General features: G+C 36.6%; 3 protein-coding genes and 2 long non-coding RNA genes across 21 annotated transcripts in view; 3 read left to right on the top strand and 2 right to left on the bottom strand.

Moving 5' to 3' along the window:
• LOC106072442 (putative glutathione-specific gamma-glutamylcyclotransferase 2) overlaps positions 1 to 11,377 on the bottom strand; it is an 11,986-nt gene extending 609 nt beyond the window's left edge. Inside the window, exons 1-5 of one of the 10 annotated variants that reach the window (XM_013232819.2) lie at positions 11,254 to 11,374; positions 6,063 to 6,147; positions 1,254 to 1,453; positions 553 to 594; positions 1 to 123 (exon numbers count right to left, since the gene is read on the bottom strand). The exon at positions 1 to 123 is cut by the window's left edge and continues 609 nt beyond it. In XM_013232819.2, the coding sequence (XP_013088273.2) occupies positions 1 to 123; positions 553 to 594; positions 1,254 to 1,388 (300 nt within the window). In that variant the 5' untranslated portion in view covers positions 1,389 to 1,453; positions 6,063 to 6,147; positions 11,254 to 11,374. Of the gene's footprint in view, positions 124 to 552; positions 595 to 1,253; positions 1,454 to 2,421; positions 2,559 to 3,030; positions 3,210 to 5,281; positions 5,477 to 5,636; positions 5,695 to 6,062; positions 6,148 to 6,770; positions 6,804 to 11,253 lie in introns of those variants that run through there. The other 9 variants (XM_056024613.1, XM_056024611.1, XM_056024610.1 and 6 more) reach the window with 9 other exon arrangements.
• On the top strand, positions 6,802 to 8,175 carry LOC129925247 (uncharacterized). The gene is made up of 2 exons (XR_008777075.1): positions 6,802 to 7,125; positions 7,933 to 8,175. It is a non-coding gene; the product is annotated as an uncharacterized LOC129925247 (long non-coding RNA).
• A 14,783-nt stretch (positions 11,378 to 26,160) lies between the features above and the next one.
• Positions 26,161 to 55,243, top strand: LOC106078153 (nuclear RNA export factor 1-like). Of its 2 annotated transcripts, none has more exons than XM_056024597.1 (18): positions 26,161 to 26,334; positions 32,670 to 32,880; positions 34,250 to 34,433; positions 34,580 to 34,720; positions 35,113 to 35,271; positions 40,657 to 40,877; positions 42,767 to 42,803; positions 43,505 to 43,573; positions 43,662 to 43,778; positions 44,301 to 44,344; positions 46,507 to 46,574; positions 51,920 to 52,035; positions 52,268 to 52,310; positions 52,790 to 52,862; positions 53,505 to 53,562; positions 53,716 to 53,873; positions 54,492 to 54,552; positions 54,633 to 55,243. In XM_056024597.1, the coding sequence occupies exons 1-18, from the start codon at positions 26,265 to 26,267 to the stop codon at positions 54,666 to 54,668; spliced, it is 1,866 nt and encodes a 621-aa protein (XP_055880572.1). In that variant the 5' UTR covers positions 26,161 to 26,264; the 3' UTR covers positions 54,669 to 55,243. The 2 variants fall into 2 exon arrangements, with proteins under 2 accessions (XP_055880572.1, XP_055880571.1); XM_056024596.1 differs by having other exon boundaries at positions 34,535 to 34,720.
• Positions 55,244 to 71,698: 16,455 nt separating this feature from the next.
• On the bottom strand, positions 71,699 to 130,008 carry LOC106061379 (atypical kinase COQ8B, mitochondrial-like). Of its 7 annotated transcripts, none has more exons than XM_056024594.1 (16): positions 129,989 to 130,008; positions 117,309 to 117,498; positions 116,665 to 116,824; positions 115,759 to 115,932; positions 113,528 to 113,640; positions 113,305 to 113,371; positions 111,091 to 111,162; positions 99,789 to 99,917; positions 96,400 to 96,485; positions 94,489 to 94,629; positions 93,496 to 93,577; positions 93,185 to 93,278; positions 90,409 to 90,550; positions 89,664 to 89,771; positions 75,880 to 76,032; positions 71,699 to 74,992 (listed from the first exon to the last, which is right to left on the bottom strand). In XM_056024594.1, the coding sequence occupies exons 2-16, from the start codon at positions 117,495 to 117,497 to the stop codon at positions 74,702 to 74,704; spliced, it is 2,001 nt and encodes a 666-aa protein (XP_055880569.1). In that variant the 5' UTR covers position 117,498; positions 129,989 to 130,008; the 3' UTR covers positions 71,699 to 74,701. The 7 variants fall into 7 exon arrangements, with proteins under 7 accessions (XP_055880569.1, XP_055880566.1, XP_055880568.1 ...); XM_056024591.1 differs by having other exon boundaries at positions 129,911 to 130,000; XM_056024593.1 differs by lacking the exon at positions 129,989 to 130,008 and adding an exon at positions 129,662 to 129,883.
• On the top strand, positions 77,020 to 79,202 carry LOC129925246 (uncharacterized). The gene is made up of 2 exons (XR_008777074.1): positions 77,020 to 77,230; positions 79,033 to 79,202. It is a non-coding gene; the product is annotated as an uncharacterized LOC129925246 (long non-coding RNA).
• Positions 130,009 to 144,179: the final 14,171 nt, after the last annotated feature.

Genomic DNA, 144,179 nt, shown 5'->3' with positions numbered 1-144,179 from the left:
TTCTCGTGGATAAAATGTGACTTCTGTCTGTATGTAGCCTCCTTTCTCTCTATGGTCAAGATGTTGCTTAACCTCATATATTTGATCTGTTGGAATTTTATAAGCAACACCCCAAACAGTTTCCTTGACAAAAGGGAAAAAAAGTATTACATTTCTGTTAAAGGAACTATTAATTATCACACAAATCTAACGGTCTTGCTAATTTTTAATAATGAGATTGGCAAGTAAATATCATTGCAGACCCTAAGCGTAATAGCATTTCATAGCACATAAGCATTATCATTTGAGACCAAAAACTGTCTAAATAAGTCCATTGATTTTGTTGAGCATCATTCAACTGATCTCATTGAATAGAACACTTAATGAGCAGGAAAATAAAATATCTCAAACTAAATCTTCAGACTGAAATTTCAAATTGTTTCCAATTAAAATCTTTGAGTTGCTATAAAATATATTTATTTGGAAATGTAAAATCTTAAATCAACACATATTTTCCATACTTCGCTAAAATGTGAAAGTATTGAATAAAAAACTACACTATATCAAACCTACTGATAGATTTTCTGATGGAACTAGAGTTGCAACTCTTCCAGGCTGTGGAGGTGAAAAGATCATTTTAGACATTGATGCTTGATAGACTTAATGAATTAAACTACAAACTAAATGTCCTATGCACTCTGGACAATCTTCTGTGACCTCAAGTTTGAGGCACACACCCCCCCCCCCCCACCTCAATTATATAGTAAAAGATAATGATGATAGATAAAAAGTTGGATCGAGAATGTTGACAATAAATATAATCAGCCTCTCCCCTTCAAACTTAAACCTTAAGATGTGCTGATAACTTTTCTTTAATGTATATTGTAAGCAGCCAAGACAGTCAGAAAGTATATTTATCAAGCATGTTCAAGGGGGAAATAATGAAATGGGGATGGTGGAAGAGAAATAGTAGGCACAATTCCTCAGTTTGGCATCACAAAAACTTTAGACTAGTCACAGTAATGAAGTTTTGACAACCCTTAAGAAATCAGCACTGTGTTTATCACATTGATCATTAAACCACTTTTTTTTTTCCTTTAAATATCCTGCCTTCACTGCACTTTCTTATTTGATTTTTGTGTGAATGATTCTATATCCAAAGTTATTTAGAGTATATATACTATAGAAATGTTCAACTAAACTCAATCATTCCAATGTAGATCAATGACTCTCATTAAAAAAAATAATAATAAGTTTTCAGTTATAGTGTTTACCTTTCCTGGTATGCCACGATGGTCTTCACTGCCTTGCCAGAAACGTCTACAATAACCACGAACATATCCAGTTAATTTTTTTTCATATGGAAAATCCACCTTCCATATAAGTGACCCATAGCCAAAAATCCACATTACAGTAGCATTGAAATGAGGTGACTTCTAGACTGAGACTAGCTTCAATGATTTCAACCCTAAATCTGGGAAAGAAAAAAAGTTCAAGATTGATAAATCTCAGTAATCTTTGGCCTTACTATCATTTTGACGAACTAAAACTTTTATTAAATTTGGACTAAATAGTCTATACTCGACATGTACTACTGCAAGATACCACTGTAAGTAAACAAAAAAATTCCCCTTTCAGACCTTGCTATCTATATAAGCGTATGGAGTCTCAAACATCTGTAATGTAAGACATATCTATATTTGAGTAGCCAGTTTCTTTCAGTAAAGCATTCTGAACTTTCTTTGCTTTATCTCATGTAAATGTATATTAAGCATTGTAATGTGGACATTTTATTGATGGGTTTAAGAGTGTTACAGTGAAAATAATCATATATACAAACTATTTCAACCTTAGTCTAGCAAGGGTATCAGCTAGTATTTACATATAGATAACTTGCATTACACACAAGCTATTCCAGTTGATTTGTTCCTAGGCTTTATATTGTATATTATGCCACATTATAACAATCCCCTAACATACTTTTTAAGCCAGTCAATCATTGTAACTGTTCAAAATGAAATGGCCAGCTCTTACTTCTCTCTCTGGAAACAATTTGGTTGTTTCTTTTACTCTATGCATCAATCATTTCTCTGACATAGACTTCATCTGAAACAACCCGCTTTATAACGCCCCCCCCCCCCAACAAACACACACACATGCTTTTGGCCATGAATTCTAATATCACTTTTAGTTAAAAATCTGCTCCCCCATGCCCCCACCCCTGCCACACAATTTTCATTACGAAAACAATTTATTAAACGTTGACAAAAACTACATACTAGTTCTATGTAATCAGTTAACAGTAGATAGCTCTCACACTCATTTACTAAAATTTCATTTTTCTGGCCTTTTGATTAGCAAAGTTCAAATTCAGTGCATCTATTCCTAAACTTTAAGCTGTTTCATGCTCAATGGAAAGAACATCAAGTGAAGCCAACTTACTTTGTGAAATAGAACTTCTGAAATAGTTTTGTATCAATAGCAACTTCGAGAATGACCGCTCTACTGAACAAACTGTCACAGGCAAAGTGAGAAATACCATGCCATTTTTAGAAAACTTCATGATAAAAGGTAGTTGTCTATGATTTTAAAAAGGCAAATTTCTTATTATACACAGAATAACTGTCTTTTTGGTAGGCTTCTTTTAAGGACTGCATCTCTGTACAACATTCATAGGTAATATCTGTGTAAGATGAGACTAGAAGAATGGTATCATCATATAACTCTTAGTGGTTTTACTTGAAATTGAGCAATAACAACTGAAACAAGTTGACAAAAAAATTTTATGCCCATAAAATCTGTCGGGCAATGACAATTTCGACTTCAAATATCTCTGCATTTTGAATTATCTCTTCACTGAAGAATCCATTGAAGTGAAAACTGGATCAACAATACAAGTTTGAAATATCTCAGAAGCCTCATTTTTACACTCTAAAAGTCATTTCTCAAATGACTTACTTCATTTAAGATCTTCTCAAGTTGATGCACAGCTTTATGTAGATCTTGCAGCTAATTTTCCAATATTTTTGACACAACGTTGATTACACTTACCAGTTTGTACTCAAAAGTATCGGTATACAGAAAAATAGTGCTGAATGTTTCTAATTTGACCCTAAGTGCTGCAGCTTTCAGTCTTCCATTGGGGAGCAGCAGATGCCTTGGCTGGCTTGGTCATGTTCACAGAATGCCACAAACAAGGTCAACTTCCACAAGACATTCTGTATGGTGATCTAACAGAAGACAGGAGAGCTGATGGTCGTCCACTTTTAAGGTATACTGATGTATGCCAACGCAACATGAAGCTTTTCAAAATCAACACAACCATTGGGAAAAAGAGGCAGTGGAGAGCAAGCGTAAAGGAAGGGTCTTGGATTGCAGATGGCATACACAATAGAAGTAGAAAGAAGAGTGAAAGTGCAACAGCACCTGGTGGTTATAGATGCCCAACCTGTGACTGCAGCTGTGTATCTAGGATTGGCCTTTTTAGTCACACAAGAATTTGCAAAGGGAAAAAATAATCTATAGAGATGTAAAATGCCACAGAGTGAGCATAAAACATGTACACTTTTTTTTTACCACAGGTGACGGAATCATTCAAGACCAAGTTAAAGTTATGGTTAGCACAGTTAACATCTAGTGTGTCTGCTTTTGTTTGCCTGATCACACTGTTCACTCAGATGCACCACCATAGCCCTGGCCTTGCATTTGATTTAATGAATTTGGTGATTTTATAATACTTGGGCTATTTGTTCAGCCAATTCTGCATATTTCTGGTTCTCACAAATATGAAAGCCTATAGGTTTATTAATGTACAGAGGAAGAAAAAAATGTCACCACCAACAGACAGTGTGATTTGGACTTACTTATACCGGTATATATATATATAAATCTTCTTTTCTTATCTTACAGATTAGAGATGTTACTTCAAAAAAGAAGATAATTACGTTCTATGCATTTCATGTCTCAATCTAGTCAAGCATGTTAATCAATGGCAAACTCTGATAAGTCGTTGGTTTTCCTAACTGATTCAGGCAACCCATTCCATTCTCTAATGACACTAGGAAAATAGAAGCACTTGTACGAATTCGTTCTAGTGTATGGACTACTAAGGAATAAGAAATGTGCCTCTCTTTGTGTCTTTCTGAGTATTTCATTAATACAGTGGCGTAGCTAGCTATGTGCAGGTGTTGCAGGCCACAAGGGGGCATCAAACTGAGGACAAACTTTCTCAGTAAAACTACACATTGTAATGACATAAAAAAAAAACAAAGACATTGATTGGTTTTGGTAGTTTGTTCTGTCTTACATTCTTTCTTAAATGAAATTAAATGTAAGCTGTAGACCAGCTTGAATTAGATTTTACAAGATTTGTTTAAATCTCTGAAGGCAACGCACTTTTACATTTTTTTTTGAAGCCTTACATGTTGTTACTTTATTGTTCATTTCACTGGTTACGGACACATTTATAATGGTGTTTTTTTTTAATTAGTAATGATCCAATCTCTTTTGTGGACCAGTGGGGGAGGGTGTATCTTGGAGAAGGTTTTCCAACCGCTCAGTAAACACAATCCTGCTAGAGTCGGGATTTGAACACAAGCCCCCTTGTAAGGTGGGTTTAGCCTCTCAGCGACACATCACTTGCTTGGAGGGAACTTGCGAAATTTGTCTGTGAGAGATTATCTGTAGAGAATCTAGGACATCATGCATTTTTTGAGTTTTCTCTTAAAGCAGAATCTGGCACTCCGTGGGCATCACGAACGAGTTGAAGAAGAATTTGCAGTACGAAATCAAAGAAATATCTTGGAGGGAAATTACAAGTGCTTTTTTTTTTGTGATGATACGCACCGGTATGGCATACCGGCACCTTTTTCCATGTGGGGAAAAAATTATTACTTTTCTTTGTATTTTAACATTTATTATTGATTTATTAGTAGTTAAAAGTTAGGCAATCCATCACTGAGTACCGGCTTTTTTTTTTTTTTTAAACAAAAAAAGCACTGGAAATTACTATCCAAGTATGATCCATTCCTGAGACACTAAATACGTACATGTCCCAACAAAATAAAAACAAATTGTATTGTATTGTAATATAACTGATCACGAAAACCAAAACTAAATCACATACAGAAAGTTTTAAAAGTTAAATATTTCTCGATTATTTTCCAAGGTACAAATAACATTTAAAATCTGGATCAAAATTTTATGGTACATTGTCATGCAGAACATCAAAGACGTATTGGCCACAAGAAAAAATTGCCAGGCTAAAAAAAGATGAAGATAGAATTTCTACTGATGGAAATACCTTCCTTGGACCGTATTGTTCATGAAATAATAACTCCATAATAACAACGTCATGATAAATATGAATTTTAGTCGCCTTTGTTGAATCCTCAGATGGAAATCAATCTCGATGGTTCTCTTAGTAACAGACAAAAACTAATTTTGTCTGGGGGCTTCAGGTAGGCTAATTGTCACAGTTTCTCCAGAAGTCTCTGAACTTTCAAAACAAGAAGCTATTGAGCTTTAGTTTTATATTTAAAAAATGTCAGTCCCTGAATATTGCTATCTTGATTCGCATATTTTTTTTACTATTGTGGTAAGTATGGCTACATGCCAGCGAAGCTTTTCAAAACTAACTTTGATGAAGTTATACTTACGATCAAAATGACAAATTTACGACTCACTAATCTGGCCATTTCGCCTATTGAACAAGACCTAGTGGAAAAAAACTTATTTCAATAAAATTATCGATAGTTTGCCGGCCAGAGATTCTTTGCGAAATAGCAATGCCTAAATAATGAATACACTTTATTTCAATACGGTATTCAATGTTTTAAAACGTTTTTTTTTTTGGGTGGTGGGCATTACGAGGAACTGCCGCTTAGAGCATCAAATACCCTAGCTACACCACTACATTATTTAATAGGTTTTGTTTTTCTATTTGGAAATTATCGTTCAGTGTTTTATGTATTAAAGCTACTTTACTTTTTTATTCTGCTGTCCTAAAGTGTTTCTAGTGATTTTACTAATGGTGTTACTCTAAAATTAGAATCAAATTTGAATTCATTTTTTATAAATCTTACTTCTCTATTTTGCATTTGTTGTAGTTTCTTAATTGTTTCTTGAGTTGAGAGATCCAAAACAGATGATGCATATCCTAATATTGGACTTTAAGGTTAAATAGCACTTTATTTTTATGTTCTTGTTTGATTTATAAAAATTTGGTATACATGTCTGAGGGCCGTGATGATTTTTTACCCTTCCATTTGATTCTAATTTTAGCTAGATCAAGTTTGTGCCACCCTCCCTCCATAGGAAAGGCTTTGACTCATTTTGAGAGTCAACCATGCATGACCATCATCATGGGGACGGGGAAAAATCAGGAGTAGGCTCTGGTAGAAAAGCTGTTGGTCCCAAAAAGTATCAACATTTAGGTTTACCATTCCTTGGGATATTATCATATATATTATATAAATATATAGTATAGATTATTAAATCTAGCTAGAATCTAGACTATTTTAACTCAATATCAGCCTAATCAGCCCTAATTGGCCTAATCAGCTATGACATGTTCATATTCATAGGGCGGGGGTAACTCATGCAGTACTGGCAGTAGCTCTGAACTTTTAGACTAGACAGAGTCTATAGTTTCTATATTGACTATATTATAATATTTTATTACATAGCTGCATCATAATGTCATAGCATAGGCATAGGCATAGCTAATTATAAATTAAATAAAAATTATTATTTATTGAATTATTCTAGAATCCTAAAGTTTATAAACTGACTAAATTACTCGTCTAATGAAGTAGAAACTTAAAGACCAACTGAAGAGGTTTATATCGAAATTGAGATAACTATTGATTATGATAGTAGATGGTATCAAATATAGTTCCTAAAAATTTGAGTTAAAAGAAATACATATTTATACTAGAAAAAGTCATTTGAAAGTGTAAAAAAATTAACGAGATTAGAAATGGCTCTGTCATGGCCGAAAGCGGAAGTGACGTTATAGTATGGAAATCACGGAAAAATGTCGAGCTCAAGACACTAGATCTAGCTAGACCGCCTAGAGGATTCTAGATCTTGTTTTTTGTTATTAAGACCAACTTAACGTAGACAATTTAGTCTTATTACTAGATTGTAACTAGATATGGATTTAGATATCTAATAATAGATTTTTAGCTACATATATTTTTTTTTACTAGTCTTAGTTTAGATGTAGATCTAAATCTAGTCGTAGATCTAAATCTAATTTAGTATAAATAAATTACTATAAAAATAAATACAAAAAACAATAATATAGGAATATAAAAATATAGTCTTATGACTTATATAGTGACTAGCCTAGGCCATAGGGCTAGGTCACTTCACTAGTGGTCTGTAATATTAATATATAGATTCTATGTCCTGGGGAAGGTTCTGTCTAAATCTTTAGTTACTTTAGTTGGTCTATAAAAAATAATAATAATAAAATCTAGACTTACTAAACTCTTTCATCATTAGACTCCAAGAATTATAAGAATTAAGATAGATCTACTATAGACCTTTATAGTATATAATCTAGTTATATTCTAGTAAAGTAGCACTAGATTCCTCTAGGCTGATATTAATGTTCATATTATTTACTATTATTATAGCTTTTATATAGCGCTACTTTCATGCTTATAACATGCTCAGAGCGCTTTGGTCCAATCTCATTTGTGGACCAGTGGAGGGGAGGGGGTATCTAGGAGTTGGTTTTCCGTGCTGCCTTTAGGCGCTCAGTAAACGCAACTCCGCCCGAGTCCGGTGTCGAACCTTGAGCCCCCTTCTAGGTAGCCAAGTTCAAGCGCACTTAGCCTCTCGACCACGCTTCCCACCAATATTCATTTAATATTACTTAATTTTTCATTTATGTATCTATTACTAAATATATATATAAATATATTTTATTTTATTTTATTGTAGAAACCTGACATTGGCTAAAAGATGATCTGACGCGTCCAACAGTGGATGGCTGCCTGATTGTGTGTTATGCCAGCTGGACTGTTATTTTATAAGACTGTTGAGCATCTTTTACTTATGAATCTAAAAGCTGATGCTATGACACTCAATGGCTTAGAAGAAATCCTGTCAGTTTTATATGGTTATGACAATAATCTTTAATAAATAAGTCTTATACAAGGACAATAAAGATTATTATTACTATTATCATATTTTCAGTTGGTTTGTTTTAAGCTAACGTAGTCTTATATTTTTAGAATTAACAAATTTGTTACATTTTCTTGATAAATACTCAAAAGTGAAAAAATTATTCTTTTGGATAAATTTCAACTTTGTGGGACATGCCCTTTATATTTAATGCAAACATAAAGTTATAAGGCATTATCTTCGATTCCGAAGATTAAGGATGAATGCAGCATTTCTCTTGGTCACACGAACCCAGTTGCAACTTGTATATTTTGTCATATCTAATTCATTATACAGACAAACCAGTGGTTTCTATGGCATATAGGAAAGCAGATTGCATTTGAAAGAAACAACTGAAAAGCTCTGACGAGCTTGCTAAAGACAGACGCAGACGACGAAAAAAAATTAAATTATTATAAATGCGGAATGCATAGTTTGTTTATATTTATAAATTAGTTAATGAAATGTAAATATTTCCAGTAAGACACTGTTTACAAAGATATTTTAAAGAAAATTTAGCACCCAAAAGTTATTTAGCCAGATAAATAATTTAATATTAGAACTTGAAATATTTAATAGCTTGAACCTAACTGATCAAATATATTACCTAAGCTGTTTCTGCTCTTATTATCTTATTTAAATTAAAGTATTCTGATAATATTCTTAATAGTTATAATGTTGTTTTTTTTTTGGACAATAAAGATATTTATTATTATTATTACTTTGAAAATATGTTAATATAAGAAAAAATAAAAGTGAACTATTAGTTAGCAATTCTGCTTTATAACAGCATTAGGAAAAACAAATTGAGCTCTTCATCGCTATCAGCTTTTCATTGAGCTAACTGCTTCCAATATGGGGATTACTCTTAAATTTTTAAATCATATAAGTTAAGGAAGCTGAATTTGTACTTAGTGTGCAAGTAACTATCAAGCTTTGACTTGTTTCTCCCCACCCCATCTCTACACACAATTACACATTATCATTCCAAGGGCATTTGAATAAGTGAATTCCATTAGTCAAGGAGCTGTTTCTGCAAACCATAGTTTCTAGCATATAGATCTATTTTACTATCATCGTTATCAGAACGAAAAATACCGGTAATTGAAAGAATTGGTGATTAAAAAACAATTGCAGGTGTACTGCACGATATGGTGGACAGAAACATTGTGTTGTGGTCAAATACTGGGTACGCATGAATGGATCTAAGTTAAACCGGCTTGCTAATTGTGATTAGCTTACACTCATAGTCATACAAAACCACACGTGGACTGTAACAAGAGGTATAGTAGACTGATCCACGTTGTACGGTGGACTAAAACTCGATACTAGTACGCTTGATTGGATCTAGGCTAATCCGGCGAACATTAATTCGCTTACCTCTAAATTTAGTAGCGTGACCTAGTTTCCATACTATGACGTCACGGACCAGTGTAGTGAGGGAGAAAGACATCTCGAATGGCTACGAGACTAAGACTTTTTAGTGTCCCTAAAACCCACATTAAAACGCTAATATCTCATTAACGGCTGAAAAGTTATAGAAAATATTTTGCATACACGTTTTTTTAAGCATTATATTACAGAAAACAAGTATTAAAACGGTTTCTGTGATTGACCCCAAAACCTCTTCAGTTGGTCTTTAAAGGGTAACTCCGATGGTTTTGACAATTTTTGATATAATATGTGTTTTGATTTATAGATAATGAATATATTATTCTTTTTTTTTTATTTGCAAGAATAACTTAGTAATTGATGTTTTTGTGACATAATTTTTCTGCGCATCCAAAACAGTCAGATTTTCACTGAATTTCTGTGTGACGTCACGACGGTGCACTCAAATCCTATAGATACTCATTGATAGGGAGGCAAAAAAGAAATTATCTTTGATAAAAAAAAATTTTCGTTATTACATCATTAAAATACTTTAAAAGAAATTTCTAATGGTGTATAAATTATGACTGTATGTTTGACCGTAATAAAATTATGATTTTTTTGTGCTGTTTCGACCTAACATTGGTTGACATGGAAAAAGTGATGAGAGAGCTTGACGCTGGCTCAGCCGGCGAGACACACCCCCAAGGTCAAAAGTTAAAAAGTTGGAATTGAGTTTCGTAGACGATAGATCTACTTATTAAATAAGAAATTTAATAGTAGATCTAGTATTCGTAGTAAATTTCTAGCTCACAAATCTGATTTCATTTATATTTATGAACTTCAGTTGTTTAAAATGTCTCAGTAGTATCATTAATTGAATTCTTTGGCCTGGAAATCCAATGTATTGTTGGTACTGCACCTGGTATTAACTTCAATTTTTTTTTAAATGCCATTTCCACAGCAATGAAGTTGCTGAAACAGCTTCTCTCAAAATGGTTTGAGCACAAACAGGAATTAGCTAATGCCTTTGTAAAATATTTGCTCTTCAGGCGAATAAATTTTCCCTTTAAAACTTCATCTCTTGGAAACAAATGAAAAGAGACACTAATTTCTGTATCAGCATACTTGCTGATTTTATCTTTGTGATTGGAACTACTGCAACAAGCTGAAGAACAATATTTAATTTTCTTCAAGTAGAAATAGAGGTTTATAAACAATGACCGATTATAAATCAACGTGGAGACTAGATCTAGCTGTGAAGCGTAACAATAAATGCGATCCGATAGGTCTAGATCTAGACTAGAGAGTTTATCGGTTATATAGGTCTAGATCTATATTTAGCCAGCACCTTCGTGACATCACGTTTTTAAAAACTAAAAACATCTCGCAGAACCCCGTTTTTTGGGGGGCGTGGAGAATTTTCTGTCTAATTTATTAAATATAAAATTTTCCGAGCATTTAAATAAAAAATGATATAATGTTTACTATTACAACTTTTTACGCAGAATTTAAATATGTCAATAACTAAAATTTGAAAAACTATCGGAGTTTCCCTTTAAGACTCTAATCTAGATATCTAGATCTAGAATCTAGTCCTACTACGGTCTAGATGTAGATCTAGTAGTAGACTACTAGATGTAGTAGTAGTAGTCTAAGAATTTTTAAGAAACAAATGTCAAATGAGACAAATGAACGAACGGAACGGGGATTTTGAGTCTAAATTACCCAATTTACAAAAAGTGCCTGTCTATTCGAATTCTAATTAAACCTAAATCTAGATCTATCATCTACTCAGTTAGTAACTAACGATCTAGAATCTAGATCTAGATTATTCTAGATTTAGATCTAGATTAGATCTACGATAGTGTTTCTTGTCATTCTTGATTATTTCTGATTTTTAAAATGTACTGTGTCCAAGTTTTTATAATGTCTAACTCAAGATTAGTAAAATGTATAACCTCTTTTAAAATGCAACAGAACTATTAATATATAGTAACGTCACATAGACTGTAACGTCACTATTTAGAGCAGTGGTTCCCAAACTTTTTTGTCTCGTAGACCCCTTGCCATGTTTTCTGATTTTCGGTAGACCCCCTGCTTAACTTATATTGCATTTTTGCACATTCATAAACTAATTTTTTAAAACTAATTTCTAACAGCAGTGTATAAATTAATTAATTTGCCTCATGTATTATTGTACAAGTTTTCGCAAAGAGCATTTTCTCGGGTATTTCTTGACCTTTCACATTTGGCTCAAATATTGGTCCTGCGGAGCTGTTTTCACTAACAGGAGAAGAGGCAAAGTTGAGTTACTGGCGCCTAAACCAGTAAGCTTCGGGCAGGAGGAACTCATTAGCCTTGGCTAGCAGCCCACCTAGCAGAAGGAAAATAGAATTCAAACCTCTGCTGCTTTGCAGCTATACACCCAAACATGGGAAAGGTTTCGTGGGTCAGCCCTGGGGAAAAATATGGAGCTGAAGACCATTAGGTAGTTTGCAGCTTTAATGCTCGTCCCACCGATGTGCCCTTAAACTGTAGTGTTACTAAAAGAAATTTGTTTCATAATATCAGATGAAGGTTTGTGTAAAACAGTTTTTAAAACTACTTCAGTGTTTTATCTAGTGTTTTTCGTATTTGGCTATAGATATAGAGATCTTGTAAGACGCTCACAAACCACCATCTTTTCTATATGATGTTGAAGAAAAATTTTGTGAGTCTATTCTGACATTTTTTTCTCACTTTTATCTTTTTATCAGGGTGGCATCGTCTCAAATAATGCTCCAGTTTAATTGATTTCATATGGTTATAAAAAGGCTCATATTGTATGTGAGCTGGCGCTCCTAGATATAATTTTTATCTATTTTTATCTTTATTTTAATTTGTAGTTTATATAGGCCAGGGCTATGATGTTTGTAATTTAGTGTCTTTTTAGTTTATATAGTTCAGTGCTGAGTATTTTGTAGTTTCCGCTATTTATAACTTTCTGCTAGTTTTAGTCTTTTTCTGTTATTTGTGTTTTACTCGTAGAGGAAAAGTAGTTTTTAAAATAGCTAACTAGTCTTAAAGCTGTGGATGTACTTTCCTATTTTTTGTCCCTGGTTAGTTCTGCTTATTTTTTACTTTGACATTAGTGTTGGATTGGTTGTTATTTTTTTAATTTCAGTTTATGTGCAGGTCTGTAAACGGTATAGGGCCTCCATATGAGTTTAGAATAGAAATAACTTTTTATCTTCCTTTTTGTATTTTTGTAAAATTTAATTTTTAAGATTCTCTTTTTAATGCTGTTTAATTTGGTATATAATGTTGTGTAGTCCGTGTCTTTAGTAATTAGCTAGATTTTATTATAGCGTACGGCTAGGTACAAATTAGGGAAATTAGTAGTCCAGTTTAGTTTTAGGTAATTAGCGTGACATCATGCTCTCCGATATGTTCGCGCTGACCAGTTATAGCTAGCTCCGGAACCACGTTGAGCTCTCTTTTGTCTTGACCAGTGGTCAGTGCTGACAGTGGTGCCGTTATAGTTATTTAATTGTAGTGTAAATTTCAGCTGGGACCGCCTGCTATAATTCCTGTCGTTATTGCTACTGTCGTTATTTCTACTGCCTAACTGTGCGGTAGTACTGCCTAACTGCTTTTACTGCTGCCATAGCTGCCGTAGTACTTATAGCTGTTGTTTTATTGCTGCTGTACAGCTGTCATTATTTCTGTGTAGTAGCTTACGGCTATAGTTCTCCCAAATAGCTGCTTTATTTGTTAAATTCGGTTCGGTAGGGTTGATTAGTTGTTTAGTAGTGTGTATATTTAGTTTTTGCTTATTTCTAAGTTTATTTCCATTTTCGTACTCACATATATTTTTATTACTGTTGTTTTGGTTTCATGTAAATAAAGTATAGTATATAAAGTAAAGTTCCTTTTATAAATTTAGTTTACTTTGTTCTTTTAGTTAGCTAGATTAGTTTAGTTTAGTTTAATTGTGCTGTCTGGTTGCTTAGGCGACTCTAGTCCCTTGGTCGCAGACCGAGGTGCACATATTGGGCCCACCCAGTAGAGCTACCACCTGCCTACTGTAAAAATAAATGTACAAATGTTGAGCAGCAGTAAATAAAAGGCCTCACTCAGTAGCGCCACCATGACCTGCTCACATATAGACAACCGCTTATTTAACAAGGAAATAAATAATCAACGCTTTAAAATCAAGATTTCTTTTTGTTAAATATTAGTTACATGTAGACAAAATTAACTATTTAGATTAGTATTGTAAAAACTTAAGTGAGGCAACTCAACGAGGACATAGACGTTTATTTACATAGAGACATGACAAACACAAAGGGCATCTGCTTGAGTACAGCATCTCCATATTGGCTCTCTCCTTGGGCGGAAATCGTTAGTCCCTAATGTCAACATCCGACTTGTTTAGTCACAGATAGTGCGCACCTTCTTTCTGCACTATCTTGGATGGCGGTGCGCATGACAAAGTCATAACATTGCCCTCGTCTTAGCACTTTTCGTCCCGAAAAGAAACAGTGCAGTGGAGCTTTGACAGTTCAGGTGGAGGTCGATCGGTGAGAACCACAGACGTTAGGGTGCCTGTTGTCCACAAAGCCATCTGCACAGTTTCCCGTGGTCGTCGCTTCTTCTTCTTCCAGTTCGCTAGTCTACGCTTGAGGTGATATCGTGGTCGCTGCTTCGACCTCATGGCGATAGTCGCTGATGCCAGCCAGCTGACACATGGAGAGTTAGTGGAGGTCAGGGTTGCCAGCCACGTAACACAAATGGGGGTTGTGACGATCACTGCAGATTCCAGGGTTGTTGTTGTAAGACGCTGAGTCAGCGGACCTTTTCCATGGACGTGTCGTGACACAGTTGTAGGCCCACAGCTAGCCATGTTTTTAAGCGCACAGTCTTTCTCAGCTTCATCTGTAAGGTATGTCCATGAAGCATCCTTGTAATGTTCATCCACCACTACATCAGGTTTCGCTGGGATTAATTCACCACCGTTCAAGTCACTTTCACTGATGTGGGCAGAAGTACACATTTCTGTCAAGTTCAGGTCTTGTAGCTGGGTTTCATGGCATGGGCACTGTTCCCGCAGGACGCCGCATATACAGTTCAAGTCAATCGCCTGGATGCAGTTGCCAGGTATGGAGTTCTCTCTTATGCCGCTGCCAAAGTCAAAGTCGTTGTTTCTGCCTTGGCCATTCTTGGGGCCCGTATTCGCAATTTCACTCGACGACATCAAAGGCAAGGAATCAGAAACGGTCTTGAGGCTTTCATGGCTTGAGTTCTCATCAAAGGTACTGACAGATAAACAGAGATCTTTAAGGTCCACAGCAGCCAGCTTGGACGCAGACCCAACGTTGTCTTGATCTGTCCAGCCCGTTGCAGGTATACCAGGAACAAAAGTTTCAGGCACATAACAGACTTCTCTAGTTTCTTCATTTGTTTCTTTTCTTTCAATTCTGTATATCCCATTGCGATCGTCGCAGCAATCGTTGTCACGTTTCTCGCCATGAAAGTCATCCCCGCCAGACTTTCCCACAACACAGACACAGACAGCGCTCCAATCCCCAGCGCCTCCATCACCACTGTTTGTGCAGCCAAAGTCCTGACCAGGCAACTGCTCCTTCCCTAACGAGTTTATTCCTCCTTTTGCTTGCGACACAATGTTATCACTTTGGTCTATTTGGCCTTCTACTGGCAACACACTTTCATCTACTTTGTTCCACATTGTCACAGATTACATTATAGAATTGTTTGTACATTTCACTTTTGAAAGAAATATAAGCCCTCGACATGAGTCTCGGGATTTAATCCTCAAATTTAGACACTTGACATTCAAGTCAGGATTTACCCAAGGGACGTAATTAGTATGTTTGAAATCTATTGGTTGATTTGAATTTAAACAAAGACATTTTTGAAAAGAGTTAGCGCCAGAGAATTGGCGGTAGTAGAGAGAACAGTCAGTCGATAAAATAATGTCCTTGTAGACAGTCACGTTTCTAAGAGCTCTGTTTGAAAAGCCTTTGTAATATGTTTCATGCTCATTGATTTGTAATTTGTACATAAACTGTACTTACGTTGTATTTAATAAAGTTCCAGAGTTTTGTTTTATCAAAGAATCGTCAATTGTGATTCTAGATCGTCATTTTTGTTAACTATTGAATTCAAGTAAAATCCCCGGCATAACAACACATCGTACCATCCAAATGTTGTTACACACATCATGCTCCTCATCTTATTCCCAATCATGTTCAATTGTTCCTTAAATGCATCCCCACAGTCTTGGATCTTGCCCATTACATCAACAATCCCAGGCTCAATTTCAAATTGATAGGTCTCCGGATCTTCCTCTTCATCGATCAGAGCTTGCCGCAGACGAGCCGTGAGCGTTTCCCTGCTACCGACAGGTTTTAAACCTCGGTCTCGAAGCTCTTGTCTTAGCTCTTTAATTAAGAGCTGATGTAATAGCTTCAACGATGCCATAGAGATCTAATCTTACCTCCTCTCGTTGAGTTGCCTATAAATCCCACTTCTGACACCAATTGTAATAACTTAAGTGAGGCAACTCAACGAGGACATAGGCGTTTATTTACATAGAGACATGACAAAAACAAAGGGCATCTGACTTGAGTACAGCATCTCCATATTGGCTCTCTCCTTGGGCGGAAATCGTTAGTCCCTAATGTCAACATCCGACTTGTTTAGTCACAGATAGTGCGCACCTTCTTTCTGCACTATCTTGGATGGCGGTGCGCATGACAAAGTCATAACAGTATTTAATTAAATACAACTATTTTACTTTTGAATAATGAAATAAATATTTATAACTAAGGTACAAATCATTTATAAGTGTTTGAAATAGTTACATTAATGGGGTGTGAAAATTAAAGTCATAGACCCCCATGAACATCTCATAGACCCCCAATTTACTTTTTCAATTTCGTAGACCCCTTGGAAGTCTTCATAGACCCCTGGGGGTCTATATAGACCACTTTGGGAATCACTGATTTAGAGTCTACTATTACAGAAAGAACATTTTGCTGCTTATTTTATTTATTTAAAAAAGTCGGAACAAGGCGTGTATAAATATAGAGGTTCACAAATTTGTTTGACTTGGAAACCCCTTAATTTATAATTATATTGTCTAAACTTGCCCACGGACCTCTAAGTGAAAAAACTACATAAATGATAATGCATATTAGGCCTATATATATATATATATATATATATATATATATATATATATATATATATATATATATATATATATATATATATATATATATATATATATATATATATATATATGTAAGTAACAAATGAATATAATTTTTTCTTGAAGGAGTGTTTTTGTTTAAAATGAAATTTAAAAAAAAAGACGTTGATGAGATTTTATGAGTGTATTGTAATAACTTAAGTGAGGCAACTCAACGAGACATAGACGTTTATTTACACGGAGACATGACAAACACAAAGGGGCATCTGCCTTGAGTATAGCGTCTCCATATTGGCTCTCTACTTGAGCGGAAATCGTTTGTCTTGTTACTGATAGTGCGCACCTTCTTTCTGCACTATCTTGGATGGCGGTGCGCATGGCAAAGTCATGACATTGCCCCGTCTTAGCACTTTTCGTCCCGAAAAGAAACACTGCAGCTGAGGTTTGACAGTTCAGGTGGAGGTCGATCAGTGGGAGCCACAGGCGGCAGGGAGCGTGTTCCCCACGAAGAGATCCGCATTGTTTTCCTCCAGTGCCGCTTTCTCTTTCTCCAGTTGACCAGGCTGTTGTTGCGATGATGACGTGGCCGTTTGCCACACAAAGAGATAGTGTCGAGCACTGTTTTCTTCAGCACAGCCGTTGATCGGACACGCTGTCTCAGCAGACCTTCCCGACAGACGCCTCTCAAGGGAGCTGCAGGTTAGCTTGCAGCCACGTTGCAAGCAAAGTCCAATGCACCGCAGTCATCCTCAGACAACAGTCTTACGTCCAGAAGATAGGTCTCTTCAGGTTCAAGTGGAAAATGTCTTCCTCTTGACAGCTCAGATTTATAGTGGTTTGATTGACATTCATCTATGCCAATGTCGATGATGATGGTAGAAGTACATATGCCCTGTTGGTGGTTTTCTTGGCATCTAAATTTTATGTGTGATGCGCCGCACGTACAGTTCATGCTAAACTTCTGGATGCAGTTGTCAAGCTTCGAATTTCTCTCGTGAGCACCGGCAGATAGGCAGAGGTTATTAAGGTCCATAGCAACAGGCTTGAACGCAGACCCAACGTTGTCTTGCTCCGTCCGGCTCATTGAGGTACTGGTAACAGGTACAACAGGAACAAACGCTTCAGCACGTAACAGTCTTCAGTTTCTTCATTTGTCTCTTTCCGTTCGATTCGGTACATCTCGTTGAGATCATCACAGCAATCGTTGTCACGTTTCTCGTCTTTAAAGTCACAACCACAAGACTTGCCCACAACACAGACACAAACGGCGCTCCAATCCCCAGCGTCTCCGTCACCACTGTTTGTGCAGCCACAGTCTTGACCACGCAACTTTTTTACCAACGAGTCTACAGGCAACTGCTCCTTTACCAACGAGTCTACTCCTTCTTTCGCTTGAGACACCATTTTATCTACCTTGTTCCCCATACTGTTAATTTGTTCACACATTGCATCAATTTCTTCCTGTATCTTGCCACTGAGCTCATAAATCTCCGGTTTAATTTCAAACAAGTAGGTATCTGGATTTTCGTCTTCATCTATCAAGGCTTGCCGGAGACGAGCTGTAAGCACCTCCTTAGTACCACCAATTATCTCATATCGGTAACGAAGTTCCTTCCTAAGCTCTTTAACTGAGAGTTGGTCTAATTGTTTCAAAGCTGCCATTGTAAATCCTACCTCCTCTCGTTGAGTTGCCTATAATCCCACTTCTGACAACAATTGTAATAACTTAAGTGAGGCTACTCAACGAGACATAGACGTTTATTTACACGGAGACATGACAAACACAAAGGGGCATCTGCCTTGAACATAGCGTCTCCATATTGGCTCTCTACTTGAGCGGAAATCGTTTGTCTTGTCACTGATAGTGCGCACCTTCTTTCTGCACTATCTTGGATGGCGGTGCGCATGGCAAAGTCATAACAGTATTTATGTTATTTATGCACTCATAAACGAGCACAAATTTCTAGTAGGTTTCTTTTAGTTGTGACGAGGTTCGATCATATCATCATGACAATGTAACAAATAAGAAGATTACGTTACAACTGATGTTAGAAGTGATATCGGATCTACTATGGCTCGTTTGAAACTGCTGTACAAACTTGAATTGAAAGAATTACAAAGACTCCATTTTTCTACATTTCCCACATATTCACTTTCGTTTTCCCTCATAAAATAAAGCATAGCTGAAGGTCAAAGTTGACATGTATGAAAATTTCATTCTCAAAACGTTTCCATGGAGTCTTTGTAATACCATTTTATTAGTTCTGCAGTTACTTTTGAAATAAATAAGAATGGATAAAAATTACGGGGAGGTGTTCGCTTTATATTCCATTTCGCTGATGGGCCCTTCCTATATATATATATATATATATTGTAAATAAGGAGGCAGTGTAGTTTTGTTTAATCTCTAAGAATGAAGATCATGCAATTTTTCATAATACGGAAATCCGAATAGAATAGATATACATGTTTTCAAGTTACATGAAGTTACTTCCTTCGGCCAGTCTATATTTATTTATGTCTATGGGAAAGAGTTAATAATCTGTGAGAAATACATGCAACAGGGTCACTAACATATATAAAAGCAAGATTACATGGCAGTGACGTAATATTTAATTTATTTAAAAACAAATTTCGGACACTTGTGACCTTGCGCGCCCAGAGCTATTTTTATATGTATTTTTGTTGTATAGGTTAGATCTATTTTTTATATATTTTATTTTTATAGGTTAGTGTCAGATTTTATAATTGTACTCCCGCATATTTTTATATAGGTTAGTGCGGGATAGTATAAAAAGTGATGCACTACATGCTGTCTTAAAACAGTTGAGTGTACAGTTGACCAGTGGTCAATACAGTATCTCTGTCTTGGGTGACAGCTGAAGATCTTTGTGGTCTGTCGTAATTATTTTATTATTCTGTCCTTTGTAATTATTTTATTATTCTGTACCTGGGACGGCCTGCTATTATTACTGCTGAAATACATGCTGCTGAATATAACTGTTGTGTTATTGCTGCTTTAAGCTGCTATTACTCTGCTGCATTTATTACTGCTATTGTTATTGCTTTTGTAGATCTAGGGAATCTAAATCTAGTGTTATTTTGATTTTGTTGTGTTGCCGTAGTCGGCTTAGATCTAGTGGCTTAGTCTGTTCTTAGTGAATAGTAAGGTACTAAGGTGTTCTTGTCTTAGTGTTAGTGTAGATCTAGGTCTAGTGTAGTAGTTGTAGTGATTGAGTTAGATAGTTGGTTTGATCAGTTTGTGTTAGATATTTGGTTTGGTTAGTTTGTAGTGGCGTAGATTTAGAGGGTTTTAGTTAGTTGCTGGGTTCAGTTGTAGTGGTTAGTGTGTATATATATTATATTTTATTATTGATTTATTTTTTTGTATGTTAATAAAGTTTCGTTTTGTTTATTTATCCTAAACTAAAGTTTCGTTATCTTGTTTGCATTTAGTTTAGGTTAGTATGTCTGGTTACTTAGGCGACTCTAGCCTCTTGGTCGTAGACTGAGATGTCACAGACTGAGCTTACCCAGTAGCGCTAACATCTGCCTACTGTATAAAATGTAATGTTGAGCAGAGAAAAGGCCTCCACTCAGCGCCTCCTGACCTGCTCACACACTCATTTTGGGGGCCCGTCAAGTGGAGGCCGGGGGGGGTGTCTTCAAATAGTCCCCCTCCTCCCCCCACCCTAGCTACGCCACTGGCCCTGGGGCTTGATCTTTTTGGGGGCCCCTGCATTTTGCGTAATGTTTTATATAATGTATAACAAATTTGGAACTCTCTTTTGGGGGCCCCCTTAAATTGGGGCCCGAGGATTTTCACATTCTCCCCCCTCACCCAAGCAACGCCACTGACTACAAGGGCCCTGCTGGTGAATATGCGACTTTAATAGCAAGCCGTACAAGAACATCACCCATGACAAGAAATTTGTTGATTGCTGCAATTACCTCAACGAGTACAAACCTGATGAAGACGTCAAAGTACATCTGCATCATAAAAGCTACTGGCGTGCCATGACCAGTGATAATCATGAATAGCCATCGCAACATGCGGAAGCAGTTCAGAGATATTTTCAAGATGAGATATACCAGAAAGGTCTGCACCCAAAGACGTTTGTCCAGCTGCAAAAAACTAGAAAGATAAGTTCTGTTGGTGGCCAGAAGAATTCGATGAAGCCTAGTGCAGCTGTTGATGGACATAAATGCAAGTCGAAAATCATCGACAATGTCTGAACCCAACTGACGATTGGTCCTCCGCCGAAACTAGAGATAGAAGCCCTGGTGGTGGTCAAGGAAGGCGAATGAAGCTTGATACCGAAGATGAGGGACCTTTGCATTTGGAGTGTTAGCAATACATAAATATATTCCTTTTAGAAGACGTTTATTGTACCCTAGAATACGTTATTCCTGGAGTTAGTGAAAAGATTGTAGACACGCTGCCTTTGCCAGCTAGGTGGTCTTGGGGGAGCTCCCAGCGCTCCCCCAACGTGGTTTGGGGCGGAGCCCTCTCCGCTCCGCCAAGCAATATTTCCGGTATTTAAAATAAAAATGTATTGTTATGACTTTGCCATGCGCACCGCCATCCAAGATAGTGCAGAAAGAAGGTGCGCACTATCTATGACTAAGCAAGTCGGATGTTGACATTAGGAGACTAACGATTTCCGCCCAAGTAGAGAGCCAATATGGAGATGCTGTGCTCAAGGCAGATGCCCTTTGTGTTTGTCATGTCTCTATGTAAATAAACGTCTATGTCCTCGTTGAGTTGCCTCACTAACTTGACTAATCACTACTACTGAACCCATCAACTAACTAAAACCCTCTAAATCTACACCACTACAAACACCAACAAACTAACCAAACCAACTATCTAACACAAACTGATCAAAACAACTATCTAACTAAATCACTAAAACTACTACACTAGACCTAGATTTACAATAAACACACTACAATAAACTAGTCTAGACCTACAATATTCTACTACTATAACCAACCCATAACTCTAACACTAAAACAATAACACCTTACTCTTAGTACCTTACTAACTAGACTAAACTAATTACTAACTAGCTAAAGCAAGAAACAGACTATAACTAAGCCACTTAGGCAACACTACACTAGTCACTACAGAAACAAAATAACATTAGCTTCCCTAGAATTAGAATAGATCTACAGAAACAATAACAAAACAAACTAGATCTAGTTACTATATAGATCTATCAATACTATTGACAATAGCAGAAACAAAATAACACTAGATTCCCTAGAATTAGAATAGATCTACAACAGCAGTTATAAACAGCACCTATTTCAGCAGAGTAATTGCAGCAGCTAAAAGCAGTAATATTCAGCAGCTAAAAGCAGTAATAATAGCCTGCAAAACATAAATGCAAAACTATATTATATTCTATTAGGACTGATGGACGCCGCCATCTTTAATACAGCATGTTGCCAACTATTATGACAAATAGTCCAAGTAGAAAATAAAATAACTACCTTACACATAGTGTGACATAGATCTAGTAAAAAAAAAAAAATAGTTACAAACTTACAGGCCGTCCCAGGTACAGGAATAAAAAATATTGTTGTAACCCCGCTCCCGCGCTACACTAATGGTGCGCATCTGAGCACTACTGAACACGACTAGTGAAAGACATATAGAGACAGGAAGAAGGACTGTTGTGAGCCGGCTAAAAGTCATGGGAGTTTGAACAGTCTGGTGCTGAGTGCTGTCCTGTGTGATACTAGGAAACTGTGTGTGAGACCTGGAGCGACACTGGGAAGTGTGTCGGTGGTCTGTTCTGTGTTCTGGCATGAAGTAGGACTCTTAGAACTTAAGACATATTACTCCCTGTGACTTTATAGCAGACGTCCAAGTCTAACTAGTAACTATTACCATTGTTGATGCTTATACTAGTTATAATAAATAAATACATCGTTTACTGTTGCCGACCTGTCTTTCGTTGAATCCCTGCCTTAGAGAGTTACAACAATATAATTAGACGACAGACCACAAAGATCTTCAGCTGTCACACAGACAGATATGGTACTGACCACTGGTCAAATGTACACTCAACTGTTTTAAGACAGCATGTAGTACATCCCTTGTATACTATCCCGCACTAACCTATATAAATATGCGGAAGTACAATTATAAAATCTGACACTGACCTATAAAAATAAAATATATAAAAATAGCTCTAACCTATACCACAAAAATGCATTTAAAAAATAGCTAAAATTGCATATAAAACTAGCTCTGGGAGCGCAAGCTCACAACAAAATCTACTATTCACTGCACCTTATTAATAGAGCCCAGAGGCTGGTAGAAACGTGTATCTTCTCTTTCGCTACGCTTATGGAATATGGTGACTACTTTGCTTTAGATTTTATATCGAAAAGGTAGTTTTATCGTTAAAACCATCCGTTGGAGGTGAGGGGTTAAACTACAAAATTTCTGAAGTTTTTTTTTTTTTAACTAACTCAAAACCCCTTCGTAGAATTCGGTGACTGTTGTTTGCTTTAGAATAATTATGAAGAGAGGGTTTTTAAAACAAAACTATCTTGGGAGGGGGGGGGGTTAAACTCAAAACCATCTGGAGGGGGTTTTAAACGTTGAGCCCTAGGGGGAGGGGGTCTTTGAATAAGAGATTGACACTTTACAAAACAATTAGACCAATTAGATACTCATTATAAGACATCAGTTAGGCCAGGTTCACATCTAACTTCACATTCACGTTCACCTATCCCTTGGTCTGCTGGACCTTTGGGGAGCCACACAGGATCTGTCAGCCTTCTTTCTCCATTCTTCTCTGTCATTTGCCTTTGATAGAATTTCATTATGATATTCTTTCTGAAAATATTGAAACCTGCCTTTTTACCTGCCTGGGTGGACCACTTCTGATAGAATTTAATACCGATATTCTTCTGAAAATATTGAAACCTGCTTTTTTTCCTGCCAGGGTGGGCCACTTAGGGGGCTGATTTCGAGTTTGTGTTTCCACACAAGCTGTCTTTGTAACCTTGTTTTCTTTTATTCTATTTATTTTAGGTAAGATTTTAATACTAAACCATCACATGCCCCTGCGCAGTCAAGAGGGTTTTGAGTTTAAAACCCCCTACTAGGGGGGTTTCAAACCCCCCTCTTCTATAAAACAAAACCAAAAAAAAAAAGAATGCAAACGAGAATCCCCAATTTCCAAGAGCATAGCTAAGGAAAATTTTGATTTAAAACCCCCCTCCGAAATTTACAATAAAACCCCTCTTCAATATAAGACTATCCATACATCAGTCACCAGATTCTATGAGTGTAGCCAAGAGGGGTTTGTGTTTAAAATCCCCTCCAGCAGAGTTTATAGCTAAACACTACCTCTTCAATATAAAAAAGCAAATTACATACTCAAAATTCTATAAGCGTAGCCTTAAACTTAAAACCCCCCTTTAGCGGGGTTTGAAGCTAAAAAAAATCCCTTCAACATAAAATAAAGCACTCTCAAAATGCTGTGATCATAGCCAGAGGGGATTTTGAGCTTAAACCTCTCTACAGCGGGGTTTGAAGCTAAAAAATTACCTCTTCAATATAAAAAAAAGAAAATAATTACACATTCAAAATGCTATGTTCGTAGCCATAGGGGGGGGGGGGGGTTTGAGCTTAAACCCCCTTCCACTTCAGCGGGTTCGAAGTTAAAAAAAAAAAAGCAAATTACACATAAAATTCTATTCTATATTCTATATACAAAAAAAAAAAAAAAGAAAATTATACACTCAAAATGCTATGATCGTAGCCGTAGGGGGGTTGGGTTTGAGCTTAACCCCCCCCCCCTCCAGCGAGGTTTGAAGCTAAAAAATACCTCCTCAAAATGATATGATCGTAGCCAAAGGGGTTTTGAGCTTAAACCCCCCTACCTCTTGAATATAAAAAAAAAAGAAAATTACACACTCAAAATGCTATGATCGTAGCCATAGGAGTTTTGAGCTTAAACCCCCCTCGGTCGGGGTGTGAAGCTAAAAAAATACCTCTTCAATAAAAAAAAAAAAAGCAAATTACACACTCAAAAATCTATGAGCGTCGCCAATCCAAGGGGGTTTTTGAGTTTAAACCCCCTCCTCCAGTGGGCTTTTAAAAAAGTTTTAAACCCCTCCTGAAGGTTTTGAGTTTAAATACCCCCACACAGAGAGTTTTGATGTTGAAAACCTCTCTCTTCAATTTTATTCTAAAGCAAACTACAGTCACCAAATTCTATGACCGTAGCTATTGGGGTTTTAAATTTAAAAAAAAAAAAAAAAACTCCCCAGATTTTTTAGTTTAACCCCCCTCCACAAATGATTTGACAATAAAACTTCCTTTTTTGATATAAAATCTAAAGCAATTTAAAGTCACCTGCTTCCAAGCGCGTAGCCATAGAGGTTACAAATTTCTACCAGTGGCTGGGCTCCATTAATAAAGTGCAGTGAATATTCATCTGACGAAATTGAAAACGTCTAAATGTGGCTGAACAAAGATGGCTAAGACGGATTTTAAGAGTCAGTTATAGAGATCGGGTCTCAATCAAGAAGATCCTATGCCAAACTGGGAGTCGACCCCTTAGTAATGTTGTGACAGAGCGTCGCATGAGGTTTGCGGGGCATGTTCTCCGACAAAATGAATTACGCATAAGAAGAGTTGCAATGACATGGAGGCCTTACGAGGAAAGCGCAAACAGGGACATCCTAGAACAACTTGAGGCTTCAGACATTGCCACTGACAGATTTTTGTGGAAGCAGCTTGCAGCCCAATGCGCCGAACGACGCGAGAGGATCTGAGTCATTAAGAATAGCACATTAGGTTTTTGAAATAAAACTTTTTAATAGCAGGATAATGCTCTGTAGATACCTCAGAATATGCATTTTGTTGGCTTTTAATACCGGAAATAGTGCTTGGCGGCGGCTCCCCGCGCTCCCCCAGACCCCCTTACTGGCAATGGTGTGGAGACTACAATTTTTCTAATAAGTCCAGGAAGAACCTATTCTAGGGTACAATAAACTTCTTCCGAAAGAATGAAGGGATTAATTATGTACGCACACACACACACATGACTTTTTTTTTTGTCTATGCCCAAGATATATATATTATATAAATCGACCACTTGCGGACAATGGTTATGCTTGCCCTGGTTGTGACAAAATATGTAGGTCACAGCTGGGGCTGCGCAGTCATGGTAAATACTGCACTACTGCAAGCCTTATTATATATATATAACTATATTTATATTTATTTACTTATTTATTGATATCTTGCCGGGGGGGGGGGAGAGGAAATCCCGAATCTTGGTGACTGAGGAGCTCAATCGATTTTTTTTCCTAAATATTTTTTTCCCGTTTCTTTTTGAAAACCAAATTATACTTTTTTGTTTTTGCCCCTCAAAACCTGGCAACATTGGCGTACATTACACACACACACATACACACTGTTTACGTATGTTTACAGACATCTTAGTTCTAGATCTAGATAGGTTACTTAAACTTACTATCATTCACAATGAGCTACAACAGAAAAAATGATAACTTTTCAGTGGTAACCAGAAGAGATGGTACACGTTCATTTAGAGGTAAGCAAGAAAACATATATAGATCTAGATTTAGATGATTAGATCTTATGTTAGTATCAGTATGTAAGCTTGATTTGATGAAGATCTACTTCATCTACTATATATAGTAGCTTCTTATATTAGGCACAGCTCATCAAAATCTCCTTTAAGAAACACGTCGCTTTTTTTGTTTATAATTAATTTGTTTTTATGTTTGGAGCTAAAAACGATGTTTCGGGACAGTGCATGTCCAATTTTAGGTTAAGTTCCTGTATTTTTGTCCCGCTTTTCCAAAGCAGATGGCAGTTTTTTAGATTCTCGGTAACCAAGTATGTAAAGCTATTGTTTAAACCTCCCCCGGCAATTCATACCCATATAAGGGATGAAGGCTATATTATGAGCCTGTTTGATCGTAGGCTGGTGGATCTATCAAAATAAGCTTCCAAACATCTTTAGAAAGACATTCCAATCACATTCATACTGTTAGCTGTTAAATAAAATTAAAAAAGGAGGTGTTTCAATGAATAATAATGAATTAAACACATTCTCCTATAGTGCACAAGGCAAAATCGTAATAAGAAATATTATTGGGATTAATAAATCTATGATTTTTTTCAATAAATAAATGTGACCTAGATCGAGAAATCTAGAATATATAATTTATGAATGAAAGAAAAAGTGCGGGCTGCTAATTTGAAGCCAGAGACCATGCCCACTGCAGGTGATCACGCCAGGCGAGCGCTGGTGGTGAGGAGAGGTATACACTAAGCGTGTAGTGTCACAACCTATCATACAGGCAGTGGAGGGAAGGGGGAGAGAGTCATGAAAAGAATTATAAGCATCTATGGGAGGGAGGGGATGTTAAGGTGTAACAAAACGAACATCCAAAATATGAAAAGAAGAGGGTCCTTGGATGGGAATTAAAAGAAAGAGACAGAGAATACATGTAGCCTAGTTGAAAATATCATGTTTATTAAATTATAATAATTAATTTATAGATCTATGATTTATAGAGATTTATTTGTCTGTTTCTACACATAGATTATATAGGTAGGCATATATAGAGAGACAATATACTATAAATACATATTGCAGAAGTGAATCTACTTCTTTTAATACAATCTAAATAATTTTTAATTAACACAGATATAATTTATTAGCAATAACATAGTGGTGTTTCTTAACGGTGCTCGATGTGTGCTGAAGGAGAAAGCACAAAAACTGCGTTTATTATAGGAGCATGAAGTGACCTGATTTATTTTAAAATAAAATCTTGACTATGAGTGGTAATTCAAAGAAACACAGCTATTTTTATAGTCCTTTAGTTGCAGAATAAGAATCTGCTTTCAGTTTTTTTGTAAGTTAAACCGTCACCAAATAAAAAAATAAAATAAAAATTTGACATAGTTCCCGAATACGGTGTGCCTAATATAAGAATCTACTATAAGTACTAGAGTAACTTACATCTATCGAACACCTTCGTTTTAAGGTACTTATCGAACACCCCATTGTATTTTTAAAAATTCACCTTTATTTCGATGATTATAAAGAAACTAGTCCATTCTTATTGTGCATCGTCCATTTCTTGATAGTTAAGTTATAATTAGTTTCATTTTCACACGAGGATCATTTTTTTTACTTATATTCAAAGTGCATTGGTAATATTGGTATTCTTCTTCTTCTTCTTCTAGCCAGCTTTATTGCTGCTGAGCTGTGAGCTCTTTTGCAGACTGTGCCAAGGAAAAAAAGTGTGCTGTTTTCTTCAGTTGTTCAGCACTGCCGTACAGGGTGTTGGTTATGTTGGGCTGTAGTGGAAGTAGGGTCTGCCTAAGGTGGATTAGGGAGGGGCATTCAAAGAGGATATGGTTTACGGTTTCAGAGGGGTGGGTGCAGTGTCTGCAAAGGGGTAGTTGTGTGGAGTTTATTTTGTTCAGGTGGTAATTTAATAGTGGTGTGTGTCCTGTTCTTAGTTGGAAGATTGTAGATTGTTCTTTGCGGGGGAGGAAGTTAATACTGTCCAGTTTGTTAGGCGTAGTCATTTCTCTGTACATGGCTCTGCCTGTGTTTCCTGATGCCCATTGGTTGAGCCACTCCTCTTTGTGATATTGGTATAAAAATTTCACATTTTTTGAACTCTTGGGAAGAGTGGAGTGAGTCTCGGGTTAAGGGTATTTTTTAATGCTAATGATGCTTCAGCTCAAAAAAACTATATAATACGCTTCTAATTAGGCTGAGAAATATTTACAACTATTTATTTGAAAGTGTCCTTTGTTACCTAACCATGAAAATTGAGGTTTAAAAAGGGGGTGTTCGATAATAGCAGTTTTTATATAAGCAATCTCAGCTTCGTAAGATATCGAACGCCATTTTAATGTTAAAAATAAACATCAAAGGGATATAACCCAAAGAAGACAAAATATTTAAATTATATATTTTTTAATTGTTATTTTTTAAAATAATGTAATGCAAAGTACAGATATAAATTAATCATATGTTACAATTTGTATCAGCTATTTGTGGTTTGCCGTAAATGTGCTATATTTTTTTAAGTAAATAGATTTACATCGATATGCACTAATTGTACCCATTTTAAAAGCTTGATTTAATGACACATATATTATATATTATAGCTTGATGCTAATGGCATCTATGACAAACCACAAGGAGAAACAGAGTGGAATGTATTCAGTTGTTGTTTCTTTTTCAGATGCCCCATTCTATTAACTTCTGAATTATGTGTTATAAATACCAATACCTAGCGCATGTGCTTGATGTGCTTGACGTCAGCTTCAAATACATAGAGTCAGTTGTGCTTCTCGATCTAGACGTGTGGCACCGAGTCTATAAAATTATATATATATATATATATTTGCCATAAAGTATGATAAAGCTCATAATGCGCTACAAAGACACTCCTTTGAAACATCACAAATACACAAAATAATAACAATAACGCATTTAACCACTCTCCTATTACGCCTACACCCCCTTACCCGCGCTTCCACTCTCCAACATTCACACTTTTTCTGTGCAAAGTAACAACGTAAATTTCAAGACTCAATCCAAACGCAGCCACCAGACTAACACACAACAAAAAAAAAATGGTCAGTGATAGCGTAACACACAGGTGTAAACCAGGCCATCAACACAGCCCCAAAACATTGTTCAAGTTGTAGTCAGAACAATGTTGAGGGGAAAGGGGGAGGAGCCATCAGTCGAGTACCTACGGTCAAGCCGATAATAAGGTCACAAACACTAGGCATGATAGATACGTAGTATATATAGATATGTTGTTTGTGTGTGTGTGTGACAAATACTAAGCGTGCTCTAAAATACGTTTTTTTTTTTTTTGTTTTTTTTTTTTGGTTAACCAGCTGGTTTAGGGAGGGCGGATTTATCTACATCTATAGGTAACACAGCTTGCAAGCTACCATAGCTTTTCAGCACCCCCCCGCCCAGATCGAAAAATATCTAGCACTGACTTTTGGGCTGTTACATACACTGAGCGTGCTAGATCGGCGGCTAGTTACGTAGGGCCGCGTACCGTATGTTTCGTTTTTAGGTCAACCAATTAAACTGTTGTGTCCTGCAATGACTTGGGGAGGGCGGGATTATCTATTGGCTACCAAAGCTTATTAGGCTCTCCCTCAAATAAATAATATCTGGATTTAATTTATTAATGGCCTTATGTCTCAAAATAGCTTAGACCTAAATAAGTACTATGGTAATGCGTTACTGGGCTTAGCACCGTCAGTTTCTAAGCAGAGCTGATCAGTGATAGATTCCTTCGATGTGGACCATTTGAAAATGACTAAAAATCTGTCTTTCTTGACATGGCGTAAAAAGAAAATGATATAAATAAAAAAAAAATATAGATTATAACACTTTTGAAACACCATACTTTTCACAAAATTTTAAGATTATAACACTTTTAAAACACCATACTTCTCGTGTGTTCGATAAGTTCTTAATATGTTCGATAAGATAAGATAAAGCTAAAAAAGTGTTCCATAATTTAAGCTTTTGAAATCATCAACCTTACCCATTTTAACATCAAATATAAGTTTAACTATGAGTAGTAATAGAATAAAACATGTCTACTTTTTAAGAAAAATGGATGAGGAGTTCACAGATACAATCAGTTTTTTTCTAGGTCTAATTTTTACGGAGATACACAAATTCAAACATAAAAAATGTCGGCGAATGAGCTTAACTTGTTCGATAAACGTAAGTTACTGTAGTACTATTATTAATACCAATAATTAATATAGCGTATCTATAGAGTAGTATATTTAATCTGGATTTTACATGAATTCGAACACTCGCTGTTTTTGTGGTCATTACATCTTTATTTTGATATTTATAATTTTTTTATTTTATATATGAAACTTGTGCGCTGTATTATCATAATGGTAATGTGCTTCTTGTTCATTTTCCAATGATTCTAACCGATTCTAACCCAATGAGGTTGTTCCGGATTCCCCCCAAGTCACGTGGTTGTTTGTTTACATCGCGCACCGTGCTTAGTTTCAGTTAGTTTATAGTGGGAATCTGAAGTGTTTTAAGTCAATATTTAGTGGTTTCAATTTAGTCATTAGCGCTAAATTATAATTTCTTAATAAATAACTGGAAAATCTAGAGATACATTTTTTAATAGTTTCAACTAAAACAAATAGTTAAACCTTTGATAGAAGGTACCGAAGCGTTGGCCTATAATCTGCCTTACTGAGATCTAGATTTTTTGATCTACAAAGACTACACGTACAGTACAGTTCTTAGCATTCGGGTAACCAATCCTAGAAAAAAAAGTGACACTTTCATCCCCCCTTCCTCTCGACCCAAAAGTAAACACGCTTGAACCTGAGTAGAACACTAAATTTTGGACAGCAGACCAGTGTGTATTGAATTGGTCAGATAGCTCTAGGCCTAGTCTAGTGTGTAGTCGATATGTCGACTAGTTGTTATAAAAGATGAAAAGACTGCCATGTGTTTTTCCTTGTGCGTAATAGGCTTGAGTTGTTTAGTGAACAAAAAACACATCTGATAGTCAAGGATAAATCAGATCTACTCTTACAGTACTTACACATTGTATGCCAAATGTGTCTTACCCAGCCCTTTCATTGTTGGTTTCTAAGTAATAAAATGGATCTAGATCTATTTCGTCTACGCATTTTTTAAACTTTAATGTAACATTTTGATATAGTATCAGTGAATGAATATATATATATATAAATATTATAATTTTTTATGATATAATCAGTGGTGTAGCAAAGTACCTGTGGGCCCAGGTTCAAGGATATGTTGGTGAGCCCTCCTCCCAAAAAGACGAATTTAGTGTGTGATGAAAAAAATCTAGTAGTCTGTATGTATCTGTATAATTACTAGAAGACATCCCAATACAAGCAGTGTATCTTTTTGTAAGCAATATAGTCATTATATTTGATTTAGCTATTTTTTTCCATACAAGTAATAGACTAAATAGTGTCTTAAAGCTCAACAAACTAATGTTTTAGTAGTTCTTTTTCCCATTATACAAATTTACAATTGGAACACACATCTACCCTACATACCTAAATCTTCTGGCCCTGAGGATACGAGAGAGAGGATTAATCTGTGTTCAGCAACAGGTCTGTCCTTGTACCGGGACACTCACTGCCAGCTTTTGTTCACATGGTCTAAGGGAGTATTCTCAGCATGATTTCCTACTGAAGGGGTTTCTGATATGGAACAATGCCTGAAGGTCTTGTACTGTCCTCTAATATGTATATTATCATTAATTAATTGCAGCAGTCCAGCTTTATCAATTGATTTTTTCCACAAGATGGTGCACAAAATGTTCAAGTACATCTATTTATATCAACTCACTCTGTCTGTCTGGTAAAAAGTTTGTACATGTTATCTCTCTGACACATAATCACAGATCAAGCTGAAATATTGCACAATTATTTCTTTGACCTGACAACACAATAATGAACAAAAAAACATGTATGTAACAATTAGTTAATTAACTTTTGTAAATTAATTATTTTGTTTGATATCTTGAACAACAAGGGAAAGACTGAAGTGGTGGTATAAGCTGAATTAATCCCCTTTATTGTCACCTTTTTTCCCCTGGACCACTAATTTATTATAACCCTACCATGCCAGCAACATTCTTGTAATGTGCGTTATTAAGTTTTTACTTACTGTGTCAAATACAATTTTTCATTTTTAGATCCTCCCTTCATGTTATAATTAATTTCTGATGCTTGTATGTTTGTGTTTGTTTATCTGCATTAATCTTATTGATATTCAAATAATAGAGTGTACTTTTCATTGAATACATTTATTTTTTAATTTAAAAAAAAATGAAATAGGTGGCCATGATGATCGATGGAATAACCACCAAGGATCTAATGCTAATAGAGGGCAGTCAAGAGGTGGAAGAGGAAACAGAGGAGGTCGACGTGGAGGCTTTCGTCATTTCAATGCTCAATCTGCTAGATTTAGAAACAGACCTGGAAATGCCAATCTTGATGAAGATGGGGATATTGCAATGAGTGGTGAATTCAATCGAGCAAATAATTTGTAAGTTTTTTTCTTTTGTTTCAGCTTATCTCTTGTAATATGTACATGCTAGTTTTTAGTTGCCCCAAAATGGAAATAGCAAACATGCATACCGCAAAATCATCTAAAAAGCTCACGTTATGTTCTGCTGTTTGCATTGGCGATTTTTTGTTCCGCCAAGTATAAATATAAAAAAAAAAAATTGCAGATATTTTCATTATTTATATCTTAATATTTATAGGGAGAACTAAAAATATTGAATGCAAAAATAAATATATATAGCTCTGTGTTTATTGTTTACATTTCATCACCTCCCATCCCGGTGTGTCCTAGATTTACGAAAAAGATGGTTTAGGGTTAGCTAGATCTAGATCTACACTAGTTCTAGATCTAGATTAGTCGAAGAATCTACTAAGTGCTGATAAGCCTAATGCTCCATTCAAATCATTTCTTTTCCTGACAATAGATCTAGATTCAATCTATTACTAGTGAACCATTTAATTTTTAAAATTAAATATGCAAGCTGTTTGTTTTTTTCATAAAAATACACCATTTTTACAACTATGCACTATTAAAAATAAAAAACAAACAGACTGGAAATTATATTTATAATGAATGTAATAGTACTGTATATGTTTGTTTTAAAGATTGCATCTAGTATAAATATAAGTCAAATATATTTTTAAACATCTGATAAGCGCTGGCAGAAGAAAAGCTTGGCCAATGACACTAGCTCGAGCTGGAATAACCTGCCCAGTGTGTAGCCGAACATTCCGGGCTCACATAGGTCTCACCAGCCTCAAGAGGAGGCGCAAAAGCCCTCAGCCTCCTGGATGTCAAAAGTGGTCATCATCAAACCACGTCACGATTGTCGAACTATATATATATTTAAGTGGAGTGCATTTTGCATTTGTAAAAACTCCTTTTGTCACTTAACCAAAGAGAAAGACTTATTCCTTTAGGCCTTGAATGTGCGATTGGCCCTTAACAAAATCATCAATTAGATGATTATTCAATACCATCTGTTAGGCCAAACTCAGACTGAACCTTATATTCTTAACAATTAGGTCATTAAGACGTATGAATATCAGTGATGTAATAATAATAATAATGTTGATATATCTTCATACCTGTGGTATTATGTCGTAAGTTGGCCTAACAACACTTTTGACACACACACTATCTTTTCTTTTTGCATGGGTGGAGATATGGTTGTGGTTGTTGATAGTTTGTATTTCCTAGCTTCTGATATTCATGCTGAAAATATTGAAACCTACCTTTTTATCTGCTTGAGTAGACCACTTTTGAAGCCAATAAGCAGTTTTAGTTTCCACGCAAACTCTCTAGTAACCTTGTTTTCAATTGATTTTCTATTGTTTTCTTCTCCCAGGAATTCCCACACTAAATCAAGAGGCAGTCACTCTTCCTTCAGAGGCAGAAATAATGCTACAAGAAAAGTTCCTCCAAAAGATGCTTGGTTTAAAATTATGGTACCTTTTGGTGCGACTATGTCAGAGAATGAATTGGTTGACATGATCAAGAGTAATATAAATGGACCATTTGAACCCATTCAGGTAAATTGACTTGAAATGGGTCACTTTTTTTTTTTTGGCTTAATTTTTCTTTTGTTTTTTTTATTTTTTTTGTTTTTGTTTTGTTTCTTGTTTTCTTTCAGTATTCAGTTGATGATAGAAGTAAGAGAGTCTATTTCTTCATCAAGGGTTTAGATAGTGCTGATGCCCTTCGATCTATTAGCAGAAGAATCACAAAATCAGATGGACACAAACTTGTGTTTCATGTTACCAATACAAGTTGTCCTTTGGACAATACAATTGACGATAACTGCATCCATAAGTTGACTGTAAGTATACTTTACATTTTACTTGCATTGAAATAGCTATATTGGATGCTCATTTTTTTTTTCTTGGTAATAAAATGGGTAATTGTTCTGTGAATTCAAGTACAGTCAAGGCTTCTCTAAAAAAAAAATGACAGGAAACAAGGATGACAATATGGCAACATGCAAGAAGGATCTGGAAATGATCTGTCTGTGACAATGCAGAGAAGATAAGACACAGAACTACTTGTCCAATATGGCGCATAATACATTAATGTTAACTAGAAAAGTGTCATTGTATTTTCTGACTTATTTATGTCATTTCTTTATGAATAATTTCCTGGATTTAAAAAAAAATAAATTTTTATTTGATTTCTGATCTTTTATTGATAAAAACTATTATTACATTTGATCAGCTTCGACTTAGTGAGCGCTATGATTCATCAACGCAGTTGTTAAATTTGAGTGAATTCCATGCCGATGATGAACTCAAGAAGGACAACATTTATCTTCCCCTGAACAGAGCCACAACTATGGCAGCTATCACCAAAATCATTGCACAACACACACCAGAGGTGGGACATTTTTATTTGAAATAGAAAGTTCCATTTTGTTTTACATTTAATACTTCAGTTAAACTTTAAACAATGCACATCTCTTATATATTAAAAGTATAACCAAATTATAAGTAGTCACTTGTCATTAGACATATTATTTCATAAACTAGACATTACGGTCATAGCTTTATCTGGTGCTAGTGTAGGCCACCCATTAAGTAGTATTATCATAGAATGGTCAGAATCAGGTGTGAGTGGCAAAATTGTCACAGTTATTGCATGTGAATGCACCTGTTTGAGGGCTATCTGATAAGGCAATTTTTTAAATAAAAACATTTGCGTGTCGATCTACATATATTTGATTAAAATATGAAATGAATAGACTTTATTTGTATGTTCTTGTGTTAAAGTACAAAGTAGATCTATCATCTTGAGTTAGAGATAACCTAGATCTAGGCTAGAGTTAAATATTGGCTTGGATCAGGGGCGGACTGGGTATCAAAATCGGCCCGGGCATTACCATATAATGTTGATCTGTGACTTTAAAATATGCTAAATCATTGGTTTTCCTGGCTGACTCTGGCAGAGAAAGCAGAACGGTTAGAGACGCACTTACTTAATGTGCTTAATCCTAGTACATTCTCAAAAATGCGATTTGTATATGAATATACCATGACCCATTATTTAAAATATAAATCTCCTTTCATTAAATATTGGATCTGACAGTGCTATATAAGTTATTGTAATTATTGTAATAATTTTCATCATTAATGATTTCATACTAACCCACTTTTTAGTGGATGAGGTCTTATCTGAAAGCCAATGTGGTTTCAGAGCGGGTAGAGGTACATCTGACATGATATTTGTTCCGCGACAATTACAAGAAAAATGCAAAGAGCAGAACTTAAACCTATACACATTGAAAAATACTGTAAAGATAATTTTTTATTATTAAATGTAAAAAAAAACAAAGAAATGATAATCTATTTTCGTAGGGACAAGAAGGAAAATGATATTGTTTCTGTAGCTGGAGAGACTATTGAAATTGTGCAAACCTTTAAATACCTTGGTACTATCCTAGACAATAAACTAAATTTTACTGCAAATACTGATTATATCAGCAAAAAAGGGCAGCAAAGATTACGATTACTAAGAAAACTGTCCTCGTTTAATGTTAGCGAAAAGGCCTTGGCTATGTTTTATCACGCTCATATCTGCAATATTTTAAGTTCACTGCCTGGTATGGCAATCTGAGCATTAAAAATAAGAATAAACTTTGTAGAATCCTAAATGCTGCTGGTAAAATCATTGGCAAAAAACAAACCCCATTTGGACAGTTGTTTGAGACAAACGTCTATAAAAAAAAGCTAACAAGATCCTCAAAATAAAGAATCACCCTTTGTGTCAGGATTTTGTGATTTTACCATCACAAAAGACACCGATAGCAAAGACAAACAGACATAAACATTCTTTTGTTCCCCTGGCAATCAAATCATTAAATAAGAACAATCTGGTATAAACTTTGTCACATGTAAATTATGAGTGCGTCTGGTGTGAATGTACACTTTGGTTTCTTATAGTTAAAATGTTTTTTGTTTGGTGTAATGCACAAATTGTAAGACAAATTTCCATACGGATAATAAAGATTATTATTATTATTATTATACGCTGCCTTTGTGGACCTCACCAAAGCTTTCGACACGGTCAGTTGTGGAGGATTTTGGCCAGGCTGGGATGCCAATCTACGTTCCTATCCATTCTCAAGCAGCTTCACGTTGGACAAAGGAGATGGTCATAACAGAGCTTCTCTATGCTGATGATGGCGCCCTGCTAGCTCACAATGAACATGACCTTCAAAACGCGGTAAACGAATTTGCATACGCTGCCGCCTCTTTTGGTCTATCTATAAACCTCTGAGAAACAGAAGTCATGTTCCAGAAGTCACCCAATAAAACATACTTAGCCTCAAAGATTACTGTAAACGGACAGCTACTTAATGTGGTAGACCACTTCACATATCTAGATAGTATAGTGCCAAATGACGCCTCACTTTCAAGGGAAGTTGATAGCCGTCTGGCAATGGCCAGTAGCGCTTTTGGACGCCTTCAGGCGAGAGTTTGGCGGAACAGATCGCTCAGAATGCCTTCAAAAATCAGTGTCTACCAGGCGGTGGTTCTCTCAACCCTTCTGTATGGCTCCTAGGCATGGACACTATACAGGAAACATCTAAGACTTCTTTAGCGCTTCCACCAAAGATGCTTGCGCTCCATCATGGACATAAGGTGGCAAGACCGCACTACAAACAGCGATGTCCTTGCGAACACCGGTATGGACAGTATAGAGGGACCTCTTTTGGTCCAACATTTACGCACGTATCCCATATGGGAGACAAACGTATGCCAAAGGCATTCTTTTTTGGTGAGCTAAAAGATGGTAGACGTAACAAAGACCAGCTTAGGCGTCAACTTTCCTTCGCTGACATAGAAGAGAGCACATGGTTGCATGCGGCCTCAGAACGAGACAGCTGGAGGTCACTCACGAAGGCCGCGGGATACACATGTGAGATCAAAAGAAAGTCTGCTGCCGAGGACAAACGCAGACGGCGAAAAGGAAATATAAATCGACCACCTGCGGACAATGGTTATGTTTGCCCTGGGTGTGGCAAAATATGTAGGTCTCATCTGGGGCTGCGCAGCCGCGGGAAATACTGCATTCCTCACTAATCTGCGGACTCGAAGACTAGCCTTATTATTATTACTAAGCATAAGTTTGCCATTAATTATAATAGTATAAAAAGTAATTTAGATCTAGATTTATATTTTAATTAAACATTTTTTTTTTTGTTAGCCCTAAGTGTAGTATTTTTAGATCTGTTATTAAAAATAAACAAAAAGAAACTTACTTTTTCTTTTCAAATCACAGAAAGTAGAGCATTATACCCATATTGAGCTGTGAATAAGTTGGGTGGGTTGCAATTTCGTGGCTGTGTGTATGTGTTAAAACTTAATTTCTATCAAGTATTGTTAAAGAGCTAATTGTCGCGCCTATCTTTTTCTTTTTTTCTGCGTTATAATGTTTTCTAACTTAACCTCTCTCATCCCTCTTTTTGGTTAAATTTCATTGGAACCATTAAAAGACGGGGGAGGGAAGGAGCAAAAAAAATGGTAGTGCCATCAAAGGCCAATGCCGATCAGCAAAACGAGTAGGCCAAACACAACCTCGAAGACATCAAAGTAGTCCATGCCGCTCCTGCATAGCAGAAAGTACGGTCTAATGTTTTGCAAATGATAATACGTACAGTGTATAGTGTTTTTTTTTTTTCATATTCTTGTTGAATTTCAAACAAAATTAATTGTAATAAGAATTAGAAAAAAAAAAAAAAAAAAGAAAACGTGTTCGGGCCTTTGTGTCTTGCTGCTGTCACTTTTTTTTTAAAGTTGTCTGCATTAAATTTTTTTTTTCTTTGGTCGCAACCAGACCGGCCCACCGGGCATTTGCCCGTTTGCCCATATAGCCAGTCCGCCCCTGGCTTGGATAGAGTTCTTTCTGCCTGTCCGCTAAGGCTTTGCTCTGCGCATGTGTGACCTTTTTTGTTAGATGTATGGTATCATGAATGGAACTATTAAGATGTATGTCAATTCGGCTTAGCAGCTATAGCAAATGAATGTATGAAAAATGCTTTAGAAAAACAAATTTAAATGCTAATTTGATTTGAATATGAAATGAATGGACTATAATTATTAGTATGTTTATGTGTTAAAGTATAAAACTATCTTTGCGAAGAGAAGTTCTATCATCTAGGAGTTGAATTAGAGTTTTAGACCTAGGAATAGAGAGATGTGTAATATTTTGGTCTTGTCTAATGAAAGAATGTAAGTCAGGACTTCTAAATTTGCAGATATTTATGTAAAAAATAAATTGAAACACAAATTTGAAGGTTAACTTTATTAAATAATATAAACAATAGACTATATTTTGTATTTTCATGTGTCAAAGTAAAAAACTATCTGTGCAAAGTGTAGTTTTAAAAATTAGTTCTAGATCTAGATCCATTCGATTTTAACATGGTAAACATGACCTTGAATTATCAAATACTAATACTTTCATAGAGTTGGGCAACTTTTTTTTTTTTTTTGAGGGTCTTTAGTTTGTTTTAGGGCAATTATAGATATGTCATGGTTCCAGGTAGCACCCAAGGAACATTTGTGCAAAGCTTCATCAAGATTGGTCAAACAGTTTTGATTTCTATGCAGGACATACATACACACACACACACACAAATACATACATACATACATACGCCTTACTTTCTACTTTATAGTATAGATATATACTTATATATATATATAATGGCAATGGCTTTGATTCCTAAAGATAAAGGATGAGTGCAGTGTTTCACATACCTATGCTAACCCAGTTGCGGCCTGCATATTTTTCTGCATCTTGTGCAGACAAGGCCATTGTCTATTGATGATCCTGTCTTCAATAAGGGTTTTCTTTGGGTCACAAATGTTGGTCCCTTAGTCATTGTGAGATCTTTGCAACGGGCTCTTTCAGATGTCATCTGCTGCCAGCTACTTTCCTTTATGCCAGTTAGGGCAAAAAGGTGTCTGAGTTTTTCCTGCTACTGACAGTAAGGTAATGCCACAGTATTTGGAGCAGTCAGATTTGTCACCTTTTTTTTTTTGGTACAGGGATATGATGGTGGCGTCTTGAAGATCTGGGGAGGATAGTACATGTGTCCCAGCTCAAAGTGAAGAAGTCTGTTAACCTTTTTGTGAGAGCAGCGCGTGACAAAACGCCTGGCTCATACGGTCTTTTAGCAGAAATATATATATATTTTTATACATTAATATATATAAAATTAAGTGTAAGGTCTAAATGTTTGTATGGGTGTATGTCCCAAATTTAAAAAAATAAAACCGTTTGACCAATCTTGATAAACCTTGGCTTAGCTGTTCCTTAGATAATGGCAAAGACCATAATGTATGTTTAATGTCCCTCCCACTATTGGAGGGAAATAAAAATAATTTGATTTCTATTAAAGAAAGAAACTTTTTAACAAATTGGGTAAACCTATTTTCTCAGTATTTCATATTGTAGATGAATATATCGATTTATTGGGTGAACCCAGGTTCACACTCTACTTTTATTTTCGTGGCATAATAAATAAAAAAAACACAAACTAAGGCCCATAGACGTGGGTATAAAAAAAACACAAACTAAGGCCCATAGGCCGTGGGTAATATCCAACTAGTATGTTTTATTGAAAGGTAATGCCTTTGCTAATGTCTAGTGGCTAATGCTATTTATAGATAATGACATTTAGCTAATGTCCACCAGTCCATAGCTTTTTTGTTGCTTAAGCTGTGTAACTCTTCAATTGTATTTCTTTATATGAAGTTGGTAGGCCTTGATGTCAGCAGAAACAAATTGCTTTCTCTTGGTCACATGACAGACTTAGTCAAAGTCACACCAAACGTCTGCTGCTTGAACCTGGGTAACAATCAGCTTCGTTCCCTTGATGAGCTCACTAAACTCAAAGGTTGGCAAAATATTGTGGAAATCATTTTAAAAGGAAATGATTTGTGCCAAAACTTCAGCAACCAAGAAACATATTTAAGGTAATCTGAGTAATTCATTAGCTCCTTACCTGCTGGTCATTTATAGAATTTTACCGGAAACTAGCTTTTTGTTGGTTAATATATATGGAATTTTAAAAAAATGTGCTAACTAACAAATTGTTTGGAAATATTTCATTTCAAAGTCAGTCTAATTCTTTCATGTTTACACACATTAACCAGTTCTGCAATAAACCAATGTTTTTGGGTTTTTTTTTTTTTTATTTCTTTTTTTATATACGCTCACAATTATGAATGTAGTATATACCTAACAATTTGTATACATCCATTTATTTTGTAAATAGCAGACTAGCGCTTGTGCGAGACATGTTCAGGTCATAATGGAAATCTTTGTTTCTCTCTTGCAATACTTTTCTAGTGAAAAATCTCATGTCCTAAACTTTGTCATTCTTTTCTAGTGAAAAATCTCATGTTGTAAAATTTGTCATTCTTTTTTTAGTGAAAGTTCTCATGTCCTAAGTTTCGTCTTGAAATGTCTTTTTTAATTCTATGAAATGATTTATTTTATTCTGAGCTCAATTCAGATTCAGGCCTTTCATTTGTCCACTTGTCTCTACATCTATATAGAATGATGGTGCTCCAGTGCTTGATTCCACCAAGAAAACAGCTTTCTTATAATTTCACAGAAGAAACGAGACTATTATCCATATCTGTCCTTGACCATAGTCAACATGTGAACTGCATGAAAGCAAGCAAGTGAACATTATTGGCAACTGTGTGAAATGGTTGGAATTATGTTGACTGACACAATATACATCACCAACTTGACTGTCTCTGTGCATAGCTCAGTGATGGCCTAGTTAGAGAAGTTGTGTCATTACACACACACACACACAATATATATAAATATATTTAAATATATGTATGTATAAAAATGTCCAAATGTTGTTCTTGTGTCCACATATTGGCCAAATGGAACAAATTTGAGATAAGTTGTGTGTTCTACCTTTGTGTGATACAAGTCACAGTTCAACACACACATTGCTGTCACAGTTCACTATGCAGACTATCACATTCTATGGCAGTGAGCTACATTGAAAAGTGGACAACCTCTTCAGATGAAACAGAATTATATTGTTCCTCAATTCTTATCTGTACCTTAATCATTTACAGAATTTTAGAAAACTTTTTTCACACTCATCTTATCTCTTCTTAATTCTGGATAGTTTGACTCTGTTCTACTCTGCTCAGTTGCATCACATTTCAAAGCCATACTTTTTGGATGTATTTCATATCTGGGATATCTCATCCTAACTTGAGTTGTGAGAAATTTAGGTCTACATATTGGACCTTTCCAACTTTTCTGGTCCTTTCACTAAGTCACTAAGAGATTGCTTTCCAGAACATTTGTCTATTCTTATCTTTCTATTGTTAGTAACAGTTTTCATACATTTTTCTTGCTCTTGTCCGATCCTTTCATATTTTTTAATCATTCTTTGACTTGCTCAAAAACCAGTGGCACAACATTTAATATGAACATTTCATTTCTTAATGGCTTTCTTTTTTGTAGAATTACAAAAACTAGTGGCACAACATTAATGTAAACATGTCCTTTCTAAATGGCTTTATTACAAAAACAAATAATGCTTTACACTTTTGAACTTGAGTAGATTAAAAAAAAAGTTTAAAAAATCATTATACTTATTGTTATGTATATGCTACAAGTATACATCCTCCTCTCCCTTGCAAACACACCTACACAAATACTCACATCTAGTTGTACACTAGTTAGTACTGTCTTTGAAATCAAATATTTGCTTTTAGCAGAGGCACATTTTCATGGAAGAAAATCTAGCACTAAGTAGAATTCAAGTTTATATGTTAAGAATAAATCTAAAAAAATGAATCTTCTCTATTTGTGAAAATGTTAGCGCTGTTCGGAAAACATTTCCAAAAGTTCTTAAATTGGTAAGTTGATTTTTTTTCTTCCTTTATAAAAAGCAGTCTATTAGGACAATGTTTTTTACAATGCTTATATCAACTCACTCTGTCTAGTAAAAAGTTAGTACTAATTATTTATCCCACACTTAATCTTCTGTCAAGTTGAAATTTAGCTCAATTATTTCTTGTACCTGACAAAACAAGAATAAAAAAATTAACCTATTAATTAATAAAACTATTGGTAATTATTTATTTTATTATATAATTATATTGTATTAATTATTTTATTTGGTATCAAACAAGGGAAAGAAATTGTACTTGACAAATGTATTGGTATATGTCGAATTAGTCCCCTTCAGAAGGCTTGAGCTCTTGAGCTTAAAATCAAGTTGTACATCTTAAAAAAAAAATTCAGTTAAAAAGCGATCACAGTCACATTGACTCGGATACCCCCTTCTTTCTCTTTCCACCCCCACCCCCAACTGGTTCAGACAAGTGAAAGGATCATAGTGCATTGAGAAAACTAAAAGCATGAAATTGCACTAAACAAAAACAATTGGTAAAAATATTTCTTATCACAGATTTATCATTGTTAGTCTGGATCTGTTACAAATTTAATTATAATTACTTTTAGAATAAGCTTTGTTTTTTAAAAAGTATTTTTAAAAAATTTTTCTTGTTAAATATGGATATTTTTCTTAATGATACTAATGTTGCTGTTTCTTTAGGACGGCACAGACTACCCTCCACCTATCACCTTTGATTTGGATAATGACCTTGTATTACCACCAACTAAGGTCAGTACTTAGATAACTCTGTATTTCAAGAATTGTTTTCTTCCATTAAGAACCAACTTGAGCCAATTGTTATCTTCTTGTCCACTAGGACAGCCACTTTGGGAATGATGATGTCAAGAATTTGGTAGTCACATTTATCAAAGAGTATTATTCAATCTATGATTCTGACCGCCGCAAAGATCTTATGCCAGCATACCATGACAATGTGAGTATTATACTTTCTCAAGGAACACACCAAATGTATTATTGCCTTGGATTAGGCTGCTAGCTTACAAACTAGAGCAATCAAACATGTGCAGTGAAACCAAATGTATTACCTTGGACTAGGTTTACAAACTAGAGCAATCAAACATGTGCAGTGAAACCAAATGTATTGCCTTGGACTAGGCTGCTAGCTTACAAACTAGAGCAATCAAACATGTGCAGTGAAACCAAATGTATTACCTTGGACTAGGTTTACAAACTAGAGCAATCAAACATGTGCAGTGAAACCAAATGTATTGCCTTGGACTAGGTTTACAAACTAGAGCAATCAAACATGTGCAGTGAAACCAAATGTCAGGGCAAGGTTATGTGTGGGAGATGTTTTTGTGATAACAAAGCTATTGTCTAACAGAATGTCGTAAAAAATTAGTTTAAAGTTACCAACATACTATTTTGTAGTCATTTCTGTATTGTTTGTTTAAGTCATTTCTATTTCTGAGTAAGTTTGTCTTGTTTCTCTTAGGCTCAGTTCTCTCTGTTTGCTGTAAAGAATCCTATTTTAGACAGGTAAGACACTTTCTCTGCAATTACTCACTCACTTATAAGTTGTTGTGAGGATGTTTTGCTTTTTTTTAGGAGTCCTCACAAAAAGAGGCAAGCCTCTTAAAATGACTGTGCTCTTTGGTGTGAATATGTTTGTTTATATTGATTGTTGCCCTAGTGCGTGTTTATACTTGTAAACTATGTACTATAAATTGTCTTCAGCCCTAGTAAATGTGTAGTTACCATCATTCAGTGTAATTAAGCTTTAAAATTTCAGAACAGTTTTGTTCTATTTACAAAGTTTATATCCAACTCACTCTGTCTGGTAAAAAGTTTGCACACTTATTTCTTTTACCTGAAAAAACAAGAATAAACTAAAAAAAATAAGGTTACAAAGACAGCTTGTGTAGAAACACAAACTCAAAATCGGCCCCCGTTGTGGTCTGCTCAGGCAGGTAATAGGCAGATTTCAATATTTTCAGAAAGAATATCAGAAACTATGAACCACAAACTATCAACAAGTACAACCCTATTTCCTTCGATTCAAGAAGAAGAGACATGCGTTTTGTTGTATTGATAGTTCGACCAACGACTTTATACCACAGGATACGGAGAATTATTATTGTTTTTATTAATACATTCCTAATATTCATATGTGTTCAATGAACTGATAGTTATGAAGATATCACCTTGGCTTAACGGATGTAATTGAATGATTATCTGATTGATTTAATTGTTTTGTAAAGGGTCAATATCTTATTCAAAGCCTTTTAGTTTGGTGTTCTATTTGGTGTGGTGTACATTGCACTTCACGTGCTTAATATGAAACACTACTTATTAATTGTTATACTTGACTTGTATGCATACCAGCACTAAATAGACTATTTTCTCTTAAAAAAAAAAAGTAAACATTTTGTTTAAAATGTAAGTAGCTAGTGTGACAGAAAGTACTTAATTTAGTAATACAAATACTTTGACAGAAATCTTTAAAACAGTTTGCATAAATTTTTTTAAATATATGATAAATAACAATCACTCTGACTAAATAATCTGTGCTTTTGACTATAATTAGGAAATAGTTGTAAAAATGGTGTGAAAAAAAAACTGCTTGCAGAGTTAATTTAAAAAATTAAATTTTTCGCTTTCAGAAAAAAAAAAGTAGCAGTTACACATGTTCTAGTTTATGAGATCTAAACAGGTTGGACAGACGGACAGACACACCACATAAAATTAATAGTGGCTATTCCCTTTTCAGGGGTTGCAAAAAATTAATTATTTTGTATGCTATCAAACAAGGGAAAGAAATTGTACTTCACTGATGTGTTGGTATCAGTAGAATAAGCCCCTTCTACTTTGCTTGAAAGTTTGAAACTAAGAATAGCTATAAAGCCTTCATAAGCACTTCTTTAGTACAGTGGTTAGTTTGTTGGCTTGAGGAGACTAGAGAAGACTAGAGCCCTTAAATTCGATTCCACATCATTGAACTTTTTCGAAAGTTTTATTTTATAAATGCCTTTGCCATTTAGAAATTGCTCACTGTAATATTCACCTAAACACCTCCTTTGCCAGCCCTTTCCCAACCAACTGGTCCAGAGAAGTGATAGGATCATAGTGTAGTGAGAAAGCATAAAAGCATGAAATTGCAGTAAACAAAAAACAATTGATAAAAATATTAGTAATCATACAGATTTATTATTGTTAGTCTAGATCAGGGGTTCTCAACCTGTGGTTCGCGACCCCCTTGGGGGTCGATTGATGATTCGCCTAAGACCATCGAAAATATGGATTGTTATTGTCTATTCTTCTATTGCTGTATGTGTGTGTTTGGAGGGGGGGTCGCGTCAGAGTGGGGTATTGTAAAAAGGGGTCGCCGAGCTTAAAAGGTTGAGAACCGCTGGTCTAGATCTATTACAAATTTAATTACATGACTAATTGATACAACTGCACTTAATATAAGCTCTGTTGTTTTTTTTCTAAAGTATTTTGTATATTTTCTTGTTAAAGTAGTGGACTCTGTTTCTGTAGGACAGTCTTAGTAGATGTGAAATATTTAGTTTTCATTGTCCCATGTAGACCAGTGTTTGTTTTCATTTTGTTCTCTTAGCTTTGCTAGTAAGTTTTGAGATACTTTAGAGCTACATTAGAGCAATGAGATGATTGATTAGTTCACTTTGTTATATCATTAGACAAGCTTCACTGAGTAGCTATGTTGATGACAGTCGTAATCTCAGAGTGATTGGACATTATGATTCAGGTAATTACAACAAACTATTTAGACAATGATTCTCAGAGGAAGTCTTGTCATTTGATAGAAAGTTTTTTTTTATTTCTTACCTACTTTTGGAAAGTTTACATCAAGTCACCAAGTGGTTTAGTTCTTAACACAAACATGACATTTGTATTTCATTTTCTACAAAATGTTTTCATAGAAAAGTCTTTTCACTATTTATAGTTATTGATCTTTATTTTATTGTTTCTTTAGAAAGTAAAAAAAAAAAATGTATAATTATATATATATATATATATATATATATATCATTTATTGGCCTCCTTCAGTCGTAGAACGACTATGGTTCATCTCAAAGCACACTTCCTCATGTGGCACTGGATTCCTATTTTGGAGAGACACTCCCGTCCACAGATAGCGCAGGTTAAGGTGGCTTTTACTTCGGTGGTAGAGGAGCTGGCCGTTTTTCGGATTGTGCATTTTTCTTCCTGAGCTGAGACCCATGTACTTTTACTGTCCATAGCTTTCTTGGTCACTGTCTCTCTCCATCTGTTGCGGTCTAGAGCTATGTCTTCCCAATTGTCAGTATTGATGTTCACTGATTTGAGGTCTCATTTTATTACATCTATGTAACTGAGGTGGGGGCGACCAGTTTTTCTTGTGCCAGTCGCGAGTTGACCATAGAGGATGACTTTTGGGATGCGCTTGTCCTCCATCCGGCGAACATGTCCAAGCCAGCTGCATTGTCTGAGAGCTGTAAAGATGCTGGGAATAACTGATCGCGCAAGGATCTCAGTATTGCACACTTTTTCTTTCCATGTGACATTCAAGATCCCACGGAGACATCTCAAATGGAACGAGTCCAGTCCTCTCTCTTGCTTTGCGCAGGTGGTCCATGATTCACTGCCACACAGTAGTGTACTCATAACGCATGCCTTGTAGACTTCCATTTTGGTCACTGTAGTTAGCTTATGGTTTTCCCTAACTCTTGGCCTTAGTCTAGCGAAGGTCGAGGCAGCCTTCCCTATGCGTTTTTTTATCTCCTCTTCTAGAGACACCAAAATATGATGGGTACAGTGCAATTCTACGGTGCCAGCTCTGAAGGTTTCAGTATAAACAGCGGAGTTAAACAGGGGTGTGTCCTGGCCCCAGCCCTCTTTGGAATACTGTTTTCACTGCTAATCCACAACGCGTTTGACAAATCCACCGAAGGCATCTATCTCCATTCCAGATTTGATGGCAAACTCCTAAATATTGCCAGACTGAGGGCGAAAACTAAAATCAGAGCCACCCTCCTAAGAGATATGCTATTCGCGGATGACGCAGCGGTAGTGGCACACACGCAAGAGTAACTTCAGTCACTAATGTCCCACTTCTCTCAGGCATGTAGAGAGTGTGGCTTGACTGTTAGCACGAGGAAGACAAATGTTATGGGACCACCTGCTACAGCACCACCCTCCATCCTCATTGACAATAACAAGCTGGACGCCGTAAATGAATTCTGCTATCTGGGATCCTCAGTTGCAGATATATATATATATATATATATATATATATATATATATATATATATATATATATATATATATATATATATATATATATATATATATATATATATATATATTTATATATTCTGTGGCATTTTTACGTCTTGAGAGACAATCTTTTCCCTTTGCAACTTCTTGTGTGACTAAAGAGGCCAATCCTTGATACACAGCTGCAATCGCAGGTTGGGCATATATAATCACCAGGCGGCGTTGCATTTTCACCCTTCTTTCTGCTTCTGTTATGTATGACATCTGCAATCCGTGACCCTTCCTTTATGCTCTCTCTCCATGTGGATCTATCCAGTGCCACCTCTTAGCAGCTGCTAGTGTCGATTTTGAAGAGCTTCATGTCGCGTTTGCATACATCCGTATAACATAAAAGTGGGCAACCAGCTGCTCTCCTGCCATCTATTAGATCGCCATACAGGATGTCCTGTGGAAGTCGACCTACTGGCATTCTACGAACGTGTCCAAGCCAGCCAAGTTGTCTGCTGATGATAACAGAGGGGATGTCCTGGCACCCTGCTCTTTGTAGCACTTCCTCATTTGTTATCTTATCTTGCCACCTTATTTTAAAGATCCGCCTTAGGCATCGGAGGTGGAAGACATTCTGCTTTTTTTCCTGCCATGAGTAGGTTGACCATGTTTCACTTCTGTACAGCAAGGTGCTCAACACACAGGTCCGGTAGACTAGGGCTTTAGTACTGCTAGTCAGCAATATGTTGTCCCAGACTATTTTCTGCAAACGTGACATGGTGGCCATTGCCTTGGCTATCCTGTTGTTTATGTCTTTATCCAGTAGAGGGTTGTTGGATATGATGGAGCCAAGATAACAAAAGTGATCAACAATTTCTAGTGGTTGGCCATTAATGCTTACTTGAGGTCCAGTGTTTGTGTTTTGGACAAGTATCTTAGTCTTGATTTGACTGATGTTTAAGCCGAACTTCTGGCAAGCAGCAGATAGTTTGTCAACCAGGGACTGTAGCTGAATATCAGAATCAGCCATATTAGCTGCATCATCAGCATACAGGAGTTCCCTAATGAGTAGCTTCCTAACCTTGGTTTTTGCCCGCAGCCTTGATACATTAAATAGTTTTCCAGAGGATCTTGTATGGAGAAACACACCTTCGTTTATGTCGTTGTACGCATAATGCAGTAGACAGGAGAAGAATATGCCAAACAGAGTAGGTGCGAGCACACATCCCTGCTTGACACCACTGCTAACCTCAAAAGGGGCTGTTTGGGCTCCATTGAATTTGACAGTACATTTAGTTTCCTCGTGAAAACACTCAATGAACTTCAGTAGTTTGGGAGGGCAACCTATTTTCCTCAGAAGTTTGAAAAGGCCACTTCTGCTGACCATGTCAAAAGCTTTAGTCAGATCAACAAAAACGATGTAAAGGGGTCTGTCTCTCTCTCTGAATTTCTCCAGCAGTAGTCGTAGAGAAGATATCATGTCTATAGTGGATCTACCACTCCTGAATCCACACTGAGACTCTGGGTAGACTCTAGAAGCTATCACTTGCAGCCTGGATAGTGCCACTCTATCAAAGATCTTGCCCACTATACCGAGGAGAGAGATACCCCTGTAGTTGTTGCAATCACTCCGATCCCCTTTGTTCTTGTATATTGTGACTATAGTTGCGGCACGCATGTCCTGTGGGACATGACCTGTTTCCCAACAGCGGCAGAGGAGAATATAGAGTTCAGGGAGCAGGAGTGATACGTTGACTTTCACTACTTCCACTGGGATACCATCACTCCCAGGAGATTTTCTATTTTTTATGCAGTTAATTGCTTTTTTGAGGTCACTAAGGCTCGGAAGCTCATCTAGGCATTCCAGTACTGGAAGATCTGGTAGAGAAGCCAGGGCGACATCGTCTACTGTATTCTGTGTGGCATAAACTTCGAGGTAGTGTTCTGTCCATCGTTCTAGCTGCTTGGTTTGATCTGTAATTTTTTCTCCTGATTTGGATAGAAGGGGAGCAGGCTTAGACACTGTTGGACCCAGGGCCGCTTTAATGCCATCAAATAGAGCTTTGCAATTTCCTGAGTGGAGACTGTCTTGGATTCTGTTGCAGGTATCCCTCCAAAAGTTGTTAGCACATTTTCTAGCCATTTGTTTCGCCTCTTTATTAGCACTTTTGAAGGCCTCCAAAGATTTTGGACTAGGCTTTGTCTTGTGAGCGAGGTGTGCAGATCGCTTTTTCTTGATGCAAGGTTCCATATGTGCTAGATTCGCCTCAAACCAGTCTACATTTTTGTGTTTTTGAGGCCCAAAGGCGGTGATTGCGGAACTGTAGATTACATCTCTTAATTTCTCCCATCTGATAGAGATGTCTTTTTCATCATTTAACGAGGGGATTGAACTGTTCAGGAGCTCGCCAAATAGTGCACACTTCTCTGGGTCACCTACATGGTTGACGTTAATTCGCCTAGTTCTGGGTTGAGTGGAAGTATAAGCCTTCTTGAGAAGTAGTTTGATTTTGCTTAGCACTAGTGAATGGTCTGAGTTGCAGTCCGCACTATGGTATGAACGGATGTGGATGACACTTTTCAGATCCATCCTTCGGGTGATGCAGAGGTCAAGCTGGTGCCACCTTTTTGAGCGTGGGCGCTGCCAAGAGACTTTATGGCGTTCCTTGACAGAGAAGAATGTATTTGTTACATGTGTGTTCATGAGAGCTACAGAACTCAAGTAGCCTTTGGCCATTGTCATTGATTTTGCTAATTTTGTTAATTGCTTTTTTGAGGTCACTAAGGCTCGGAAGCTCATCTAGGCATTCCAGTACTGGAAGATCTGGTAGAGAAGCCAGGGCGACATCGTCTACTGTATATATATATATATTAGTCTATTATTTTAATTTTCATAAGAAGTCTAGTTTAGTGGAATTGCTAAGCTTAATTTTTAAAGTTACAACACTTACACAAGTCTTTGAACAACACTTACACAAGTCTTTGAACAACACTTACACAAGTCTTTGAACAACACTTACACAAGTCCTTGAGTAACACTTACACAAGTCTTTGAACAGCACTTACACAAGTCTTTGAACAACACTTACACAAGTCTTTAAACAAATTGTACACAAGTCTTTGAACAACACTTACACAAGTCCTTGAGCAACACTTACACAAGTCTTTGAACAGCACTTACACAAGTCTTTGAACAACACTTACACAAGTCTTTGAACAAATTGTACACAAGTCTTTGAACAACACTTACACAAGTCCTTGAGCAACACTTACACAAGTCTTTGAACAGCACTTACACAAGTCTTTGAACAGCACTTACACAAGTCTTTGAACAAATTGTACACAAGTCTTTGAACAACACTTACACAAGTCCTTGAGCAACACTTACACAAGTCTTTGAACAACACTTACACAAGTCTTTGAACAGCACTTACACAAGTCTTTGAACAGCACTTACACAAGTCTTTGAACAGCACTTACACAAGTCTTTGAACAGCACTTACACAAGTCTTTGAACAAATTGTACACAAGTCTTTGAACAAATTGTACACAAGTCTTTGAACAACACTTACACAAGTCTTTGAACAACACTTACACAAGTCTTTGAACGGCACTTACACAAGTCTTTGAACAGCACTTACACAAGTCTTTGAACAGCACTTACACAAGTCCTTGAGTAACACTTACACAAGTCTTTGAACAGCACTTACACAAGTCTTTGAACAACACTTACACAAGTCTTTGAACAAATTGTACACAAGTCTTTGAACAACACTTACATAAGTCTTTAAACAACACTTTACACAAGTATTTTTTGTATTGTCTATCATTCTAATTGAATGGCAGATAAGCTTTCAAAAAAAATCAAGACTGGACAACTCCAAGTTATCTCGTGTTTAGAAAGTCTTCCTAAAACAACTCATGACTTGAACTCCTTCAAGGTGGATGTAACCTTTGCTTCGGTAAGACTCATTACCTGGTGCTGATACTTGTGCCACACTTATAATGTTATCAATTCTTGTCAATTGAAGTGGCAGTAAAATATTCTCTATAGACAACAAAAAATCACAACTATCCATTTTGTATTTTCCTCAGATTAACAAAAAAAAAAAGGTTTATCTTTCTAGTTTGATATCCTATGCTAGTATTTTAAAATGTCTTTGTTTTAAAATTCATTTTTCATTTTTGTCTTAGCCATCAATGTTGTCCTTTGTTTTACAAGGAGTTTTCAAAGAAAGTAAGTTTTTGAATTCAATGTCTCTACCACTATGTAATCTTGTGTTTTTTGATTTCCTTGTTCCAGGGCTTTTACATAGCCTTTTTTTTTATGTCCACAGCCAATGATCTATATTTTGTTTTTAAATACATGATCTGGTGGTTTTAGCTTTTTAAACACATTAGGTAGCCCTAATTGTCAGAATATATGAATGTAGGTTTTAGCTTTTTAAAAATGTATTTCTCAACAAATTAGGTAGCCCATCTGAATTGTCAGAAGAGTATATGAATGTAGGCCAGAATCTTCTGATTTATTTGGTTAGATTTTTTTTTTAAAGTGAATTTTATACCTTCAAACTTGTGCTGTTCCATCTTTGTTTGTCCCCATAACTTAGAAATTCATTACAGCCTCGAGCATTGCATACAAGAAAAATGTTGTTTTTGTTTTGCAGCTTTGTTATTATGTATCTTTGTAACCTAATTATTGTTTCTGGTGGACAGATGAAACACGATCAGACAAAGCAGTGTTCAGATTTTTTAGCAGATCATTTGTTACAGTTCCTTCTGGGCCTGGGTAAGTGGACTTGAAACATAACTTCAGAAGTCATCTCTACTTATTAGAGTCTTGATTCTAAAATGTTACTGATAAAATTTCATATTCATATATCTATCTGCTAGACATGCATGGACTCAGAGATACTTGCCCCAGAGTATCAACTTTCTCTTTATAAATCTTTTGGAAGCTGATTTTCAATGTAACTTATTTACATTTCTTTAGTACATAAGTGAAAACCTTTACATTTCTTAAGTGTACAAGTTAAACCTTCAAATGTCTCTAGAACATAAGTGAAAACCTTTACATTTAGTAAGTGTACAAGTTATACCTTCAAATTTCTCTAAAACATAAGTGAAACCGTTTCTTGTCTTGAGCACATAAAGGAAACATGTTCTAAGTTGTCCCATTCTGAGCATTGTTTAGGAGAAAACTGAATTTAAAAAAAAAAACTCCTACTATTGGAAGATGTCCAAATCAATACAAATTCCCTCACTGAGCCAGCTTCACTATTTTGTACTAACCTAGAGCCCTAGTGCTATGGAGGAAATATGAACAAGTTTACAGCTTAAAACTCTAAATCTAAGATTTGACTGCAATGTATCTTATGTTTGCAATTGTAGACTTGATCTTTGATACTAGGTTACTCTTTTGTGTTCACAGAATGGTTATAACAAATGATTTATTGACAATTTCGAATGCAAGTATCGCCCAAAGTAAAGTAAGTTCTAAGACCTGAATGATCACCTTGTTACATTCTTTACAATGAACTATAAATTATAGTGAAGACATAGAAGTTCTGAATAATTGTATTATGTTATACTTTTGTGTCCAAATTAAACTGTTTTATTGACTTAGTTTTTCTCTTGAGTAGGCCTTCAAAGTGGCTGCACCAACACCCTCATCAAGTCCTGCATCTAGTACACAGTCAGTCCCTGGAGCTCAATCTTCATCAATCCAGTCACCAGAGCAACTCCAAATGATTGAAAGGTTTATGGCTGACTCTAAAATGAATGCTGCCTACTCTCTTCAGTAGGTTTTATAGAAATTTTATGAGTGTGTTCATTATTAAATATTGTTATGACCTGAGGCCAGTCATGTTTTGAGAATACTACCACATTGACTGTGAAATTTATCTTTGATTTAACCCAAGTGGCATTTCAACACTTTGTTAGAATTAAAAAAAAAAAAAATTCCTAGAAAAAATGTTTTGTAACTTAAAAACCAATAATAGTTACATTTTTAGAAAGGAAATCAATTTGGCTGTCTAAACAGTGGTCCTTAAACCCCCCTATCCCTCCCCCCTCCTTTTTTGTGGGGATGAAAAACTGAAGAATGGATGGCTATGTAGTGCAGTATTTGTGCTGGACTGTTGTTGGGTCATCTTGAGGTTCCCAAGTTCCTACCCTGCTTGCTGACATTCCCTGTCGTCCAGTGGGATGAATGAGCATCCAAAACATGTCAAACATTTTACCAATATTTTAATGCTTGTTTATTAGGTCCGGGTCAAGACCATCTAGATACTTATGTCTTGTTGAAATGTCTTTCAGAATATATTTGTTTGTCCCTCACTTTGATGTTGTAGGACACATTAGGTACAACTTATGGACTTCAGGTTTCTAATGTGATTCAATTGTTCTTTTGTATTAGGTGTCTGCAAGCCAATGACTGGGATTACAATAAAGCTGGTCTTATCTTTACAGATTTAAAGGTAAGAATTGTATTTTTAGATTCAAATTGCTAGATAACTGAGAAATAACTAGAGTTGACAGTGTCTATGTTTTCTTATAGAACCAAGGCAGGATCCCTCCAGAGGCATTTTTATGAAGCATTGGATTCATCTGAGAATTACCCGCTGTATTTGGAAGTCTGGAATCAAGATTGTCAATGATCCAATGTGATATCTTATAAGATAGAAATTGACTAGCTACTTTACATTATGTCTATCAGTCAAAGATCTGTTGTATTTCCTTTTGCTTAATAGAAAAAAACAGAGAGAAATGTTTTAAGTCCTACAGTATCTAGAGCTATTCAATGTATGTGGACTGACTGAAATTGAGCACTGGAAAAAACAACACTTTAAACTGTTATAATAGATCAAATAATTTTCAGACATAACCAAGTAGTCCTTAATGTTATCAACTTGGTAATCAGTTTACCTTATCAATTGCTTGAGTTCTTTTGATCAATTAATTTAGACACAAAAATTCAAGTCATTATAAAACTTTTTTTTTTTTATTTAAATTCATTTTAAAATTACATAACTATGCAATGTCTGATTTTTAACCTTTTATTTATATATATAAAAGTCTACATTTTGTATGATGGCTTGAAAGTTGATCCTAAAATGGTTGGATGTACATGTGCTTCTGTTCAGACAAGAATAAATCATTTTGTTTCTCCACTAGTGTCTGTTTGTTGTCTCCTAGTTCACTCTTACTTTGTTTCTCCACTAGTGTCTGTTTGTTGTCTCCTAGTTCACTCTTACTTTGTTTCTCCACTAGTGTCTGTTTGTTGTCTCCTAGTTCACTCTTACTTTGTTTCTCCACTAGTGTCTGTTTGTTGTCTCCTAGTTCACTCTTACTTTGTTTCTCCACTAGTGTCTGTTTGTTGTCTCCTAGTTCACTCTTACTTTGTTTCTCCACTAGTGTTTGTTGTCTCCTAGTTCACTCTTACTTTGTTTCTCCACTAGTGTCTGTTGTCTCAAAAGTTCACTCTTACTTTGTTTCTCCACTAGTGTCTGTTTGTTGTCTCCTAGTTCACTCTTACTTTGTTTCTCCACTAGTGTCTGTTGTCTCCTAGTTCACTCTTACTTTGTTTCTCCACTAGTGTCTGTTTGTTGTCTCTTAGTTCACTCTTACTTTGTTTCTCCATTAGTGTCTGTTTGTTGTCTCCTAGTTTTCTTGATCTAGAATTAGATCTAGTCTAGGTCCATATTTTGAATTTAATAAACCATTTCATTTGATTTAATTGTCATTGTAAATTAGCTTTCAATTTAGATTTAGACATAAATTAGGCATTGTAAACCTTAAACTAGATTTAGACTAGACCCCTTTAAAAACTAAAATCAACAAGTCATCATGAAATTGCTCTGGCTATTAATCCTAATAATTACTAAATACATACTAGCTGAACACAGAACCAGATCTACCTTAGTCAACACTAAACTTAAAAAAGAAACAACAGTCATAATCAATCATCACACTTTAGATCAAAGCAACTTAAAAAATAACCTAACATACACATCCATAACACTAAAGAAGATTACCCATCACAAATGGAAGTTCTCAATCAGACACAGCAGAAATAAATACCTATCACTGTTAATATTAATAGCAGGAGATGTAGAGTCAAATCCAGGGCCTAGATCTAAAGATAGATGCAACATCTGCAAAAAAGTATGCACCATGAAACAGAAAGCCATTCAATGTGACACCTGCAATGAATGGTACCATGCATCATGTCTCCATATGAATACACCTGTGTATTATGCCTTAGGCAACAAAGATGCGTCATGGCACTGTGTACCGTGTGGGTTACCTCAGTTTACATCAGGACTGTTTGATTCCTTTGATGCAGACACTTCTAACCCATACAACATCCTAAACACCATCCCAAACCAAACTCACCAACCACTAGCCAGATCCACTCCTGTTAAACCTAAATCTACTAAAATTAATACAACAGCCTCACTAAACAAACCTACTAAAGAAGTAACACCAAAATACCTTAAAACCTTAGTAATAAATTTTCAAAGCATTAGGAACAAAACAGCAGACTTAGAAATTTTATTAGAATGTGAGAAACCAGACATAATTGCAGGCACAGAAACTTGGCTACATCCTGAAATTTATAATGCAGAAATTTTCAATAGTAATTATGAAATTTTTAGAAAAGATAGGGCTGATAATCATGGAGGAGTCCTTTTAGCAATAAAAAACACTCTTATAGCAGAAGAAATTACCTTACCTAACTCAAAAAATATAGAATCAACATTTTGTAAAATTAATACCACCTCAACATCCCTAATAATAGGCAGCATTTACAGACCACCAAATTCTAGTTTAGAATACATGCAGGAACTATGTAATCAGATTACGACACTTAAAGAGACAAATAAAAATGCAGTTTTTTGGATTATGGGTGATTTCAACCTACCTGATATAAATTGGAAAACACTAACCATAGATAAACACCAAAACCTTAAGGACATAAATGAGCTTTTCATAGAAACTTTACACAACCTAAGTTTAGATCAAATCATTAAAAAGCCAACTAGATTAAACAACACATTAGATCTCTTCTTAACCAACAGACCTGGATTAGTAGTTGATTATGATATTATCCCTGGTCTATCAGACCATGAGATCATAAAAATACACAGTCAGATAAAAGCAGTAGCCAATACAAAACCCAAAAGAAAAATCTTACTCTGGAATAAATGTAACCTAACACAACTACACCAAGCTGCATTAAACTTTCAACAAACATTCTTATTAGAAAAAGACATTAACCAACCAGTCGATGACCTCTGGAATTTCATTAAAAACCATCTTAAAAGCATTATAGAAAATCAAATACCAACTAAATACACATCAAACAAAATAAATAAATGCTGGTTTAATAATAGACTAAAGAAGCTTTGTAAACAGAAAGAAAACCTATATAGAAAATTTAAAGAAACTAATGCAGAAAGAGTTTACAAAAAGTATATAAAAATTAAACATTTAACCCAAAAAGTAAGCAGACAGCTGCAGAGTGAATACATAAACAATGTAATATCTAAAGACAACAACAAAAACCTATGGTCATACATTAAGTCTAAGAAAATGGAAACAACAGGCGTAGCGCCATTAAAAGATGAACATAACATAATACATAATGATAATGAAACTAAAGCAAACATTCTAAACAAATACTTTGCATCAGCATTCTCAGCCCCAGGAGACAAAGACATATTACTGAATTTGAACCAAGTAGACAACATAGAAGATATAGTAGTACAAGAAAATGGAATTCAAAAACTATTAGCCAACACCAAACCAAATAAAGCTTCTGGACCTGATGGTATTCCAGCTAGATTACTCAAAGAACTAAGTAATGAGCTAGCCCCAGTGTTCAAAATACTCTTTCAGGCTTCACTTAACCAGGGCAGAGTACCAAAGGACTGGAAAGAAGCTAATGTCACCCCCCTATTTAAAAAAGGAGAAAAATCTGACCCAGGAAACTACAGACCAGTATCACTTACCAGCATCACATGTAAAATCCTAGAACACATAATATGTAGCAACATCATAAACCACTTAGACAAACATAATGTCCTCACACCATACCAACATGGCTTTAGGAAATATAGATCATGTGAAACACAACTAATAGGACTAATTGATGATTTTTCAAAAGGTTTAGATAATAGTGAACAAATAGATGCTATCTTACTAGATTTTTCTAAGGCTTTTGACAAAGTTCACCACCATAGTTTGCTTAAAAAATTAAAATATTTCGGCATTAATGGTCCACTGCATCAGTGGATTAAAGACTTTCTGATAGGGAGAGAACAAACTGTAATAATAAATGGCTCTAAATCAACACCGATAACAGTAAACTCAGGTGTACCTCAAGGAACAGTCTTGGGTCCACTACTATTTTTAATTTACATAAATGATTTACCAAATTGCATTAGTTCAGGAACAAAAGTCAGATTATTTGCAGACGATTGCATAATATATAGAACAATAAAAACAACACAAGACACAGATATTTTACAAAGAGAATTAGATGAATTACAGAAATGGGAATCAAATTGGAGCATGTCTTTCCACCCAGAAAAATGTCAGTTGTTAAGAGTAACAAAAAAACTAAAACAAATTAATTCCACTTATCTTATTCATGGCAAACCAGTAACACAGACTAAAAACGCAAAATACCTAGGTGTTATAATAAATGAAAAACTGTCATGGAATCCACATATTGATGAAACTACAAAAAAATCAAACAAAGCATTAGGATTTATTAAAAGAAATTTCTATAAATCAAATAAGAACATAAAACTAAAATGTTATTTAACCTTGGTTAGGCCAATAATAGAATATGCATCCTCTGTTTGGGACCCCTCAACTCAAGAAAACATTAAGAAACTAGAACAGACACAAAATAGAGCAGTGCGATTCATAACAAATGAATATTCACATTTGACTAGAGTAACACCTTTAGTAAAATCACTAAATTTAGAAAGCCTTCAGGACAGAAGGCTCAAAAGTAAAGTAGCAATCATACATAAAACACTGAACCATAATCTTCAAATACAAAAACAAAGTTTAATAAAATACTCTGAAAGACACAAAGATAAAGGCACATTCCTCGTCCCATATGCTAGGACAAATTTGTACAAATACTCCTTCTTCCCTAGTGCTATTAGAGCATGGAATGGGTTGCCTGAGCTAGCCAGGAAAACCAGTGACTTGGCAGAATTTAAGTCATTGGTTGATATGCATGACTAAATGCATGACGCGTAGGACGTAATCATCTTCTTTTTTGAAGTAACGTCTGTATTATATAAGATAAGATAAGATAGTTCACTCTTACTTTGTTTCTCCACTAGTGTCTGTTTGTTGTCTCCTAGTTCACTCTTACTTTGTTTCTCCACCAGTGTCTGTTTGTTGTCTCCTAGTTCACTCTTACTTTGTTTCTCCACTAGTGTCTGTTGTCTCCTAGTTCACTCTTACTTTGTTTCTCCACTAGTGTCTGTTGTCTCCTAGTTCACTCTTACTTTGTTTCTCCACTAGTGTCTGTTGTCTCCTAGTTCCCTCTTACTTTGTTTCTCCACTAGTGTCTGTTTGTTGTCTCCTAGTTCACTCTTACTTTGTTTCTCCACTAGTGTCTGTTTGTTGTCTCCTAGTTCACTCTTACTTTGTTTCTCCACTAGTGTCTGTTTGTTGTCTCCTAGTTCACTCTTACTTTGTTTCTCCACTAGTGTTTGTTGTCTCCTAGTTCACTCTTACTTTGTTTCTCCACTAGTGTCTGTTTGTTGTCTCCTAGTTCACTCTTACTTTGTTTCTCCACTAGTGTCTGTTTGTTGTCTCCTAGTTCACTCTTACTTTGTTTCTCCACTAGTGTCTGTTGTCTCCTAGTTCACTCTTACTTTGTTTCTCCACTAGTGTCTGTTGTCTCCTAGTTCACTCTTACTTTGTTTCTCCACTAGTGTCTGTTTGTTGTCTCCTAGTTCACTCTTACTTTGTTTCTCCACTAGTGTCTGTTTGTTGTCTCTTAGTTCACTCTTACTTTGTTTCTCCACTAGTGTCTGTTGTCTCCTAGTTCACTCTTACTTTGTTTCTCCACTAGTGTCTGTTGTCTCCTAGTTCACTCTTACTTTGTTTCTCCACTAGTGTCTGTTTGTTGTCTCCTAGTTCACTCTTACTTTGTTTCTCCACTAGTGTCTGTTGTCTCCTAGTTCACTCTTACTTTGTTTCTCCACTAGTGTCTGTTGTCTCCTAGTTCACTCTTACTTTGTTTCTCCACTAGTGTCTGTTGTCTCCTAGTTCACTCTTACTTTGTTTCTCCACTAGTGTCTGTTGTCTCAAAAGTTCACTCTTACTTTGTTTCTCCACTAGTGTCTGTTTGTTGTCTCCTAGTTCACTCTTACTTTGTTTCTCCACTAGTGTTTGTTGTCTCCTAGTTCACTCTTACTTTGTTTCTCCACTAGTGTCTGTTTATTGTCTCCTAGTTCACTCTTACTTTGTTTCTCCACTAGTGTCTGTTTGTTGTCTCTTAGTTCACTCTTACTTTGTTTCTCCATTAGTGTCTGTTTGTTGTCTCCTAGTTCACTCTTACTTTGTTTCTCCTCTAGTGTCTGTTTGTTGTCTCCTAGTTCACTCTTACTTTGTTTCTCCACTAGTGTCTGTTTGTTGTCTCCTAGTTCACTCTTACTTTGTTTCTCCACTAGTGTCTGTTTTTTGTCTCCTAGTTCACTCTTACTTTGTTTCTCCACTAGTGTCTGTTTGTTGTCTCCTAGTTCACTCTTACTTTGTTTCTCCACTAGTGTCTGTTTGTTGTCTCCTAGTTCACTCTTACTTTGTTTCTCCACTAGTGTCTGTTTGTTGTCTCCTAGTTCACTCTTACTTTGTTTCTCCACTAGTGTCTGTTGTCTCCTAGTTCACTCTTACTTTGTTTCTCCACTAGTGTCTGTTGTCTGCTAGTTCACTCTTACTTTGTTTCTCCACTAGTGTCTGTTTGTTGTCTCCTAGTTCACTCTTACTTTGTTTCTCCACTAGTGTCTGTTGTCTCCTAGTTCACTCTTACTTTGTTTCTCCACTAGTGTCTGTTTGTTGTCTCTTAGTTCACTCTTACTTTGTTTCTCCATTAGTGTCTGTTTGTTGTCTCCTAGTTCACTCTTACTCTGTTTCTCCACTAGTGTCTGTTTGTTGTCTCCTAGTTCACTCTTACTTTGTTTCTCCACTAGTGTCTGTTTGTTGTCTCCTAGTTCACTCTTACTTTGTTTCTCCACTAGTGTCTGTTGTCTCCTAGTTCACTCTTACTTTGTTTCTCCACTAGTGTCTGTTGTCTCCTAGTTCACTCTTACTTTGTTTCTCCACTAGTGTCTGTTGTCTCCTAGTTCACTCTTACTTTGTTTCTCCACTAGTGTCTGTTTGTTGTCTCCTAGTTCACTCTTACTTTGTTTCTCCACTAGTGTCTGTTGTCTCCTAGTTCACTCTTACTTTGTTTCTCCACTAGTGTCTGTTTGTTGTCTCCTAGTTCACTCTTACTTTGTTTCTCCACTAGTGTCTGTTTGTTGTCTCCTAGTTCACTCTTACTTTGTTTCTCCACTAGTGTCTGTTGTCTCCTAGTTCACTCTTACTTTGTTTCTCCACTAGTGTCTGTTTGTTGTCTCCTAGTTCACTCTTACTTTGTTTCTCCACTAGTGTCAGGTGCAACAAGTTAATAACTAATTGGGCTGACAGGATTGGGGGGGGGGGGGGATTTAATGGCATGGTTACTTCACAAATTTAGTTCTCCTTATTGAAACATTTGTTTTGTTTCTACAATTCAATAATTCCTCTGGGACATCCCCTTCCACTATTTGGTCATTGTCAATTCTTTGACTTGTTAGGGGGTGACACCCAAGTCAAAAAAAAAAATGCAACTTCTTAAAAAAAAAAATGACTACCTCAAATATCTCTGACAGTTTAGTTTCCACATGTCCCAAACCTTCTGAATTGAATGCTGTTTGACTTGGAATCTTCCTAGTAGGAGAAAATTAATGCATTGTAGACGCCAGGAGAAGAGTTTCTGAAGATCAGAAATGTAGACAAATGCTTGGTGGCCCGGCCTTCGCCCCAGACAACTCTGAGTGAGCTTAAGGAGCTTTCCAAACATTCTGACCAGTTGAGTGGCGAACGTAATATTTTGTAGTGTAATATATTCAGAAACACAGAATTAAGCCCCTTGCACATCATTAGATGCATATGACTGCAAGCTCTATCCACAGAAATCAGTCTAAGGCAACTTTCACAGCCACTTCTCAGCTGGTGCCCACGAAATTCAAAACTACTAAACAAGGTTTGATGCTTTCATGTTAAATCTGACTTTGGTAAATGTGTGTTCATCTTGTCTAATGATATTCTCACAAATGTCAAGTTCTGTTGCCACTTTCAGACTGAATACCTGTGCGGGAAAAGATTTCTCAATTGATAACATCTTGGTATGTTGTTCGTAGGATCCTTCTCAGCCATCACCGCTCAGGCTCTTTTCAGCCTTCCACATCTCGAAGTTAGGTGGCGGTTGAGATGATGATTGTATTGAGTAGGTGGATTTTAATCTATCTGATGTGTTTCTTCAGATAGGCCGTACTTTTCGTCCCGAGACATGACGTTAAACTGCGCTCCTCTTTCCTTAGCACTTTTGGAGCTCAAAAGTGCCCTACTTCTTTTCTATCATTGTGTCTGCCTCCTCTTTTCCTAAGTCTGCCTTCATTGATCATCACACTGTCTCCTTAACTTTAAATTCTCACTACGTCCTAGACCAGTCCGTTTGCCGTGGACTGCGACGGGTAAGGGGGGATAAAGAGATCCTGGTGTTTGAGTGGTGGCTATCTGAGGATAAACCACAACAACACAATACTTTGGCTCCAAGTTCCCCTAGACCCGAGACCCAGATGGCCCGCTCTGGGTCAACCGGCTGGTCATGCCGAGCTACCAGCATAGTTCGTCGACCTATGCTGGAGGGCGGTGGCTGGAGGGTCAATCAGGGAGCTGCTGTATCGGACACATGTCCGATGTAGCAGCTGACTGAGTATAGCACCTGTGTAGCCCTGGCGGGCTCATTCTGGACATCCGAATGGCCCGTCCCCTTGTTGGACTCGATGGCGGGTGGGGAGCACATGTGCCGAATTAACAAAAATATATATGGACAAAAAAACACACACAAAACTACTTGCCCCAGACCTATGTCTGGGCAAGAAACGTCGAATTGATGATAAAAAAAGAGGAGGTCCCAAAAAGCTGTGCCACCTGGCCATCATTTCTGGTGGTCAGGTGCACAGAGGAGGGAAAAAGCCTGACAAAGTTGAGCCCTTTTATTATCTATAAGGGACTCAAGTCAGTAGTGGGAGAGCCCAAGAGTGTGTCTAAGCTACACAAATCAATGGAACTTCTTGTAGAAGTAGACAGCAAGACACACTCTGATGGGCTTTTAAAATGCCGAAGACTCTGTGATCTCCAAGTGGAAGTCATGCCACACAAGAGTCTGAACATCAGCAGAGGTGTAATCAGCTCTAGGGACCTACTGGAATGTTCCGAGAAGGAAATAGTGGAGGGCATTGAAGGAGTCACCCATGCCCGGCGCATTACCAGGCGCAGGGAGGGTGAGGAGGTCAAAACCGCCACTATTATCCTCACATTCGGAACTAGGACACCGCCAGAGTATGTGAAGGCAGCTGGCCACTCAGCTTACTCCAAGGACTGCCCTGTGTGGAAACAGGAGGTTGCCGTGCAGGAGTACAAGGCAAGAAACGGATGTACCTTTAGCCAGGCGAAATCGGCTGTACTGGCCCTACCCAAGGGCCAATTCGGCTTGACAAAGACCTACGCCCAGGCTGTTGCTAAGATAGGAAGATCCATAGCCACACAGACGGACACATTGACCCCACCACCCCCTCCTCCTCCTCCAACTCAGAAGAAAACACCGCCAAGAAGAAACAAGAAAGCCCTGTTGTCATGCTAAAGAACAGGTTCTCTGTGCTCGCTGATGAGAGCATGGAGACTGAGCAGCATGTCAAAACCAATACTCCGGGAGAACCCGGAGACATCATGTCTGACACAGGTTCTCCTCAGAGAACCCAGCCAGACACCCCAACCTCTACCGAGTTAGAGGTTGACCAACTCCCTAAGGGGAGAAATCAAAGCGGAGAGGATGCCCGAGGTGAGAGATGAGGAAATAACCTCCGCTCTAACCAGAGGGATCTCCCCTCTCCAGAGAGAAAGACTTCCCCCAAAAGGGGGTTGTCCTCCTCTCCATCCAAACCCAAGAATAAAAATACCAAGGTCACTGGAATAAAGGGAAACCCCTCCGGGGGCCTCCCAAGGCCAAATAGCTCCAAGTAGGTCATCTAGAATAAGCCATGGATTCCAGAATTGTACAGTGGAATTGTAGAGGCCTCAAGGCCAATTACGAGGAAATGCAGCTACTGATGGACTCTGAGACTCCTGTAGCTGTCTACTTACAGGAAACATTTCTGAAAGATTGCATCAGCTTCCGAAGCTACCGTGCTTACAGCAAGAATGTTGAGGATGCAGAGAGAGCATCAGGTGGAGTCTGTATCCTTGTGAAGGATAGCATCCCCCATGAGAGGGTAGAACTACAGACCACACTACAGGCCGTAGCAGCTAGGATAACCCTTCACAAGGTTATCACTTGCTGCAGCCTGTATCTACCACCAGGCGCTCCATTAAACCGAACAGACATGGAGGACCTATTGAAACAACTCCCCCGGCCTTATTTAATCCTTGGGGATTTCAATGCCCATAACACCATGTGGGGATCCAACAATACCGACACAAGAGGTCGTATGCTGGAGGATATCTTCCTCCAACATGATTTATGCATACTTAATGATGCATCATTGACCTACTTGCACCCAGGAACTGGATCACTCACATGCATTGACCTCACCGTATGCGTCCCCGGACTTCTGGACGACTTTAAATGGTCAGTTAGCAATGATCTACGGGGAAGTGATCACTTCCCAATCATCATTACTAACAATCTCCCTTCATTAGGACGACCTCAGCGGTGGAAACTGAATAAGGCCGACTGGGAACAATTTCAAAAAAGATGCTCCGAGGATATCACAGAAAATATCCTCGATGAACAGAACCCAGCTGATACCTTTGCTAGCAAGCTACTAAGTATAGCCAGGAAAGTTATACCCCTAACCTCTGCAAATCCAAAACGGCCTAGCAAACCATGGTTTGATACAGCTTGCAAAAGGGCTATTGGCGATAGGAAAAAAACGACTGGCTGCATTTATAAAGAATCCTTCCCAGGAAAACCTAAAGCTATTCAGGATAGCTAGAGCAAAGGCTAGACAAACCATACGGTCAGCCAAAAGGAATTCCTGGAGAAGTTTTGTCGGCAGTCTGGATGCCAAAACTTCTGCTAGAGCGGTTTGGAAGGCAGTAAGGCGAATCAAAGGGAATGAATCAAATGCAATAGGGCATTTGAAAAACCAAGGACGAACTGTCACGTCCCCCAGAGAAATAGCTGACTGCCTTGCATCCTCAATAGCAGAAAAATCACCCACTGCACACTACACGCCAGAGTTCCAAAAAGTCAAAACCAGGGAGGAAAGACACCCCATTGATTTCAGGTCAGAGAACAATGAAGACTACAACAAACCGTTCTCGCTTGAGGAACTGAGGGAATCGCTGGACAAGTCACATGACACAGCGCCTGGAGAAGACGAAATCCATTACCAGTTCCTCAAGCACCTTCCCGAACCCTCATTGGCAGTCCTGCTAGGGGTCTATAACTGTGTGTGGCAAACAGGCGCTTTCCCAAACAGCTGGAGGAAAGCCACAATTATACCGATACCTAAACCGGGAAGAGACGGCTCTGACCCAGCTAACTATCGACTAATAGCACTAACAAGCTGCATCTGCAAAACCATGGAAAGAATGATTAACAGTAGGCTGGTCTGGTACCTGGAAAGGAATAAAGTGATCTCAAACTACCAGTGCGGATTCCGGCAGGAGCGGACAACAACTGACCACCTGGTAAAGCTGGAAGCTTATATTAGAAATGCATTACTCAGAAGAGAACATCTAGTAGCTGTATTCTTCGATATAGAAAAGGCCTATGACACAACCTGGAAACATGGCATTCTACGTGACCTGGCGCTTATGGGGCTTAAGGGACACCTCCCCCGTTTTGTGGAGGAATTCCTGAAAGATCGAAAATTTCAGGTTCGAGTGGGCAACTCCGCTTCTGACACTCATGACCAGGAAATGGGTGTACCCCAGGGCAGCATTCTGTCAGTCACCCTGTTCAACATTAAAATAAATAGCATCATAAATGCGCTGTCCCCTGGCATAGAGTGCTCTTTGTATGTTGATGACTTTGTCATTCTCACTTATGGGAAAAACATGAACACCTTAGAAAGAAAATTACAGTTATGTTTAAACAAAATTCAGGGTTGGGCAAACTATAATGGTTTCAAATTCTCAGACTCCAAAACAGTTAGTGTGCATTTTTGTAATCTAAGGGGACTCCACCCAGACCCTGAACTATTTATACACAAAAAGAAGATCCCTGTCGTGAAAACTACAAAATTTTTAGGCCTCACCTTAGATTCCAAATTTAATTTTCTCCCCCACATTAAGGAACTTAAGAAGAAATGCCAAAAGTCATTAAACAAACTAAGAGTACTCAGCCATACGGACTGGGGAGCTGACAGAGATACCTTGCTGCTGCTCTATCGGAGTCTAATTCGATCCAAGCTAGACTACGGATCCATAATATATGGAGCAGCAAGGAAGTCGTACCTAAAAATACTGGAACCAATACAAAATGCTGCCCTGCGTCTCTGTCTCGGCGCGTTTCGTACATCACCTATCCCAAGTCTCCATGTGGAGGCTGGAGAACTCCCCATGGATATAAGAATGAAAAAGCTTGCAATGCAGTATATAGTCAAGCTAAAATCCAACCCCACGAACCCTGCTTTAACCATCCATATTTAACCCCACAGAGGTAGAATTATACAATCGAAGGCCTAACGTCATACCGTTGGGCCTTCGAATGAGAGAACCCATCCAAAATTTAACCCCACCCATTGATCAAATCTCTAAAATAGAAACCCCTCAAAACCCTCCTTGGCTAATGAATAAACCCAAATTAAATTTATCCCTCCTCAATTTCAAAAAAGAAAATACAGACCCAAGCATACTACAAGTCCACTTTAGGGAACTGCAGGAGAGCTACGGAGATTGTGGCACCATCTACACAGACGGATCCAAAATGGAGGGAAAGGTCGCGTGTGCCTGCTCCTTTCGGAACAAAACAATCTCCCGTAGACTCCCCGATGGCTGCTCCATCTTTACGGCCGAATTGCACGCAATATTGCTTGCACTTATGGCCGTAAAAGCATCAGAAAGGAGGAAATTTATAATCTGCTTTGTCTCAGGTCCGAGTAGGGAATTTGGGTTCCTGACACCGCATGATTTAGGGCTCTCTTTGCTTCTCTGTCTGCGGCTTCGTTTCCCTCAATGCCAACATGGGAGGGGACCCAGATGAAGGTGACATCCCTACGGTCGGCTGTTATTTGGTCCAACAGCTTCAGGCTCTTATGTACCAATGGGATGTCAGTCTTCATCCGCCCCAAAGCTTGCAATGCAGATTTGGAGTCGGAGCAGATTATAACCCAGGTTCCCTGCTCGGACCTGAGACAAAGTATTGCCTCTGCCATCTATCGAGAGTGGCAGAACCGATGGGAGGCTGAGACTCACAGTAAACTCAGGCAGATTGTGGCGGATGTCAGGTGGCGGCCCACATCTAAGGGTCTAACAAGGCGTGGTAGCACGACCATGTCCAGACTTAGGATTGGCCACACCTACATCACGCACTCTTTTGTACTGAAGAGAGAGGAGCCCCCACTTTGTGAGTACTGTGACTCTCGCCTCACCGTAGAACATATCCTCGTTGATTGCCCCAGATACCAGGATGTCAGGGCGAAATATTTTAGAGCCACTAATCTAAAAACACTATTTAATAATGTCGACCCTGGGAAGGTACTGGGCTTTATTCGGGAAGTGGGGCTATCTACGAAGATCTGATTTATGAATTTGTGAACATGCACTATTTACATTAGATTTTTACCAAATATTTAATTTTTTACTACCTTTACTATTTTAAGTGTGAATAGACCTTGATTTTAATGATATGACTGTATAGAATCTGGCCCTTGTTGTTTAGAGAGAGAGGGATCCTTAGGGGACTGCAGGCACGACATGGCCTAAATTGTGCCGATGTGCCTCAAATAAAAAATCAAATCAAATAGGCCGTACTTTTTGAAAGATAGCTCCTGCTTTCCAATCGGACATGCAACACCATGACTTGAGATAACACTGCCTAAATAGGTTAACTTTACTATTTGTTCAGGATATGTATGACCAATATTCATAAGTTTGAGGGCGTTTTTATCTGTTATCACGTGTATTCATGTATTTCTAAGTAATGCTCTATGTCATCTGCAAACTCCAACTCGGTTTGGTTTACGCCATGGAAACCCTCCATCTCATACTCGTCTCGATGTTGAAGAATTCCAGCGTCTGGTGTGACACAACAGCTTGATTTGCATTAGACATGTTGCTGAATTTGGACAAATTGTTGCGAGATGCCTTATTCTCTTGCTATTTTTCAGAGTGATTTCGATGGACGCTATCAAACTTTTTTAAAAAAAATCTACAAAAACAGATCAACATTCTTTGTTGGCATTCCAGGCTTTGCTCGACATTACCTGTTCAGTACTGTTTTGTCTTTTCAGAAGCAGCTGAGAAACACTGGTATACCGTACTTTAAAACCTTTCTGCAAGGAGCTCTAAAGAATCTCTAATAAAAAAAAATAGGTTCAACTCAATTTTTTTCAATTCAATAATTGTAGCCTACATTTTTAATTTATATAATAACTTTTTAACTTTTGATAAACTATCAAAAAAAAACAACATTGTAAAATAGAATCAAAAACCATTTTTGGGTGTAACCAATCAATGAACTAGCTTACAGTTTTATTGTTCAACAAAAAGAAACAAAATAAACAACAGTTGTTTGTTTTTTAGGGGGAGATTTTTTTCCTGTGGGTGGGTGGGGGGGGGGGGTTGACACCGACCCCCCAGTGACGCCACTGCTGAGAACTATCTTTCCACAAGCTAGTACAGCACTTTAAACCTATTTGGCCCATCAGTTGAAGCTTCATCTTTTATGGCAGCTTTTTTTTGGTTTCCACTCTGTCTCTTTCAGAATTGTATATGCTCAGAATTGTATATGCTCTTCTCAACCTGACACCTGAGTATATGCTCTTCTCAACCTGACACCTGAGTATATGCTCTTCTCAACCTGACACCTGAGTATATGCTCTTCTCAACCTGAGCTGGCCTTAAATGTGTTTTCTAGAGGGCATCTTTGTAATACCATCCTATTAAAAAAAGACAACAATAAGGTTTACTAAACAGTCCTGTTTATACAGTAAGCAGTACCACTATATTGTCCCAAACTAGTATTCATCAGAACACATACAGCAGTCATTCCATAATATGTCCACAATGGGAAGACACCTTTGGTGAAAACAATGAAGAAGCCTTAGTTGCTTTCTGTATGTATAGCTCCTAGGTGTCAAAAAGGTTGAGAGAACCAATGATTTCTGGTGCTACTTCTGGAGAAAGTGACCATGAGTGCTGCAGAGGATACCATATATTAGGCTCCACTGATGCTTATCAGCCTATCATGTTCAGAGAGTAGGGCTGAGAAGATTCCCCTGGAGATTTCTGGAACATGACATGAAGCAGCAGTGTGTTGATAGATGCATTGCTAAGTTTTACAAATATTATTTGTTGCATTCACAATGATTAAATGTCAAAAAGAAAAATGTGTTTCAGACAATGGGCAGGAGAGACTTCAGCTAATTACTTCTATTTAATATTTACTAAGACCTTTGAATTGAACAGTTCTTGTGTAGATGTACAGCTGGCTCCCAACAATCTGGTGTAGATGTACACCTGGCTCCCAACAATCTGGTGTAGATGTACAGCTGGCTCCCAACAATCTTGTGTAGATGTACAGCTGGCTCCCAACAATATTGTGTAGATGTACACCTGGCTCCCAACAATATTGTGTAGATGTACAGCTGGTTCCCAACAACATTGTGTAGATGTACAGCTGGCTCCCAACAATCTGGTGTAGATGTACACCTGGCTCCCAACAATCTGGTGTAGATGTACACCTGGCTCCCAACAATCTTGTGTAGATGTACAACTGGTTCCCAACAACATTGTGTAGATGTACAGCTGGCTCCCAACAATCTGGTGTAGATGTACACCTGGCTCCCAACAATCTGGTGTAGATGTACAACTGGCTCCCAACAATCTTGTGTAGATGTACAACTGGTTCCCAACAATCTTGTGTAGATGTACAACTGGCTCCCAACAATCTTGTGTAGATGTACAACTGGCTCCCAACAATCTGGTGTAGATGTACACCTGGCTCCCAACAATCTGGTGTAGATGTACAGCTGGCTCCCAACAATATTGTGTAGATGTACACCTGGCTCCCAACAATATTGTGTAGATGTACAGCTGGCTCCCAACAATCTTGTGAAGATGTACAGCTGGCTCCCAACAATCTGGTGTAGATGTACACCTGGCTCCCAACAATCTGGTGTAGATGTACAGCTGGCTCCCAACAATCTGGTGTAGATGTACAGCTGGCTCCCAACAATTTTGTGTAGATGTACAGCTGGCTCCCAACTATCTTGTGTAGATGTACAGCTGGCTCCCAACAATATTGTGTAGATGTACAGCTGGCTCCCAACAATCTTGTGTAGATGTACAGCTGGCTCCCAACAATATTGTGTAGATGTACACCTGGCTCCCAACAATATTGTGTAGATGTACAGCTGGTTCCCAACAACATTGTGTAGATGTACAGCTGGCTCCCAACAATCTGGTGTAGATGTACACCTGGCTTCCAACAATCTGGTGTAGATGTACAGCTGGCTCCCAACAATCTTGTGTAGATATACAGCTGGCTCCCAACAATCTTGTGTAGATGTACAGCTGGCTCCCAACAATCTTGTGAAGATGTACAGCTGGCTCCCAACAATCTGGTGTAGATGTACACCTGGCTCCCAACAATCTTGTGTAGATGTACACCTGGCTCCCAACAATCTTGTGTAGATGTACAGCTGGCTCCCAACAATTATGTGTAAATGTACAGCTGGCTCCCAACAATATTGTGTAGATGTACAGCTGGCTCCCAACATAATACTACACAATATTTTGTGTTGATCTTGCACAGCAGCCTCCCATTAGTGAATGCTGTACTGTACCGGTACTGTATTGTTTATCAAGTGAATCAAATCTTCATTTATCCTTTCTAGATTATATTTATATGATGGTTAAAATTTATTAAAAATGTGCAAGAATGATTTTTATCTCTTTTGTTTTCTTAAAATGTTAAAAGTGACATTCAAGTCCAAGCAAGATTTGATTAAGTACATGACTTTATTCATATTAAATTTTAAAAAAAATGAAGTACATGACTTTATTCAGAACTAAGAATAGTGAATTCCTCAGCTGTTTATTGTCTGAACTACACTAGTTGTTTCATTAGGCTAGCTAACCAACAAATCAGGTTTCAATAAACCAGTGGGGAGGAGTTCATGTTTAGTTTAGGTAAGAAGCTTCATTCTAGAGAAATACCTTTTGGTGGCGCTAGAATAGTTGTAGAATGGATTGTAGTAGTGTTAGGACAAATAATGGACTCTAGTTGTACATGAAAAACTCAATTTGTATCAACATACTATTGAGATGGACCACAAATACATTGTTTTTCTCAGAGCTTGTTTAAAAAAATAACAATTTATCCTAAGAACTAAATAATTATTATTATATCCAAAGAACTATACCTCATCTTAGAGAACTAAATAATTATAATTATATCCTAAAAACTAAATAATTAGTATTACTTCAATAACAAATATCAAATTTGAGCAAATATGTCAACATATCAACAGAGCCAATATGTCACAACATATCAACAAACATTTTCAGCAACAATTGACTTCCCCTTAGTTGAAGGTAAATACAAAAACAAAACAAATGATTACACTTGGTCAAAGTGGTGAAAGTTGGGCACATGAATAACATGGAGGGGGGAGTGGAAATCAAAGCTTACTTCATTACCGTATACAAATATGGTTTAGAGTTTACTGAATAGCTGTTAATACTTAACTAAACAATTATCTTATTCCTTTTACTCCTATTTCAGATTTTTAAAAATGAGCCAATGAGATAACACAAAATATAGAAATAAAATAAATCTTGTGTACAAAAAAAAAAGCACTGGCAGATACAGGGGAGGGAGGGGGGCAGCAGGGAATTTTAGTCGAGAATTCACACAATTTGTATACAAATTCTTTACATTATGTTAATAATATATACCAATTATTTATATTTAAACCAATTTTTATATTGTTTCCCCCACCCTCCCCCCAGCATTTTGGCTTATTTGGTGGGGTGGGGGCCATTGCAACGCAACATAACCCTTCGGGGGGAAGGTTCCAAGTTGTTGTAGAAATCAAAGTTTGTTATCAAATTAGTTACATATCTGTATGATAAAAGCTACTTATTGATATTTTAACCAATCTTTATATTTTGTCCCCCCCCCCTTCTTGTATGTTGACCATTTCGGTGGGGTGGGGTGATTACATCTACTGTCCTACCCACTTTAACCCTTTGATAAAAGGGGGGAGGGCAATCCAATTTTTATGCAGTATGCATAGTATAAGCTACTCATTGATAATTTTAACCCATTTGTATAGTATGTCATACCACCACATCTCAAATTAGTGAATACAAAATGAAAGAGGGTGGTCTGTACCAGGTGAGACCATGGGAGGGGCAATAAAAGCAATCCCCCCCCAGACTTTTTCTTTTGTATTTTAGTGAAGAAATTAAAAATCTGACCCTTAAATAATCTATATATTAAATTCTTTTATTGAGTCGCCCAACCCCTATTCTTTGTCAAATGCAATCATTAGCAATAATTATAAAATGGAGAGAGGATTCTAACATGATTAATTGCTTTCACTCTACTGCCCATGGACAGAATAGTCAAATATGGCAACTGAGTCTATGTAATTGGGCATGACTTTGTCATAATTTTTTTAAGAAAAACTTTGTTTTGGAAAATTTAGATTGCATAAGAAACTTATAACTATAACTGAGTAACAATTCAGATGTGTTTTGAACCCTAGTATTGTCACCTTTTCCCAATCTTTACTGAATCTCAGATTTTTCAATTGTATAAATTACTTTGTGACTAGAACTCACAATTTATACTTGAATCCTAAAAATATAAAATTAAGACTAAAATCTAATAAGTCAAATTAATTTATTCTTCATCTTCCAAATTTGAATTATAGTTCTGTAACAAAACAAAGTTACAAACAGGCAGATTGAACATAATTAATCACTTAAAGATGAACAAATTTTATTTTTTGAAGAAATTTTTTTTGACAGCGATCTCAAAGCCTTAATCTAAATTAAATCAACTTAATATGAGGGCTATCTTTTCTTTTCAAGGAACAAATAGATTGTATTTGCTATGTAGTAAGGGTCTATCAATTTATATTATATTTAAAAAAAATAAAAACATTATTCAAAACATTCTTAAAAATCAAGACATTTTGTGCGCATCAAAACAGCAGAATATCCAAAAAACATTTAACCATTGTTCTGTTAACATCTAACAAAACAGGCCTAGCAAAAAAGGTCTTACTTAACATGAGATAATATTATGATAAATACGCCTAATAAAGATATACTTACACTACTTGTGCCTTAATTGTCAGTCACATTTCAGTATCTGCCCTTGCCCCCATCCCCCCCCAAGTTACTTTATTTTACTTAAATTGTGACCTGCGTTTTTTAATAGGATGAAGCTTTAGATGTCAAGAAAATGTGTTTCTGCAGTTAAGAATGCAAGAAAATGCTGTCCTCCACCCCAAACCCCAGTTGAGGAGCTTACAGTGCTTGCCAGACCCCCAACAGTCAAGAGAAGGGCCACCAACATAGCTTTTTTTTTTTCCAGAACATTAAGAAACACTGCTCTAATTGTAATATGGACATTAAGAAACACTGCTCTAATTGTTATATGGACCACTATATGCTCTGTGTGTGCGTTTATACATAGGGTTAGGGTTTGAACCCCCACCCCCCTCTTCAAAAGTTCTAGATCTGCTAGTGGATGAAAGTGTACTAAAAGCTTGGAAAGTGTGACCATAGAAAAATAAGTCTCAGTTCAGCCCTTAGAGTTTTGAGCTGTACAAAATGTGATGGCAAGTTTTATGGGGAAAATAGTCTGGTTTGTATGAATGATCAACAATTCCAGAAAACTGAAAACCACCAATGCTTGCAGTTCCACAAGTTTGACTGAAGCTTCCTACACAAATACCTTTGAATTACAGTTAACAAGTTACAGATAAATAAATAATGTTCAAATAACTGAGCTTGTTAGTACTATTGAAGTACAATTAGACAAAAATCATAAATTACATTCACTACTAATAGGTTACTAGTTCTACTGTTGCTAAACTATTATAATTGTAAGTCATTACTGTTTTCAAATTGATAATTTTTCCAAATTTTATCGAATAAACTCTTACAATTAACTTGTGCTTTAAGTTTAGCACACAACAAAAAGGCACCAGACATTTTCCTATGGAGTGAGTAAGTTTCTTCTGGTGGTGGAGTTAACCTATGTTTCATCATGACAGGGATCAGGCTCTGTACACGGGCTGTCACACTCTGTTGGCCAAAGTCAAAAACATCCACAGAGAAAGCTTCTCCAAGAATTGCAACAGCATCACAATGGGCATCTTCCATCACCTGATGAAACAAGTGGAGACTTTGGTACATGCAAAATGTAATCTATGCAAGTTCACAGCTTCAGTTTTAGGAAACTTAAGTCACTAGCTTTAGTTGACAGAAATGTTAAAAAAATCAGGAGGAAATTGATAGGAACTTTTCATTCATTCATGTCACCCAAAGTTATTGAAGTAGCTGGTCATGATCTGTATGTTTGTCTTGCAAAGTTTGTTTGTGTCTTAGAGAACCATTGTGTTTAGTTGTAGTGTCATAAAAGTTTTGACAGTTTGTTTGACTAGAGTGTCTTAGAGAACCTGACAGTTTGTTTGACTAGAGTGTCTTAGAGAACCTGACAAAAAGTTAGTTTGACTAGAATCTCTTAGAGAACCTGACAGTTTGTTTGACTAGAGTGTCTTAGAGAACCTGACAAAAAGTTTGTTTGACTAGAATCTCTTAGAGAACCTGACAGTTTGTTTGACTAGATTGTCTTAGAGAACCTGACAAAAAGTTTGTTTGACTAGAATCTCTTAGAGAACCTGACAGTTTGTTTGACTAGATTGTCTTAGAGAACCTGACAAAAAGTTTGTTTGACTAGATTGTCTTAGAGAACCTGACAGTTAGTTTGACTAGATAGTCTTAGAGAACCCGACAAAAGTTTGTTTGACTAGATTGTCTTAGAGAACCTGACAGTTAGTTTGACTAGATAGTCTTAGAGAACCCGACAAAAGTTTGTTTGACTTGATTGTCTTAGAGAACCTGACAAAAAGTTTGTTTGACTTGAGTGTCCTAGAGAACATGACAGTTTGTTTGACTATGGAGTGTCTTAAAGAACCTGACAGTTTGTTTGACTAGAGTGTTTCTCTCTCTTATGAACATACTGACTCAGAGACAAAAAGTAAATAGCAAACCTTTGTTTCATATCCTGTCAGAAAACCCAGATCCCTAGATCTAAGTAAAACTTCCTTTCTGTTACCATCAGCAGCTGCCTTGATGACTAGAATGTATTTATCAACAAACTTTTTACTGAACTCTCTACTAGCCCCAAAGTCCAAGAGAACCAACTGAAATTAGGGGTAAATTCAAGATACAATCACAATGAAGACACATTTCAATGAAGTATACACAAAAAAAAATTAATAAAAAGTAGTGCACTAAAAGGTATAAAATAATTTAACAAGAATATAATCACACAAACTCAGAGGCAGCCCCGTCGGATCAGCCTATTTGCAAGACGTAATTCTATTTTGATTGTCAAAAGTAATAATGTTTCAAAGATTTATTTGCCATTGTACAAAATTTTTTTCTGTCTTACATGTTTCAAAATTAAAGATAATTAACTTCCTTGTCCAAACCTCCCGCTGGACAACGGGGGATGGCAGCGAGCTGGGTATAAACCCGGGATCGTCAAGATAATCAGTCCAGCACGCTAACTGCAGGACCAGGCATTGCTGTTAACATAATAACAAACTGGTTAAAAACTAATACGTAGCCTATTATTGATAAAGAGATATATACACATTATGGCATGACATCTCCCGGATATGTACAATATGTCAGACGAGCGATTTTAGATAATCTTTCAGCATTGATTTATAATTGAAAAAAAGAAGAAGAAAAGAATAGATATCTTGCTTGTAGGCCTACTTTGATGTCTCAACACAGTTAACAACAGAGCTATTGGCATTTTCATTTAAATGGAACTAGAATGAGGATGTAGATCTACCTAAATTAAACTTCTGATTAAGCACTCTTAAGATCTATATCAACTAAGTCTAGATCTAAAATATAAATTTGGAATAATTTAGATGTAATTAGATTTATGAAAATAAAAAGCCTAGATAATCTATCAACAGACTGAATGCATTGGTGCACCGAGTGAGTTCTTTTAGCATTTCATTTGAAGAAATAATTCCAAATGACGTCAAAGGAAAAAAAATCCACTATGTCACACAGCCTATTTAGACTTAAAATGCCTTCATCAATACCAGCCAGTTATCGAGTGTTCATAGACATTGGTGCACCTAGTGAGTTCTTTTAGCATTTCATTTAAAGACCAACTGAAGAGGTTTTTTTCGAAATTGAGATAGCGATTGATTCAGACAGTAGATAGCATCAAAGTTAGTTCCTAAAATTTTGAGATTTTAGAAAAGCGTATTTATATTAGAAAAAGTAATTTGAAAGTGGAAAAAATAACGAGATTTGAAAATCAGCTTCAATGGCCGAAACCGGAAGTGATGTCTTGTAATGGACTGAGAAAATGTAAATAAAAATAGACATGGCTGGATACGTTATTGATAGCGATTCAGATAATATACTTATCTAAATCTAGCTGTCAAACAATTTTAAATGATACTTATCATGGAATGCACCAAAATGCCCTGAAGATAACTCTTCTACTTTTTCTAAATATATTATAGAGCAGACTATTTAATTAATATAATTATTATCAGATAGATTAATAGATAGGACTAGAGTCACTAGACTGTCACTAGGGCAGCACTAGACTATTTAGTCTAAGTTAGACTTAGACTACTAGGGGGTAGAAGACTACTAGGGGGTAGACAGTCACTTATGTGTTATGACTAGATCTAGAATAATCTAGATAGTAGTAGATTCTAGATCTACAAATTATAATAATAAACTATACTAGTATACTAAAAGTATAAGTCTATTATAATTTTTATTATAACAAAACTAAATGGATAGATCTGTCTAATCTATCTATTTCTAGATCTAATTCTAGCTAGGCCTTCTAACACTTTTACTAGTCACTCACTAGATTTCACTAGATCTAGTTTATATAATAATAATACTTGACTTGTAGTAATACTAATAGAGTTTAATACTTATACTAGAGACACTAGAGTAATAGTTTATAAACTAGTAGATTTAAGTAGATCTAGAGTAATCTAGACTAGCCTCTATCTATGTTAGTCTAAGCCCAGTTGCCAACATTTTTTAATGCTTGAATTTGTATATCTCTGTAATAGTACTAGATCTTATTATTCTAATTGTAAGAGTAGTAAGACCTAATGAGTAGTGTCCTAGCATAAAAATTATTCATAGATATAAATAAATATAATATTATATTAGTCAAGGACTAAACTTAAACCTAAAGCCTAAGTTAAATCTAGATCTATATAGAATATATTTATAAAAGATCTAATACTTATATAGCCCTCTACTAGCCCTTACTATACTTATTAATAAGGCTAGACTTTATTCGATCTAAAAAATAATAAGTCATAAGTCATCATTTATATTGGTAATATTAAATATGTGACATGTCTTTAAGTCTTAAACTTAAACAGGGTCGGTCCTAACGATTGCAGGGCCTTATGCCTTATGTGAAACTGATTGCGCAGGGCCTAGTCTGGGTGGGAATAAGGAAAATAAGTGGAAATTAAGCTTTTGTATTAAAAAAAATTCGACTTTGAATTTTATTCAATCTTTACTAAGTACAAGATTATGATCAAATTAACTTTACTTTACGAACTTTGCAACCTATGGCATATTAATATGCCAGTCACTTTTAAAGTAAATAAAGGATGGAAACTTCCGATTAAAGTGAAAATTTGCCTGATTTTTACATTTTATTACATAAAAGCTGACAATGCCTTTTATCGCGCGAAGGATTAGCGTTTTCCAGAATGAATGACACCCACAAATGACAATTTTGTCTATTTTTCAGGAGATTTTTATGAGCTTTCATGAGATTTCCAGGTTTTATATATATATACCGGTATATATATATATATATATATATTGCAATTTAACAATTACACCTAGAATTAGTGTGGGGCCTATGAAAGTGCAGGGTCCACTGCGACCGCATAGGTTGCAGTGGCTTAAGACCGGCCCTGGTCTTAGATATATTATATTGCCTAGACCTAGAGTAGAGTAATTTATTATTATTAAGAACAATAAGAGTTAGATGTTAATGTTAGATCAGATAATCAGTATAACATATAATATATATATATAACCACTAGTTCTATATATATGTATACATAATTAAGTATAAATGTTAATAAATAAATTTTAAAAAATCTATTTTACAGAAAACATATGACATGTGGCATACAGACAAGTTTACTAGATGGATCTTTCATCATTTTGGAAATACAAGAAGAGTTAATATTCCCTGTTTCTATTTTGAAACAAATCACAGAAACATTCTACAATTTTATTTTATATAATAAATACCAATAAATGTAAATACAAAATCACATTTTAATAGAGTTCTTCATTATACACACAACATTATTTTAGTATGTTCCTTTTCACTTGGTAGGTTTAGACAAAGCTTCGAATCAGGATTTAATATTATTATGTCATAGCCCAAAACTCCAGCAGGATGTTAGTTAATGGCAGTGGTCAATGTTTGAACCTGAGACCACAGAGAAGACAGTTCGGAGCGCAAACCACACAACTTTCTGCGTTTCGAAACGTATTGAAATTTTGATCATTTCTATGTTATTGCAGTTTTGAATGTCCATTGCAATGATGACTTGATCTGTAAAGGGGTTACATTTAAAAAAAATAAGAGTTGGATCTCATTCTTCGAATGATGCTATTTATTAGAAATTGCAAGGTGGAATAGATATTAGAGGCCAAAAGAAAATCCACTGCTGAGGGAAGACGTAGACGTCGTAAAGAATATTTAAATTGACCAGCTAGGGCTGCGTAGCCATGGAAAATACTGCATTCCTCGTTAATCTTTCAACTCGACTGCCAGCCTTATTTATTTAACACTTTAAATTATGAATAGCTCTGCATTTTTTAATAACAATAAAAATGTAAAAAAAAAAAAAATATATATATTCAGTGATTAACTGGCAATAATTGGGTTACTAAAATTTAATAAAATGAGTTGCATAACTACATCAACAGTAGCCTATATGCATTACTGAATATTATATTGATGCTACAATTTATTTTCCACTTCCCAGAGAAAAGAAAAAAAACAACTCCTTTTCCAGTAGGATAATCTCTTATATTTATAGTCTAAACACAATTTAAAACTTTGTTACAGTTACAGATTAACTTGCTAACTTAACTATCTAATGATTCTATTCGTGAGATTAATGGAAATTCAATTTTTACATATATATTTATAGAACTATTTAAGTAAGAGTGTAACAAAATCCATATTTCGTATATTAATAATAATATAGAATTGGTAGATCTGGGTCTAATTTTTGCCTGTTTTTAGAAATTTAGATCTAGTAGATCTAAATCAGACTACCTTTAAGTCTAGGTTAAGGTTAGAGCAATTTGCTAGTGTTGTACGAGGTTGTGACTCTAGATTCAAACTAAATATAATCGTGTACTACAATAACTACATTGAATGAGTTCAACATTGTAATTAATGTTGTTTTTTCCCCATATTTGGCCTATTTAGGGACGACTATAGGTTAATAATCACTATTAGTGTATAGATAGTGTATATAATTTTAAACTTTGTTTTTCTAGATCTAGGCCCAGCACCTCGATCGGATCAGTCTAGATAGATCTATATAGATAGGTCTAATCTCTAAATATCCAATAGGCCTACTACTATTACTAGGTCTAGACTTCATCTAATTAAATTTAGGTCTCTTCCTTCATACATCATTAATGATCTGAGAAAAGACGATCTAGCTCTTGATCAAAAGCACTAGATGTAGAACTAGAATACACCTGAAGCAGTAACATAAGCCATAAATTGCGTAACTTGACTAAAACGAATTGAGGCGCGCGGTACTGCGTGGGCTGAAACGCTGTTCACTTGACTAGATCAAGAATAAGCCGACAAACAGCAGATCTAACATGCAAAGCCATAAATTGCGTGATTTGACCTAATTTCCCCAACTCTAACATCCACTTTTTATAAATTGGTGTGTTTTAGTCGCCTTTGTTTTCAGAAACTGGCATTCCTGTAAAAAGGAATAGGGAAATACGCTAAGCCATAAACTGAAAAATTTGACCTAATTTGCCTTAAACTACGTCATCGACCTTGGTTGTCTGGGAAATACTGATCTCGAATGGCTTCGAGATTGTGAAATTTAATAGTCCCTAAAACGCACATTAAATTGCTTATATCTAAATAATTACAAAGAATATAGGTCTAATATTTCGTATGTATGTTTTTTTTAAGCATTATGAAACTAAAAAAAAGTATTACACCGGTTTCCGCATCTGACCCCAAAACCTCTTCAGTTGGTCTTTAAAGAATTAATTCCATATGACGTCAAAGGGAAAAAAAAGCACTACGTTACACGGCCTAGTTAGACTAAAAAATGCCTTCATCAATACAAGCAATTTTTCGAGGGTTCATGGACATTGGTGCACCGAGTTTTTAGTATTACATTTAAAGAATCCATTCATATGACGTCAAAGGAAACAAAATTTCAATTCCGTCACAATGGGCTAGTACAAAAAAAAATGTCTTTATTAACACGAGATATTTAACGACATTGGTGCACTGAGTTCTAATAGAATTTATTTAAAGAGGATTAAAGCCGCATTTTGTGTGTGTTTTGTCAGTCTGTCTGTCCGTCATGTTAATATAAAAAAACAACTAAAAGCTATAGAAAATTTGATTAACCTTTAATTTTTGTTTCGAAACATCACAATAGTTTTAAGTATGTTTGTTTGTAAAATGTTTTACATAATTCGGATGTTCCTTCAGAGTTGAAGATAGTTTACTTCCTAGTCCAAACCTCCCGCAGGACGACGTGGGATGGGAGCGGGCAGGGTTTGAACCCTCGACCGTCGATAAATCCGAACGACAGTCCAGCGAGCAAACCGCACAGCCATCCAAGTATGAACGCAATAGATTTAAGTATATATAATAGATTGTTCCGGATGTTTGTATAGTAAGAGAAAAAGAGAATTCCAGATAAATGTAATACTGTTAATTAAGTTTTTGGGATGGCCTTGTATAAAAATTAGATGTACCACAGCCTTGTGGGGAGATTTTCATACCATACTTTTGTGTTTGGAAGTTGTTTTCCTTGTAATATTTTAGCTAGAAAATTAAATGTACTGTAAGAGAGAAGTGAGATTTTACATAAAAATAGAATTAAAATATTTTTCATAAAAAATCCGGATCAACATTTTTTCGTAAATGCGAAGATTATTTGTTTTATTAATTAGAAGAGGGATTTCAAACAGTTATTTGGTGTTAGTAGATTTTTCATATAGTTTTGGTTTTAGGCACATCGGCACAATTTTAGGCCATGTTATGCCTGCATTCCCCCAAGGACTGCTCTCTCTCTCTACACAGCAAGGTCCAAATTCCATACAGTCAAATCATTAAAATCAAGGTCTATTCACAGTTAAAATTGTAAAGGTAGTAAAAATTTAATAATTTGGTAAAAATCTAATGTAAATAGTACATGTTCACAAATTCATAAATCAGATCTTCGTAGACAACACCACTTCCCGGATAAAGCCCAGTACCTTCCCAGGGTCGACATTATCGAATAGTGTTTTTAAGTTAGTGGCTCTAAAATATTTCTCCCTGACATCCTGATATCTGGGGCAATCAACGAGGATATGTTCCACGGTGAGGCGAGAGTCACAGTACTCACTAAGTGGGGGTTTATCTCTCTTCAGCACAAAAGAGTGCGTGATGTAGGTGTGGCCAATCCTAAGTCTGGACATGGTCATGCTACCACGCCTTGTCAGACCCTTAGATGTGAGCCACCACCTGACACCCGCCACAATCTGCCTGAGTTTATTGTGAGTCTCAGCCTCCCATCGGTTCTGCCACTCTCGATAGGTGGCAGAGGCAATACTTTGTCTCAGGTCCGAGCAGGGAACCTGGGTTCCTGACACAGCATGATTTAGGGCTCTCTTTGCTTCTCTGTCTGCGGCTTTGTTTCCCTCAATGCCAACATGGGAGGGCACCCAGATGAAGGTGACATCCCTATGTTCGGCTGTTATTTGGTCCAACAGCTTCAGGCTCTTATGTACCAATGGGATGTCAGTCTTCATCCGCCCCAAAGCTTGCAATGCAGATTTAAAACCATTATCGTTTGCCCAATTTTGAATTTTGTTTAAACATAGCTGTAATTTTCTTTCTAAGGTGTTCATCTTTTTCCCATAAGTAAAAATGACAAAGTCATCAACATACAAAGAGCACTCTATGAGGGGACAGAGCATTTATGATGCTATTTATTTTAATGTTGAACAGGGTGACTGACAGAATGCTGCCCTGGGGTACACCCATTTCCTGGTCATGAGTGTCAGAAGCAGAGTTGCCCACTCGAACCTGAAATTTTCGGTCTTTCAGGAATTCCCCCACAAAACGGGGGAGGTGTCCCTTAAGCCCCATAAGCTCCAGGTCACGTAGAATGCCATGTTTCGAGGTTGTATCATAGGCCTTTTCTATATCGAAGAATACAACTACTAGATGTTCTCATCTGAGTAATGCATTTCTAATATAAGCTTCCAGCCTTACCAGGTGGTCAGTTGTTGTCCGCCCCTGCCGGAATCTGCACTGGTAGTTGGAGATCACTTTATTCCTCTCCAGGTACCAGACCAGCCTACTGTTAATAATTCTTTCCATGGTTTTGCAGATGCAACTTGTTAGTGCTATTGGTCGATAGTTAGCTGGGTCAGAGCCGTCTCTTCCCGGTTTAGGTATCGGTATAACTGTGGCTTTCCTCCAGCTGTTTGGGAAAGCGCCTGTTTGCCACACACAGTTATAGACCCCTAGCAGGACTGCCAATGAGGGTTCGGGAAGGTGCTTGAGGAACTGGTAATGGATTTCGTCTTCTCCAGGCGCTGTGTCATGTGACTTGTCCAGCGATTCCCTCAGTTCCTCAAGCGAGAACGGTTTGTTGTAGTCTTCATTGTTCTCTGACCTGAAATCAATGGGGTGTATTTCCTCCCTGGTTTTGACTTTTTGGAACTCTGGCGTGTAGTGTGCAGTGGATGATTTTTCTGCTTTTGAGGATGCAAGGCAGTCAGCTATTTCTCTGGGGGACGTGACAGTTCGTCCTTGGTTTTTCAAATGCCCTATTGCATTTGATTCTTTCCCTTTGATTCGCCTTACTGCCTTCCAAACTGCTCTAGCAGAAGTTTTGGCATCCAGACTGCCGACAAAACTTCTCCAGGAATTCCTTTTGGCTGACCGTATGGTTTGTCTAGCCTTTGCTCTAGCTATCCTGAATAGCTTTAGGTTTTCCTGGGAAGGATTCTTTATAAATGCAGCCAGTCGTTTTTTCCTATCGCCAATAGCCCTTTTGCAAGCTGTATCAAACCATGGTTTGCTAGGCCGTTTTGGATTTGCAGAGGTTAGGGGTATAACTTTCCTGGCTATACTTAGTAGCTTGCTAGCAAAGGTATCAGCTGGGTTCTGTTCATCGAGGATATTTTCTGTGATATCCTCGGAGCATCTTTTTTGGAATTGTTCCCAATGGGCCTTATTCAGTTTCCACCGCTGAGGTCGTCCTAATGAAGGAAGATTGTTAGTAATGATGATTGGGAAGTGATCACTTCCCCGTAGATCATTGCTAACTGACCATTTAAAGTCGTCCAGAAGTCCGGGGACGCATACGGTGAGGTCAATGCATGTGAGTGATCCAGTTCCTGGGTGCAAGTAGGTCGGTGATGCATCATTAAGTATGCATAAATCATGTTGGAGGAAGATATCCTCCAGCATACGACCTCTTGTGTCGGTATTGTTGGATCCCCACATGGTGTTATGGGCATTGAAATCCCCAAGGATTAAATAAGGCCGGGGGAGTTGTTTCAATAGGTCCTCCATGTCTGTTCGGTTTAATGGAGCGCCTGGTGGTAGATACAGGCTGCAGCAAATGATAACCTTGTAAAGGGTTATCCTAGCTGCTACGGCCTGTAGTGTGCTCTGTAGTTCTACCCTCTCATGGGGGATGCTATCCTTCACAAGGATACAGACTCCACCTGATGCTCTCTCTGCATCCTCAACATTCTTGCTGTAAGAACTGTAGCTTCGGAAACTGATGCTATCTTTCAGAAATGTTTCCTGTAAGCAGACAGCTACAGGAGTCTCAGAGTCCATCAGTAGCTGCATTTCCTCATAATTGGCCTTGAGGCCTCTACAATTCCACTGTACAATTCTGGAATCCATGGCTTATTCTAAATGACCTACTTGGAGCTATTTGGCCTTGGGAGGCCCCCGGAGGGGTTTCCATTTATTCCAGTGACCTTGGTATTTTTATTCTTGGGTTTGGATGGAAAGGAGGACAACCCCCTGTTGGGGGATGTCTTTCCCTCTGGAGAGGGGAGATCCCTCTGGTTAGAGCAGAGGTTATTTCCTCCTCGCTCACCTCGGGCATCCTCTCCGCTTTGATTTCTCCCCTTAGGGAGTTGGTCAACCTCTAATTCTGTAGAGGTTGGGGTGTCTGGCTGGGTTCTCTGAGGAGAACCTGTATCAGACACTCCTGGTTCTCCCGGAGTGTTGGTTTTGACATGCTGCTCAGTCTCCATGCTCTCATCAGCGAGCACAGAGAACCTGTTCTTTAGCATAACAACAGGGCTTTCTTGTTTCTTCAGAGGTGTGTTCTTTGGCGGTGTTTTCTTCTGAGTTGGAGGAGGAGGAGGGGGTGGTGGGGTCAATGTGTCCATTTGTGTGGCTATGGATCTTCCTATCTTAGCAACAGCCTGGGCGTAGGTCTTTGTCAAGCCAAATCGGCCCTTGGGTAGGGCCAATACAGCCAATTTCGCCTGGCTGAAGGTACATCCATTTCTTGCCTTGTACTCTTGCACGGCAACCTTCTGTTTCCACACAGGGCAGTCCTTGGAGTAGGCTGATAGGCCAGCGTGACAGTTTGGGCATTTGAACTGGGCTGTGCATCCCTTGTCCTCATGACCCTCTCCAGCACATCTGGCACACACAGTGTTCCACAGTGTTCCTCTTGCGGACTGCCGCGCAGTGTCCATAACCCTGGCACTTGAAGCACCTCATGGGGTTAGGTATGTAGGGCCTCACTGGAACTCGTAAGTATCCTGCCTCCCACTACTGACTTGCGTCCCTTATAGATAAGAAAAGGGCTCAGCTTTGTCAGGCTTTTCCTGTCCTCTGTGCACTTGACCACCAAAAATGATGGCCAGGTAGTACAGCTTTTTGTGGCCTCCTCCTTTTTTGCCTCAATATGGCGTCTCTTGCCCAGACTTAAATCTGGGGCAAGTAGTTTATTGGGGTTTTTTTTGTCCATATATATTCTTGTTAGTTCGGCACCTGTGCTCACCACCCGCCATCGAGTCCAACAAGGGGACAGGCCATTCGGAAGTCCAGAATGAGCCCGCCAGGGCTACACAGGTGCTATACTCAGTCAGCTGCTGCATCGGACATGTGTCTGATACAGCAGCTCCCTGATTGACCCTCCAGCCACCGCCCTCCAGCCGGTTGACCCAGAGCGGGCCATCTGGGCCTCAGGTCTAGGGGAACTTGGAGCCAAAGTATTGTGTTGTGGTGGTTTATCCTCAGATAGCCACCACTCAAACACCAGGATCTCTTTATCGCCCCGTACCCGTCGCAGTCCACGGCAAATGGACTGGTCTAGGACGTAGTGAGAATTTAAAGTTAAGGAGACAGTGTGATGATCAATGAAGGCAGACTTAGGAAAAGAGGAGGCAGACACAATGATAGAAAAGAAGTAGGGCACTTTTGAGCTCCATAAGTGCTAAGGAAAGAGGAGCGCAGTTTAACGTCATGTCTCGGGACCAGATTTTTCATATAAAATTCGGAAATTTTTTCACGACGATTTGTATGAAAATGTAAGTAATTTAGGTTGATTTCTTTTCAAAACAAAATCTGGAACATTCTTTATTGATTAAAAAACTTTGTTATGTTTCAGCAAGAAAATTAAATGTAAAATAAGTCTAAAAAATGATTTTCAATAATCATTTCTAGTAAATTACTTTCATTTTTAAAAATCCTTAACAACCTATTGTCGATATTTTAAAAATTTGTTTGAAGATGAAAATACGGAACAATTTGATATCGATAATTAAACTATAGTAACGTATTGTCAAAGAATATAAGTGTAATATTAGTCAATTATGCAATTTTAAACAATCATTTGACATAATTCATTTTTTATAAAACAAATTCTGGAACATTTTTACAGTTAATTTTACAGTCAGTATAGAGATTTTGATTTAGTATTTAAATGCTATTTACATAAAAAAATGGAACAACATATTATTGATAATGTGTTTTTGCAACGTTTAAGCATGGAAATTAAACGTAATATAGGCTAGAAGAGCAAACAAACATTTGTTGGCAATGATTAGTTTTGCACAAAAACTTCCGAACAATCAATTATTGATACTTGAAACTATTGAGATGTTACAGGAGGAACTTTCAAGGGTAAATCACATTTTCAATAGCTTATAGAGTTGTTGTTTTTTTATTTAAATGTGACGACAGACCGACAAAACGCACAAAATAAGCCTCTTTTATTCTAATGGGGGCATTAAACAAAAAATAAATAAAATCTGATTTTTTTTTTTATTTGAGGGAACTGATTGCACCATGGCTTGCAGATGCTTGTCACGCTACTGCAAGAAAGTGGCTGCATAAAAAGTCTATTTTAAAAAATGTGCTGATATTTGCATACAAAGTGCATTCTTAGCCTTTATAAACAAACATAAATGTTTTCTTTTAATTTTAGCAGCTAGTTGACCAGAAAAAACACCTTCGAGAGTTTTCGAGATCTGAGTGTGACAGACAGACATTTTGCACAAACCTAATAATGGCTTTTTCCCCTTACAGGGGTCGATAAAAAACAAAGCATTGGGTGTGCTTAGTGTGAGTTCAAGTGAAATTCATACTCAATACTTGTCTACTGTTTAGTGTGAGTTCAAGTGAAATTGATACTCAATGCTTGTCTACTGTTTAGTGTAAGTTCAAGTGAAATTCATACTCAATTCATACTCAATGCTTGTCTACTGTTTAGTGTGAGTTCACTGTTTAGTTCAAGTGAAATTCATTCTCAATGCTTTTTTTGTTTAAATTGTCTACTTTTTAGTGTGCTTTAATGAAGTGTTTAAACAAAAAAAATTCTATAATTTCCGGACACTAAAACGTGTATTATTTCACAGATAATGAATATACCCATATTATTCTTATTTTATTTTCAATAACAATTAATAATTGATTTTCCCCCCCCCTCCCCCCCCAAGAGTTAGTTATTGTTATCCTCGGATTAGATCTATATAAGTAATAGAGACTACAATTATTCGCTTAGGCACCATACATCTAAGGTAAGGAAGATGATATATATATATATATATATATATATAGATAGATAGATAGATAGATAGATAGATATAGATATATTTATTTATTTTTATTTATTTATTTACGTAAGTTTGTTTTTTACCCTTTCAACTAAAAACGTCAGAAAAGTGGCTACCTACCTTCATATTAAAAAAAAATTCTATTGACTTATTGTAAAATGGAAAACCTTACAATAAAATTTAAAATCTCGTCAAAGAAATAGATCAAAGTCTATGCAGTTAGATGTAGATCTCATCTAGTAAGCAAAGAAAAAAAACTTACTAAGAAACATTTGACCTATGTAACTAGCATAAGGATAGATCTACATATTTTATTAACCATGTCCGTGTGTCTAGGTGAGATCCTGACCACTCAACATAATGGTACAACAAACACTATTGCGTAACACATGTCGTGACCAGGCAGACACTGACTGTTTGTTAAAACCAAACACACAGTCTATTAACATTTTTGGGCATGGGATATGTTGATGAAAATGCTACATGTTTTTTTTTCCTCTATATAACTGTACCAATATCTATCAAAGCCTAAAGACAATGCCTAGCAGTCACTGTAAGAATGAAGCGATGTGATTGGTTAGATCTAGATCTGCTTTTAGCATTCAAATCTCACATAATCCCATTGTTTTTAGAGGTGAAGAACTTAATGTCTAATTTATAATGTTTCTAAGCATCTAAATAAAAAATAGTTAAATGTTTACTATTACAACTTTTTACGTAGAATTTAAAGAGGTCCATGCCGGTAACTCAAATTTGAAAAACCATCTGAACTTTCATTTAAAAAAAAAAAGCTTTGCGAGTTATTTAGTATGAGTATAAGTGAAATTCCAACCCACACTTAAAAAAAATTATTATTTTCTACTTTAAAGTAGTTTAAAGAAATATTTTTAACTTTGACTATAATTTCTGGCCACTAAAGTGAGCAAGGTCTCAACGCTGACCTACAATATCACAATCTGTTGGCAGTGGAAACAAATAGCTTGTAGCCATGTCATACAGACATGTGACATGGCAAGCTGTGGTTCTCCACTGCCAACAGGTTGGGACATTGCAGGCCAATGAGGGAGCCAATGACCATACATTCTTAAATAAAATATTTACATTACCATACAGTCTTTAATAAAATCTTTGCATTAACATTTAATTATTTGATTTGACTCTTGCTATCTTTTAATTCCTATTGCTTAATTCTCTGCACAAGGTTTAGTAAATTTTTCTACATATTCTAAAACAAAATTAATTAATTACAACTAATTGTTTGATTTGTTGTTACAGATTCCTGTGTTGTCATTGAGCAGGAACTTGTATGCAAAATTTGATGATTGGAGTAAAAGTGGTACAAAAAATCAATGGCAACAAATGGAAACAAAATACAAGAAACATAAAGAGCATTGTAACAAAAAAACAACTATACCTTATCATTCTGAGGACTATAAAAAAAATTGGACCAATTAGGATCTGTCTGCATAAATCTCCATTCAAAAAGTTCTGTCAAACAAAGTTTCAGTATTGCATTTGCTATCTAGAAAAGAAAGTTGTAACAAATTGGTTTGGATGTTTCAAGCCTTAATAGGGTTTGAATTCAAAAATACAACAACACTTCTTCAACTTTCCTTTTTAACTGCTGGAAACTCCAGTTTGTTGGGTGTCCTCTCTGTGGAGCCTGTACCCATAAACTGCACTATGTATATATCAATAAAGTAAAGATACCCCTTTTAGATAATGTAAAGCTCATCTGTTTCTATGGCCGACTAGCGAGGGGATCGTGACCATTTACTTCCCCAACATTTCTAAGGTACAGGGGTGAACAGGCCACAATGTCAGTAAGTCCTGTCAACAGGAGTGGTTTTGCCTTTTTACACACTTAACTGTGTAATACTAGCCACATATTCCAAAATAACATAGCCATGTTTCTGTCAGTTTCAATTCTCTTAACACAAGCAGGAAGCGTAGTCAAAAGGCTAAGTATAAGATTGTCTAGACAATAAGCTAGTAAATCTTTTCCCCTAGGAAAATTGTTAAGTCATTTTTTAGAACCATGTCTACCCAGGCTTTTGTTTCTGTCCTTTTGTTTATATTATGAACATAACATGGGGAATTGTAAAAAAACTAAGAATAAAATACTATAAAATTTGATGGTTTTCAAGTGAGGCTAATACCTTATTTCTAATCTCTTGATCTAAGTCAAAACATTGATCAACAGGAAATCCTTCAATTAATTCTGTAGTCAAAACAAACTTGTCACTCAGTTCATCAACAACTTCTGGAACATACAAAAATGGGTCATCTTTCAATAAGTTCCTGGAAAGAGAGAAAAAGAAAGCTTTTCTAAGGAGAAGAACTGGACATTTACAACTATATATATCAATATTGGAAAACATTTTTTATATCAAAACAAAATAACTAATTATTAATAATTAATTGTCTAATTCAGCGATGCCCAAACTACGGCCCGCGGGCCAGATCCGGCCCGCGACGTGTTTCCATCCGGCCCGCCTAAACCTCGGCACAAAGTGAAGAAAATGTTTAAAAAGGTTGAAAATGTATTTTTCCTACGTTAGGACTCTTACTTTTTCTTTGGTGGATTTCATTCTAATCCACGGCATTCTAAAGTCATATTATTATTTTTTTTTTTAATGAACACGACGTTTATTTTTTGGTGACAAGTGTTGACAGTTGTTTAAGGTTCTTGAATAATTCCGCTGCTGAGCTAGTCGTGTAATATGTTGTGTGTAACACAGGGCATCAATTCTGCATCATTTTTTGGTAAAGTTCTTTTGATATCAAAGAGAATGGTTAGTACCATTTAATATTTGAGCGTTAATGAAATGAGAGAGCCATAGGAACGAAAACTAGAATGTAAATGTAGAAACTTCGGAAAAAAGTGAAGACATCTTTGCTTTTGTAGAACATATGCCAACAAGATTCAGAAATGTTGCTGTTTTTAAAACTTATAACAAAAAGTCATAAGCAAATCAAAACATAAAAAAAAAATATGTCAGCATTGTTGGTTTTAACCGCCAAGAAAAAGATCGCTAAGCTGCGCCTAGTTGAATGAGTAAAGTGACTGACGAGAAAAAAGAAATGAGTCCACGGTAAGGACAAGTTAAAGAGTTGCTCAAAGTATGAGACATGATGCGTAAAAAATTGCTTTCTAGCAGGGGTGAAAGAATTAGTCCTGGGTAAAAAAGCAGTTAACGCATTGCAAAACTATATGACAGAGCAGCAGATTTTGAATATTTTCTATTGCCACTGAGAATTACTCCGATAGCTCTGCAACTGAAATTGATTGACTTACAAAGCCAGACATCCTTGTTTGAAAAATTTAGAATGATGCAGACAGTTCATTTATTTCGCCGTGTTGCCTGACCAAACTTTTCAAATTTCCGAAATGAAGTTTGAAGGACGATCAGAATGTTTACTAGCACTTCATTGAGTAGACAAACCTTTCAGTAATAAAACGGATGAGACCGATCTTAGGTAATCGCCCTACGTGTGTAAGTTGGCCTAGTAGTGCTACAGGTTTCTAATAAAACTATTTCAAATAGAATTATTCTCTATTTCATTTTTTTCATCTATTCGACGATGTGGCCCGCGACACGAGTGTCGGAAATGAAAATGGCCCGCTGGGCGAATAAGGTTGGGCATCACTGGTCTAATTGGTTAATTATTTAATTGATTATGTTTTGTTAGGTACAATAAATAATTATTAAAGTTTTAACTTGATGCAAGAATGGGTGTGGGAGAAATAAAGTGTACAATTATCTAAGGGGACAAAACTCTCAATATTTAGCTTTTCTTTCTCTGAAATTAAAATTCCATTGTTGTATCAAAAAAATTATTAATTAATTAATTAACTACTTGGTTAATTTTTTTAATTGCTTCATGTATTGTTTTTGCCAAGGAATAATTGTGCAAAATTTCAACTTGATCCAAGAATGGGTGTGGGAGAAATAATGCTTTCAAACTTTTTACCAGGCAGACAGAGTGATTTGATACAAGCTTTGTAAAAAATTCTTAAAGGCTAGACAAACAATACGCATCAAAGTCCCTAAAGTCATTAGTAGTTACTATCATAGTCCCTAAAGTCATTAGTAGTTAGTATCAAAGTCCCTAAAGTCATTAGTAGTTAGTATCATAGTTCTTTAAGTCATTAGTAGTTAGTATCATAGTCCCTAAAGTCATTTGTAGTTAGTATCATAGTCCCTAAAGCCATTAGTAGTTAGTATCATAGTCCCAAAAGTCATTAGTAGTTAGTATCATAGTCCCTAAAGTCATTAGTAGTTAGTATATCGTAAAATGGAGACATAATTCTGTGTAAAAATCTTGCATCTAGGACACATCAATCTACAATTGCAAATGCTACACATCAATCTACGATTGCAAATATTACACATCAATCTATGAGTGCAAATGTTGCACATCAATCTACGAGTGCAAATGTTGCACATCAATCTACAACTGCAAATGTTACACATCAATCTACAAGTGCACAAGTTACACATCAATCTATCTCCAGATGTATTACCTAAATATCCTACAGCATTCAGCTTCTCTAATGTAAGTGTACAGATGTCTTACCTAAATATCCTACAGCATTCAGCTTCTCTAATGTAAGTGTACATATGTATTACCTATATAACCTACAGCATTCAGCTTCTCTAATGTAAGTGTACAGATGTCTTACCTAAATATCCTACAGCATTCAGCTTTTCTAATGTAAGTGTACATATGTATTACCTATATAACCTACAGCATTCAGCTTCTCTAATGTAAGTGTACATATGTATTACCTATATAACCTACAGCATTCAGCTTCTCTAATGTAAGTGTACATATGTATTACCTATATAACCTACAGCATTAAGTTTCTCTAATGTAAGTGTACAGACTACAGCATTCAGTTTCTCTAATGCTATTGTACAGATGTCTTACCTAAATCTCTTACAGCATTCAGCTTCTCTAATGTAATCCACTTCCCAAGAAAGTTCTCTTCTAGCTGAAGCTACTACAGCATCAACATAGAGACCTAAAGGACACAAAGAGTTGTTTCCTTATCATGATCATTCCAGAAGAGTGGATTTAATGGCTGGTTATACATGGTTTCTCTTTATTTTCTCTTTCATTTATTTGCTTTTCATCTAATTGAGCTGCTACCTAGTTAGCATGTCCTTACAATATAGGCTAAATTCAACAGAGTCCTAGTTTTTCTAAACACAAGAAGATAGTTAAACATAATGTTTTACCTTCGGGTAAAATTTTCCAGACCTTCATAACAGCCATCAGGTTATTTATATCTGAATCAATACTGTCTCCAACACCTGGATACTAAAGACACATTGAAAATAAAAATGAGACTAAACAAAATGTAACATACAAATAGCCAAAGAAATATTAGAATGTATTGTTAGCTTAAAGCTATACTCTTTCAGAGTTGTCTTTTATCTTATCAATTACAGCCATTATTACACCCATCTGTTATCTAGTTGTGCACATTAATTAAGACTTAAACTCTGCTAAGTCATTGGCTGATTCAGGTAAACCATTTCATGCTCTAAAGGCACTAGGGAAGAAAGAGCACTAGTACAAGGTTGTCCTAGCATATGGAATAAGAAATGTGCAACTGGCATAGTACTCATCATCATCATCATCAAACTCCATTTTTGAGTGAGGGCTAGAGAGGCTCAAATCCTCTCTTGCAACAACAAGAGCAACAGTTTCCTCTTCTTCCCTGCAGCGAGGGCACCGTGAATCAAAATTTGGCCATAGCCGTGAGAAATATGAGCCAACAGGACAGTGGCCAGTCCTGCACTGTGCTATAATAGCTTGCTCAGGCCTGGACATGGGGAAGTGCGGTCAGGGCGCCTCATGCGCTCCCAGACTCCACGGGCGTTTTGGGACTTGTCCCAGCACTCAAAACATTTTTCCATTTGTGTTTCTTGAATTATAGCCAGAGAATGATGAAAACTTACAGGCATAGTACTAGCATTCACATCTTAGTTTAGTGCAACTATTTCATCTCAGATTTCTAAGTTTAGTGCTACTATTCACATCTTAGATTTCTTAGTTTAGTGCTACCATTCTATTCTGTTTTCTTAGTTTAGTGCTACCATTCACTTCTCAGTTTTCTTAGTTTAGTGCTACCATTCACTTGTTCATTCAGCAATAATAGTACAGATATGACAAACCTTGTAGTTTCTAATAGTAAAGATGATGGAAAATAAAATACTTTGACACACCTGAATTTTCATAGCTACCTCCCTGCCATCCAGTAATTTTCCTCTATGAACCTGACCTATGGAAGCAGCAGCAAAAGGTTTTTCATCAAACTCTAACAGTTTCTCCCTCCAGTTGTCACCCAAAGTTTTAGTTAATGTTTTCTAATCCAAAAAAAAAGAAGAGTTAGATATGCATGTACTTTTTATAAGATTGCTCTAACAGTTTCTCCCTCCAGTTGTCACCCAAAGTTTTAGTTAATGTTTTCTAATCCAAAAAAAAAAGAAGAGTTAGATATGCATGTACTTTTTATAAGATTGCTCTAACAGTTTCTCCCTCCAGTTGTCACCCAAAGTTTTAGTTAATGTTTTCTAATCCAAAAAAAAAGAAGAGTTAGATATGCATGTACTTTTTATAAGATTGCTCTAACAGTTTCTCCCTCCAGTTGTCACCCAAAGTTTTAGTTAATGTTTTCTAATCCAAAAAAAAAAGAAGAGTTAGATATGCATGTACTTTTTATAAGATTGCTCTAACAGTTTCTCCCTCCAGTTGTCACCCAAAGTTTTAGTTAATGTTTTCTAATCCAAAAAAAAAGAAGAGTTAGATATGCATGTACTTTTTATAAGATTGCTCTAACAGTTTCTCCCTCCAGTTGTCACCCAAAGTTTTAGTTAATGTTTTCTAATCCAAAAAAAAAGAAGAGTTAGATATGCATGTACTTTTTATAAGATTGCTCTAACAGTTTCTCCCTCCAGTTGTCACCCAAAGTTTTAGTTAATGTTTTCTAATCCAAAAAAAAAGAAGAGTTAGATATGCATGTACTTTTTATCAGATTGCTCTATCTTTTGTTTTGTTCCAATAAAAACATTCAACAAAAGAAAGAAAAATGAGCAAGGTGAGGAGATGAGTTTGTACAAACTCACAGGCAGTCCATGGAGGTCAGTTATACTCCTACATTCAACAAAAAACTTAGACCAAAAGTGTATTCAGTTAAATGAGCATGAACCCCCAAAGAAAGAGACCATTATGTGTACTGTAGTCTCTCATTTAAGTTATAACAGGCAGGTATGTAAGGATACACATTGAAGTAGACACAGTGAACACTAGACTGTAGTCTCTCAATGTAACAGGCAGGTATGTAAGGATACACACTGAAGTAGACACAGTGAACACTAGACTGTAGTCTCTCAATGTAACAGGCAGGTATGTAAGGATACACATTGAAGTAGACACAGTGAACACTAGACTGTAGTCTCTCAATGTAACAGGCAGGTATGTAAGGATACACATTGAAGTAGACACAGTGAACACTAGACTGTAGTCTCTCAATGTAACAGGCAGGTATGTAAGGACACACATTGAAGTAGACACAGTGAACACTAGACTGTAGTCTCTCAATGTAACAGGAAGGTATGTAAGGATACACATTGAAGTAGACACAGTGAACACTAGACTGTAGTCTCTCAATGTAACAGGCAGGTATGTAAGGATACACACTGAAGTAGACACAGTGAACACTAGACTGTAGTCTCTCAATGTAACAGGCAGGTATGTAAGGATACACATTGAAGTAGACACAGTCTTAGACTTGTCTGTTTCATGACTTTAAACACAAAGTCACAATCTGAATAGCATCAAAATAACTCTATTGAGCATAATGAAGAGAGGTCGAAAGGATAGTGAAATCAATGTTTCATTAGTGCTTTTAGTTTTTAACATTTCAACAAGCACAACAGTGGCTAAAACAATTTTTACTTCAAAATGTTTATACATAGTTAAACAAACATTTTTTGAGAAAATCTAATTAATATCCATATAAAATGAAAGAAAATGGACCTTGTATAACTTCATATGGCAATCCACTCTCATTAGAACTTCACCTGATTGCTTATTGAAAAAAAGATTAACAATTACAAACAATGACAATTTCTGACCTTCATTTGCCATGCTGGCATAAAGTCTGCACTCTGTCTAACTCTTTCAAATATAGACTGGAGTTGGGGATTGATGAAAGAATTATCTGCAATTCAGAAAAAAGATCAAGGCAAAGTAGATCTAGCCTATTTATGTCCTGAAAAGTAGATCTAGCCTATTTATGTCCTGAAAAGTAGATCTAACCTATTTATGTCCTGAAAAGTACATCTAGCCTATTTATGTCCTGAAAAGTAGATCTAGCCTATTTATGTCCTGAAAAGTAGATCTAGCCTATTTATGTCTTATCTTATCTTATATAATACAGACGTTACTTCAAAAAAGAAGATGATTACGTCCTACGCGTCATGCATTTAGTCATGCATATTAACCAATGACTTAAATTCTGCCAAGTCACTGGTTTTCCTGGCTAGCTCAGGCAACCCATTCCATGCTTTAATAGCACTAGGGAAGAAGGAGTATTTGTACAAATTTGTCCTAGCATATGGGACGAGGAATGTGCCTTTATCTTTGTGTCTTTCAGAGTATTTTATTAAATTTTGTTTTTGTATTTGAAGATTATGGTTCAGTGTTTTATGTATGATTGCTACTTTACTTTTGAGCCTTCTCTCCAGAAGGCTTTCTAAATTTAGTGATTTTACTAAAGGTGTTACTCTAGTCAAATGTGAATATTCGTTTGTTATGAATCGCACTGTGTCTGTTCTAGTTTCTTAATGTTTTCTTGAGTTGAGGGGTCCCAAACGGAGGATGCATATTCTATTATTGGCCTAACCAAGGTTAAATAACATTTTAGTTTTATGTTCTTATTTGATTTATAGAAATTTCTTTTAATAAATCTTAATGCTTTGTTTGATTTTTTTGTAGTTTCATCAATATGTGGATTCCATGACAGTTTTTCATTTATTATAACACCTATGTATTTTGCGTTTTTAGTCTGTGTTACTGGTTTGCCATGAATAAGATAAGTGGAATTAATTTGTTTTAGTTTTTTTGTTACTCTTAACAACTGACATTTTTCTGGGTGGAAAGACATGCTCCAATTTGATTCCCATTTCTGTAATTCATCTAATTCTCTTTGTAAAATATCTGTGTCTTGTGTTGTTTTTATTGTTCTATATATTATGCAATCGTCTGCAAATAATCTGACTTTTGTTCCTGAAGTAATGCAATTTGGTAAATCATTTATGTCAATTAAAAATAGTAGTGGACCCAAGACTGTTCCTTGAGGTACACCTGAGTTTACTGTTATCGGTGTTGATTTAGAGCCATTTATTATTACAGTTTGTTCTCTCCCTATCAGAAAATCTTTAATCCACTGATGCAGTGGACCATTTATGCCGAAATATTTTAATTTTATTTCTTTAAGCAAACTATGGTGGTGAACTTTGTCAAAAGCCTTAGAAAAATCTAGTAAGATAGCATCTATTTGTTCACTATTATCTAAACCTTTTGAAAAATCATCAATTAGTCCTATTAGTTGTTTCCCATGATCTATATTTCCTAAAGCCATGTTGGTATGGTGTGAGGACATTATGTTTGTCTAAGTGGTTTATGATGTTGCTACATATTATGTGTTCTAGGATTTTACATGTGATGCTGGTAAGTGATACTGGTCTGTAGTTTCCTGGGTCAGATTTTTCTCCTTTTTTAAATAGGGGGGTGACATTAGCTTCTTTCCAGTCCTTTGGTACTCTGCCCTGGTTAAGTGAAGCCTGAAAGAGTATTTTGAACACTGGGGCTAGCTCATTGCTTAGTTCTTTGAGTAATCTAGCTGGAATATCATCAGGTCCAGAATCTTTATTTGGTTTGGTGTTGGCTAATAGTTTTTGAATTCCATTTTCTTGTACTACTATATCTTCTATGTTGTCTACTTGGTTCAAATTCAGTAATATGTCTTTGTCTCCTGGGGCTGAGAATGCTGATGCAAAGTATTTGTTTAGGATGTTTGCTTTAGTTTCATTATCATTATGTTATGTTCATCTTTTAATGGCGCTATGCCGGTTGTTTCCATTTTCTTAGACTTAATGTATGACCATAGGTTTTTGTTGTTATCTTTAGATATTACATTGTTTATGTATTCACTCTGCAGCTGTCTGCTTACTTTTTGGGTTAAGTGTTTAATTTTTATATACTTTTTGTAAACTCTTTCTGCATTAGTTTCTTTAAATTTTCTATATAGGTTTTCCTTCTGTTTACAAAGCTTCTTTAGTCTATTATTAAACCAGCATTTATTTATTTTGTTTGATGTGTATTTAGTTGGTATATGATTTTCTATAATGCTTTTAAGATGGTTTTTAATGAAATTCCAGAGGTCATCGACTGGTTGGTTAATGTCTTTTTCTAATAAGAATGTTTGTTGAAAGTTTAATGCAGCTTGGTGTAGTTGTGTTAGGTTACATTTATTCCAGAGTAAGATTTTTCTTTTGGGTTTTGTATTGGCTACTGCTTTTATCTGACTGTGTATTTTTATGATCTCATGGTCTGATAGACCAGGGATAATATCATAATCAACTACTAATCCAGGTCTGTTAGTTAAGAAGAGATCTAATGTGTTGTTTAATCTAGTTGGCTTTTTAATGATTTGATCTAAACTTAGGTTGTGTAAAGTTTCTATGAAAAGCTCATTAATGTCCTTAAGGTTTTGGTGTTTATCTATGGTTAGTGTTTTCCAATTTATATCAGGTAGGTTGAAATCACCCATAATCCAAAAAACTGCATTTTTATTTGTCTCTTTAAGTGTAGTAATCTGATTACATAGTTCCTGCATGTATTCTAAACTAGAATTTGGTGGTCTGTAAATGCTGCCTATTATTAGGGATGTTGAGGTGGTATACATTTTACAAAATGTTGATTCTATATTTTTTGAGTTAGGTAAGGTAATTTCTTCTGCTATAAGAGTGTTTTTTATATGTCCTGAAAAGTACATCTAGCCTATTTATGTCCTGAAAAGTAGATCTAGCCTATTTATGTCCTGAAAAGTACATCTAGCCTATTTATGTCCTGAAAAGTAGATCTAGCCTATTTATGTCCTGAAAAGTACATCTAGCCTATTTATGTCCTGAAAGTAATTGACTTGTAAAGGTGAAGATTGGACTTGACATAGAAAATACAAATGTAAGTGTACCATCTTAGATCTATATGTTGAACCTAATCTCTTTATTTTAAGTAACAACAGCCATGAATCAAATCACACTTAGGAACAGACACCAAAAAATAGAAAACTATTACTTTGTTTTTAAATGTACAATTAACACTTAAATTAGTCAGTTCTTTCTCATGACTGGACCATTTTACTAAGCCTTCACATTCACAATGTATTTCAAAAAGTGAATTCTAAACTCTATTGCTCTGCATGAGAAGGAATTAACTTCCTCACTAGAGATGTGCCTACCTTGAATGCTCAACATTTGTCCCAGTTTCAGAGCTGCACCTCTAACTCGACACAAAGTATTGACAATGCGCTCAGCATTAGCTTCAGTTAGAAATATACTGGAATCCATCACACTTTTTGGAGTTGAGACTACAAGAGGAACAAAGTAAGGTTGTTTCTTATACTAGCATGTTAACAAAAGTGTACAAGCAAAAATTTGAGAGATACAAGAAATAGTAAATGCTATTAGTAAATGAATTGATAATGTCACAATAATGTAGAAAATCAAATTTTGATCCAGATCTTGTCAATCTAAGTAAACAGTGCTTAATGAAGTCATTCAATGGCTTATCAAATCACACAATGATATAGCAAAATGTTGTCCAGGGACAAAATCTACAAAACAGGAAGGACAACAGTAAGCTGACATATAAACTATTTTATAAATATACCAAGATTGGAAAAAAAAAAGTAGCTATTGTTACAAGTATTCAGTATTAAATTATTATAACTTTTCTACAATAGATTATTGATCTATCTCTATTGTGCTACAGTTGAACTGCATAATTTTATGCCAACCAAATTATTATTGTGACTTTTCATTTTGGATTATTTAATCTGTTGATTTGAGTTTGAAGGATTTAAACTCAAGACAACTAGATTCAAAGCTGCATTTTTAAGTGCATCCTAGCAGTAAGTTGCAATAAATTTAAAGGCACCCCTGAATCTGCGTGTCAATACAATACAAAGCTCTCTAAAAAAAAAAACATTGTGACACATACAATAAAGTTATACATTTTCAGAAGTATATTTAGCTATACTATTATCTGTATAAAGTTATACATTTCAGAAGTATATTTAGCTATACTATTATCTGTATAAAGTTATACATTTTGATAAGTACATTTAACTATACTATTATCTATCTTTAAAGCCAAGGGGGAAAGGTCTAGGTACATCTAAAGTCTACTAAATGCAATCTGGCTAAACTGAAGGAGTCTAAAGAACAGCTTTGTGCCTATGAATACTGGGTTGAGCTGCATGAAATTTTTCAACTGAGCTTGCAGCTCAAACATTCAACATTAGAGGCATTTATGAAGAAATGAAAAAGGTGCTTGGATCTAAACAAAACAATTTGGCATATTTCAAATATTCCATTGGTGAAATCATCAAGAACACATGAAACAAATGGGTTCTGACCTTTAAACAACAGTCACTACATCTGCCTTGAATAATATTGAAGAACTGCTCATCTTGGGGGCCAGGTGGCTGAATGGTAAAGCACTTGGCTTTCAAACTGAGAGGGCTCAGGTTTGAATCTTGGTGAAGACTGGTATGTTTTAGGATGTCCCAAGAGTCCACACAACTCTAATAGGGACCTAACTTTAGTTGGGGTATGTAAAGCCAGTTGGTGGTTGTACTGGCCACATGACACCTTCATTAACCATCAGCCAAAGAAACGGATGACCTTTACATTATCTACCCAATAGATCACAAGGTCTGAAAGGTAGTTTACTTCACTTTACTCATCTTGCATGAATAACTCAACCTAGAAGAAAATTAAGCCATAGACTAGATGACTACTGATAAAGCCCCTTGTAGAGCTTCTGAAACAGTCAAAGACTACCTTAATCTAACCTTGGCATGAACTGCTATGGCAATTTTGTTGCTGCATCATGAGATTTATGGCATTGTCACTCTAAATAACAACAAAGGCAACAGAGGTAACTGCAACAACTAATGGGAAACTGTTCTTTCTTGGCATTGTGGGAAACACCTTCTAAAAGTGGGGCTAGAGTCACTACAGAAACTTGAAGCTTGGAATTGTGGCAAACACCTTCTAAAAGTGGGGCTAGAATCACTACAGAAACGTGAAGCTTAGCATTGTGGCAAACACCTTCTAAAAGTGGGGCTAGAGTCATGACAGAAACTTGAAGCTTGGCATTGTGGCAAACACCTTCTAAAAGTGGGGCTAGAGTCACTACAGAAACTTGAAGCTTGGCATTGTGGCAAACACCTTCTAAAAGTGGGGCTAGAGTCACTACAGAAACTTGAAGCTTGGCATTGTGGCAAACACCTTCTAAAAGTGGGGCTAGAGTCATGACAGAAACTTGAAGCTTGGCATTGTGGCAAACACCTTCTAAAAGTGGGGCTAGAGTCACTACAGAAACTTGAAGCTTGGCATTGTGGCAAACACCTTCTAAAAGTGGGGCTAGAGTCACTACAGAAACTTGAAGCTTGGCATTGTGGCAAACACCTTCTAAAAGTGGGGCTAGAGTCATGACAGAAACTTGAAGCTTGGCATTGTGGCAAACACCTTCTAAAAGTGGGGCTAGAGTCATGACAGAAACTTGAAGCTTGGAATTGTGGCAAACACCTTCTAAAAGTTCGGCTAGAGTCACTACAGAAACTTGAAGCTTGGCATTGTGGCAAACACCTTCTAAAAGTGGGGCTAGAGTCATGACAGAAACTTGAAGCTTGGCATTGTGGCAAACACCTTCTAAAAGTGGGGCTAGAGTCACTACAGAAACTTGAAGCTTGGCATTGTGGCAAACACCTTCTAAAAGTGGGGCTAGAGTCATGACAGAAACTTGAAGCTTGGCATTGTGGCAAACACCTTCTAAAAGTGGGGCTAGAGTCACTACAGAAACTTGAAGCTTAGCATTGTGGCAAACACCTTCTAAAAGTGGGGCTAGAGTCACTACAGAAACTTGAAGCTTGGCATTGTGGCAAACACCTTCTAAAAGTGGGGCTAGAGTCATGACAGAAACTTGAAGCTTGGCATTGTGGCAAACACCTTCTAAAAGTGGGGCTAGAGTCATGACAGAAACTTGAAGCTTGGAATTGTGGCAAACACCTTCTAAAAGTTCGGCTAGAGTCACTACAGAAACTTGAAGCTTGGCATTGTGGCAAACACCTTCTGAAAGTGGGGCTAGAGTCACTACAGAAACTTGAAGCTTGGCATTGTGGCAAACACCTTCTAAAAGTGGGGCTAGAGTGACTACAGAAACTTGAAGCTTGGCATTGTGGCAAACACCTTCTAAAAGTGGGGCTAGAGTGACTACAGAAACTTGAAGCTTGGCATTGTGGCAAACACCTTCTAAAAGTGGGGATAAAGTGACTACAGAAACTTGAAGCTTGGCATTGTGGCAAACACCTTCTGAAAGTGGGGATACAGTGACTACAGAAACTTGAAGCTTGGCATTGTGGCAAACACCTTCTAAAAGTGGGGCTAGAGTCACTACAGAAACTTGAAGCTTGGCATTGTGGCAAACACCTTCTAAAAGTGGGGATACAGTGACTACAGAAACTTGAAGCTTGGCATTGTGGCAAACACCTTCTGAAAGTGGGGATACAGTGACTACAGAAACTTGAAGCCTGGCATTGTGGCAAACACCTTCTGAATGTGGGGCTAGAGTGACTACACAAACTTTTCTTTCTTGGCATTGTGGGAAACACCTTCTAAAAGTGGGGATAGAGTGACTACAGAAACTTGAAGCTTAGCATTGTGGGAAACACCTTATGAATGTGGGGCTAGAGTCATGACAGAAACTTGAAGCTTGGAATTGTGGCAAACACCTTCTGAAAGTGGGGCTAGAGTCATGACAGAAACTTGAAGCTTAGCATTGTGGGAAACACCTTATGAATGTGGGGCTAGAGTCATGACAGAAACTTGAAGCTTGGAATTGTGGAAAACACCTTCTGAATGTGGGGCTAGAGTCACTACAGAAACTTGAAGCTTGGATTTCTCCAAATGATGTGCTATTTCTCTCCAACAGTTACAATCAAAGAATGTACCTTGCTTTCATTGATCTTACACAAGCATTTGCTCTTACAGGGAAGCAGAGATCACCTCAATCCAATTCTGCACAAACAAGATGTTCCACAAACAAATAAATGGTGACTGATCAGAGTAAGACAAGGTATGTCCAACACTCTTCAGCAAAACTTTTTTTACAATACCTCTATTCAAGTCAATCCTTCATGGAACCTGGGTGGGTGAACAACTGATCTAAAAAAGACTCTAACAATTTTCCTAGAACTGTAACAGTTGCTGTATATCACTGAGAAAAGAATGACTGGCTTGTTGGCCACACAGGGAAAACTTTAGTTTGACCATAAACAATTTTTCAAAGTAAAAAATTAATAATAAATCTGACCACCCAGAATGGTCGAGCGACGTTCTGTCCGGTTCTAGAAGGCCAGCAGGGACCCTATATAAAGAGCGAAGGTATCAGAGACAAGTGAGTCACAACTTCCCGATCTACAGTTCGTTACTACGGCTCAGTACAAGTCCGAGACGAGACAGAGAGACCAGTGCAAGAATTGATACGGCGGAGAGATATTTGTACAGTCTTGTGTTACGTGCTGCCAATTGTACAGTATTGGCTGTTATTTATTGACATTAAACTATTACGTTATTTTCAAGCCCAGAGTTGTCAAGTTCTTTAAGTTGGTGGTGTCGTTTGGTGCAATCTGCAGCGAGGCTGGATAGGGAGATTCGTAACAATAGAAATATGGCTGGAGACTATATCTAGATCTAGAGCCAACATGGAGTAATCAGCGGTATTACCATAATTATGTGATAAATGATAATTTAAAGTTGCTTCAATTTTAATGAAGTTGATAAGCATTGCTTATATTTTTAAGTAAATTTAATATAGATTACAACTAAATTCTAGATCTAGAAGTAGATCTAGACTAGATATTAAGAGTTCTAAATCAGAACTTTCGGTCTAAAAACCATATAATGAACACACCAATAAATAATCGCATAAGTATGCCTTCCTCGCTGGCGAATCAGAAAATGCGTAAGCTCTAACAGATGACAGTTTTACGAATTTGATACCCGAATTGAACCAAAAATTTTTTCGATTATTTTATTACACTTGAAGTTTAATGAAAAATGTTTCTCTTGTTCAATGATCAAGTGCTTGGCAAATCAATGGTAGGCATTTATCTCCACTTTAGAGTTGATGGCCAATTTCTCAACAACACTAAGCTACATGCTTCTGGTGATTTACAATCCTCTATATACTCTAAGAGATTTTAACAAACAACATAAGGTTTATATTTTGTGTTTAGTCCTGTAGAAGTTGAGGTAATGTGAACATACTCTGGTGAATCTATAACCAGACACTGAGCTTATAAAATGACAAAAGTACTTCCAGTAAGGGAAAGATGTGGAGGAGAAAAAGAATTGAGAGACAATGTCAAAGAGATGCAGTCAAATGATGGATTTTAAGTTGCCAGTTTGAATTGAGAGATACAATGTGAAAGAGATGCAGTCAAATGACTGATTTCAAGTTGCCAGTTTGAATTGAGAGATACAATGTGAAAGAGATGCAGCCAAATGATTGATTTCAAGTTGCCAGTTTGAATTTAGAGATACAATTTGAAAGAGATGCAGTCAAATGATTGATTTCAAGTTGCCAGTTTGGCAAAACTGATTAAAAAAACTTGTTGCATTTCATTATGACAATCAGGAAAGAACATTCACAATGACAATTACTCCTGGAATGCCACACAACAAACACTAACTTAACCCTGACATTCATATAGGCTACTTGTGCGCCTTCATCTTCCCAAACCTTTTAACAAGTGACTAGAATCAACATTCAATCAAAAAACATTAGTGTCTTGAGACACTAAAGGAATTTGACTTCAACTTACTTGATTCAGCATAAATACTTTAGGAAATGAATTGATGACTAGAAATATGACACTATGGGACACATAGAATATGAACAGGACTTTTGTAAGTGATGAAGATGAAAGCAAAGAAAGCTGTCATGTAATAACTATCCAAATGGCTGTGACTGAATTGTAAAATTTTAAAATTTATTCACATGAGTGTGTTTTGTAATCATCAGCTTGGTCTTTGAGTTAGTGCTTACTTTGTAATGTAAGCAAGGAACTCATGAAGTTTTTGCAAGTTGAAATGCTTAAAGATACAAGGACTCTTAGAAGGTTTCATATTGAAGGTTTTTGATTGATAAAGTTTGTTGATGATGGACCTTCTTATTCCTTGAATGTGGATAAATGAATGTGTATTGCATCAACTTTCATGCTGCTCTCCCTTTTCAAGTGTTATGTTCTATTTTATCCTTTCAAAATCATGTCATAAAGTATTCTAGTCAAACTAATCGTGGTTCAGATTGTAAAATTGTTTGTACAAATTGAGAATTCCTATAACCTCAATTTCCTATAGCCTCTAAGTCTATTTAGATGTAGAAATACAAAACATCCAATTAGGTCTACATACCCCACGTTTGCATAACTTGCATTGAGTTTTGGATGCATTATCAATTCTTATCTTATATAATACAGACGTTACTTCAAAAAAGAAGATGATTACATCCTACGCGTCATGCATTTAGTCATGCATATTAACCAATGACTTAAATTCTGCCAAGTCACTGGTTTTCCTGGCTAGCTCAGGAATTAATGCTCTAATAGCACTAGGGAAGAAGGAGTATTTGTACAAATTTGTCTTAGCATATGGGACGAGGAATGTGTCTTTATCTTTGTGTCTTTCAGAGTATTTTATTAAACTTTGTTTTTGTATTTGAAGATTATGGTTCAGTATTTTATGTATGATTGCTACTTTACTTTTGAGCCTTCTGTCCTGAAGGCTTTCTAAATTTAGTGATTTCACTAAAGGTGTTACTCTAGTCAAATATGAATTTTCGTTTGTTATGAATCTCACTGCTCTATTTTGTGTCTGTTCCAGTTTCTTAACTCTTTGGCTCCGGAATTACTTCAGAATTATTTTCCACTTTTGGACGGAATTAATTTTTCCGCCATTTCAGAGTGCGCTACTTTGCTTCGATATAACTTGTATAACTTTTTTATTTATTATTGGAAAATAATAAATTTGATATAGAATTAAAGAGAAATGGATGCTCTTTCCATTTCTTATGTTTTCTAGTTTGCAAATCATGTTGTTTTTGTAATTTTGGGTTTTGAATATAAAAATTAAAAATGAAAAACTCACCAACTGACTGTGACAAGTCAAAAACTCACTGTCAGAGTCACTCAAAATTATCACAGCATTAATTATTATTTTTCCTTATTTATTTATTTTATTTTAATTATTTCCCCATCCTACCCCTGAATTCTCCACCCGCACCACCTTTTCTCCTCCAGGCTAGACTTAGTTGACCACATTGGAGATAGCTAGGCCGCGTCTTCCGACTTATCTTCCCTTGACCGGGGCAAAGATAGACACATTCTCTTTGATCGTACCGGCCGGATGTCTGACGGGCGCAGATGACACCACCTTGTGTGGAATGCAAGTCACTCTCCCCCCCCCCTTTTCTCCCGCGTCTCTCTTTGATCTAGGAGACCACGACGACAAACACGCCCATTGACCTTCCCAGTGTGCGACTCCCATCTCAAGTCTAATTCACCCACGTGTAAGATAATTCTAAGCCTAGGACATTTCCTGTTTCCGCTCACATTTTCCAGGCCTTTGTATATAAGGTAAATTAAATCAAGTCAGACTCTCTCTTTCTCATTCGAGCTGAGCTATCGAGTCTGGACTATATCATTTATTCTCACTCCTAGAGGAATACCTGGTGGTAAGCCGAACTTAATCACAAGTTCCATCTTAATTACTTTTGTGCTATTTCCACTGGATATTATCATGTGTAGTTATTATTTCATTTATATTTAATTAGTGCATTGTGTATTTCTCACTGTCGTAAGTAGAAAACATGAACATGGCTAATGTATATTTTATGTATTGCATTAATCTATTAATGCTACGTTGCTCAATTGATCGTTGATGCAACCATGTATATATCTGTACACCTTATTTTATTTCCTTTATCTCGGTTGACCGCCTTGATAATTTTACTAGCGCACTAATACTGCGTCTAGAAAAGAGATATGAGTTATCTCCCCTGTATTGAATTATCTCCCCTGTAGTCATTTTACTCTAATGAGAGTTGCGCCGCTTGAACGGACACCCTCTCCATTCAAGCGCGCTCCATTGTTCTCGACCCACTGTCATATGTAAACAAATCGTCTGGGTCGCTGACCACCGCCCATTCCCCCCCCCCTTCTCTTTCTCTATCCACCTGTGTTGTTTATGTGAGATTATTATCTCCCCTTCTATGTACATTTTTATATTATTATTTCCCCTTTTATGTACATTTGTATATTGCTACTATCGGCCATCTATTTTCCAAATCCCATTTGTCATCATCTCCCCACTGGGCTCTAAAGCAATTTTACCAATCTGACGAATGCACCTCAGTCGAGGACATCGATAAGATGCATAAGAGACATGTCCTAACTTGTCTTTATTTATCCGCAGCCTCCCTCAGGTATCTGCCTATTTGTTTGATATCAAGAATCACCTACTATCGTTGTGCTTAGTGCTATTCAGCACTGCACTAGCTCACTGACCTGCCTATTTATTCTGCATCTGTGCTTAGTGCTATTCAGCACTGCACTTGCCCACTGAGATCTACTCAACTCTACTACTTGGCGCTATCGGCATTGCCCGCCTATTCGACAGCCCACCTGTCAAGCTATTAGGTGCGACGTCCCTATAGATTCAGATCTGTGTGAGACGTCATAGCTACGCCAACCCTCTGCAACTCACTGGACATATCCTGTCAACTACGCTGCCCACGGCAGATCAGCTCTGCCCGCAGTAACCTTGTGCCCACGGTAGCCGGCCACCCGCCCTACTGTGCCCACTACAGATATTAGATTTTGGGGATTGAGACTCCACAAGAACTATATCACCGGCGTCCCTCTATCCGCTAGAGCGCCACCTCCAGCTGCAGAACCTCAAGCCAGGACACAGCCAGCTGCGACATCAACAGGACAACCAGCTAAGTCAGAGGACAAAGTGACATACTCTCTTATTAAATGCAAGAGTGATGATTAAAGCTAGTATTATTTAGAGATAGAAGCAAACCCTCCCCCTTTTATTCTTATATGTATATTTATGTAAATAAATATTCTTCATTTTTAACTTTTGTATATATCTTTCATTGCTTTGTCTCGTTGTGTGTCTGCTCCCGATTCATATGCTGATAGGTTGGTGTGTGATAGCTTTAAATATAATCATCCCCTAGACATAAAACGCGCCAAACACACGTCACATTTCCCCACCTGTCACACTGACATTGAAAATATCCATCCAAGTACATGTTACAAGAAATTTATTGTTCAAATTGAATTCAAAGAAGTTTTTTTCTCATTTTTATCCATTTGTTAACAGAACACCATAGAAGAAACAGCAATAGATGCAAAAAATAATAAACTGGAACTAATAATCCAATGTCACTACTTTAATGAAAACGGCCATAAAAAAAGCAACACTCTTGGAACAAAAAACTTTTACCCTAAAACTAGTCCAACTGTACAGCATATATATATATTTATAATATTTTCCTTGTAAGTTCTTCATGTACTAAGTATATAAATATTCCTTCTAGTTGCGATATTCATGGAAGCAGTCAATATGAAGTGTGGGTTCGACTCCCATCCAGCGCAAACATAAACCGTTCTCCCTGACCTACAGTGTTTACATACTCAGTCTTTCTTTATAGTTATAGGTCTCCATTCTCTGAAAATGGATCTTATTCTAGCAGGGGTGTTGAATTTAATCCTATGGTCAGCATAGCTATTTATTTTGCTGACAAGACTATCAACAATGTGATTGTCAATGGAAAAAAACAACATTCCAGCTCAATAGATGCAGTGCTGACTAAGTCTAGGTTGACAACCCAATTTCTTGATGGAACAAATCTGAAATTGATCTGTTTCAGTGCCTAGATGATAGATCTAGAGATCTACCTCTATCTGATTAGATTTAGATCTAGATGATGTAGAGACAGCTAAACTAGTTCTAGATCTACAATGAACATTAGCTGGGGGTGGAGCTGCTTTATCATTACTAGACCTAGACCTAGCCCTAGATTCTAGATCTATAAATAAATTTACTAGATCTAGACTATATAATTAGATTTATCAATATCACCATCAGATGAAATAAAATCACTGTCATCTGAATTATTATACTTCTTTATCAAAGAAATATTTCGATCTACAAAGTTTATATGGCCTTGGTTGAAGCTCCATGTTAAAAAAACACGCACACAGAAATAATAAATGTAATCTCTTTACAAACTTCGTACAAAATAAAAACATGTTAAATGAAGGAAATTCCGGATGTTTAGCAAAGGGAAACTATTCTAGATATAAAATTAAGCAATAAAAAACATGAATTGGAGAAATAGAAACGAAAAAATAAATTTTAAATAGCCGCTGCCCCCAGCGTTGGTCAGACTTTTTCCCCCTTTTTTAAAATCAACGTCCTTTGCGTTGTTGCGGAGCCAAAGAGTTAATGTTTTGTTAAGTTGAGGGGTCCCAAACGGAGGATGCATATTCTATTATCGGCCTAACCAAGGTTAAATAACATTTTAGTTTTATGTTCTTATTTGATTTATAGAAATTTCTTTTAATAAATCCTAATGCTTTGTTTGATTTTTTTGTAGTTTCATCATCAATATGTGGATTCCATGACAGTTTTTCATTTATTATAACACCTATGTATTTTGCGTTTTTAGTCTGTGTTACTGGTTTGCCATGAATAAGATAAGTGGAATTAATTTGTTTTAGTTTTTTTGTTACTCTTAACAACTGACATTTTTCTGGGTGGAAAGACATGCTCCAATTTGATTCCCATTTCTGTAATTCATCTAATTCTCTTTGTAAAATATCTGTGTCTTGTGTTGTTTTTATTGTTCTATATATTATGCAATCGTCTGCAAATAATCTGACTTTTGTTCCTGAAGTAATGCAATTTGGTAAATCATTTATGTCAATTAAAAATAGTAGTGGACCCAAGACTGTTCCTTGAGGTACACCTGAGTTTACTGTTATCGGTGTTGATTTAGAGCCATTTATTATTACAGTTTGTTCTGTAATAATTATTATGAGGGCGGGTAACAATAGACACATAGCATATGGCAATCATTGTCAGGGCACCCAGTCTGCTCCTGATCAGGAGTTTTTCTGATTAATAAGCTAAACGACCTTTTCTTTTTAAATTGGTTTAAAGAACTATTTACAAAATGTAGTTTGGTTATAGTTTGGTTATAGTTTGCTGGTATTCAATTGGATAAAAGTATTAGAAAATATCTTGTACACAGTATTTCAGTCAATATATAGAATTAGGACTGATCACATTCTTTAACCAGTTCAAGTATTAAATGCTTACTACTATTACTTCGAAGTCCAATATCATATAGAAACATGACTTTCTAAATCTTTCATGCAAACATACAAAACTATTTACTTTCACTTTTTAGACCCAGAGAGCGTTTTGTTACTTCAGCTAGAGCTCCAACACCAAGTCCAGCAGCAAGATCTGTGCAACAGGAAATAGAGGTTGATAGAAAGTTCAAAAACAATATTTATAGTTCATTCCAGATAATTATTTTCCTAATCTAATCTATATAATTAAATCTTCAATAATTAGAAACTATTTATTTCATAATTATTTGCTTTAATAAGTACATATATATTTTTTCCATTAAATTTAATCAAATGAAATGTAGATAAATAGCTTTTAAAAAAATTTTTTTGATGTGTTTCAAAAGTTCAATGAAAATTAAATTAAACTAGTTTAGACTTACTTCCATAATTCATTAAACTAGTTTAGACTTACTTCCATAATTCATTAAACTAGTTTAGACTTACTTCCATAATTCATTAAACTAGTTTAGACTTACTTCCATAATTTATTAAACTAATTTGAGATAATAGTTTAGGCTTACTTCTATAATTCATTACACTAGTTTAGACTTACTTCCATAATTTATTAAACTAGTTTGAGATAATAGTTTAGGCTTACTTCTATAATTCATTAAACTAGTTTAGACTTACTTCCATAATTTATTAAACTAGTTTGAGATAATAGTTTAGGCTTACTTCCATAATTCATTAAACTAGTTTAGACTTACTTCCATAATTCATTAAACTAGTTTAGACTTACTTCCATAATTTATTAAACTAATTTGAGATAATAGTTTAGGCTTACTTCTATAATTCATTAAACTAGTTTAGACTTACTTCCATAATTTATTAAACTAGTTTGAGATAATAGTTTAGGCTTACTTCTATAATTCATTAAACTAGTTTAGACTTACTTCCATAATTTATTAAACTAGTTTGAGATAATAGTTTAGGCTTACTTCCATAATTCATTAAACTAGTTTAGACTTACTTCCATAATTCATTAAACTAGTTTAGACTTACTTCCATAATTCATTAAACTAGTTTAGACTTACTTCCATAATTCATTAAACTAGTTTAGACTTACTTCCATAATTCATTAAACTAGTTTAGACTTACTTCCATAATTCATTAAACTAGTTTAGACTTACTTCCATAATTCATTAAACTAGTTTGAGATAATAGTTTAGACTTACTTCCATAATTCATTAAACTAGTTTGAGATAATGGTTTAGACTTACTTCCATAATTCATTAAACTAATTTGAGATAATGGTTTAGACTTACTTCCATAATTCATTAAACTAGTTTAGACTTACTTCCATAATTCATTAAACTAGTTTAGACTTACTTCCATAATTTATTAAACTAATTTGAGATAATAGTTTAGGCTTACTTCCATAATTCATTAAACTAGTTTAGACTTACTTCCATAATTTATTAAACTAGTTTGAGATAATAGTTTAGGCTTACTTCCATAATTCATTAAACTAGTTTAGACTTACTTCCATAATTCATTAAACTAGTTTAGACTTACTTCCATAATTCATTAAACTAGTTTAGACTTACTTCCATAATTCATTACACTAGTTTAGACTTACTTCCATAATTCATTAAACTAGTTTAGACTTACTTCCATAATTCATTAAACTAGTTTAGACTTACTTCCATAATTCATTAAACTAGTTTAGACTTACTTCCATAATTCATTAAACTAGTTTGAGATAATAGTTTAGACTTACTTCCATAATTCATTAAACTAGTTTGAGATAATGGTTTAGACTTACTTCCATAATTCATTAAACTAATTTGAGATAATGGTTTAGACTTACTTCCAAACTCATTAAACTAATTTGAGATAATGGTTTAGACTTACTTCCAAACTCATTAAACTAATTTGAGATAATGGTTTAGACTTACTTCCAAACTCATTAAACTAATTTGAGATAATGGTTTAGACTTACTTCCAAACTCATTAAACTAATTTGAGATAATGGTTTAGACTTACTTCCAAACTCATTAAACTAATTTGAGATAATAGTTTAGACTTACTTCCATAATTTATTAAACTAATTTGAGATAATGGTTTAGGCTTACTTCCATAATTCATTAAACTAGTTTGAGATAATGGTTTAGACTTACTTCCATAATTCATTAAACTAGTTTGAGATAATGGTTTAGACTTACTTCCAAACTCATTAAACTAATTTGAGATAATGGTTTAGACTTACTTCCATAATTCATTAAACTAGTTTGAGATAATGGTTTAGACTTACTTCCATAATTCATTAAACGACTCAAGCGGGATGCAGGTACACGCCTTTCCTTTGCCCTGTCACTAAGCTGTGTTTAAGATTTCAATAAAAATGTTGGTATTGACAGAGATTTCAATAAAAATGTTGGTATTGACAGAGATTTCAATAAAAATGTTGGAGAGATTTCAGAAAAACAAAGATTTCAGGATAAAGCTCTTGTGTTATTTCAATTTCTCATAAATACCTGTTGAGGCTTCAGGATTTCAAAAGCTTTTGTTGGTTTGACAACTGAATCCCTGAGTTTTGTCTTAGCTGATGTTAAAACATTGGATGGTTGTTTATCCAGGGCCATGCTTCCTGTAACAAAATATTTGGCTCTTTTTTGTTCATGAAAGAAATAAAAGTTCAAACCTAAATTACATTTTATTTTAGTCAAAGAAAAACTTAACAATTACTAGCCCTCAATGCTTCCCTGGTCATCTTTCTTTTAAAGTGCTTACTGTTAAAGTAAAAGTATTGCATATAAAAAATATCTTTTAGTTTATGAACACTGTTGGAAAACCAGAGTAGGCTTAAATTTAATGAGTCAGCCATTTAAAAATTAGTGAAACTAGAAAGTTTGCTTGACACTTAGACTAGATTAAACAAGGTTACAAAGACAGTTTGTGTGGAAACACAGAGAAGAATGGAGAAAGAAGGTTGACAGATCTTGTGTAATGCCCCAATGGTCCAGCAGACCAAGGAATAGGTGAAAGTGAAGGAGAAGTTGGATGTGAGCTGGGCCTGATGACATATAATTTATATAGTGCTACTTTCATGCTCAGAGCATTATGATCCAATCTCATTTGTGGACCAGTGGGGGGGAAGAGGGTATCTGGGAGTAGGTTTTCATGCTACCTTTAGGCGCTCAGTAAACACAACTCTGCTCGAGTCGGGTGTCAAACCCAAGCCAAGCCAATTTCAAGCATACTTAGCCTCTCGACCATGCTTCCTACAAAAATCTAATTGGTATAATTGTTCTATAAAGGGCCAATCCCTTATTCAAAGTCTCAGGGAAAATAAAAACAATTCCGTTAATAAAAAATGTAAACAAAAATCCTCCACTTCCTTTTGTTTAGTGTTCCATGGCGTTACCACAGTACTGCAGTTCATGTGATAATATGAAAAACTACTTATTAATTGTTGTTTTAAATTACTTTCCACTTATATACATACTAAATAGATTTTTTGTTTTTAAAAATAAAAGTGAACATTTTTTTGTGTAAATGTAGTAGTTAGTATGACAGAACTTACTTAACTTAGCAATATAATTTTTAAAAAAAATAATAATTTTTTTGATAAAAAATCTAAAACCATTTGCATAAATGTGTTAAGAATATCTCCCTTACTAAATAGCCTCCCTTTTTGTAACTATTAATAGTGAATAGTTGTAAAAAAGGTGTATTTTTATGAAAAACTGCTTGCATAGTTAATTTTAAAAATTAATTTTTTTGCTTTCAGAAAAGAATAACGTAGCCTTTGCATCAGAACTTTGAATGGTCTAAAATATCATGATGTCGGATTTTCAATATCTTTTCTAGGATGAGATCTAAACGGGATGGATGGACGAACGGACAGATAGACCACACAAAACTAATAGCGTCTATTCCCTTTTTGGGGGCCACTAAAAAAACACAAGGTTACAAAGACTGTTTGTGTGGAAATACAAACTCAAAATCGACCCCCGAAAAGGTTATAAGCAGTTAAAAAGGCAGGTTTGACCCTTTTGACCATTATGCAGTTGCTTCAGAATGGCGATGAATCTTGGAGGCATCCAAGCAAGATAGAATTCTCCACAAGCCATCGTGACTCACTGTATCAAATGCTTTTGTGATATCAATGAATGCAGCGTAGAAGTCCAGTTTCTGCAACCTGCATTTTTCCTGCATTTGACGCAAGACAAAAATTATGTCCAATGAGCCTCTACCAGCTTGGAAACCACACTGATTTTCAGAAAGCACACTGCCTACTAAGGAGTTGGTCAATCTGTCAAGGAGTATCCTGGCATTAAGGTAATGCCACGGTAATTGGAGCAGTTTGATTTGTTTCCTTTTGTTGGGCCATAAGCTGAGCGAATTGATTCAAAGAGTGAGCTCATGTCTCCTGCGTTTGCGTATCTTTGTATGTTTTAAGAACACACAAGACACTATTTGCTTTTTAATTCATGAACTTTTGTTTGCAAAATATTACACATGGCTCTATAGAGGGAATTTTTCAGAGCTGTTGGGGTTCGTGAGCACAGAACAATAATTAAGAAATAGTCAAAGCACCAATAGTACATAAAAAAAAGGAACAAAACTGACAATGTTTAAACAAAAAATGGTGTCTTGCATCAAATAGCAGCCACCATGACAACTATTACTTTTTTCAATTTTTTTTTTTGTATCAGGATAATCAGCTCTGTTTGAAATAGTTTAAATGTAAATGAATCCCAACCTGCAGAAGTAGTTTGGTGCGAAGTTGCAGGAAATATTTCTGTCTCATGTGATAGAGATTCTGTGAAGGTCATAGATGATGCAGGCTGTATGGGAAAAACAGCCTCATTCTGAGATGTGGAAATAGGCTGAGATATCTGTTGAGCTTTTGTTTCATTTGCTGACTTGAAATGTTCTAGAAAAAAACAGAAAGGTGTTGAAATTTATCAACAAGATTTTATTAGGCAACTTCTAGAAAAAAAAAGCATAAAATTACACTTTATCAAATTAAGCAATGCTTATGTTAAACAATTAAAAAAAAACTAGCAGATCAGTAAAATTAGTCAATGAATTTTCTATTGAAGATGTGGAACGGAATGTTCACTAGGCCAGCCATTAACAAGAGTATTAAACGTTTACCACAATCACCTTCAACTAGCTAAGGTCATGTAGCCTTTAAAGTTAATATTAAACAGTTACCACAATGACCTTCAACTAAAGGTAGCCTTTAAAGTTAACTCAGGTTAGGTAGCCTTTAAAGCTACTCAACTCAGATTGCTTGGGTAGTTTTTAAAGCTAGCTAACTCAGATATGTCAGATAGCCTTTAAAGCTAGTTAACTCAGATAGGTCATGGTAGCCTTTAGAGTTAGTAGACTTAAATAGGTTAGGTAGCTTTTAAAACTATTTAATTCAGATAGGTCAGGTTACCTATTTAAACTCAGATACTTCAGTTCCAATCTTCAAATAAAAGTTACTTAACCACCTAGTTCTTAATGCACAGATATAGTGGACTGAGTTCACTGCTCAAACTTAAGGCTATTTAGTGTTATACATACAGTCTGTTCTAACATATTGTATTTAGCAACTATTTTGCTGACCTAGTATAATGTTATGTAACAGAGATTATGAACAGAAATAAATACTTACCTAGATTTTTAAAATTATGATCACTACCATCATAATTACTTTGATTCAAGGAACCATTGAGCTTAGTTTGATTCAGTAATTTAGAGCCTAAAGTAGATGCTTCTTGTTTGACTTGATGAATAACTTGTGATAATTGAGATGTCTTTTGCTGGAAAAGTTCCTTGAACAGAAACATAACAGTTTTAAAAGTTGAACTAAAGCTGTAGAACTCTTGAACACAAACCCAACAAAAAACACTCACTGCTAATGTTTAAAAGCCCATGCTCTAAGGAAATATTGCTAACTTGCATAGTAAGTCATTTTAGGTGTGAAAGCAGCAATTTTGTTTTTTTTTCCTATATGCAAGGGAACATTTTGTTTCAATAACTCTTAGTAACAATCCAGGTTTCATCCCCCCACTTTTCCTCAAAAGTTTGGTGTTAATTTTTAAGTTTGCTACCATATTTTAAGCAACTAGAAAAAAAACTTCACTTAAAATTTCAATAAATATAGAAATATCTGTTTAATTTCTTAAACATGTCAAATAATTATTTTGTTTGACATTTATATTTTTGTTTTTCCTATTTCAGCCTGTCTTATTGAATGTCACTATGGTGCACAAATAGTTTAATAGGTTTTAAGAAATGCTTTTAAACTAGTCATACCTCCAAGGTACCTTTGTTTACTGTAGCTTCTAATTTGCTCTCTGCTTTAATTCCAACATCTTTAGCCACTTCCCGTAAGCTAGAATTATGCCAAATGCGATTCACATCTCCTCCTTTCAGGTCTACAATTTCTCTCAGTACATGCTCCAAGCCTCGCACAAGGCCGGTGAGATCAGTACGACGTGACATTCTGAAATTTACATTCAAATTTCTTGATTATTGGATTGTTATTAACCTTATAATCTAAACATAATTATAAAGAAGAAAGTTGTTTTTTAATACAGTAAACTTTTGATTGTCCAACGGTTACTGAAAATATCGGATTACCAAAGGTTAGCTGTACTTCAAAGAATCTAACTACACATGTCAAGAAAATTAGAAAATTTCAGATAAGTTTTTGATATTCTCTGCAAGCTAAAACAGCCAATCTCCAATTAACAAAGTTATTAGCACTTTTTCATGACAAAAGTAAGGGATTTGAGATCATTTTAAGAGGAAATATATGACACAGATTTAGATATAAATATATTTAGTATATAGTGTGCATATGTGTGAGCACATGTGCGTGTGCATATAGCAGTAGTCTTCAATGGGGTCTAAAATCCCCCTCAGGGGTGCAATTTCATGAAAATGGTGGGCGCTGGGAGCCAAAGGTGCGGTAGGGAGTGCACTGGGCACAAAAGAGGAACACAAGAGATAAAAGAAGAACTGGAGGTGCGCTGAAACAAATCGAATAAAAAATGTCTTTAAGGTTAATGCTGATGAAGTTAGGATACATCTAATTTAATAACAAAAACAACAGTAAAGGTAAAGTTCCCCTTTCAGCCCTTGCGATCTATAGGGCAGATGAAGAAAAGGTCATCCGTTTCTGTGGCCGACTGTTAACATGTGACAAGCATAACGAATAACCGCCTTTACTTTCCTCAACTTATGTCAAGTACCAATTAGAGCTGGGTGGACTCAGAGGCGCCCAAAGATCCCAAAATTAAAAATCCAATATAATAATTTAACCTTTATTTAAAAAGAAAACATTGGCAATATCGGCCAAGAGATAAACTTGCCAGTAGGCAGTTACTTATCTTTCCATGGTTTTTATTGAATTGCCACAAGATAAATATATGCTAATGTGTATAATTTGTAGAGATGGTTTTCTCTAACCAATTTTTTTAAAGTTTGAGTTCAGTTCAGTTCAGATTTTCTAAGCTCTTCTTTTTGTAGCTTTTATTGAGTTGGCAATACTGAAGTTCAATTAAGTGTCCTTGACATTGTTTAGTCTGTTGTAAAAATCCCAAAGACAGTCCAAAGTTGTTTTGAATAAACTTTCAACAGTCCATGAATCAGTTTAAATACTAACATCAGTATTTCTAATAAACATGCTTTAATTTTGATTTAATGATTTTTGCTTTTTGTTTTTCATTGATGTGACCTGCATGTCATAAATTAAAATAGCCTGCAAGCTGAATAAGGACATCACTGTTTGAACTAATAGATTAAATTGAACCTTATTACATTTACTGAGTTTTTGCTGTTACCTAATTTCATAACATCAAACCGAACCCAAACTTTAGATCTGACTGAACCGAACCATGACATTGAGGTTCTGAAAGTATTATCAATATGTGACACTTTGATTCAAAGACGGAACAATGAAATGGCCACAGATACAAAGCAACATTTTACACAATTTTTTTTACAAATATTTAAGTCTTTATTGTTACCTTGTTTGTGTGTTATGTACAATATTTCAGTTATATCTATATATATAATTCTCTTCATGGCCAACCATTCCTGACACCACCAAGATGTCATGGAAAGATCACTCTTTTATTTCTGCAAGTGGGACTAGAGTTAACCCACGTAACTTTAGCGGCGAAAAAAAATGGGGGGGGGGGGGGACAAGTACTATCCGTCACTAAATAGAAGGACTGGATTTAACCATTGTGGAGCCCTATGCGAAACGAATTTCGCAGATCCCAGTAGGGACACTGATAATAAGTGAAAGTTAGGAGTTTCTATTAGAAAGACAATGTCATCAACTGTGCTATGTCCACAGAAACAATCTCATCTGCTGTGCTATGTCCACAGAAACAATCTCATCTGCTGTGATATGTCCACAGAAACAATGTCATCAGCTGTGCTATGTCCACAGAAACAATGTCATCTGCTGTGGTATGTCCACAGAAACAATGTCATATGCTGTGATATGTCCACAGAAACAATGTCATCTGCTGTGATATGTCCACAGAAACAATCTCATCTGCTGTGATATGTCCACAGAAACAATGTCATCTGCTGTGGTATGTCCACAGAAACAATGTCATCAGCTGTGCTATGTCCACAGAAACAATGTCATCTGCTGTGGTATGTCCACAGAAACAATGTCATCTGCTGTGATATGTCCACAGAAACAATGTCATCAGCTGTGCTATGTCCACAGAAACAATGTCATCTGCTGTGATATGTGCACAGAAACAATGTCATCTGCTGTGATATGTCCACAGAAACAATGTCATCTGCTGTGGTATGTCCACGGAAATAATGTCATCTGCTGTGGTATGTCCACAGAAACAATGTCATCTGCTGTGATATGTCCACAGAAACAATCTCATCTGCTGTGATATGTCCACAGAAACAATGTCATCTGCTGTGATATGTCCACAGAAACAATGTCATCTGCTGTGGTATGTCCACAGAAACAATGTCATCTGCTGTGGTATGTCCACAGAAACAATCTGATCTGCTGTGATATGTCCACAGAAACAATGTCATCTGCTGTGATATGTCCACAGAAACAATGTCATCTGCTGTGGTATGTCCACAGAAACAATGTCATCTGCTGTGATATGTCCACAGAAACAATGTCATCAGCTGTGGTATGCCCACAAAAAATGTGATGAAAATTAATTAAATATCCAATTTCTTTTTCAAAGATTTATTAAACAACATTGCTAATGTTTGCTATTTCATTATTTTTTTATGACACATTCTTAGAGATGCCTACATTGACCAATAATAAATCTAGATTCTGGAGATGGTTACAGAAATAAATCAGATCTTACAATCTAAAAATGTATGTAACATCTGTAACATGTAAGTAAAAATAATGTAATAATATCACATTATGCTAATTAAAATTAAAACAAACATCTGTTAAAGCTCTTCCGCACTGTGTCTTATGCAGAGTCAAATGAAGGTAACATTCTAATAACGAATCAAATAACACAGGCGAAAGGCTAACAATTTAATAAAAATTAATTTAATAAATTTAATAAAAATGAAGGGAATCATCGAAGGTTGTCAAGCTAAATCTCTACGTCCATAAAAACTGCACTCTCTAAAGCTGTCAAAAGTATTTTGTTTACATTTTGCTATTTTTCCTAAAAACCATGTATAGTTTTTACTAGTCATGTCATTGTCTGCAAGTAAAAACTTTCCCTTTCTTTGAAACAAAAAACTAATTCCTAATCATGCCATAACTATGATAACGCATCCAAAATAAATACTTTGCAACAGCATTCTCAGGAAACAATGAAATATTTCTCATAATTTATTTAATTTTTTAACTGCCCTTCCCACCTAAACTTTTTGAGTGGGGGAGCGGTCCTACTTTTATGGAGAAATCATAGTTTATGAACAAAATTAGTTGAATTAATATATACATTTTATATTATGTCGCTCCTCTTCTGGTATTTTGGCCGATTCGGTGGGGTAAAGGGGGGGGGGGTTGCTTCTACTGCCCTCCCCACTATAGCCCTCTGAGTGGGGGATGGTCCTATTTTTATGGAGTAATCATAGCTTGTGAACAAAATTAGTCGAATATCTATATAATATAAACTATGTATTGATATGTGAACCCATTGTATGTCGCACACACGCTCTAATCTTAAATCTTATGATTAGTAAATATAAAATGAAAAAGGGTTGTACCAGGTGGGAGGGGCGATACCTGCAATCGCCTTTCCCCCATCGAACAAACCAATGCTTTTTCTTTTTTTATTATAGTTAAGAAATTAAAAAATTTTTTAAAAATCTGTCACTAATATAATTTATATATATCATAATTATTTTAAGAAAGACTTTGCTTTAGAAAAGATAGAATTCAAATGAAAATTTTCAGTATAAGAGTTACGATCGAGATGAGTTCTAAATCCAAATAATCTTTTCCTTGTCTTTTTCCGACCTTTACTCAATCTGATATTTTCCTAGTTAAATAAATTTAGGATTATAACTAACAATTTATGCTTGAATTTTATTGAAATTATTTATCGAATAATTTTTTTTTCGGCGGCGATCCTCAAAGCCTTAATCTAAATATGTGAGGTATCTTTTCAAGGGACAAATCATTTTTATTTGCAATGTATTAAGGGCCTATAAATTCATATTAGAATATTTTTCAAGTACAAACAACATTATTCAAAAGGTCCTTTTTTAATAGGTTGAATAATGAGCTTTAGATGTCTGGAGAATGTGTTTCTGCAGTGAAGAATGCAAAAAAAACGCTTTTGGTGTCTGGGCGAACCTCACTAAGGAATAATAAGATGTAGATGTCAGGAGAATGTGTTTCTGCGGTGAAGAATGCAAGAAAAGGCTTTTGGCGTTGCCCTGAACCCCACTGGGAAAGCTTATAGCTCTGCCCCAGATCACCAAGCTTGCAAGAGAAAGGCCTTAACATGACTGGGTTTTTTTTAGGGGATTTTTTTGCCGAAGGTTGAGAAATACTGCTTTTTTTATTCTCATATATATATATATATATTGTTATAAACCTGGTGGTGGCACAGATGGGGGTAGTGGTGTGTGTGTGTAGTCAGCCGATGCAAATCGCCCCAGGCCAGCGCTAGACGCGCGGTCAACCGTGACGAGTTACGACGGTCAGCCAAGTCGAGTGTCAACAGGACGGTTGGGGAAGGATTGCCGTCGTGAACAGAGCTCATGAGCGTCACGAGAGTTGTAGTCATCTGACCACCTAGAAACGTCGAGCGGCGTTCTGTCCGGTTCGAGTAGGCCAGTAGCGGAGGTCGCAGTCATGACGGTTCAGAAAAGGGGTTCACGACAGAAGGTTCACTACAGCACAGTTCAACGGTGTGGTTCTGTACGGAGCATTACGATGGTTCAGTGCGGAGTACTGTCAAGTACAGTTGAGACGACTGGCGTCTTGATCTTGGTCTGTGAGTCCGACACAACGAGCCTAGTGTGTGAAGTCAGTCCTAAACTGTTGAACCCAGGGCAAGCCCGGAACGTGACGGAGAGGCCAGTGCAAGAGTTGATACGGCGGTACGGTGTTATCGGAGAGATATTTGTACAGTGTACGTGTTGCCAATTGTACAGTATTGGCTGTTATTTATTCAACTATTAAAGTGTTACGTTACTTTGGAGCCCTGAGTTGTCAAGTTCTTTAAGTTGGTGGTGTCTGGTGCAGTTTGCAGAGAGCCTGGATAGTGAGATTTGTAACAATATATATACGCTGTACGCACGTTTATGCAAAGGGTTAGGGTTTACTGGGCGTTAGGGTTAGGGTTTGGAAAAAAATCGCCCCCCCCCCCCCACTCAAAAGTTCTGAATCCGCTAGTGATCTAAATGTAGTCTAGAATAGTCTAGATCTTTAGTCATAGAGCCAGCCAGGAAAACCAGTGACTTGGCAGAATTTAAGTCGGTTGTTAACATGCATGACGAATAGGACGGAGTCATCTTCTCTTTTAAAGTAACGTCTGTATTATATAAGATAAGATAGATCTAGACCTCTAAACCAAAAGGCAGGCGACCCAAAGGCAGACCCTGAATGCGAAGGATTGATGATGTGGAAGCAGATCTGCAACAGCTTGGGGTTAGGGCGTGGAGACGAAAGGCCCAGGAGAGGTCTGAATGGAAGGATGTGTTGAAGCAGGCCAGAGCCCTCTATGGGCTGTAGCGACACTGGGATGGATGGATATAGACCTCTATATAATATACTATAAAGAGTACCTATTCATTCAGTTTCGAAAAACCTGTTTAATAATTTATTTTCTAAATGAACAAAGTTTGTAAGCCACAGTGGTTATTGTTTGTACTTTCGTCATACATGTATAGCGCACATTGACAATAAAGTTATAAATCATTAAATTTTGCGGTCAGTTTTGTAGGCCTAACATAGGTCTAGCTGGTTGAGAGAACCCAAACGATTGCGTTCCTGTGTGATACGATTAGTAAGATTCAGTAGTACCAAAATATGGATTTAAAACTAAAACTTACAATGCAAAAAAAAAAAAAATTTTTGTCCTTAAAAAAATCGCCTCCACACACCTTGTAGGCATGTAGTCTAACTTTTTAAATTAAAAATTGTATTGAGAAGGTTCGGGTACCTAGCAAATGTCAAAAATGAAAAAAAAAAATTCTTAAAAAATTTGCTCTTCCTAGTGAGGCCACTGGTAGCCTTATTTAAGATATTATTGCAGACAGTGAGTATGTTACTATGTATGTGAGTAGCCAATCACTTTACCGTAGTGTACCGCTCAGCCACCAGAATCTATACTAATCTATCTATCTCTTTAATCTATTTCATCATTTATTCTGAGTATTTAATATATAGTAGTTTACTTATTTCGGACATTACATGAATTCGGACATTTGCTGTTTTTGTGGTCATTAAATAATTATCTTAATATTTATTATAAAACGCGAATGTGCTTGTCCATTTTCCAATGATTCTGACCCAATTCCCTTCCATTTAGCTGTCTTTTTATGTAAGAAAAACGAATTTCAAATTTGTTAGTCAGGTTGTTGTTTTTTCCTATGTTACCTGGATGACTTTACCTCTTCCTAGGGTTAAGACTATATTTTTTGATTGGCTAAGCCTATACTAATGAGCCCGGAAATATTTATTCTGTTTTTGGAGCTGATTTATTTGATTTATAAGCCAAGTTGTCTGATTCCATACAAATAAAAAATTAATAGGGTGTCCGAATTAAATTACGATTTTCTTACCAAAATTTATTTCGGACAGCTTGTTTTGGACATCAATAAAAAATATATATTATTATTATTTGTTCATTTGTTGTGTTTTTTTTAATGGAGAATAAATGGGCAAATGTTTGGAGTGAGCTTGGTACATTGAATGAAGTTAAATGCTTAGATCTAGACCTACTAGATAGATCTAGATTTATATAGAGAAAATATAGAGGATTCAGTTAGGCAAGAATGGCTATCCTAACATGTACTATACTACAAAAGATCATCTGACATCTGTATTAGAAATTTATTAAATTAATAAACAAAAAACACAAACATTCAACACACATCTAATCATGCAAACAATTCAAACATAAAATAAGTCTAAAAGTCGGTATAGAAGTCAATATCCCAGTGACCTAATTTTGGTAGAATAAGTGTGTTCATATTTTTACTTTGTGTGTTCGTATTTATGCATAATTCCAAAACATCTTAATGATTTAATGTGAGGGGCTATGCCTGGGGATCTTAAAATTTAGTTATGTTAATATAGAATTAAAATCTGAGTTTATTGAGGCCTAAATATAGAGACTGTCCGAAATAAATAATGGTGTGCGGATTCAAATAATGTGGGTCAAATTTGTCCGAATTAAATGAAAACACACAGCCTCTTTGACCTCAAATATAATAACAAATATGGGTTAGGGGTACAAATATAAGTAGTCATCCTTATTCTCCTTAAACTAAAGAAGATTTTGATACTTCATTTTCTTTTCTATGTCGAACCATTGTCAAATAATGCGCTGTCAAAGTCAAACTTTCAAATTTGGGCCTATAGGTGTCCGAATAGCATAAACTACTCTAGATCTAGAGTAACTTACATCTATCGAACACCTTCGTTTTAAGGTACTTATCGAACACCCCATTGTATTTTTTTAAATTCTCCTTTATTTCGATGATTATGACGAAACTAGTCCATTCCTATTGTGCATCGTCCATTTCTTTATAGTTTAGTTATATTTAGTTTCATTTTCACCCGAGGATAATTTTTTTACTTATATTCAAAGTGCATCAATTGGTAATATTGGTATAAAAATTTCACTTTTTTTGACCTCTTGGGAAGAGTGAAGTGAGTCTCGGGTTAAGGGTATTTTTTAATGCCAATGATGTTCAGCTCAACAAAACCTATATAATACGCTTCTAATTAGGCTGAGAAATATTTGCAACAATTTTCTTTAAAGTGTCCTTTGCTACCTAAACATGAAAATTGAGGTTTAAAAAGGGGGTGTTCGATAATAGCAGTTTTTATATAAGCAATCTCAGCTTCGTAAGATATCGAACGCCATTTTAATGTTAAAAATAAACATCAAAGGGATATAACCCAAAGAACACAAAATATTTAAATTATATATTTTTTAATTGTTATTTTTAAAAATAATGTAATGCAAAGTACATATATAAATTACCCATGTGTTACAATTTGTATCAGCTATTTGTGGTTTACCGTAAATGTGCTATATTTTTCTAAGTAAATAGATTTACATCGATATGCACTAATTGTACCCATTTTAAAAGCTTGATTTTATGACACATATAGTTTGATGCTATTATCATCGTTGTGCTACCATAGGCGCAAGGAATATAGAATATAACACAGGAACAATGAATTTAGAATATATCCAGTTGTGTTGTTTTTTTTCAGATGCCCCATTCTATTAACTTCTGAATTATGTTTTATAAACCAATACCTAGCGCATGTGCTTGATGTGAAGAGATATTAATAAAACGAAAGGGCTAAGGGGGAGGTATAGAATGTAGATATGGTATTTTGAAATAAAAATGTCTTTGGTAGGTACAGGGTTAGTAGCACTTTTCCATGACAAAATTTTAGGAGATTTTTTAAGGATGAAATGTATGATGTGTGTGTGTGTTTCCTATCCGTTTGTGTGATACATAGTAAAACATACACAAAACTAAGCATTTATCAAATCAATTATTGTTATTTGATTTTTAAAATAATAAATATCTTGCCAATATGCCACAGAAACAATGTTATCAGCTGTTGTATGTCCACAGAAAATGTAATGAAAGTTATCTTTTAATCAAGTAACAACTTGACTGTCATCCCAAAACCTCAAACAAACATTTTATTTTTCAAAGATTTATTTAAAAACATTACAAATGGTTACTTTTCCATTTTTTTAAAATAAGAAGCATTCTTAGAGATGCCTTATTCATGATGTATCTTCTCTGTGATGGAAATGTACATTTTTAGTGTATGTGTATCTTATAGATACTAGAGTCATGGTGTGCATTTGAGGTAATGTTTTATTCTTTTATTAGTTAACTTAAATCCTTTTCATAAACAGAGCCAGTAATATATAGGGTAATATTGGCCTATTTGAATGTTTAGTTGACATTTGCTTACTAAAAAATGGCTTTTGGGTTGGGGGGGGGGGGGGGGGATTAGACCTATTCACGTTTTTTTTCCTAGCAGAATCTTTTTCAACCATATAGGCCTAGTTTCCCTGGCTTTTATGAGTGAAATAATTTTTACGGACTTTTCACAGCTGTATGCGAAATATTTTCGTTAAATCTACAGTAGATCTAGACTCTTTTGATCTAAATCACTAATCACTTTTCACGGCTGTGAGAGAATTATCTTCACTGAATTTACAGTAGATCTAGACTCTAGATCTAAGTCACTAAAATTCGCGGACTTTTCAGAGAAATATTTTCACTATATATATTCTAGTGATTTAGCGTAAATCTAGAGTCTACATCAAAGTCACGGAAATTCGCGGACTTTTCACTGTGTGAATATTATCTTCACTAAATTTACAGAAAATCTAGACTCTAAAGCTAATTCGGTAAAATTTGCGGACTTTAACTCTAAGTCACTAAATTTTGCGGACTTTTCACGGCTGTGTGAGAATTATCTTCACTAGATTCTAGTGCTTTATAGTTAATCTAGAGTCTATATATAATTTCACTAAAATTCGCGGACTTTTCGCTCTAGATCTAAGTCACTAAAATTTGCGGACTTTTCGTGGCAGTATGCAAATTATCTTCACTGGATATACGGTAGATCTAGAGTCTAGATCTAAGTCACTAAATTTGCGGACTTTTCACTTCGTTGTGTTAATTATCTTCACTAGACTCTAAGTGATTTAGCGTAAATCTAGAATCTAGCGTATTTCTAGAGTAATCTAGACATTAGATGTATCGAGATAATTAAATTGACTAAAATTCACGGAGTTTTCAGGTTAGGTGCGAATTATCTTCACTAAATCTAATTTAGATCTAAATCTAAATCTAGATACTATTATAGTTACTAGAGACTAGCTAGATCTAGAAGATTTACCGACTTTCCGCGCGAAGTCACTCTTATTACAACAAGAAGATTTTAGGTGAGGGAGGGCCCGGAGGGATGTAGCCTACAAAATAGTCTGGTAATTGCTCTAATTATAGACAATAGTCACTACAGACTAGATCTATCGCATCTTTAGTGGTAACAATAAATGGAAACAAACATTTCTAAAATGACTTCAGAAAAATACTGCCAGGTGAAATGCTTGCTTGAGCCAAGGCCATCTTCAATCTCGAGGTTGCGCTTCACAAGTGGGTGAAAGGCGGTGTAGACGCGTCACTGGTCAGGTCATTAACACAGCCAGCCCGTAAGGTCATGCGATCAGAATGCCTAGTAACGCTGTTGTTATCCCCTCACATTTTTAGCAAGAAATAAGCAAAATTATATTTAAAAAAAAATATTGGGTAAAAATTTTAGGAGAGTGGACAAAATTTTAGGAGACTTTCTGCAATTTTTAGGAGAATTTTAGGATTTTAGGAGACTTTTCATTTTTTAGGAGATTTTAGGAGTTTTTAGGAGCGCTACGAACCCTGTAGGTAAAAAAAGGGGGGGGGGGGAGAGAGAGAAACAGTCAAGACACTGTATCAAGAGATCATCAATAATTGATCGACCATTAAAATGTGACGTCAGCCTCAAATACATAGTCAGTTGTGCTTCTCGATCTAGATGTGTGGCGCAGGGTCTAAAAAAATTATATATAAAGTACCATATACCATAAAGTATGATAAAGCTCATAATGCGCTACAAATCACTCCTTTGAAACATCACAAATACTCAAAATAATAACAATAACACATTTAACCACTCTCTTATTCTGCCTACACCCCCTTACCCGCGCTTTCTTCTTACGCAATTCCACTCTCCAACATTCACACTTTTTCAGTGCAAAGTAACAACGTAAATTTCAAGACTCAATCCAAATGCAGCCACCAGACTAACACACAACAAAAAAAAAAGGTCAGTGACAGCCCAACACACAGGTGTAAACAAGGCCACCAACGCAGCCCCAAAACATTGTTCAAGTTGTAGTAAGAACAATGTTGAGGGGAAAGGGGGAGAATCCATCATTTGAGTACCTAAGGTCAAGCCGCTAATTAGGTCACAAACACTAGGCGTGATAGATATATAGATATGTTGTTTGTGTGTGTGTGACAAATACTAAGCATGCTCTAAAATAGGGTGTTGTTTTTTTTGGTTAACCAGGGGGTTTAGGGAGGGCGGATCTATCTACATCTATAGGTAACACAGCTCGCAAGCTACCATAGCTTTTCAGCACCCCCCCCCTTCCCCGCCCAGATCCAAAAATATCTAGCACTGACTTTTGGGCTGTTACATACACTGAGCGTGCTAGATCGGCGGCTAGTTACGTAGAGCGTACCGTATGTTTTGTTTTTAGGTCAACCAAGTAAACTGTTGTGTCCTGCAATGACTTGGGCTTGGGGAGGATTATCTATTGGCTACCAAAGCTTATTAGGCTCTCCCTCAAATAGATAATATCTGGATTTAATTTATTAATGGCCTTATGTCTCAAAATAGCTTAGACCTAAATAAGTACTACGGTAATGCGTTACTGGGATAGCACCGTCAGTTTCTAAGCAGAGCTGATCAGTGATAGATTATAGATTCCTTCGATGTGGACCATGTGAAAATGACTAAAATCTGTCTGTCTTGACATGGCGTAAAAAGAAAATGATATAAATAAAAAAAAATATAGATTATAATATAACACTTTTGAAACACCATACTTTTCAAAAATTTTAAGATTATAACACTTTTAAAACACCATACTTCTCATGTGTTCGATAAGTTCTTAATATGTTCGATAAGATAAGATAAAGGTAAAAAAGTGTTCCATAATTTAAGCTTTTGAAATCATCGACCTGATTCACTTTAACATCAAATATAAGTTTAACTTTGAGTAGTAATAGAATAAAACATGTCTACTTTTTAAGAAAAATGGATGAGGAGTTCATAGATTAGATATAATCAGTTTTTTTCTAGGTCTAATTTTTACGGAGATACACAAATTCAAACATAAAAAATGTCGGCGAATGAGCTTAACTTGTTCGATAAACGTAAGTTACTGTATTATAATTATGATCATTTGGGAAATCCTTCACAACCTTGAACTTGAACTTAGCCTGTTGTGACGACCTATCCCTCTCTAACTCTCTTTGCTTTGATCGATCTAAATATTCTAAATAGAATCTCGATTGTCTATATAGAATAATAGATCTAGATCTATGTTATTATTACTAGACTCTAGATTAACAAGATATATATAGATCTATATATAATTATATAGATTTACTTTAGATTAGTCACTAGATGACTAGATGATCAAAAGCTAGACTAAATGTAATAAAAACAAAATTTAAACATAGATTACACTAGTCCACTAGATCTAGCAGTACAGAAAATTTAATTTCTTTTGTAGCTCCATGGTAGCACATCTAGATCTAATAGATCCTATATAGTAGAGTCACTATTGCGGAACAGCGCGTCGAAATTAGTTAAAATCTACTTTATTTTGAAATTTTCTGCTAAAACACTGTAACGGTACTGCGAATGGTCCATTTCTCTCCATTTCCAATATAAGGGTTTTCCTTTCACAGCAGAAAATTAATTTTGACTCCAGGTTAAAGTTGAAAGGTGTGGAATCGTCCATTATTTTTCACGTACCAGGAGAACCGCATAGGTCAGGGCTTAAGACTTTTTAAAAATGATAATGACAAATTACCTGCATGATACACCAATTTTTCGGTTTATAAATGGATGTGGAAAAACTTCATTTCATAGCCATCTACCAGTAATTTAATTTTAAAAAAATCGGGAGGTGTTTACCCAGTTTTTACCTTTTTAAAGATAGTCACAATTGTGGAACACTATAGATGTCATTTATTTGACCTGCGCATTTAGCTTAATATTTACATAGTGATTTATATCGGAATTTAAATATGAGTTTGTATTAGTATACATAATTTAAAAACATTTAGAGAATAAAATGGCATATAATATATAATTAATGATTACCAGACGTCCAGCAAAAAGAGGACAAATCATAATATCAAATAATATCATATAGGCCTATATAATATTAATATAACAAAAAAGAATTAAAGAATAGTGGAAAATAAAATCTTGAAAGGAAAATCAGGGTAGTGTGACGTCAATTAATTAAAGAGGTAAAGGATCAAAAATTGACAATGTGTTGTCTTAAGCTTTAATAAAATAAAATTAATGTAAAAGATAAGGAGTTCAAGTATTATATAAGACTAATAAATATATATATGCTTTATATAGGCGTTGTTCCGACATTTTTACCGTGTTCCGTAATTGTGACTTCTTAAAAAATCCTGTTCCGTAATTGTGACTGACCCTATCAGTCGATTTGAAGGTAAAATTTAAATATCTGTTGAAAAACTAAACAATGCGTCTATTTTTATCGGAAAATGGATGGGCAATGCCTAGATACTTTTAGTTTTTCCATAGTTCTAACCATTACGGAGCAAAAAAATGAAAACTAAAAGTAGCTGCAAACTGTTCCGCAATAGCGACTCTACTCTACACATATATTGCGGAACAGTTGCAATATCACTCTTTTTTTTTTTTAATTTCTACCTCACGTTAAAAAAAAAAGGGGGGGGGGGTAATCTACTCTGTACTAACTATCGAGGCGACAGAGCACGCTCAAGAGTTTGGACACAATGGAAAGATCACTCTTTTATTTTTGCAACTCGGACAGAGGGAGTTATTCTAGGTAGAATTTTCGTCTGTATATATCAGGAGATTTGTATGAGTTTTCAAAAGATTTTAATAATTTCCGGATATTTCCAGGACTTTTTCGTATATTTTGCAATTTCAGGAGATTTCCAGGACCTCCTGACAGGAGGCCGCGGGAAATCTGTTTTATAAGTTATAAAATGGTTTAATTTAATAATTTATACACCTAAAATATAGCGCGGGTCCTATAAAAGTGCTGGGCCCACTGAGGTCGCATAGGTTGCAGTGGCCTAAAGTTGGCTACGTATGCTACGCCGCCGGTCGACTAGTATATATATAATTCTCTTCTTCGCTCAATAGTTTGGACGAGAAGAAGAAGTAAAGGAAAGATCACTCTTTTATTTCTGCGGATAGAGTTATCCCACGAACTTTACGAGCCTTGCGTGTGGCGAAGTCATACAGTATATCACAAAAATTCTATTTCCTACATAGATCACGCTCAATAGCAAGAATTAACAAATGTTTCAATCTATCTACGAGAATTGTCAAAGGCTCCGTTCAAAAAAAAAAGTTTCAGCACAATGAAAGCCATGGAATTTAGATAGATTCTAGGCATCACATACAAAGAAGACCCGAAAATGGATAAAAATAGTGATTTGGGCCCCAAAATGACTGTAAATGACTGTACGGCCATTTATGACAACCTTAGGGTGAAAGCATGTAAAATGTAGGCCATATTCAATTGAAACCATATTGAAACTAATTATGGCTGTGAATGCACTTTGCTGTTTTTAGTTTGTTTTTTGTCATCGAGATTTTCATTGTCTCTTCGCCTTCATACATGCAGAAATAATACACGTTAGCATTTTTTTCGTTTAGTATTCGTTGCATTATACAAATTACAAGCCCGTTGATTTGTTACCAAGCTTTTTATTGTTTACTATGGCCAGAAAATGCCTTTTTTTTTTTTACTTCCAAAATCGGGCTTCATTTTAACGATCCCTTATTTATTTAGCCTGTGACTTTTTGTATCTATTAGGCTACCGATTCCATGAAATGAAACGGCCCGCTCGCTCTCTCTCTCTCTCTCTCTGGAACCCCCATTTTATTCTTGTTTTTTTTTCACCATGAGCACCGTAATGTTCTCTTACATAGACTTTTGACTTGAATTGGAACTACCCTCTTTATAAAGCCCCCCCACACACACACACACACATACTTTTCGGTCCTAAATTCTAGTATCAACAAAAAAAAAAAGCTCGTGCTACGTACAATCTCTGACTTTTCTTCTCAATTATATATCGAAATATTTAATTTACTGTTGCCTTTCCAATGGACCACACACACATACACCCCCCCCCCCCAACCCTCACCCCGCTTTCACTATTTTTGGTCCTTTTTTATTATAATAATAACCCTGTAACATATTGGTATTATATGTACATTTGCACACTAGCGCGTCAGTGCAACACCGCTTGGATTTACGTAATAAATGGAGTTCCCTCTTAAACACGAGTTTGTTATTTGTGTAATGCGAATATTCTACATGGTGTCAGAGTAAAACTTAAAAGCTGTCCAGACAAAGGTTTTTTATTAATCTAATAATGGCTTCTTTTTATTTTGAGCAACCAATCTTGAATTGGAATGCTAAAGATCTGTATCAAGAGTTTTTAAGGTTTCAACAGCAAGTGAACTTTTGTTTCATAGGACCGTTAGCTGGTGCCGATTGTAAAAAAAAAAAAAAAAAGGCGGACGGCTGGGAATGTGGATAGGTCAACAGGGCCGAGAAGTTTACAAAACTCTAAATATTACTAATAGTGAAGAGGGAGATCCGCAATTGCTATTAAAGAAAATAGAAGATTACATAAGGCCAAGACAAAATAAAAGAGTGTCTAGATTTAGAGCACATCAGAGAAAGCAAGTAGAAGGAGAAAGTTTTGATAACTTTGTTAAAGACCTAAGCTTCTCATTATGGACTGTGAGTATGACAATCCAGATGATATGCATATTGATTTGATCATTAGTGGAGTCATACACGAAAAAGTACAATTAAGACTACTTGATTAGGGAAAGAAGTTGACCCTTAGCAAGGCTATAGAAATTGGACAACAATATGAGATGTCACAAAGCCAAGTGAAAATGTTTAGGGGCCAAGAAGTTCTAACAATCAAGAGACAGTCACACGATGTACTAAAGCAGAAGTCTAAAGACAACTCAGATAAATTATGTAGTAAATGTGTCAAGAACCACGAAAAGGGAAAATGTCCAGCAATAGGAACCACGTGCAATTTCTGCAAGAAGAAAAACCACTGGTTTCAAATGTGCAGAAAAAGACGCAATGTCAATCTGGTAGAAGACGCCAGCCACAGTGATGAAAATATTGTACCTATTAGCACTGCAAGTAGCCAGTATAAAAAGGGTAAATATGAGAAAATCAATGTTGTTGAAGACAAGTGGACTGTAAAACTAGTCGTGTATGGCAAGAAATTAATTTTTCGTATCGACACTGGTGCAAGATGTAACATTCTTGTCAAGTCAGAGTTTGAAAAGCTCAAAGACAAAGTAAAACTTGCTTATTCAGCAAAGTCGCTCAAGTCTTACTCTAATCATGTTATTAAGATTTAAGGAGCAGTGGTGCTACCTTTGAAAAATAATATCCAAGAGGTGAAAGCAAAGTTTGAGGTAGTAGACATTAGTCAAGAGAAAATTTTGAGTGGTGACACAGCAGAATGTTTAGGACTACTACAACGGATAGACAGCATAGAATGCAAGGCAGAAGACGAGTTACAAAGAGAATTTCCTGAAATGCTGAAAACAACTGGAACACTGCCAGGAGAATACAAGATTCAGTTACAGGAAAATGCTAAAGAAGTTATTCATCCACCACATCGCTTAGCAGCATCGCTACGCAATAAAGTTGAAGACAAACTTAAAGAAATGCAAGCTGATGGATTTATTACTCCAGTACATGAACCTACTGAATGGGTTAGCTCCATGGTTGTTTCATTCAGGAATAACAAAGTTAGAATATGTATTGATCCATAAGATCTCAATAAATCAATTAGACGGGAACATCACCCCATGAAAACTATTGAAGATATGATCACTAACATTCCTGGTTCGAAGATTTTTTCAGTTCTCGATGCCAAGTCAGGTTTTATGCAAATAAAGGTTGAACGTGAATCTTCTTTTCCACTCACAGCTTTCAACACACCTCTAGGAAGATATAGATGGTTACGATTACCTTTTTGGTATCAAATCAGCGCCAGAAATTTACCAAAGAATTATGGATGAAATGCTTCAAGGTAGACGACATTCTAGTAGCTGGTAGAGATGTTGAACATCATGATCACATTTTGAAACAAGCCATGCAAAGAGCAACGGAGTACAATCTAAAGCTGAACTATGACAAGTGCAAGATAAGACAAAACAGAGTACCTTATATGGGCCATATCTTGTCAGAGAAAGGTTTAGAACCAGATCCAGCAAAGAAAGGCAATTATTGACTTGCCAGCTCCTCAAGATAAAGATGGAATCAGAAGATTTCTAGGTTTAATTCAGTACCTAGCATAATTTATTCTTAATTTAAGTCAAACAGATGCTCCAATACGAAATCTTCTAAAAGATGATGTAGAATTTCAATGGAATCATGAACAAAACAAGAGTTTTGATAAATTGAAACATATTTGTACAAACCCTCCAGTTTTGGCATATTATGATGTCAACAAGAACGTAGAGAGAATGTGATGCAAATTTGCAAGTAAAGATGGACTGGGAGCAGTATTACTCCAGGAATGTCGTATAATTGCATAGGCATCAAGAGCTCTCACAGAAACAGAAACAAGATATGCTCAGATTGAGAAGGAAATGCTTTCAATTGTATATAGTACAAGCAAATTTCACTGCTACATATTTGGTAAGGAAGTAACTGTTTATAATGATCACAAACCTCTGGAGCAAATCTTCAAGAAACCTCTATTGTCAGCACCAATGAGAATACAGAAGATGCTAATAAGACTACAGTGGTATGATCTGAAAGTCAGTTACAGAAAAGGCAAAGAAATGTTTATCTCCGATACACTTTCTCGTGCACATCTACCAAATACTGATACACAGACATGTAAGTTTACAGATGATTCAGTGCATATGATCTCTGTAAGTGATTCAAAATACAGTGAAATTCAAGACTGTACAAGCAAAAAACTTTCAATGCTTCGGGAAGTAATTATGACTTGTTGGCCAGTGTGACAGGTGGGGAAATGTGACGTGTGTTTGGTGCGTTTAATGTCTAGGGGATTATTATTTTTAAAGCTATCACACACCAACCTATCAGCATATGAATCGGGAGCAGACACGCAACGAGACAAAGCAATGAAAGATAGATACAAAAGTTAAAAATGAAGAATATTTATTTACATAAATATACATATAAGAATAAAAAGGGGGAGGGTTTGCTTCTATCTCTAAATAATACTAGCTTTAATCATCACTCTTGCATTTAATAAGAGAGTATGTCACTTTGTCCTCTGACTTAGCTGGTTGTCCTGTTGATGTCGCAGCTGGCTGTGTTCCGGCTTGGGGTTCTGCAGCTGGAGGTGGCGCTCTAGCGGATAGAGGGACGCCGGTGATTTAGTTCTTGTGGAGTTTCAATCCCAAAATCTAATATCTGTAGTGGGCACAGTAGGGCGGGTGGCCGGCTACCGTGGGCACAAGGTTACTGCGGGCAGAGCTGATCTGCCGTGGGCAGCGTAGTTGACAGGATATGTCCAGTGAGTTGCAGAGGGTTGGCGTAGCTATGACGTCTCACACAGATCTGAATCTATAGGGACGTCACACCTAATAGCTTGACAGGTGGGCTGTCGAATAGGCGGGCAATGCCGATAGCGCCAAGTGGTAGAGTTGAGTAGATCTCAGTAGGCAAGTGCAGCGCTGAACAGCACTAAGCACATAAATAGGCAGGTAAGTAGATCGTTGATCCAAAAAATAAATAGGCAGGTAAATAGGCAGACACCTGAGGGAGGCTGCGGATAAATAAAGACAAGTTAGGACATGTCTCTCATGCATCTTATCGATGCCCTCGACTGAGGCGCATTCGTCAGATTGGTAAAATTGCTTTAGAGCACAATGGGGAGATGATGACAAAAGGGATTTGAAAAATAGATGGCTGATAGTAGCAATATAAAAAGGTACATAAAAGGGGAAATAATAATATAAAATGTACATAGAAGGGGAAATAATAATCTCAAATAAACAACAGAGGTGGATAGAGAAAGAGAGGGGGGGGGGAAATGGACGGTGGTCAGCGACCCAGACGATTTGTTTACATATGACCGTGGGTCGAGAACAATGGAGCGCGCTTGAATGGAGAGGGTGTCCGTTCAAGCGGCGCAACTCTCATTAGAGTAAAATGAGTACAGGGAATGTAATTCAATACAGGGGAGATAACTCATATCTCTTTTATAATGGGCAGTATTAGTGCGATAGTAAAATTATCAAGGCGTTCAACCGAGATAAAAGAAATAAAATAAGATGTACAAAGATATACATGGTTGCATCAACGATCAATTGAGCGCCGTGGCATTAATAGATTAGTGCAATACATAAATATATACATAGGACATGTTTATGTTTTCTACTTACGCCAGTGAGAAATACACAATGCACTAATTAAATATAAATGAACTAAGCAAAATACACATGATAATATCCAATGGAAATAGCACAAAAGTAATTAAGATGGAACTTGTGATTAAGTTCGGCTTACCACCAGGTATTCCTCTAGGAGAAAGAATGTATGAAGTAGTCCAGACTCGATAGCTCAGCTCGAATGAGAAAGAGAAAGTCTGACTTGATTTAATTTACCTTATATACAAAGGCCTGGAAAATGTGAGCGGAAACAGGAAATGTCCTAGGCTTAGAATTATCTTACACGTGGGTGAAGTCCGACAAGAGATGGGAGTCGCACATTGGGAGGTCAATGGGCGTGTTTGTCCTCGTGGTCTCCTAGATCAAAGAGAGACATAGGAGAAAAAGGGGGGGGGGGAAGAGTGACTTGCATTCCACACAAGGTGGTGTCCACTGCGGCTGTCAGACATCTTGCGATAAGATCAAAGAGTCTATGTGTATCTTTGCCCCGGTCAAGGGAAGATAAATGAAAGGACGCGCCTTAACTATCTCCAATGTGGTCAACTAAGTCTAGCCTGGAGCGGAAAAGGTGTGGCGGGTGAATGATTTAGGGGTTGGATGGGGAAATAATTAAAATAAAATAAATAAATGATGAAAAATAATAATTAATGCTGTGATAAATTTGAGTGACTCTGACAGCGAGTTTTTGACTTGTCACATACGCCGCCGCCAAGATTGATCTATCGCAGAAGATCCATAAAGTGCGAGCAGACTGATGTCACTCTAACTTTAAGATCAGTTGTTATCACAGCATTAGAAAAAAAAATCTGGAAAAATAGGGGGTAGCCATGCCAGGAGGAGGGTCTGTCAAGTCTGTCCGTGGTCTACTTCCCGTCCCTGTGTATGTAGTCACCTGAGTGAAACATATGGGGTTGCTTGGGAGAGTAGATTGGGCGATTGGGTGAGTAATCATTCCTTCCTGGGGCGGATTGGGGAGTGTGATTGGGGCTTAGGCGGGGTGCCCAAGGCACGTGTGCACGTTGGGGCTTACCTCCGAAGCCGCTGTGAGGCGCTTCTTCACGAGAGTAAGTAGTCAGCTTACCTCGGTATCGTCTGACACGATCAATGTCATAGAAGAGTGGCCTGATAAATAATGATAAATGAGTTCTGCCTGAGAACGTCCCCACGAGTGCGATAATCTGGCTTACATCGTGGCTTCCTGACACGGTTAATGCCAGGGGAAGGTTGATATTGACTGGTGGCTGAGGAGCCAGGGTGAGAAGTGAGTCCACGAGAGCAAGGGTTCATCTTACCTCGGGGCATTCTGACACTGTCAATGTCTCGACAGGTCTGGGAAACCCAAAATTCTCGACCTGTATGGCGACATTCATGCACTACGCAAGACAGCAGGGTTTCTGTCCAGGGCTTTTGCAAGAGAGGATTTGAGCCTCTCAAGCCCTCACTCTAATGGAGTTTGATGATGATGAATGTCAGAGGAATGTTGCATGATTTTGGCTGAGTAGCCTGGGTCATGTAGACCTTCACGAGTGCTAGTATTCGACTTAACTCGTGCCTTCCTAGCAGTGTCAATGCCAGGGCAGTGTGGTTTGAGCTTCGCTGATGAGTCGGGACAAGGCGGGTGAGTGTGGCGACCAGGGCTTCCAACCTGCTGGTTGCTGCCACGTTTCTGCTTCGTCGATCTACCGACGGGCAGAGAGAAGTATGGCTTGTTGACTACTCCAAGTGGGACATATTTGGAGCTTAGAATGAAGTCGTACACTGGCGTGTCCATGACGGCGGCGTCAATGGTGCCATGTACCTATCTGCACTCTACGTGTACCCTCGCGACAGGTAGAACCTGCGGAGGAGTGCCACGGTCTATGGACTGGATTGTCACTGTTCCACCAGTGAGATCCGAAGGGTCAATCAGCGCCTTATTGATAACCGCGCCGAACGAACAGCCTGAGTCGTATAGGCCCAAAACTTCAACACCGTTAGCCAGCATGTTCTCTGCTCCCGGAGGAGAAGAGGTGGGGTGAGGCAGCACTGGTGGGAGTTCTGGTTGGCCGAGATCAATGGCAGTGGGTTGAGGAGCCATGGCCATCGTGGAGACGAAGTATGTGTCCTCCTCCGGTTGATCAGAAGGATCGATCGCGGAGGGTTGAGAGACTGGCGTCACCGTAGATAGGGTCCGTGGGGCCTGCTGCTGCCGATGTGGAGTGGATCTACTGTCACGCGCGCTATGACGTGAGTCACGCTGAGAATAGTTAGCCTGGTGGTTGGGGCGGTTAGGGTGGCTATGAGGGGCTGATTGCCGGCCTGGTGCCTGGTTGTGCTGGAGAGTTTTAGGAGCAAGGTTGGACTGAGCAGGAGAAATTGGTTGGTCTGTTTGCTGGTCTGTCGCGGTAGCCCTGCCTTTTAAGTCCTTTCGGGCGTTCAAGTACCGGTCAGCGGCGGAAGCTATTTCAGCGGGTGCAGTTGCTTGTTGCTCCTTGACATAAACTCTGACCTCTGGGGACATGCACTCCAACAGTTGCTCAGAGAGGATGAGGCATGCTAGGCCATCAAAAGTCTCTGGCAACTGGCTGAGGTGCTTGTCCAGCCTTTCGCAGAGGTTGCCGTAGGTCTCTCTGCGTTCGAGGCGGGAACTTCTGAACTTTTTGTGGTAGGCCTCGGCGGTCAGCTCGAACTGGACGAGTAGCGCCTGTTTGAGGGCTGTGTAGTCCTCTCTCTGGCCGGAGGGAAGTTTAGAGTTGACTTCGTAGGCTTTGCCTCGGAGGCATTGGGATAGCCGGAAGCACCATTTCTCCTCTGTGCTACTTCCTCAAAGCGGACAAGATAAACTTCGATGTTCTCTGTCTTGTCGTCGAAGTGCTCCATTGGCATGTGGGGTAGACCGCTCAAGGAACTTTGAAAGGATGCTGGGCTAGCCGGGCGGGACTCGGAAGAAGACTGGCGGGCGGCCTCGTTCTCTTTGTCCGCGGCTATCTTTTCTCTCGCTGTTATTTCTTTCTCCTTCTCCCTCAGAGTTATTTCCTTTTCTCGCTCGGTGACTTCTTTAGCGATAGCTATTTCAGCCTCCTTTCTTTCTCTTTCTTTAGCAATAGCTATTTCAGCTTCCTTTTTTTTCCTTTTCTTTTATAGATAGCACGGCTAATTCGTGTTCGTGCTCCTTTGCTAATCTCCTTTCTTCCTTTTCGTCTTCCATTTTTTTTCTTCCTCTCTTTCAAACGCCTCAAATCGTGCTCTCACAAATTCTTTCCGTTCTGCCTCATCGTCAAATAAGGTGGCTGCGAAATCCTTCAATTCAGCTATTTTCTGCTTCATGTCAGAGTCCGCTTACGAGCGTGTGCCGCTGGCCATAATGATGAGGGGTGGGAGATGAGAGGTACAAGGATGGTGGGGGGGGGGGGGCAGATAGAATGGATAATAGGATTGAGCTAGAATTAAAGAAAGTGGGTTAGCGAAAGTGAGTCGCTCGCTGGTTATAGGAAAGAGTGCAAAAGGAATGTGGTGTCTGCCTAAGTTAATCACAAATTCCTGCAATGAAATATTACAAATAAAATACAATAATAATCATAAATGAAAATTATGACAGAAGTGACACTCTTGATAATGCGAAGTGATGATACTTATAAATATTTTTAGAAAAAAAAATATTGATAGGAATTTAGTTATTGCTGCCTGTTCGTGCCTGCGGTACTAATGGGTTAAATCCCGGACGGGCTCGCCAAAATGTGACAGGTGGGGAAATGTGACGTGTGTTTGGCGCGTTTAATGTCTAGGGGATGATTATTTTTAAAGCTATCACACACCAACCTATCAGCATATGAATCGGGAGCAGACACGCAACGAGACAAAGCAATGAAAGATAGATACAAAAGTTAAAAATGAAGAATATTTATTTACATAAATATACATATAAGAATAAAAAGGGGGAGGGTTTGCTTCTATCTCTAAATAATACTAGCTTTAATCATCACTCTTGCATTTAATAAGAGAGTATGTCACTTTGTCCTCTGACTTAGCTGGTTGTCCTGTTGATGTCGCAGCTGGCTGTGTTCCGGCTTGGGGTTCTGCAGCTGGAGGTGGCGCTCTAGCGGATAGAGGGACGCCGGTGATTTAGTTCTTGTGGAGTTTCAATCCCAAAATCTAATATCTGTAGTGGGCACAGTAGGGCGGGTGGCCGGCTACCGTGGGCACAAGGTTACTGCGGGCAGAGCTGATCTGCCGTGGGCAGCGTAGTTGACAGGATATGTCCAGTGAGTTGCAGAGGGTTGGCGTAGCTATGACGTCTCACACAGATCTGAATCTATAGGGACGTCACACCTAATAGCTTGACAGGTGGGCTGTCGAATAGGCGGGCAATGCCGATAGCGCCAAGTGGTAGAGTTGAGTAGATCTCAGTAGGCAAGTGCAGCGCTGAACAGCACTAAGCACATAAATAGGCAGGTAAGTAGATCGTTGATCCAAAAAATAAATAGGCAGGTAAATAGGCAGACACCTGAGGGAGGCTGCGGATAAATAAAGACAAGTTAGGACATGTCTCTCATGCATCTTATCGATGCCCTCGACTGAGGCGCATTCGTCAGATTGGTAAAATTGCTTTAGAGCACAATGGGGAGATGATGACAAAAGGGATTTGAAAAATAGATGGCTGATAGTAGCAATATAAAAAGGTACATAAAAGGGGAAATAATAATATAAAATGTACATAGAAGGGGAAATAATAATCTCAAATAAACAACAGAGGTGGATAGAGAAAGAGAGGGGGGGGGAAATGGACGGTGGTCAGCGACCCAGACGATTTGTTTACATATGACCGTGGGTCGAGAACAATGGAGCGCGCTTGAATGGAGAGGGTGTCCGTTCAAGCGGCGCAACTCTCATTAGAGTAAAATGAGTACAGGGAATGTAATTCAATACAGGGGAGATAACTCATATCTCTTTTATAATGGGCAGTATTAGTGCGATAGTAAAATTATCAAGGCGTTCAACCGAGATAAAAGAAATAAAATAAGATGTACAAAGATATACATGGTTGCATCAACGATCAATTGAGCGCCGTGGCATTAATAGATTAGTGCAATACATAAATATATACATAGGACATGTTTATGTTTTCTACTTACGCCAGTGAGAAATACACAATGCACTAATTAAATATAAATGAACTAAGCAAAATACACATGATAATATCCAATGGAAATAGCACAAAAGTAATTAAGATGGAACTTGTGATTAAGTTCGGCTTACCACCAGGTATTCCTCTAGGAGAAAGAATGTATGAAGTAGTCCAGACTCGATAGCTCAGCTCGAATGAGAAAGAGAAAGTCTGACTTGATTTAATTTACCTTATATACAAAGGCCTGGAAAATGTGAGCGGAAACAGGAAATGTCCTAGGCTTAGAATTATCTTACACGTGGGTGAAGTCCGACAAGAGATGGGAGTCGCACATTGGGAGGTCAATGGGCGTGTTTGTCCTCGTGGTCTCCTAGATCAAAGAGAGACATAGGAGAAAAAGGGGGGGGGGAAGAGTGACTTGCATTCCACACAAGGTGGTGTCCACTGCGGCTGTCAGACATCTTGCGATAAGATCAAAGAGTCTATGTGTATCTTTGCCCCGGTCAAGGGAAGATAAATGAAAGGACGCGCCTTAACTATCTCCAATGTGGTCAACTAAGTCTAGCCTGGAGCGGAAAAGGTGTGGCGGGTGAATGATTTAGGGGTTGGATGGGGAAATAATTAAAATAAAATAAATAAATGATGAAAAATAATAATTAATGCTGTGATAAATTTGAGTGACTCTGACAGCGAGTTTTTGACTTGTCACAGCCAGATACAAGAAGCGAGACTCCGATTGAAGTCAAGCCATATTGGGATTCAAGAGACCAGTTATCAACTTCGGATGGAATTATATACAAAGGTCTGAGAATAGTCATGCCACCAAGCTTACGTAAATACATGATAAATCTGATTCACAAGTCTCACTTAGGGAATAGTTAAGTGTAAGCAGAGAGCCAGAGAAGTCATGTATTGGCCAGGCATGAATGCAGACATTGAAGTGACAGTTAGGGATTGTAGCAGGTGTGCTGAACATCAGAATCAAAATGTTTCAGAACCGCTAATACCTACCAAGACGCCAGACCTTCAATACAGCATGGTTGGGTGTGATCTGTTAAACTTTGAGGGGGAAAGTATATGCTTCTAGTTGACTTCTCAAAGTTTATTGATGTCAAAGAACTGTCACAGGAAACTACATCAGATATCATCGAAGCTAAGAGGAGTATATTTGCATGTCATGGAATACCTAGAAGGTTAAGGTCAGATAGCGGTTCGCTTCAAAGGAATTCATGAACTTCTGTAAATCATACGGAATAGAGCATGAAATGTGAAGTCCTCATTTTCAGAGTTCAAATGGCGAGGCTGAAAGAGCTATTCAGACAGTGAAGAAACTGTGAAAGAAAAGCGAAGACAAATTTCTGTCGCTATTAGACTACAGCACTACTCCACTGACTAATATTAATTTGTCGCCAGCACAATTACTGATGGGACGCCGACCCAGAAATCTGTTACCTTCGAGCGAGGAAATACTCACACCTAAGACACCAGATCTCAAGGTGGTGAAGAAACACTGACTCTGAGAAACAGTATATCAGAAACATTATTTTGACAAGTTAAGAGTCATAATCCAATACAAGACGGAACGGCTGTCAGAATGCAAGTTACTTCTAAGTGGAAGCCAGGAACAGTAGTTTCGAAACATTCTAAGCCTAGATCATATAATGTCAAAAGTGGAAATCAGGTCTACAGAAGAAACAGGAAACACATCAGAAAGTCGTCTGAGAAAGCTTTCCAGATAACATCTCAGATCAGCCAGAACCACTAGGTCTAGAGAGTCCAAGATTACAAACTACACTAGATATAGAGCGCCACTACACACTGCTTTTTTAAACAGCTCTAGACCACATGAACCTTACGTAACACGCTCAGGCAGAATGGTTAACAAACCCAATAGACTTGATTTGTGAATTGACTTTTAAGTTGACTAGTTTGTTAGTTACTCTGATCATGATAGATTTTCTGAATGAAAGAAGAGAGATGTAACATATTGGTATTATATGTACATTTGCACACTAGCGCGTCAGTGCAACACCTCCAGCTGTCTCGTTCTGAAGCGCATGCAACCAGCTGCTCTCTTCTATGTCTGCTAAGGCATGTTGGCGTTTCT

This window comes from Biomphalaria glabrata, chromosome 3 (assembly GCF_947242115.1).
Source record: "Biomphalaria glabrata chromosome 3, xgBioGlab47.1, whole genome shotgun sequence".
NCBI lineage: Eukaryota > Metazoa > Mollusca > Gastropoda > Planorbidae > Biomphalaria > Biomphalaria glabrata.
The sequence above is the reverse complement of the archived record's forward strand: the minus strand, read 5'-3'. Positions and strand labels throughout refer to the sequence as shown.

Excerpts from the sequence above, each read along its gene's own strand:
- LOC106061379 (XM_056024589.1), bottom strand. The coding sequence starts at position 129,572 with ATGAACTCCTCATCCATTTTTCTTAAAAA. Across the intron at positions 94,630-96,399 it reads TGCCAGCATGGCAAATGAAG|AAAACATTAACTAAAACTTT; the intron begins GTCAGAAATTGT and ends TTTTTGGATTAG. Across the intron at positions 89,772-90,408 it reads ATCAAGAGATTAGAAATAAG|ATAGCAAATGCAATACTGAA; the intron begins GTATTAGCCTCA and ends TTTCTTTTCTAG.
- LOC106078153 (XM_056024596.1), top strand. The coding sequence starts at position 26,265 with ATGAGCTACAACAGAAAAAATGATAACTTTTCAGTGGTAACCAGAAGA. Across the intron at positions 40,878-42,766 it reads AACCAAGAAACATATTTAAG|CGCTGTTCGGAAAACATTTC; the intron begins GTAATCTGAGTA and ends TGAAAATGTTAG. Across the intron at positions 52,863-53,504 it reads ACAGTTCCTTCTGGGCCTGG|AATGGTTATAACAAATGATT; the intron begins GTAAGTGGACTT and ends TTGTGTTCACAG.